Here is a 144179-nt window from a genome sequence, read left to right as displayed (position 1 = left end):
ACTTTAGTCGAATCTCTCTGCAAAGTGGCAGCATCCTGCATGGAACCAATATGGCTTACTTACATCCACAAGCACAGGTAGCAACTGACAAGAGCTCTCAGTTGTTGAATGCTCAGCTTCGGAGTCAAGATGGTGGCGGGCACATAGTGAGGCAATCACAGCAATGCATGACATGGCAGTGTGAGACATTACCAAGTGTTTTACCGTTAAAATTCAAATAAAGGATGCCAAGGACCTTGGTTCAATGCCCAGATATAGGTTCTACTCCTGAGTGTTCCTGGGTGCACTACAATTCCTAATTGACTGATTTCTGGCTCCTGACCTTCCTGATTTAATACCTGTTTACGGTTGACAGCTGCCTGCCCTGGTCTTTTGCCTGGAAATGACCACAAACTTTCTAAACCCCTTGGAAACCGCGAACCGGATATCAAATATCCATTTATCAAAAGTAACAAATGTGTCAGTTCATTGGAATATATTTTACTTCTTTGAGTTCATTTGTTTTCTGTAGGATATTATTAGTTCTTAGCATCACCTGAATCTGGCAATTATTTTATACACTGGGTCACTATGTTTCAGCATGGAAGATGAATAGCTAGATATACTTTTGCTAAAAATAACAAAAATGAATTAATCAGCCTTATAGACTTGAATTAAATGTCTTAACCAGTCCTTGAATACTTTCTTCACTAGAGAAGGCCTTTTTCTCTCTCTATATATATATAATGTAGATATTGTAGATAATGGAGATCCAGTATTTGGAGAACATGGTTTTGTAAATTTCTGATTTACTGCCTTTTTAAGTTTACATTTACAATGTATTTACAAGGTACATTAAAGTATTTAGACTTTTATGAAGTATTTAATGAAAAGCACTGAAAAAACAAAGCAGAGAAGGTGACAGTTTCTAAAGAGATGGGATAAAAGCATATTTATACTGTATTTTATATGGCTGGAGTTTTGAGGAAAAAAATGAAAAACATAGGATTACAAGGCAAATGTATTTTTAAAGTAGCTGTGTGTGTGTGGTCTAGAGTTCTGCAGCATCTTTTATATATTTATTTCCATTAAAGGAACAGAGCTGGTCTAAGCACTTGTATTGGAGGATAATCATTGTTAGAGAAAATAACAAAGAACTGTCATGTGCCCCATATGTTTTCCCACTCACTACATCTCTTTTATCATTTTTTACATTTCGGTTTTTATCCCCAATAATTTAGGTGCTGATTGAAGACAACATCTACCAAAATGGCAGACCCTTTATCTTCAGCATATTTTAATATTTACCTTATACTTCCCCTTTAATTAATCATTTTCAAATTAAACAAATCCAAATAGAGTGGTAGGGGACAGGTCAAAGCTGTGGCCAGGCAGGCATAATAGGCCTATTAGAATTATAACCACTTCTCAAGTTTTCTTCACCACCAGGAACGTGCCTAAGAATTTGACATTTATCAACAAAGGCGCATTTGCCAATTCATCATAATGTGTTCAACTACTTTAGCTCCAATTCAGTTTGCAAGCAGAGATTAAATATCAACATATTGTTATTTCTCTGCAAAAAATACCATCAGACAATAAATCTGTTCTTGTTTCCAAAACAAGTGAATTTGTTTCTCCTAACAGTAGCTTGATAGTTGCACCTAACCCCAGTTGTTTTATTGCCAGAACCCTACATCCTGTTAGGGATTTCCATCAAAAGGGCTCCAGCGTATGTCCACTCTTAGCCTGAGCCCCACCTGCCCACTTCCTGCCTATGTCCCCCACTCCTCACCTGTATACCCCTGGCCTTGTTTGCAAGTTGAAGAGCAGCTGGGGTGGGAGATTTCTTTACCATTTTCTTTACTTCTTAACTATAAAGGAAGTAGACTCTGCAGTAAAGGCCCCTCTGTCCCCTGGGTCTCCCCACAACCGCAGGGTCTGCTTCCTCTGTAGTTACGCCAGAGCTTTAATTACTTCTTTTGGCACATACAAGTTAATGCTTATGGTACTTTCCATTACATCATGTACTAGGCACGTTGCCAGGACTGCTTACATAGTTCATTGTACAGCTCATATACTGGCCAACACAGATTGTCTGGTTACACCTCACAAATTAGGTGATGATAGGTTAACCTAAGAGTCTTTTGTATCTGTAGGGGTACAAATATATGCTCTAGTTTGTTGAGCAAAAAAATCTGCTTTAACCAAAATATTTTGATGTCTGCAGTAAAACAGGAAACACGTGTTTGCATTGTGTGTATGTTTCCCTTTTGCTGGAAATGCAAAATGTAAATAATGTTAAAATTGGAAACAAATTACATGGGAGAGAACACACGATATCTGAGCAAAGTACAAATAGAGGTTGTGCTGTAATGAGCTTCCCAGCAACATAATGTAGTGCACAGAGAAATGTATTATTTGGTCCTAATGTAGGAACCTCTCATTCTTCCAGAGTTTATAGCTAGGCCATGGGTGCAGTACAATAACATTTATATAAATTTCTGCTGTAAATATATTTGCAAACATTTATTTTGCTGAATTTACTGTAAACCTCACTAAGGGGCACATTTACTAACCCACGAATCCGAATCCGAATTGGAAAAATTCAGTTTGTAAAATGAACATTTTTTTTTTTTCGTCGCCTTTACGACTTTTCGGAAATTGTCGCAACTTTTCCGTTACCAATACGATTTGCGCAAAAAACCGCGAGTTTTTCGTAGCCATTACGATTCGCTCGTATCTTGTCGCGACTTTTTCATATTGACCGCTTGTAAGCGGCGGCGAAACTTTCAGACTTAGCATGATTTTGGAAGCCTCCCATAGGACTCAATGGCACCCTGAAGTAGTAATGCTACGAAAAATCGCAATTTTGCGCAACATTCGGAATGGCTACGAAAAAGTTGCAACAATTTTCCGAAAAATCGCCAAATACCGATCATTGCGAAAAAAATGCAATCGGAAGCATTCGGCCCGTTCGTGAGTAAGTAAATGTGCCCCTAAGTGTAATTCCAGAAGGATGCACCAAACCAAGATTTTAGTGGTGTAACTAGGGAGCTATAGGTAAAGGTGCACGAACTGTGCCCCTCTTAGTATATTTTCAGCACACTAAAGTCCAAAAGCCACAGGGTTTTCTTAATGCACAGCACCTGTGTGCACTTTAGTTTTGCATCTTACAAACTGCAAGCACTGTCTGTACGACACTCACAATGATGCACATACAGCCAGGGCAGCATGGTGGCTCAGCCAATAACACTGCTCCCTGTGGTGGGGGGTTCTGAGCCTGATACAAATAAAGGCACTATCTGCAAGGAGTTTGCATGTTTTTCCCAAACATTCTCATAGCTTAAATGTCTTATGATAAAACTGAACCAAGCGTGTGTGTATTGTGTGACAGGAACCTTAGATTGTAACCATCTTTAGGCAGTGAATGATACATGTAACTTGTTGGTATTTCTTAAATAATAACATTCAGAACTTGCATGCAGTTTAGGAAAGTGAAAAGGTTTTGCGCTTTTATTATATAATTGTCAGATACAAAATTGAGCACTGAATGGTTAGTGCCATAATACTGGAATCCTGGGAACAAAACTTGGGTTAATTGCACTGTTTTTTTTAAGGTTATCTATAAGAAACAGTTAGTAAATAAAGTTCAAATATGTATTCTTATGTAAGCAGAAAACTAACATAAGTTTTAATTTCTTAGAACAATTATGTTCAATGCATAATATATTGATCGAATTCTATTCTGTATCCTAGAATGTGAGGAACACAGATGGTAAATCATGTATCCACATGCTCAACAATGTGCTCTTAATGTGCACACACTAAAATGTATCGTCAAGACAAAAATGCATATATGGCATTCTCTGGCTGTCTAGTTAGTGTCCCACTGATGCCTCCTGTAGTCCATAGCCCACAGTCCTATCCAATAATTATGGTAGATTTCTGTTACCTGAAGTTAACTCTCACTGAACATGCTAATGAAGGGGCCCTGCTTAATGAAGTTACTTCAAGGCAAAAGTGCTGCCCCTTAAGCCACAATGCTGCTCCTTATCTAGTGCAGGTATTTATGCAACAATACAACTGCAGTATAGGGATGCTCATATTCTGTATATATATTTATATGGTATATATGTACACTGTGGGATCTTTGGTATGTTTGTGGTGTAAAAACTGAAATGTGGCTTGATACCTGACACCAAATACTTCTCATTAATGCCACTTCCATTTAAGAGGGTGACATGCTGCCCCAAACCACCAGCTTTACAGTTCTCAGTAAACTCCAATATTGTTAACTGCAGAAAGTACAGCTCTACCTGTTTCATCCTTAACAGTATATATCTCCCTATCTAGAATATCCACTTTATCCACCCGTAGCAGAGTTATATGCAATAAGAGATTGCTGAAACTTTGGTGACATATGTCAAAAACATATATTCAAAATGCTTTTCACTCAGTTCCCTATTTGCCCCATCAGCACCCACAGGGTTTGCTTTTTCTATGGTTATGCCCCTGACTAAATATAGACCAGTAACATCTATTTTTGACCACTGGAAATACATTGGTAGATTGTAGTATACAGGAGTTTTGCCTTATCTTTGGACACAGTATGGCAGTAGTACCTGAATGCATCAATTGAAATATGCAGATTTATAAAGAGGGGAATGCTCTGAGCACAAAGTAAACTATAACTTCATATTAATGGCTAAATAAGGGGTGGATAAATGCTGACCAGAGTATGTTTTTCTCTTTGCAGTTTTGAACTGCAAAGAGAAACTGTGGGTTTGATAACTCTTTTTTCCATTGCCATTTTCTGCAGATACATTAGTCACTTGAAGTCACCAGTTGCTATTGCTTCAGTAATTCTCTGTTTTATTTACAGTAAGCAAGCTTTTAACAGAGGCTGCCATAGCTCAAGCATTTGTGATTACTCATTCCATGAATCACTTATTGAAGTTTTATTTAAGGGTCACCAAGGTAAAATGAAGTTGTATATTCATGCGCTCTTGTTTTATTCCAAAGGTAATAATGGTAAGAGAACAATCCAGGGCCTTGCATTTATTGTAAGTGCAAAATTGACCTTCATGCTCAGAAAGTGATTACATCGCTGTGATGTTTAGAGAAAACAAATATGGGAGATATAAAATACACTATGCTTTTTACATGTGGGCACCACTGCCCTAACTGGTTCTAAGTTGCTGCCTACTGAGCATCAGATCCCGGGTATTAGGCATCTGTCAATGGGGAGAGAGCAGGAACTGAAGAGGGCAATCCCTAAAACTAGGGGATGAGTCCTGCAAGGAAAAGACAGCAAAGGCCCAAAAAGAGAGTAGGAGACAGAGTGGAACAAGGCAGAGCTGGAGAAGAACAGAACATAAAGGAGCAGAGTAAGGTTGAAGACATACGGAGCTACTAGTAGCAGCTACTTGTCACAGCTACTAAAATAGATGATGTTGATCATTTACTGATAATTTTCTCTACATGTGTTTTAGCAGAGGCAATTCTCAGTATTGTCTATGGCGGAGTATTTTCTGGCGTTTGGTAGCCATGAAAAGTATCTGCTACTAGTAGCTCTGTGTGTCTTCACCCTAAAGAAGAATAGGTTCTGTACAGACTGTAACAAAATGCTATTCGAGTTGGGTTTCATTTCTTGTTATAAAAAGAAGTTGCATTACTGGAAAATAAAAATTTCACTGGAAATCTTTTTAAGGTATTTGATTTTCCTTCATGCGTGTAGATGGGTTTTTCCCAAATCACTTTGCACCTATTTATTTAAACTTAAATACCTGATTCAAATTCAAAAAGCTTTCAGAGGCGAACTATTATTGGGATCTCAATTGTTTTGGTGCATAACCATAGAAACAGAAACATTAATTGCTCAGTTCTTCCTGCCACTACAGACGGCATTTTAAAAGCAAAGAACAATTCAGTTTGGCTGCAACTCTAGAGATAAACAAAGGACTAGGGGGATTATACTGGGAGTCTTTGCTGCTCTGCACACTGCTCTTCCATTGCACTGAATGGTGTCTGTTTTTGTATATTGTTTGTTGAATACGTGTTACATTTTGTTGATTTTAGTAGGTTCTGACATTTTTTAATGATATGTACTTGTATACAATATAGTTGAGATGACAATAAACCTGACTTGACTTGAGAGCAGAGACAGAAACAGATTTACACACTGCAACACACATACTATATGGCATACAATGTAAACACTGACAATCATTATGCTACGCCTCCTCCTTCCTAGTGAATATAAGGGCTCATTTACAATGTGCAGTGCAGTGCACCCGGGGCAAAGGCCTTGGCACTGCAGAATGGAGCATAAATACATGTGTTTCACAGTTATAAGTGGTCGGTGCAAGATGTAGTAGAGCCTTATACCTACAGCCTGCCAGTTTTGAACCCAGCTCGAGGTACAGAGTGTAACAGTTTTGCAGTTTCACAGTTGTATGGGAAATGCTATAGGGGAAATGAAATAAATAAAGTTGTTAACAGAAAAAATATTTGCAATGTAAAAATATTGTCCTTTGCAAAAACGTAATAGAAATATTTTTTGAATGTTACAGTTTGCACCCATGCACAGTGCATGTAGTTATGCACATTTTAATTTTGCAACGTATTGAAGAATATTACATTGTAAACTACGAATTTTTTAATTATGCAAATTTTTTTTTACATTCCCTCCAATGTAAAAAAAATCTCTCCCTTAAATTAAATATATGTTAAATTATTCCAGTGCAAATTTATAGCAACCAAAGAGCAGCTAGTTTTGGCCAGTACTGTATGCTACTAGTAGGAAAGTAAAAGAAAATATGGCACTGGTGCAATTAAGCACCTACTGTATGTTATTAAAGGAGAACTATACCCCCGGGCGCAAAAAAAACCCTTAACTATCATTGCCTAGACCCCCCATCACCTCTCCCTTAAGGGCTCTGGTACACGGGGAGATTAGTCGCCCGCGGCAAAACTCCCTGCTCGCGGGCGACTAATCTCCCCGAGTTGCCTTCCCCCTGCCATCCCACCGGCGAACATGTAAGTCGCCGGCGGGATGGCAGACGCGGGCGATTTGCCGAAATCGCCCCGCCGCGTCTGCCATCCCGCCGGCGACTTACATGTTCGCCGGTGGGATGGCAGGGGGAAGGCAACTCGGGGAGATTAGTCGCCCGCGAGCAGGGAGTTTTGCCGCGGGCGACTAATCTCCCCGTGTACCAGAGCCCTAACACATAGTTTTTATGTTTACACTCTGTCGCATACGCAAGCAGATTAGGTGTCGGCAGTGAGACCTGAAGAGTCTTCAGTCGGTAAGAAGATGTCGGCGAGGTATGCAGCTGCACTTCTCTGTAGTTTTAGCTAGGGGTTAGTGATAGAGATTGAGTGTAAACGTAAAAACTATACGATAAGGGAGAGGGGTTATAGGCAATGAAAGGTAAGGGGTTTTTTTGCGCCCGGGGGTATAGTTCTCCTTTATATCAGTCTGTGTAATTTTTTATTTTTCTAGAACACAATCACTTTGCAATATGCATAATATTATACATTCACTTTGTATAAAGACGTTTAGATACATTTTAGTATCAACAGAAAACAAATGCAAGCTACAGTTCTTACAACCTATACAACTCTGAGGTAGCTGCAATAGTAAGGGTTTGCTGGATTTCGAGGATATAGTAATTGATCTGCTGCAAACAAATTTCTATGGCTGATGGAAGTCTGCCAATGACATTTGTGTTTAATGTTTGCTCTGGGGGGTTATTGTTAATTCTGATGGCTAGTCATGAAAATTGGTAAATGCAGCCCTGGCACTAAATTAACTGCAGGAATAGGCTTAATTCATGAGGATAATATGTATCACTATAGCTACTGAAAGGAGTATATCATTTATGTGCATATCTGTATACTTTAGGCCAGGTATCAGTGTTCATAGTGGGAATACATGCCTAGTAGAGTAGAAATTGCATCTTTAAGATCAAAGTTCCAATTTTTACTCAAATTCCCAGATGCAGTGTCCAGGACAAGAAAGAAGATCACTGGGGCATTTGCATAGTTGACAGCACAATGCTCAAGGAGTAGTACCCTGGGCCAATGAATTTTTCAGAAATTATATTCATTAGGTGCTGTCTAACACACTGACAATCCCCAGTAATATCTAAGAAGTTACAAGTTGCAGCCCTGCAGTCATATATTCTCCCCTAAAACTGTTGCTGCTTAGTTGATCAGCCATAAGTTTGGCATCCTTGTCTACTATACCTGCACTGCTACATGATGAGTCCTCACAAAATACACATCATGCATTGAATTAGTATAAAGGCAGGTGTGTGGGGGGTAGGGTTGCATTGCAGTTCTACTTGCTGTTGTCATTTCACACGTAATGAGCTTGTCTTTAGATGTGTAGATTCTGTATATTTAGTAAATCCTACCTTGATAGCATCAAAAGTAAAGCATGGATTTTCTGAATACAGACCTAAGCCAAAGTATTTAAATGGGGATTACTTAACATTTACTAAACTTCAGTGCGTATGGAATCATATGATCTTAAACTTCAGCTGAAGCTCAGTGTCTAAAAGGCAAAGGTAATACCTTTTCTTCTTTAAAGGAAAACTATACCCCCAGAATGAATACTTAACCGACAGTTTATATTATGTTAAGTGACCTATTAAAGAATCTTGCCAAACTGGAATATATATATATCAGTAAATATTGGCTGTTTACATCTTTTCCCTTGAGCCACCATTTAGTGATGGGCTGTGTGCTCCCTCAGAGATCACATGATCAGTAATAATGCAGCTTTAGGGCTCTGGTACACTGGGAGATTAGTCGCGATTTACATTTTCGCCGGTGGGATGTCATATAGGGGAGATTAGTCGCCCAGAACAAGGGAGATTTCTTGCGGGCGACTAATCTCCCTGTGTACCAGAGCCCTTAACTGTAACAGGAAGTAGTCTGGGAGCAAAAGGCAGAACTCTGTCCATTCATTGGCTGATGTGGCCTAGCATGTATGTGTGCCTTGGCTTGTTTGTGTGCACTGTGAATCCTATGATCCCAGGAGGCGGCCCTTAATTATTAAAATGGCAATTTCCTATTTAGGATTACCCAATAGCACATTTTACTGAAAAAGTATATTTTTGTGAAAATGGTCTACTTAGATGAAGCAGGGTTTTACATATGAGCTTGTTTATAGAATATATTTTTATAGAGACCTACATTGTTTGGGGGCATAGTTTTTGTTTAAGCATCAGAGGCAGTGTCATAACTACTGAAGCACACCCTGTGCTCATGGGGTTCCTAGGTCTTTGCAGGGGGCCTGTGTGTGACCTACGGTGCATGCAAAATTGTGGGCCATTTGCAATTTTTTTCTCAATGCAAGTAGCACACTCCCTATTTTTCACACACTGTGGGTTACTCAGGATTTTGTGCAGAGGGGTGGGGGCCAAGGGGGAAAAAATATTGTGTGTGGGGGGGGGAGGGTCCAGGCCTCATTTAAATGACACAAGTGCTAGAGCAATAAGGGCTGCAAAAATAATGCCCTTTACAGCCTATTCAGAAAGCCTTACACCAGGGTCATACCTGCACCTTGTGCAGCCCCAACTTTGAACTTCACACAAATATGAATGTGTAAGGAAGTTAGGGGGTGGGTAAGGAGTATAATGGGGGACACCTATGTCCCTCCTCCCCTCATAAATACAGCACTGCTGAATATGGTAAAGTTATGATTATATGTAACTAGCATTGAAAGAATAAAAAAACCAAGTCAAGCATGTTTACCCCGTGCACTTATTACAAGTACTGTATCTGGAGTTCAACCAGAAGAAAAAGGCAATGAAAAAAAGGTCGCAATTGTCACAATCCACAAAGAGGACAGTACATATAATAATAGTCAAATGCTGGCAGAGAAAATGCCAATATGTTCCAATCTGGCCCAGGGCCTTGCAGTAGCTTGGGATAAAAATCTGCCCCAGTCCTGAAAGCTAAAGCAGTAAGATAATTACAAAACACTTCTGATTAATTTGTATGGGTAATTGGACTATGTCACCTTTTATAGCTGTGATAAGCATCCTGTTTTCTTTTTTTCACCCTCCAGAATTTCTTTCATTTTTTTTAGTTTAGTTGTTTTTGTGGGATATTGGTATTTTTTGCTCCTCAAAACAAGTTTTCAGACAATATTGAAGCTGAAAATGGAGTTATAGAGATAGAGAGGACTAAATAACTAGTTCTTTTACACAGTGTATAGTATGGTAGTTCCCTAGCTGAGGCAATAGACTGACTGGAACCCAGAGACACATAAATCACATAAGTGGTGATTGATATTCAGCCCTGAAGAAAGATTTTCTTCATGGTAACAACAATAATCCTTAGAAGGGTTGATGTAAAAGACAGTGGCAATCCATTTCTGATTTCTAAGTCTTCTTGGAGAAAAACAAACTGAAATTAAAAATTAGGAATCCCTATCCCCATTAAAGAAAAAATCCACAAAATCAGTCTGGAACAGGAAACTGCACAAAAAAGTTTGGCATTCCACATACTAAGACCTTAGTATAGATAATAATTCAGAAAATTCAACATAAAGATCAGAAATTAGTGTGATATACAGCTGTCTCTTTCAGTCTCAGCTCTGTGTGTAGCCTTTAGGGTTTAAAGTGAAATCCATAAAATGAATGAGAAGTACAGTATACTGAAGTATTAGCTGTAAATATAGGCTGGTTCTACCATGTGCAGAGGGGCGAAGTGGTGGCATTCCCTAGGCTGCATCAGGGTAGTACTATGGGTCAAAACGCCCCTGTGTGTAGGGTTACCAGATCACCTACAAACCCAAGGACACCTCTATTAAAGGCATGTTGCAGAGTTAACTGAATATGCAATTAGTGCAGCCCTTGTCCCTATATTTTCAAGTGGTCTGGTAAGCCTACACCTGTGGCACCCAACAGTCTGAACTATGGTATTCAGTGCACTGCGGTGATTGTAATAGTTAGGAAGTTATATAAAATGTTCCAAGTAGCTTTAGTGCATAAGCCTAATAGTGTTGTTTGTTTTTTATGAATGTTGCTAGAAAGGGCTGATTTACTAATCCCGCAGGCGTAGGCACACTAATGGGTGCAAAATTGCATCTTTTTCTATCCATTACCACTTAGCTGTACAGCTGTGCCCAGGCAAGTTTTGCTTCCTTTTCAATAATGGAACAACTAGGAGGCATTCCAGGAGACACCTATGTCCCAACTGCCATGTGCAGCCCCTGACTGCAGTGCTACTGAACTCATATAATGCAGTATTCAGAATAAGATGCTCCATTCTAGAAGTGCTTAAAGTTGTAGCTTAGGCCACACACTAACAAGAAAAAGTGCAAAATGCAAAAAACAGGGCACATTGCAACCATCCTTTGCTTTTCCAAGTTGCCCCTAGATTCATAAAAAATGTAAATGTTTCCATGTAGGATGTGTGATCTATGCAAGTTATGCTTCCTAGCTCCCACAATGCTGACGACCCCTTGGTGAATAAACAGCTGCTACCTTAGCTTTAAGCGTATAATGACACTCATAAACTACAAAAAGGGAGAAGCCTGCTTAACAGGTAGGTGGAATTTTCTACTTTAAGGCATTTAATTCCACCAGACTTACATTCAGAACTCACAGTAATTTTAGGAAGTTGTAAGCTCAAATGTAACAAAATGTTTAGGTTTACAACCCTAATAGAAAGTTCTACAAGCACCTGGCATGTCTTAGGCCAAAACCTTGCTGTATCTAGCCCACTGGATTGAGTCTGCTTCACCACAGCTGCATTAGGGTGGTTACTGGCAACATTGTGCCAGTGTGACCATCATTATGGTATCACTCTGATGTATAAGTGCTATGTGACACCGGTCTACTTTATGAAGACACAAACCATAGCAGTCAGGTACTAATAGATCTCCAATGGTGATCAGGGCTAAACACCTTCTACTAAGATCTAAGTACTACTGCTCAGAATGGGTGAGATCATTCTATAATACATATAAAGTATGAAAAATAATTATTTCACAGGTTATGTTGCCTTCTGCATAGAGACAGTCCTGCCACATGTATACAACAGAAATCTATATCCATACCTTCAAACTCCTGGGAGATGTCCTATCACTCATTTTTATGTAAGAAGTTAGCAGTTTGGACCCAGCTTCCCTCCAGCCCCCTACAACTTTACACCGCACATTTCTATATGAGAAAACATCATTGATAAGAGAACATGTGCCCCCTGCTGTGAAATATAAGTATATATAGAATTTACCTGTATGCTTTCTTTATGCTTGAGGACTCCTTAGTGTTTTCTAATGTCCTTATATGTCATAGGTCAGGAAACCAGGGGCATGGAACTAACCACTAACTGCAAACAATATACTGTACATACATATATTCTACCTTGTTTCACTACCCCTTTTGAATTACTTAGTACACTATATTAGCTTTAGAATCATGTGACAAGTTACAGGTGAGACTTTATGTCACTTTATTATTTGCATTTATATATCATTTTTAAAATCTTTTTTGATGTAAATTAAATTTACACTATGTAGACAACTGCACATTAAGCATGGTATGGAGGAGCCCAAGCTGTGCTACTTGCTAGATTTGGAAGTAATATTTAAGCTTTTCATGTTACCCAATATTGATTGGTTTCGGGAAAAGTTATTTTTGCTTAGCGATTAGAAATAATGTTTTTTAATTGTTTCAACGTGAATAACATTTAGCAAAGAACATAAGGTAATGAATAAACTTATAAGGATAAACAGACAAATCTGCATTTGTCATGGTCTGAAAGAAATGGTACCATAAACTTTAAGGCTTTTGGTCTTATTAATGCATGAGTGTAAAAGTACCTGGGCAGCGGGGACGCCCGCCGCTCTCCAGGCGGGGACGCCCGCCTCTCCTTGCGCGCCGATGCGCGCGTCCGGCTCTTCTGGCGAGCGGCGGTGCTCGCTCTCCCTCTTGAGCCGGCGCGACGTATGACGTCATCGCGCAAGGCGCGAAATTCAAATATTTAAAGGCGCCTGCGCATATTTTCGTCGCCCAACTTCGGTTTTGCCTCCTGATTACTGTTTTCTGCTATTCTGATTCTGACTACTGTTTTGACCCCTTTGCCTGACCTTGACCTTGCCTGATTGCTGCCTGAACTGACCCCTTGCCTGTTTTTGACTACGTGTTCCGGATTTCGATATTGTACCTCGCTGCCTGTTCGGTTTTGACCTCGGCCTGCTCCACTTCGTCTCAGCTTCCTAAAACTTTACGTTAAACGCAAGGTTCCCTTGCCTGCCCAGAACATTCGCCCTGATCCTCTCACAACAAGTCCTGGCGGCACCCGAGTAGCGGAGGGCTCCACCCGAAGCGAAAGGTGGTTGTTATAGGCAGAAGAGTGAGCTTTGACCGGGATCTCAGCTTTTGTTCTGGGTTTGGGATACCGAGCGTGACAGTAAGTTGGGCCTGAAAAGAAAATGGATGCTGAAGGGGCCTCTGCTTCGTCCGCTTCTCCAGAGATCATGCTTAAAAACCTCCTCCAGCGTCTCAGGGAGCAAGAGACCAAACAAGACCAAATTGTCCAATGCCTCCAGGGCTTGGCCGTTAGGTTGGATTCTCTCCAACAGCAACCTGCAGCTGATGATCCAGCTCCTACCCCGCTCTCTTTGGGAATTTCCCTTGTAGAGCCTAAGATACCTTTCCCCGAGAAGTTCTCTGGGGATCGGAGTAAATTTTTTGCTTTCAAGGAAGCATGTAAACTCTATCTTAGTTTTTTGCCTCGCTCTTTTCCTACTGAAACAGCGAAGGTTAATTTTGTGATCACTTTACTGTTGGGTGATCCTCAGGTTTGGGCCTTCACTCTGTCCTCATCTGACCCTGCCCGATACTCTCTAGAAGCCTTTTTTAAAGCCATGGCTATTATCTATGACGACCCTGATCGGGCAGCCTCTGCTGACTCTACCATCCGTGCCCTCAAGCAAGGCAGGAGGCTTGTTGAGCAGTATTGTACAGAGTTCCGCCGCTGGGCAGTGGAGACAGGGTGGAATGATTCAGCCCTTCGTAGTCAGTTCCGAACTGGTCTGTCTGATGCCATTAAAGACAGTCTCATTAATTATCCTGCTCCTTCATCCCTTGATGCATTAATGTCCCTATCCATTCAAATAGATAGGAGACTTAGGGAGAGGCGTCAAGAAAGAATGGCCTCTTCCTTAAACCCCTCTTCTTCCCTGGTACCTGAACCTATACGTAACATTGCTACCCCTATGCCAGTAGAGGAGCCTATGCAATTGGGTTCTACTCGTTTATCTTCAGAGGAAAGAACCCGCAGACGCACTAATGGGTTATGCATGTACTGTGGTGAGGGTGGTCATTTCCGCAAAGATTGTCCAAAGAGGCCGGGAAACTGCAAAGCCTAAACAAGTCTGGGGAGTCTTGTTTGGGTAATGCAGTTTCTACTCCCCATTATGTTTCCTCTAAAATCTTCATTCCCGTGCTCCTCGATTGGGAGTACGGTAATGCTAAGATTCCGGCCTTTTTGGATTCTGGAGCGGCCGGGAACTTTTTGGATATTAATTTTGCCCATAAGCTGGGTATTCCTTGTACCACTGTAGTTCCCCCAGTCAGGTTACTGGCTATTGATGGGAATCCGCTAGGGTGTGGGTTTGTGTCTTCCAGATCTCAGAGCCTAGTCATGTCTATCAAAAGTTCTCATAAGGAACAGTTATTTTTCTATCTAATCAATTGTCCTGACACTCCTGTGATTCTAGGTCTCCCATGGTTACAAAAACACAACCCGCAGATTGACTGGGTCTCCGGTAGAATTCAAGGTTGGGGACCACACTGTGTAGTATCTTGCTTAAAAGGGTCTGTTCTCATTGCTACAACCACTTTAAAGGGTCTTCCTTCCCCATATACAGCCTTCGCTGATGTATTCTCTAAGAAAGCGGCTGAGTTACTACCTGCACATAGACCCTATGATTGTGCAATTGAATTAATTCCTGGGGCTGTTCCTCCCAAAGGTAGAACCTATCCACTTTCTCTTCCTGAGACTCAAGCAATGGAAGAATACATTAAAGAGAATTTGGAACGAGGGTTCATTAGACCATCCTCTTCCCCTGCGGGGGCAGGTTTCTTCTTTGTAAGCAAGAAGGATGGTGGGCTTAGGCCCTGCATCGATTATAGAAATCTAAATAAGATTACGGTTAAAAATCGCTACCCCCTTCCCTTGATTTCAGAGCTCTTTGATAGGGTTAAGGGTGCTTCGATCTTCACTAAGCTCGATCTCAGGGGTGCATATAATTTAATCCGGATTAAGGAAGGCGATGAGTGGAAAACAGCCTTTAATACTCGTGATGGGCATTATGAATATTTGGTAATGCCTTTTGGGTTATGTAACGCTCCTGCTGTCTTCCAAGAATTTGTTAACGATATTTTTCGTGACCTTCTTGGACGCTATGTTGTAGTATACCTAGATGATATTCTGATCTATTCTTCTAATTTGGAGGATCATCGTTGTCAGGTTCAGGAAGTACTACTGAGACTTAGACAGCATCGATTATATGCCAAGTTTGAAAAATGTATTTTTGAGGTTCCTTCTGTTCATTTTCTGGGGTACATCATTTCTCAACAAGGTTTAGAAATGGAACCAACCAAGGTAGAGGGTATTTTGAAGTGGGCTCAACCTCTCTCCTTACGTGCCATTCAAAGATTTCTAGGTTTTGCCAATTATTATAGACAATTCATTAAGGGGTTTTCTTCCCTGGTGGCCCCAATCACGGCCCTTACAAAGAAGGGGGTTGATCCCAGTATTTGGCCCACAGACGCAATTGAAGCTTTTAAGCTTCTTAAAGAAGCTTTTGTCTCTGCGCCAGTTCTGCGTCACCCAGATTCCACCTTACCATTCCTCGTTGAAGTTGACGCTTCTGAGGTGGGGGCTGGGGCGGTATTGTCACAACGTCACCCTGTTACTTGTAAGGTTCATCCTTGTGCCTACTTTTCAAGGAAATTCTCCCCTACGGAGGTTAATTATGACATTGGTAACAGAGAACTGTTGGCAGTTAAATGGGCCTTTGAGGAATGGAGACATCTGCTAGAAGGTGCCAAACATCCTGTTACCGTATTCACTGATCATAAAAATGTACTGTATATTGAATCTGCTAAACGTTTGAACCCTAGGCAGGCAAGATGGGCTTTGTTCTTTACCCGTTTCAATTTTATCCTAACATATAGACCTGGGTCCAAGAATTTAAAAGCCGATGCCCTGTCCAGGAGTTTTGTCTCATGTCATAAAGAAAACCTTGAACCTGACACTATTCTTCCTAAGGAAGTGATTGTGGCTGCCCTGAGTCCTGACCTTTTGGCCTCTCTCTCTGAGGCTCAAATTAACTTGCCTAGAAACATACCATCTGGCAGGTTTTTTGTTCCAGAAAATTTACGCGAGGCTGTTTTGTCTGAAACTCATGACTCTAGGGTAGCAGGGCATCCTGGCCAAAGTAAGACTTGTTCACTATTATCTCGTTCCCTTTGGTGGCCTACTATGAGACAAGATGTTGGCAATTATATTAACTCTTGTGCAGTTTGCCAACGCTCCAAACCATCTAGGACTCTGCCTCAGGGGTTATTACAACCACTTCCTGTTCCCGAGAGGCCGTGGACTCATATTTCTATGGACTTTATTGTTGAATTGCCGTCCTCTAATGGTAATACTGTTATTTGGGTGGTAGTAGATCGCTTTAGCAAGATGTGTCATTTCATTCCCCTTCCCGCCCTCCCCTCTGCCAAAACTTTGGCTGGTCTTTTCATTACTAATATATTTAAATACCATGGAGCTCCATTGAATATTGTTTCTGATAGGGGGGTTCAGTTTGTCTCTAGGTTCTGGAGGGCATTCTGCTCTCTTTTAGGTACTGATTTGTCCTTTTCTTCGGCCTACCATCCTCAAACTAATGGTCAGACTGAAAGAACTAACCAATCTCTGGAACAGTATTTGAGGTGTTATGTGTCCAATAATCAGTCTCAGTGGACAGAGTTTCTTCCATGGGCTGAGTTTGCCTTTAATAATGCCACTCATGCTTCCACCGGGGAGTCTCCTTTTTATATTGTTTATGGTTTCCATCCAAGAGGTTTTTCTTTTTCAGAACATTTTTCTGCTGTTCCTGCGGCTAATTCTATGGTGGAGCATTTTTCAAAAGTTTGGCAGAGAATTCAAAATTCTCTGTCTTCTGCAGTGAGCACCCAAAAAAGGGCTGCTGATAGGCATCGGAAGGAGTCACCAGAATATCAGGTTGGTGATAAGGTGTGGTTATCTTCAAAAAATATTTCACTTAAGGTTCCCTCTGCCAAATTGGGTCCCAAATTTATTGGTCCTTTTGTAATTTCTGACATCATTAACCCTTCCTCTGTTCGCCTAGTACTTCCCCCTGAACTTAAAATTTCAAATACTTTTCATGTCTCTCTTTTAAAGCCTGCCAGGGTGGTTCGTCAGCATTCTCCTCCTCCTCCAGTTTTGGTAGATGGTCAATCTGAATATGAAATACAAAAGATTATTGATTCACGCTTATCCAGGGGGGGTTACAGTTCCTTATTCACTGGAAGGGATATGGTCCTGAAGAAAGATCATGGATTTCTGCCACTAATGTTAAGGCTGACCGCCTTATCAGACAATTTTATGCTAAACACCCTGAGAAACCAAGGGGTCCAGTGGCCCCCTCTAGAGGGGGGGGTAATGTAAAAGTACCTGGGCAGCGGGGACGCCCGCCGCTCTCCAGGCGGGGACGCCCGCCTCTCCTTGCGCGCCGATGCGCGCGTCCGGCTCTTCTGGCGAGCGGCGGTGCTCGCTCTCCCTCTTGAGCCGGCGCGACGTATGACGTCATCGCGCAAGGCGCGAAATTCAAATATTTAAAGGCGCCTGTGCATATTTTCGTCGCCCAACTTCGGTTTTGCCTCCTGATTACTGTTTTCTGCTATTCTGATTCTGACTACTGTTTTGACCCCTTTGCCTGACCTTGACCTTGCCTGATTGCTGCCTGAACTGACCCCTTGCCTGTTTTTGACTACGTGTTCCGGATTTCGATATTGTACCTCGCTGCCTGTTCGGTTTTGACCTCGGCCTGCTCCACTTCGTCTCAGCTTCCTAAAACTTTACGTTAAACGCAAGGTTCCCTTGCCTGCCCAGAACATTCGCCCTGATCCTCTCACAACAAGTCCTGGCGGCACCCGAGTAGCGGAGGGCTCCACCCGAAGCGAAAGGTGGTTGTTATAGGCAGAAGAGTGAGCTTTGACCGGGATCTCAGCTTTTGTTCTGGGTTTGGGATACCGAGCGTGACAATGAGACAATAACCAGGATAGCCAGTGCTTTGCAAAGATATTCTATATGTTGTGCTGTGCAGTGAGGCTTAAGCGGCACATTGATAGGATCTTTTTTGCAAGCTTTGCAGCATAACGTAGGACATAAAAGCTTCTGAAGATTAATTGCTGACAGGTAGTATAAAGAAAAGCTATTGTGGCACAATTTAGGATCTCTTTTTCAAGATGTGCTCGTGTGAGGGCCATGTAGAGCAGATACATTTCTGGAAGGGAAAATCACAATGTATCTTCTAAAGCTGATAAGACCTTGTTAACTCTACATTTTTCTATCCACAGGATTCTGGGGTTAAATTGACACAATTCTGAGATCCCTGATGTATAGTAAACTTAGAATTCACTGCATTGCAGATTGTGACTTTACTCAACAGTATGGTCTCTTAGACAGACTTAGGTCTGAGGAAGGTGGGGGCAACTATTAAACTATCCTATAATCCTAACTCGCCCATTGGGTTTTGGCATTCATAAAGATATCAAACAAAATCCAATCGCATCAGTCTCCAAATTTATTGGGGTAGAAAATCTGCCCCTACCTCTTATGTAGAGGAATAATGTATTGTCTCTGGTTTACAAACAAAAGTCTCTTTTGTCTACATTACTAATGGGCATGTCTCCTTTAACTTAACACTGTTTCTATGTTTATGGAAACACTTTCCTATTCACCCACTTGGGGATGGTCTTGTGGGAAATTCTACTCCGTGGTTAAAAGTAAAAAATATACTTCATGGAAGTTACGGTATATCTGTAAACGGTCTGATAGAACACCAACATGACGTGCCACCCACAATAACCTAGAATGTGGTAGCCCACTTTTTATTCAAAATCTGTTTATGTGTAGTAGCTACAACACGTCACCCTAAAAAAGCAAAACAAAACTGCACTAATTTTTCCCACAGAATTGTGCTTAGTTTTGTTGCATAAGTTTTTAACTCTGTAAGGTTTGTAAAGGTTATGAGCCAGCATAAAGGTTTCCATGCTACAGCTATGCCGGTATCATTCTATCTTCTAAAGTCTATTTTAGCATTTAAAGAAATAAAGTGAAACATTTATAAAGTGATGACATTGTTAACCTATTGATTTACTGATACAGTTCTATTTTGGTTGATGGTATTTATACACCTGGAACATTGATTTTGCTAAATAGCACACTATATTTAAGAGCAACAATGACAATTGCTATGTCCTTAAGTGGTTTTTGTGTATTAATTTTGCAGTGCAGTGTATGGTTCTATTAAAAAGAACAAGAATAGCTCAAGCCTCTAAGATATAAATTCAATACACTGATGAAAACACTGATATTAACATTTATGTAAAGATAGCTGTATATATATCCAGATTTGGATTGTATTTGACCCTACTCTCAGGGGGGGGGGGGGTGGTGGAATCCACTGTTTATCCCGAGATCACACACTATTGGACATGTTTGAAAATGTTATCTGCCAAGGCTATCATACACTATCATAGGATTTAGATGGGTGCTAGAGCACAGCACTGCTGCTAAGATGCTCTGAATACTAATAAACCAGGGCAAATGAATGAAATCAAATTGTCACATGCATCCATCTTATTAAGGGGGTACCCCTCAGTATCAGACACATTACTCATGAGCATGAATTTGTTTCCAGGCATACATATAAATATATTTACCTGGTACATGTTGAAAGAGTAAATACATAAATATATTTACCTGATACATAAGGAAGGAGTAAAAAAAACAAACAAAAAAAACCGCCCCTATGCACATAGTTTGATTTGCATTACTTACAGAGTTCCCCCTCAAGCTTTTTTGGACACTTGGAAGACTGGTTTAACTGACTGTGGGAGTAAAGTATCATTTGGAAAAAAAGTTTTCAGGCTATTTGATTACTTCTCTGAAATGGTATGAGATGAATGCTGCAAGACTTGGTTGTCAAGTTGGTTGCCATATGTTAGAAAAGCTTCTGACAAAGCATCTGACTAAAAACAAACATTGTTTCCTGTAGAATATGGCTACTCAGGTCTGAACAGAATGATCTGATAATCTGGATGCCATTAATTTGATATTTAGTCATTTTTAGTGTTTATCTGCAGGTATAGGTTACAGCACACATTGCTTCTTCTGGAATTTTGCCTTGTGACTTGTCCCCAGAAAAGAAACACAAAATAATTTTCACATTACTTATATTTGGAAATGACAAACCTATAATTCATTACTGCAGCTCTTAGTTGGGAATATAAAAAAAGAGCAGCCCTCATAGAAAAGAACCCCTTACTTTGCTTTTAGTTGAACCTATTTTATTTCTATACAGGTATGGGACCTGTTATCCAGAATGCTTGGGACCTGGGTTTTCAGGATAAGGGAACTTTCTGTAATTTGGATCTCCATACCTTAAGTTTGCTAAAAATCATATAAATATTGAATAAACCTAATAGGCGTGTTTTGCCTCCAATAAGGATTCATTATATCTTAGTTGGGATCAAGTACAAAGTACTTGTAACCCTTTCTTGGCTGTAACCAAGCCAACAGCAAGGCTAGATAGGTCTAGAGCATGGGGTACACGCGACTCAGTCCTTCAGGATGGGCCTTCGCTATGCAGAAGTAACCAAACGGAGCTATGGTGTAGTGCAACTACAACCCACTGTAGCTGTGTGCAGTGCAGAATAACAAATGGGCGCCAGAAGGTTCTTGCAGTTGACAAATGTTTGTATTCATATATCATTAAATGTTAAATAGTCATTATTGCACTGCACTGCAACTGCAGTGGAAGCACCAACACAAATAATGCAGTTTTTTTCTCTAAAGAATAGGCTATACCCATATTTTCACTGGACATCTTTTTTAAATGAAATGCAATATTTAAATGCACAAGGTAATAGAGTGAGGTTGAGACCAAAAGAGCAAAGTATGATCCAAGAATTAAGCTATGTGAGTACAGCTGATTGTGCCCCATATGCTTTTACAAGCTGTCTAAGAGCATAGAATGATGCAGTTGGTGGTAGAAGGCCCTAAACTGGGATTAAAAATAGGTCTAGGCATTTCAAGTACTCAAAGGTATCTTGGCATCTTACAGCAACCCCCCTGTCTTTTGCCAGAATCTACAGATTGCCTGTTGGCAGACACAGACAAAAGGGCTCATTTACAATAAGTAAGAGCTGGAGTACTAAGGGGCATAAAATTGCATCTCATAGAGCCCGTACACTACTAATATCACTGCTCATGTGCCTGTTTCTACTCTGTGCACATTGTGCCAGGCTAAAAAATTGAAATATTCATAAGCAGGCAAGCAGTAAGCATGTGCTCCCTAGTTCCTAGTGTAACCGTGTTTTCTTCAGAAATGTCCAATATTCTGTACTTTCTTATTTTATTACATTTGATAATAGGATTTTAATTCCATAACCTGTTAGCACTAGGGTTTTCAGCTAACTTCAACACTCAATTAATGAAAAGCTTTCCTGATTCTCCTTGAGTATGTATGTATGTATGTATGTATGTATATCTTTATTTATAAAGCGATACTTATGTTCGCAGCGCTGTACAGTAGAATACATTAAAACAAACAGGGTGTTAATAAGATAATAGATAAATACAAAGTATAACAATAAATACAGATAAATACAGCTGCAATATATATCTCATTTGGCTTTATTTACAATAAAATTTACAAATAAACTTGCCTGCTATCTATTTCTAACCACAAAACCACTGACAAATGTAGCACACAACTGTATCGTCTGGGGAAAATCATTAACTTAATTGCCCAATTTTTATTTTTTATTAATTAAAAAAATACCTATTCTGTGCCCAGACAGAAGCCTGCAGTTAGAGATATTATTACTTTATGATATTAACACAGACAATAGTGTGATGTCCATAAACTCATTTAAAATGTATATTTTCCTGATTCACTTATTTCCACCTTGGTGATTTTAATTAAATGAAATGCAAACTTTATTAAAGAGGAACCAATTTTGTGTCTGTTCAAACAGAATTACAAGCCATCTGTACAGAGAAGGGAACATGCCAGGTGCAGTCTGCATATTTATATGACATGAGGCTTACACTCACAGCTTTATTTTACAATTTCCATAAACAAATGTGCTTAGCAGGTCCAGGTCCGACTACTGTGCCCCACCCTCTGTGTACCCAACATGCAGCCCAAGGCAAATTCATGTTTGTCTCATCCCAACACTGTGTCCAAAAAAGGCAAAATTTGCTTATTAAAATACAGGAGGGGTACACAAACAGCACTGCATTGAAATAAAAAAAAAACTGACAAATACTGCAGACCTATATATATATAAAGAAACAGATATATAAATATATAGTATAGCATGAGTGAATATATATATGTATGTATATGTAGTGTAGTCCCTGAGGAAAGCTCCTGTGAGGAGCTGAAACGTCGGATTAATAAAAACCATGTAAGACATTTTGCTTTGTTAGATCCTTTTTTGTTTTATTTTTGACTAATACTAACTGAAGTCCTGTAAGTGCTAGTCTTTTTTGCAACTGTATATATATGTATATATAGCTGTGTATTTTTCATAGAGGGAATACACATTCAACTCTTGATAATAATGGCCATAAAAAAGTTCTATACAAGTAAATAAAAACTGTGAAATTTCCCTTTGGCAAACAGTGGCAAGCTTTATATTCACCCATTAATAAAAATATCCAAATGTACAACGTAGTACAGGTATAGGACCCGTTATTCAGAATGCTCGGGACCAAGGGTATTCCGGATAAGGGGTCTTTCTGTAATTCGGATCTCCATACCTTAAGTCTACTAAAAAATCAATAAAACATTAACTAAACCCAATAGGATTGTTTTGCATCCAATAAGGATTATTTCTATCTTGGTTGGGATCAATTACAAGGTACTGTTTTGTTACTACAGAGAAAAAGGAAATAAGTTTAAAATTTCTGAATTATTTGATTAAAATGGAGTCTATGGGAGACACGCATTCCATAATTCGGAGCTTTCTGGATAACGGGTTTCCGGATAAGGGATCCCATACCTGTACTGTAATGAATAATGTCTCCTGGAAGTTACTAGAAGTCTTAAGGGGAATTCAGAATAAGAATGGCCAGCTCCAAAAAAAATCCTTTAGGCCAATGTTACACTAGGTGGTTGCATTGATATTTCTAGGCCATGACTGTCTGTCTGTCTCTGTCTAGTTTTTAGGTGTTTCTCTGCTAAAAACCTTTTGTGATATTAACCTTTTACAAAAATTAAACTTTACATTTTGCCCATGATTATCAATAGCAAAAGCTCTTACTGAAAGAAAAACATAATCTGATGTTTATTCTAGAGCAGAGATCCCCAACCCTTTTTACTTGTGAGCCCCACAAGCGTGAAAAAAGTTCTTTGGGGATGCCAAATAATGACTGTGATTGGCTATTTGTTAGCCCCCATGTGGACTGTTAGCCTGCAGGAGGCTCTGATTGGAGAAAAACTTTGTCTCTGTGCTTCCAAAACTTGCCTCCAAGCCAGAAAAGTAAAAACGGGCACCTACTACTGAGGCCACTGGGAGCAACAACAAAGGAGAAGATGAGCAACATTTTGCTCACAAGCCACTGGTTGGGGATCAACGCTCTAGAGGGTGGTTGAGGGAAGAGTTGTCTGGGCCCCTCCAGAGATTTTCTTTGCAGGGGGGCCCAGTGACAGCTTGTTACGCCACTTCCAGGGGTAGTGACACTTGTTTCCAAGTATATCATGTGCTTCAAAGAGTATAGTTATTGGCCAGTGGTAAATTCCAAACTTAGGCATAAAGCGAATCTTTCAATTTAAATTGTGGACCCCTTCATAATATGCAATCATTTGATAGTAATACAGAACTAGTCAACAATAACGGAATTATTTTTTGTTCTTTTGCATGTGTTTTAAACTGGCTACCTGGCAACCAGATTTATTTTATTCACTCACAACCTCCAATTTTCATGGAACAAATTATTGTAGGTCTGTGTAGGAATAAATTAGGTCTGGTTTGTTTTTATAGTTCTTGTAAAGAAAAGTGTTCAGCTTGCTTTGCACTAACAGCTCTGAACTTCTACATGTCACAATTATTTTCCAACAGGGACAATCAAAACTGATGGAAAATCAAGGTATAGGGAGGGATGCAAATGAAGACCATAATTTGTTCTTAAAAAGTTTAATTTGTTCTTAAAAATTTCCCGTTTCTAATGAGAACAGCACAGCCATGATGCCAGGGATCGACTCCAAAACCTATCATAAGTCTGAAAGGCTTTAGCAAGCATAAACCATCCTATTCCATGGTGTAGAGTTATAAATATGTAGCTAAAATAATAACACTCTATATTCTGTACATAATAAACCAGTCTTTGGATCTATATATGAGAAGCTACAAAACACAACATTATCAAACAGGTATCAAGACAAAATACATCCACAAAAAAGATCCATTTAACTTAGAAAGATTTTCTTTCCTACCTTTCTGCTTATTTCATCTTGCTGCCCCTTTATTCTGCACACAGCACATTTCCATGATTAGGTCCTGTTATTTTCACTGTCTTCAAGTAGGTGTAAAGATATTTTTGATTAAGGTATTTTAAAATGCTGATGCAGCTGTTTCTTCTTGTTGATATTCCAGGGGCTAACATAAACTAGATCATTTACACCAACAATAGACCAGCAATTTCTTCAGTTTACATGCATTTATTGGAACTATAAGAGGCATATGCATATAAATAGGAAAAGGATGGCAGAAATTCCATATACTGTTGTTTTGCATCCACTAGGTACTTAATTTACAAAACAGGGACCAAAATATATACAGTGGAAGAGAAAAGGTGGAGTGGCTAAAAAATATAAAAGGTAGAGAAAATAATGCAGGTGGAGGGTGGAGAAAAACAGAAATCTAATGGGCTTATTCATCAATTTTCAAGTTTGTGAATTTGAGTTTGTGTTTCTAAATTGATTAAACTCGCATATTGAATGTTTGCTTATTTATTAATTAGGAAAACTGAAATACCTCAAATTTTTTGAGTTTACAAATTCAAATACGTGAAAAACTGGATTTGAGTTTGCAAATATGGCTTGACTTTGCCTAGGACAACTCCCATTGACTTCTATATAAACTCACAATAAGTTGAACATCCCTCTGTACATCTATGATCAGTTTTTTTCCAATATCCACAATATGGAGAAGATTGGAACTCCTGTGGCATTTTGTTAATTTATGTGATGTTGTGAAGGCTTTTAGCGAACAGACTGCCAGACTAGCATGCAGTTTATAAGGGATTCTCTCTCTTATACATTATTTGTATGAAGGGCGTAGCTTTCAGCGATGCAGAGGAATTCAGTGAGTGGAAGAGTTGCTGCTTCTGCTCACGCTGAGTACACATTTGCACAGTGGAGAGCTCAGTAGAAATGACTTGTAATCTGTGAAATCATGTAGGGCACATCTAGTATAGGCTGAAGCACTATTAATCAATCTAAAGGTATATTATTGCAGTCACTTTCTGACAACCAGAGCACATACTGTATGTGTGTGTCTCTAAAGCAGACATTTGTTGTGTCATTCACTTAAGCCTCCAACAGCAAACTGACAAGTCCCATTGTACACGGCTTTCTTTCTGCACCAGTTTATTCCCAATCCATGATATTACTTTCTCAAAATTACTTCAGAGATCCTCTTCTGGTCTCTTAATTAACATGAAAGGGATTCTGTGGTACAATGCAACATCTGCCTTGGTCTAGGAAACAATAACAATTAATCAACAACTTTTACTTATCAAGTGCTGTTAGAATACTTAAAGCAAACATCTAATTGTTTACTATGGATTACTGGAGTGGGGCAAATTTGCCTTTGTCATCATATAAATCCCTAAAATTATTTACATGTTCTTATTCTTTCATGACTCATTAATTACAGCTTTCTACATTGTGCTGCACATCTGACTGCTACCCAAACCTACACCTACTCCCACAGTAATCTTTCCTTAGTTCCGTTGCTACATTGCCCACCTTCTTACATCCTTCAAATATCAATTTTGATAAACTAAGTCATTTTATTTAGTTCTGTCTTTTTTTGTGTAAGGCATGAAGTAGTCATTTATGCCTGTGTGTTATATGTGATTTATATGTGGCAGGCACGTAGGTAACTTAGCTGTTTTCCCTTCTTGATTCAGAGATGCCATTACAGATTTAAACTTAAAAATGATCAGAAAGTAGCTGGACATGCAATGCATTTTAAGAAGATGTAATTGGTCATTTGGAAACTGTATGTAAAGTGTCGTCATTATGATTTCACTCCAATCATTTCTGGGGTAACAGGGAAGGCCTTGAGACTGTTGTATTTACAAAGATTCTTTAATGTGTACATATATATATTTCTATATGTACAGTATACTTTTCAGTGTAGCAGTTCAAGCTGTATTTACCCATGACAGGATCCGGCTTAGAATCCTCTTTGCTTTAAGCCTGCATTCCAACATTATAATATTTTGTTCCCTGTAGCATGGTTCTGAGAGCATTCAAAGAAGGAAAAAGATGTAAATAGCTATTATTTTTACACTGCTCAAATGTGTGCTGATTTAAGCAGCGTGAAAATGGATTTTTCTCTGCACATCTTCATGAACTCCTTCTGTGTGTATGCGCATCCAGTTTGGCGATGCCTTTTATTCATCTAAGTATAGCGATGAGCGGATCTGTTCCATTTGCGAAAAATTTTTATAAGCGCAAATTTTTCCTCCAAACACATTAAAATCAATGGGTATTTTTTCTTGGCAAATTTTTTGTTGCAGCTAATTTTTGCCACAGTTTTGTGAATTTTGCCACAAATCCATGCTTGGTGAAAAAAATTGCTCATTACCAGTAGTGAATAATTTAGCCAGTCAAATTTTTTATGTCCCATTTTAAGAAAGTAGCAGTCTGTTTAATAATCATGTGACACACATTAGATAGGTAACAGCAGGGGCATAATTACAGAGGCAGCAGACACATGGGGGGGGCAAAGGGTAGGAAGTAGGGACATGCTAGTGGGGCTCTGACTGATAAGCAGTTTCAGTATATTCTTATAAAAATGTCTTATGCTTAAACTTCTAGTTATTGCACTGTGTAGCAGACTCTGTTCCCACATGCTGGTACACAGCCAATTATACCAAATGCAGAACTAGACTTATTCCAGGGGTCCTCAGAATTTATTAGTGCAGGTGTCAGGGAAATGCCACTCACAGACGCGCCTGACACCGGGACGGGGTACAAGGGGTTACACTCAGTCACCTTTCACACAGGTTAGACTAACATCAAGCACCCCCAAACACACCACCGCCCCAAATAACTATTCGCTGCCACCATCTATCATTAACAGGCAATAGAAACCTAATTACACAAATGTATCACACACAAACTTTCTTACTGCAGTTAGGGTAAGTTCCCACTAATTTAACAGTCAAACCCACCCCCCTGCTAGCAGCCCGCTAGTTAAGTAGCATCTACACAGAATCTGCCCTCTACCCAATACACATACCCACAACCAAACAGTTAATACACCTAGGCCTGAGCAGTCATACGAGGTACGTGGGAATCGATATAGAGCCAAAGGACAGAACTTATTAAATTTTATATTTAATATTACAAGGGTAAACAGTGCATTAAACAGATGTTACAAAAGAGACATATACAAACAGTAAATAAAAAATAAAAGGGGATAAAAACACAGAGAAATCCTAAGTACGTTACTGAATATCTTGTGTCCTCTGAGGCAAGAGTATGAAAGTCCTGAGCCCATCCCCCAACATAAGTTGCATAAGTTGAGGCCTCCAGAATGAGCTAAAGAATACCTGGATCCATTTCTATAATCCATATTTTCTGATAGCTGCACCCCCCCCCTGCTGTTCTAGGTCCCCAACTGACTTCTTTGATCACAGATCAAAGAAACCAGCTTCCTGCTTCCACGGGCTGGCCCCGCATTGTCTGATGAAGTTGTTTAAGTTGTCACCTTCCACAGTCCCTGGGTGAGTCTTTAGGGGGTATTTGTGAATTACCCCCTACTGGGAAGGGTTTCCCTCAAACGTGGATTCCAACCAGACTTTTCTAAGTTGAAAATTTCAAATCTATGTGGAGCCTTACTGCTCCAACATGACAGCAGGATATACACTTCTTGTTCTTTTCAGCACAACTGATGGAACCCTATGAGGGTAGCACTAGGTGCAAAGCGCTATATCTGTAGATATATATCTATATATGCAGATCTGTGCATGTAATATCTGTATCTCCAAAAGAAGTCATATTAGTATTTAAGGTTGAGCAGGAACACTCAACCCCAAAAATGGGATGTTTTAGATTTAGCTTATTACATTTATTTTCACTACCATATCTGCCAGAAAATCAGCCTTTTCAAATGAACCACATAGGCCAATAGATACACTCTCAGTAATTCAGAAATGCTGTGTTACACTAGACAAGGTTTTAAAATACAGGTTTTACAATATTTTCCCTTAATGTCTTTAGATTTTCTTTCCAGTAACTTGTGGGATATCTGTTATTTTAAGACCTTATATTGCCAGGTATCTGACCCAGCTCCATTAAAAAACCTTAACTGTTTTCTCTCGGAGGAAATCTGTAATGAGGCAATTGGATCATTAGTTAAACGTCACGGACAGCCAGGTCAATAGAAACATTCTGGCTCTGATTTCCCACATGAAGGTTCCATTTCCTATGAAATGTGTCATTTTTATTTATCCTTTAGTGTCGCCTCAAATATAAAACAGACCCAACCTATGATAACATCAGAGAGATAGGAAGGAAAGAGTTACTTTAAATTGTAATCTCTCGCTCCTTTTTTTTTCCACAGGATGTTTGAAACTTGCTTATTCACTGTCGAGCTGGCTGCTGAGTTAACATTTGGTTATGGGAGAGTGTCAGATGAAGCTGCTGAAAGACATGTAGACAGTATCACTTTACATTGCCTTCTGGCGTATTACCTCCAATAAGTGACTGTTTACTTACCAGAGGAAAACATAAATATTTGTACTCGTGGAAAAAAATAGCCGGAACCCGTGTGGAAAAAAAAATATTTTAAGAAGCTTCAAAATATTGGTTTTCCCTCTGTGATCTGGATAGTGCTTGGGTCTCCTCCAGCTTCTGCAGGAAGCTTTCTTTTTCCTCTCTTTTAAATACAGGGAGATTCTTTCATATTCACTTCTTTTGCACATTTGTCTTCTACAAAGGGACCTTGGAACTACTGAAACAAAGAAATCTTTCTTTTGTCATGAACCTGTGCTCTAGCATTTCTAATGCCATGTGTAGATGTGCATTTTATATGGGCCGATTGTTCCTATTTAAAATCAGCCACGGGTTCATAAAGAATTTGTATCAACAGGCTTTGATTAGATGGGTTGTGGGTATTCAAACAGGGTGAGCAGGGAAGTCTTAAATTTTACAGTTGCACTAAAGCAGTGATGTAACTAGATATTACTGGGCCCTGCAAAACATTGGCTAGTTGGCCTATTCTACCAAGATATATTGAAATTCCTCATTAATTAATGTCTCTCTGGACCCTATAAACTCCTGGACCCCCTGCAGGGCCTGGGTTCTCTGTAGTTACACCCCTGTACTGTAATATGTCACAGCTAGCCAATCTGTATAGTTTGACTATGGGTCAATGGAAGTCAAGAGATGTGAATTTGTGACTCGTCTGTAAGCACTTTTTGTATGCAAGCAGTCGAACAACTGTAGTTGCATATGCTGGCTAAACTAACTTTGCTGCGCTTTAAAAAGAGTTTCCTGGCCACAATTAAGTTTCTTATCTTGCCTTACAGCAGAAACAGCACTGTTCCATTAGTGTAGAGATTGCAAATCCCCCCTCTAACCAGCCTGAGCTTAGCAGAGGTTAACAAGTCTGCCTCATCAGGTGGCACGGAGGACAGAAATTCCCCTCTGCTCTTACAACATGTTGCTCACCAACCCTTGATTGGGGTTCAAAGCAGATGCTCATTTTTAAATTTCTGACAAGGAAGCAACTTTTATAGGCAAAAAGATCAGATGGACAGCCAAACAGAGCATCCTAAAATCTGTCAGTCTACATTCCAAATAACCTGGTCACCTGGTTACCGGTCACCCCCAAGAGCATTTTTCATGCTTGCATTGCTCCCCCTCAACTTTTTAAATTAAAATGTTCCTCATAGGTAAAAAAGTTTGGGGGCACCTGGTTGTGGTTTTCTGACTTTATCAGCCCCTTTCCTTGGAGATCCACCCTTTGTTCAGACCCCTGAGCTCATGGCAAAGTTACACATATAGAAGAACAGTGGTGCCTCTGCCATTAAGCTATGAAGGTTCATTTACTTACAGCAAATGCACAAAGTGGAATTTCAGAGGGGACTGGTATGTTTTTACCCATAATGCAGTGGTTTTTCCTGAAAAGGAAACCATTACATGGTATTAAAACGATGGATGCCTGTGCCAAGTTCTTCAGGCACAAGTTCACAGTATCAATTGACACAGGGCAATGGGAAACCCTGGACCAAATTCTCACCCTTCAGGCTGAGCCCCCTGTCACTGCTCTATGACCCCCAAGGGTGCCAGAGCCCCACAGTGTGGCCACTGCTGCCCTAGTGGTTGTTCCAACACTTGCAACTGACTAACTAGTATCAGTGAATTCTATGTCAATGCCATTTTTATCACTAGTCACTGGAAATACAGCCATATCTACACAGATTCAGTAAGAAAAACACACTGGAAGGCTAATGGGCAGTGGCTCCTCATGAAATTGAGCTTGTAATTGTGTGCAAATTAGCTTGTACACCCCACTAAGGGCCTAATGTGAATAATTAATCTCTCTATAAAGTGCTGCTCAAGCACAACCTTTTGACTCTTGCTAAAGGGGCATGGCACCAATATTAACTATGAACCATAAACAGAAATATTTGACAAGCTCAGCAAGTAAAGGTATCCACTAATATTTACTTCAGCTTCACAAACTCATTTAACAAGTTTGGCGAGCCTTATAATATCTGCCATTTGTACCAACCTGTAGATATTTGCCTATCATTTCCTGTGTGGTACTAAAAATACTTGATTCTTAAAAGAAAACCATAGTGTAAATCTGTTGTGATTCCAATGAGGTCTCCTGTGAGGTGAATACAGAAATACATTGCTTTCATTTCTTTTTTATGCCTTGTCTCTCACCGTTTGTGGCATCCTGACAAACTGGAAAAATACAAATACGTAAACAGGGAAAAAGTTGAATCTGCCAATCCCAATGACAAACATAGCATCCTTTGTTGGGAATAAAAACTGCCAGAGTTCTATTTTTAAAATAAAACAGTTACTGTTTTTTTCCTCCTTTATTGTTTTTGGCAGCCATTTCCTAAACCCTTCAGCCTATAAAATATATGGAGTGATCATAAAATATTCTCTCTCTTATTATTGTATAGAGGACTGCAAAGTCCAATTAAAAAAAAAATGAGTGCTTGAAGGCTGCATATTAAATCCATCCCAATGCTTATGTCTCTACCTCATCAAATTAATATACATATACATGTGGTATATTCAGCAAATCAGTTTAATTAGAGTGCTGTTCCTTATGGCCATGACTGGATATACCTATAGCACAACTTGAATAAAAGTTCTATTCCTGAATCAGCACTATTCTTTCCTATGCGGTTGGACTCATTCAGGCGCATGAAAGCACCAAACACAGCTGGAACATAACGCTTGACACTTAAATGCACCTAAATGAGTACAACCGCATAGCAAAAGAATGGGATGCATTTTGGCCTGGACTCCCACAGGTGGGATCCAGGGCAGAGTGCCTGTGTGTAAGCCCTAAATTAGCGAACGTTAGATTGCTGATTGGCTGAGGCAGGGCTAAATGATTGCCCCTGCTGCATTTATGAGAGGGACCTGAAGTGCTCTCTATCATGCTATTAAAGCCTTGGTTAGGTACTGATGAGCAACTTTAAAAAGTTGTGAACCCAAACAAAAAAATTATGCATAATGAAAGCAAACTTAATATCCTAAGCAACTTTTCAATATGTTAAAAATTGCCAGTGCCAATTGCCAATTCCTATTGTTTCTACCTCCATACAGTATCTGACGATTCAGCCCTAAATGTTAGTGGAGGGTACACGTGATCTTTCCTGTGAAAGGAAAGATCATAATTGTAACGTATTTGGCCACTTGAAGCCATGTCTTTTACTATTCTTTCTGCTGGTCAGTAACTGGTTTCAAATAGTAACTGATGCAGGTGATAACATGGGGTGATAGTTGCTATAGAAAACGCTCACAGGTCACATATCTGAATGATAAAGGGAGCTTTATAACAAACTGCACATCTCCAGTCTGTGCCCCAGTTATCTGATTTGCCTCACATTGTACCCCACATGGTTTTAATTGTGATCCTGTGGATGCTAAAAACAAGAGCCGAATCAGTCTTTGATAATCTATGTGCTTCTGATCATGATAGGATGATGTGGCCACATCTTGTTACATGAGGCATCTTTTTATGGTGGTTTGAAATAAAATACAAAGCAGCTGCTACTTAATACTGTATGTGCTTAAAGCAGATTTTATTAGGTCATTAAAGTCAAACACGTAGCAGACCTTTCCCAGTCTCTGCTAAGAACATCCAACTAAGTGAACTTTGCCAAAGGCATGACAGATGGATACTTACCAGGCAGCATAAAAACACTTTGCAACACACTGTGGGATTAAAGAGTTGTATCTGAGCTTGAAACAATATGTCATGTTAGGTAAAGATGTGTATTTTCTGGAGAAAAATAAGATACATTTTGAAAATGGGTTGTAATGAGTAGAGTAGATTATTTCATGTAAACACTTTCTAGTTTAGCCACCAGGTGGCACAGCTGAGAACAGAAGAGGTTGTATAAGGGAGAGAACAGGATACTAGTGTATATCCTCTTTACTCACTTCCTGAGGAGGTGAACAAGTGAATGACACTGAGAGGCTATGGCCGGATACCTTATCCAGGTATTAACAAAGATCAGTAGTTAGGTTAGATAGTATCAAGTTTGATTTGTGGAGATCACTGTAGTTGGCAAGTATTAGTGAAATGAGCAGCTGAGGCTCAGACGAGGAAACAGTAAGGGACCGGTGTCCAGGCAGTACCTCGCCCAGATAGGGACACAGTTGGAAGAGGGACTAGGCTAAGTAGGGCTTAGAGTGCCTCCAATGCAAGACTGACCCCTGTGCTGAAAGTCTGTAAGAAAGTACAGTGTCCCTGAAAAGAAAAAAGAAGCACAGAAGTAGGCATCAGCCTGGGATAATGGATGCTTTTCACATTGTTTGTTGGGAAATGTGTTTGGCAGCGGTTACTTGAGAAGCTGTACTGGTGACTGCAATAAAGCGTTCCTGCGTTCATCCACAGCATCTTGTGAACCTCCCATTTATTCAATACTAAGCTGTGTTACCAGTTTCCCGGTGTTTTGATGGTGGTACATATAATAATCGGCTAGGTTTTAGGTCACCACATAACCAAACTCCCATTATTCACCCACTGGTAACTGGACGGTAATGAACGCAAGAGAAAACCTTTGCAACAGGGCCCAACTTTGGCATTCACCGACATGGCAGAAACTTCCAGAGCCACAGGACTTGCAGCATTCCAAGAGCAAACCTTTTGCAGATGTACCCTCTGTTCCCCTAATAGTCATGCCACTGTTTATCTAGAGTCACTTACCTACCTTGCCTACAACTAGACCCCAAAACTTGGAGAAACTGACCCAATTCATAGACATTAAAAATAACGTATTAGCCAAGAACACAGAGGCGCTTACATGGCTGATTTGCAGAAGTGACTGAGACAAGAAAGCTTAGCAAGGCAATAGAAGCCTCAGTGCAGTTTAGAATGTCATATTATAAAATATTTGGTAACAGAAAACCAATTTGAATTCCAGGAAAAATTAAATAAGAATTATTAAAAAATCTGCCAGTCCACTGAGGGTGAAAGGCAGCACAGAGGTGGCCAGGTAAAGTAAATGTGCAAAGAAATGTTCTTGGCTTTATGTTCTTTTCTGGGCATAAGTACAAATAATGCAGCAACATCACTGTATGAAAATGGACAGGAGTCAATATTGTAAATGGCTGTAAAAGCTGTGTGGCGCTGGCAAAGGATAATCCTTCAAACCTGCCAAATATGGTTAAAAATAAAACCTGTCTTGAAACAACTCGTTGGGCTCTGTGTGTGTTTAGATAGAATTAGAGCAGATTTTACATTTTCCCTTGTGGATTGTGGAAGGAGTGAGCTCATCATCTTCACTATTTATGGATGAGGTTTTTATAAGCTACAAGACATTCCCACAGAACTTAACTGGCTGCTCCATTCTTGAGCCTTCACAATAGAACCCTTTAAAAATATCATCTAAATGGAAAGGGAAATTCTTCCTCTAATTAAAAATACTTGTTTCCAAGTATCACTGTTTTTCAGGAATGGAAAAATGAAAGATTGCCTAAAGAAGGAATGGATATGAACAGAAATGTGTTCTGGCAAATCCTGTACATGCAAAGGGGATTCCACAGTCACCTCCAAACACTGGCAGAAAGATAAAAGGACTAATATTATAGACAGGGCATGTTTTAGGCTAGGGCAGGGAGGTCCTGAGCATTGCCCATTGGCTGGAAAATGCTAATAGATATACTAAAGGCTTTAAGTATTGAGTAATTATTGTTAGATATTTTTATACATCAGGGTTATGCAACCTGGGGTACTCCAGCAGCTTTTCTACAACCCCAAGAACCCCAGTGACAGTGATGTATTATTTACCAGACTACATTAGAAAGCTGTGATTTATGGTGGTCTTAATAAGTGGTGTAACTACAGAGGAAGGGGGTGGCCGGTAGGTCTGCTTTTCTATACAGGGGGCACGAGGGGGGGGGGGTGATCTACGTTTTTTTTTTGGTGCATTATGGATGACCTGTGATTTCACACAGAGCCAGAAAAAAAAATTGCCACTGAAAGGTTAAAGAAAGGTTTTGCACTTTCAAACTATTTATAATATATATATATATATATATATATATATATATATATATATATATATATATATACACACTGTATATATGTTGCAGGTTCTTCTATGAATGTTAAGTAGAGGACAAACTACAGATATGGGATCCCTTATTCAAAAAACTTTTACCCACAAAGCTCTGCATTACAGGAAGGTCCATTTAAACCAATAATTTAACATTTTTATAATTTCCCCTTTCTCTGTAATAATAAAAGCACCTTGATCCCAACTAAGTTGCATGAATCCATACTGGTGGCAAAACAATCCTGTTGGGTTTATTTAATGTTTAAATTATTTTTAGCAGCCTTAAGGTATGGGAATTCAAATTACAGAAAGATTCCCTAACCCCAGGTCCCAAGCATTCCAGATAAAAAGACCCTATACCTACATATAAATGACTTGGGTTTCATTAGAGCTCCACAGGGTTGGGCTAAGATGCCGGGACACCGGGAATAATCCCAGTGGGCCTTGGCGGCCCATACCCGACCCTTTCCGGTGCTCCCCCTGCCCAACTGCTCCTCCCCTGACGCGTTAAATTTACGCACTCGGGGGAGGACATCGGGTGGGAGGCCCTGCAGGGGGGGTTAGGTGGGCCCCTGCGGGGGGGCAGGTGGCGCGGGCACCTGCAGGGCCCCTGGGGCGGGAGCCCCGGTGGGCCCTTCACCCCCCTGTCCAACCCTGGAGCTCCATAAATAGCCGAATCCTTAGAATGAATATCTGCTTAAATCAACCAAATTTAATTTACAAGAAGAAAAACATCCGCATTCACATATTTTATTAGTGATTTTGTTTTTACAATATATCTCTTATTTAGCACATTATATTGAAATCATTTATATCTTTTGTACATGTGAAAATTACAATATGCTATATTCATCTTTACAACCAAATTTGGAGAAAAAAAAAGCTATTATCAAAACCATATCAAATGAAAGTGGGGAAAAAAATCTAAAACCTGTTTAAAACATTGAAATAGCAGTCTGAAAGAAACAAAGTTACATACAGTGTGCATAAATAAACTGTATATATTAGGCACATTTTATTAGCATACCAAGAGTTATTAAAGGGCAACTGCTGCTCCCGACTAGATGATGCTGCCTATGTGTCAGGGAACAGTCATTTCATTTAGTAGAACGTATTCTGAGCCACGGTGTGAAAAAGAGAAAACAAGCCAAATGCCCACCTGGAAAGAATCACAAGGCATAGGATACCAGGGTTAAAGGGCACAGTACACTACCTTTATACTGGAAATACACAGGTTGGTACTTGCTGATAAGCAAAGGAATAGCTGGCAACTGTACGGCTATCAGTGAGCCAATGTGCTCTGTATTGTCACTCTTCCATTCATATCTTCATTCATGGCTCATTTTTTCATTCACATCTCTATATAAGTCATAGAGAGCATCAGAATAAGTGATGACAGCAGCCAAACTACAAAATATAAAATATTTTAACCAGCGTGTTCAAATTACCTCCACATGAAGATGTAAGGGCTACAGTTTAATGATGAATGAAAAAGCGTTGGGAAGTTTCTGTTAACCACTAAATCAATTTGGCATAAAATCATTAGTTTTTAATGTAACCGTTTGCTTTGTGCCAGTTACTGTTCCAGAACTCACAATTATCTACTTAAAGGGGTTGTTCACCTTCTTTGAGTTAGCTTAGTATGACATACAGAGTAATATTCTAAGACAATTTGTATTTGATCTTCATTTTTATTGTTTTTTTTGTAATTATTTTACTTTTTGGTCAGTAACTCTCCAATTTCAGTTATCTGGTTTCTAAGTTTCAGATTACCTTAGCAACCAGGGAGTGGCTTGAATCAGAGACTGGTATTTGAATAGAAGACGACCAAGAAAAATACATAATGCAAAGTAAGAAATAACAATAAAATTGTAGCCTCCCAGAGCACGTTTGTTGGCTGCTGGGGTAAGTGACCCCTATTTGAAAGATGCAAAGAGTCAGAAGGTGGCAACTAATTAAAAAAAACTATAAAAAAATATATGACAAAAAGCAATTGAAAAGTTACTGTTCATTCTATGAAAAACTGAAAGGTGAACTACCCCTTTAATTCTAGTTCCTCTGCTGGCTACAGTGGTACATATTACTTCGATGAGAATCGCTGACTATGCATGTCTTTGTGCTTTGTTATAAAGCATGACTTTTTGATGGAGTGTGTGTCCCCCATAGGCAGAAAGTAAGCTTTTTAAGCCAATTTAGCTGGACATCAAACTGGGCATTTGCTGTTGTATAGAGGAAGTATGTGTTGTCCAAGAGGAGAGTCGTTTCTACAGTGTCACTAAAACTTGCTGCCTAGGAGCAGTCTTCTTTTGTAGTAATATGCCACATCTCTGACTACTGACCTGCTTCATTATAAATGAATCATATGGCAGATGGTTCAGAATCCCCAATAACTAAATCTGCTTCCTTCAGAACTTAAAGCTTTGGTAACACAGCCAAACCAAACTACGCCAGCCACCCAAGCAATTCTTTCTGTATGTGAGGTGGTATAAAAAGGGCTAGTGCATGTGTAGATATTACACTAGAAACATCCGCCTGGGAGACTTGCAGTACCTGCCAAATGGAGCCAATTCTGCATTGGTTTTGCTCAATCTGACACAAGTGCAGAATCTAGGCTATGCCAGGAGTCCACCAAACTTGCATTCCATATGTAAAGTGAACTCTTTGTGCCACTTCTGAGTGGGGCAGGCCAATGTGTACAAATACAAAATGCCTCGTAACCATATTTCTTAAAGTGATACTGACACTAAAAAACTACTCTTCAAAATATGAACGTACATAAAAAAGTTTCCTATAGGTCATGATGACCATTCTTCCCTGATAGCGCTGCTTTTGTAAGTAATTGTTACTTGAAGTTCCTAAGCCTGTTTTGCCAACCTGTCATTTATAGCTTCTAATGGTAACAGACTCCTACTACACAAATATGGCAGCCCCCTCATAGGGGAACATGGGAGATTGGAGAGGTAATATAAAGCATTGGGCAAATACATTTATGGCAAAATTATAAAGAGCATGCACAGACAGAAAATGTTATGACAGTTGTAAAAGGATTTAATTTCTGGTGTCAGTATCTCTTTAAGAAACTACAGGGTACATAAAAAGAGCCTATGATCAAAATAAAACAATGTTCTTGCCTGAAAACAATGCCCATGGTATTACAAAAGGCAGCAGCACTGCAAAAATGATCTTTTTCGATTCCCTGGTAGACATAGGCTTGCCTTCCATTGCCCACTCATAGGCTCCAAGCTCAGTCACAAAAGGAGGAGTCAATGGCCATATTTATAAGGCATAAATTCTGTATGTAATTTGTTAATAATCATATTGCATTTTCTGCTATACAAGACAGCAATCCTATGGTGGAAGAAGGCTGGAGGAGGGTGAAATAAATATATACTTATGCAATGCACAAAAGTCTATATATACATTTTTTTTTTTTTTACAAAAAATATTACATTATAATAAAATTACTAATGTTTTCAGGCATAATGTTTGGATGATAGTATGCTTAAGTTATGTTACTATGTAGAGATACACATACTTACATGTGGGAGAATGCTACTAACAGAATATGCTGATATTAATGTAAATTTGCCCTGTCTGCTGTAAAATATACTGTGGCATAATTTGTAATCAACTTTTTGACATAGCATGCACCCTACTTACTTTTTTGCTTAATGAAGAAGCAGGATATTCTCACCCTAACCTCTATCTGAACAAACAAGCATTCAGCCGAAACGTTACCATAACTGAGCTTTAGGCTTGCCCACGCCCTTACACTGCTATGGGTCCCCAGCCTCAAAATTTAGGAATCTATGCTTTAAAGGAAATTTAAAATAAAACGAGTCAGGTTTTCTTTTTTTCTTTACACATGCATCAGAGTAAATGAGTTGTGTGAAATGCATAAAATATTTTACAGTTTGCATGCACTTGCTTTAAGCCTTTCCATCCACTGCTAAAAAGGACATACTACTGTATATAATGTTTATAGCATGGCTGCTAGACTTTAGGTGAGTAAAAGATACTGCAAAACCCAAGACCACCCAACTTTGATGAAAGCCAAACAGTGAGAGGCAGAAACACCCAATACCATAAGGGTGTTCCAGTTTCTTATAAACTTCTTCACTTGATAATTCCTTGCTATAATCAGGTCACGAATGGGGAAATTGAGGAGTTGACGCTAAAGGAAAAGGTATCAAAATATAAATATAATAAATGCAAATATATAAGTGCAAAAAATAGATTCTACATTAGATTGACCCCAATATTATTTCAGCTTCCCCTCTTAGGGGTCAAAAACAGAGATATTCATTAAAAATACTTATAATAAAATGGGCCAGTAATGCCACCAAGTGAGTTTTATTTACATTTAGAAATTACATCTTTGTCTGGCACCCAAAAATAATAGATTTCTAATATTTTATTTGAGAGAGGTTCTCATCATGTAGGGAACCACCAACTGGATATTTGCACTGTCCAGTAAATTACCCACTTATTTCCACTTTCAGGACCCTGTATTGCAGTCCCTATAATTACATAGCAGCTTATTTATATTAACTATATTATAGTTTCTGAATCAGGGTGACTATGAAGTATATTTAAAGGAATATAAACCCCTTTAATTCTTTGGTGTTACTGCCCCCCCTACATACCCTTCCTTTGCATGAGTGGTTGTAAGTGGTTCATATAAGTTTATGATGGCCAAATGACAAGCAGACTACAAAAAGTAAACAAAACAAAGAATTAGAAGAAATAAAAATCCTTATGAATATATGTTGCCTAATTTCCTGCTCACCTCCTGAGATGCTGCAATGTTTAGGTATGAGCGATATTTAATTGTTTTAAGGGAAAAATGCTTGCTGTAGGTATGAGCAATATTAAAGTGATTTTAGGCAAACATGCTTTTTATACTGGCTTTAAAGTAACGCTTTCAAAAAGTTACCAGCTTTAAAAAATAAAAAATGTATTTACAAAGAAAGAATTTCTTTACCACATAGGATAGGTGATGTGCCTAGTAGAGCTATTTATCAAATATATTGCTGCACGGGTTATGCCAGGACTTTTTATATGCAACTGTACAAAATGCCATATCCTAGAACTTTCTCTTTGCAATTATCCAGTGTATTATCTTCTCTAGAAGCCATAACAGCTTCAAGGTGCAGTCTCATAAAATACATATATTCTTTACAAATTATAGGAAATTAAGATTTTTTTTCCCTGAATGTTTGCCAGAAATTTTTTATATGAGATAAACAGTGGAAATCAATTTAATATAGCTTTCATATATATTTTAGGGAAAGGATTTGGACGCAAATCCAGAATACCATTTTAGTTACAACCTTCAGAGCTACCAGTCTCAATCCCACAATTCTTTTTAAACGAAAGATGTGGATCAACATGTCATTTTGCATTCAGACAGCTTCTTATGTTATAGAACACCTCAATTTTGTTCTGGTAGACAGGTGTTTCTCACACGGTGCACAAAGGAGTGGCATTATGCTTGTGCGTCTGTGTGGCAAGAGACAATTGTATGACATCGATAGGAGTCCTTATATTTTGCAGTTCCGCTGGGCCGAACACACAGCAATGTGAGAACCCACAAAGAAGAGCCAAGATGCACATGTTTTCCCAGGCTGTAAAAGGTATACTCCGGAAATATTAAGCAGTCCAGACACTTGTTGATTTGTTGGGGTAGTTGATGGCAAAGCTTATAGCTGCAATGTTGTTCAGTGCCTAATTAAAAAAAACACAACAAAGCAATATAAGGATAAAGGGCACTGGATACTAATGTATTAGTAAGTCTTAGATTACATCAAGGTTTCTGATCCTGTATAGTCAGCCAGCAACTGAGCAATAAGCACATAGCAGACAAAGCAATGATCATGATTAAAAAAAGAGCAAAAACTAACCCTAGAGAATTCCGGGATTGCTATGATTGTAAGGCACAGAATCCAATGGCCTGGTAATAATGTATCATTGTGCAAAAGTACTGTATATATCAGAGACTTTGGATTCAACATGTAGATGTAGTCTTTTAGGAGACAACAGATTAAGATAAAATAATGCCACAGAAACTACCACCATTATAACTGTTGCAGAAGCCATAGATCAAGGCTGTCCAACTGAAGGCCAGATGTGGCCAACCAAAAGATTTTAAGGACCCTGCACAGAATGTCCAAGATCTCTATAGACTTCTTTGTTGGTCTACAGCATAGAAGATCATAGACAGCACTAAGGTATAGATGTTTTTTTTTTCTTTATGTCTCAGTTGCTGCAGGGACCTAACTATCAAAACAGCAGCAGGAAAATATGATTTTCTATATATTGAATAGCATTACAGAGTGTTCAAAATGATAATAGTTACCATCCAATATTAAAAAAAGTTATAAAAAAGATATTATACAATTTATGAATGCCTCTGAATTGAATACCTAACTCACACTAGTGGTTTTCATTGGGTTACTACACACATGCAGGAAGCAAGTGAGCTTTGCTATGCACTTAAACATAACTTATACGATTTAAAGTGCTGCCAGCAGAAGAAGAGAATTTGATCTGTATGACAGAAAATAAATAGACTTTGATTCGTTTCATAGAATGACACGAGACAGAGTTACTATTTAAACTGCACAGAGGAGATACAGGGAACTGATCAACACTGCCTGTTCTCTCTCCATTTTTCCATCTGTCTTGTTTCATAAAGCATAATATAAAGAACTGGGATAACATGGACTGTACATTCACTGTGTTTCAGTAAGAGGAATCTGGCATGTTCCTAAAATAAGAAAGATGTCTTTATTAATAAACCTCACTCACTTAACCTGATGGAGATTTCTGGCTTCTCTTTAAAATAAACCAGCTTTCTGCAACCTATTTATCAAGAACATTTGCATTCTTACTGAGCCAGGCCTGGTATTGCAAAGACACATACCTGTGCTGTGTAATGGCTAATTTGCTCCTCTGTGATTAAAGTCATAAGATACTCCTGCAGACATCCAGTTTCCTGTAAAGGAAAAATGTATTAAATAAAGCACAATTGGTGCTACAAGTGTAAAACCAATGATTTTCTAAAACACACTTTGAAAAACCAAGATGCTTAAAAGCAGTTTTGAAATCAGTTGTCTCACAGACTTAACAAAAAGGTATCCCTCAAATCAAAACAAAATCTAATGCTAAAAGTCGCCAAATAAGGGACAATAAAAGTTGATAATTTGACCCATTCAGCCCTACTGAGCCAGCAGCCTATTAGCCAGTACATGGGGCCCTCACAACAGGCTGTCTGACCAATAACTAGCACTTTTAAAAAGCCTGTCGTCAAATGGTGTGTTTATTTAGTCTCCTTTAACCCTTTAGAAAGATGTATTTACCCATTTTTGTTTTGTCAGAATGTGTACTTTCGGAAAATGTATGGTTTTCTAGGGTCTCAGTACTGTTAGGGGGTCTTATAGCACATAATACACATACCGGGTGCAAAAACTGCACGAGCTGGAGCGTCATTTGTGAAAATTAATATGCACTATTTTCATTTGGGTGCCCCTGTACTCCACATAGTTTGGTAAATCTATGCATATAGGGCATCAAACTGTTCAGTAGACCCCTAGCGTTCATATTTAGAGTGTTTTATGTTGATACATTACCAATTGTGGGGGTACATAATGAGGTGTACTTTCAGAAAATGTATGTACACGTACCGGGTGCAAAAACTGCACAAGCTGGAGCGTCATCTGTGAAAATTCATATGCACTATTTTCATTTGAGTGCCCCTGTACTCCGCATAGTTTGGTAAATCTATGCATATAGGGCATCAGACTGTTCAGTAGACCTCTGGTGTTCCTATTTGGGGTGATTTTCCTTTGTATGCAAGCAATTGTGTGAGATAAATGCGGCAAATTGCAACATTTTTAGGCGATTTTCTGAAATGTCATAGAGTACCAATTTGCAGATTGGTATTTTGGTGTAGAAAGGATTCTTTACCCATGTTGGATTTGTCAGAACGTGTACTTTCCAAAAATATATGGTTTCAGGGGTCACCCTACATTTCTGCAGTTTCTATCCCACATAAATCCGTCATGTGTTTATGAATTAGGTAAAGGTAAGCCATGAAATTAGTGTGCACAAGGTATATTTTGGGGTCTCTAAGTGCCATGTGCTTTGATAAACCTATGTACAGTGGGCATCAAACTGTTTAGTAGACCTCTGGGGTTCATATTTAGGGTGTTTTATCTTGGTACCTAATGACCTATAGAAAATAAGATGCTGCATATTGGAAGAAAGACATGGGTAACCATTTTAGATTTCGGGGAATGTGTACTTTCCAAAAATATATGATTTTCTGGGGTGAGTGTACTTTTTTTATCCCGCATAAAATGATGTAAATGTGTTGATTTTGCAGAAGCTGAAATGACGGATCACACGGGTTATGTTCACATTGGGGCCCCTACATGCCACATACTTAGGTAAACCTAAACATATTGGGCATCAAACTGTTCAGTGGCCCCCTGGCGTTCAAATTCAGGGTGTTTTATCTTGGTACCTAATGATACATGGGAGATAAGATGCTGCAAACTGGAAGCTTTGAGAGGATTATTCGAAATATTATCAAAATTGCCAAATTTAGGAAAGCTTTGGAGTAGAAAGACATGGGTACCCATTTTAGATTCGGGGGAATGTGTACTTTCCAAAAATATATGGCTTTCTGGGGTGAGCGTATTTTTTTTGTAGCGTTGTCCCACACAAAATGATGTAAATGTTTCTGGGGTGAGCGTATTTTTTTTGTAGCGTTGTCCCACACAAAATGATGTAAATGTGTTGATTTTGCAGAAGCTGAAATGACGGATCACACGGGTTATGTTCACATTGGCAGAAATGGCAGATCATATGGGGGTATGTTCCCACTGGGACCCCTTACATGCCACATACTTAGGTAAACCTATACATATTTGGCATCAAACTGTTCAGTGGACCCCTGGCATTCATATTTAGGGTATTTTATCTGGTTACTTTATGACCTGTAGGAGATAAAATACTATAAACAGGAAGCTTTAAAGCGATTTTTAAGAAATTTCACAAATTTTGATAAAAACCAATAACTTTACGAAAGCATTGCAACTTGGTAGTTTAGATTAGACAGACAGTTCTACTTATACTGGATTCCACAGAATCTGTTCTTTCTAAAAATGTATAATTTTCTGGGATAAACCTTCTGTTAGTGGAATTTTTGACCTTTAAATCTAAAGTATGCAGCTTTCTAGAGCAGTGCTTTGGAAATTTGGTAGTGTACTGCTGGGAGTTTTTGACCTATACAAGTGAGAAATCTTCAGAAAACTATATATATTTGGTATTGGCACGTTCAGGAGACATGGGACGTTCCAAATCAGTTGTATTTTCATGCATAAAATAATTTTTGTTTCTGGTGTATGTGTTTATATAATGGAAAATATTTTTTAGACATTTAGAAGCCTATATCTTGTCCCCCCGAGGAAAATCCCCTAAAGTGAAACAGTGCAAAATGTTCAAAAACTGTCTGGCAGTAGAAGTTCCACTTTGTTCAAAACTGCTGGCAGTGAAAGGGTTAAACATGTCTCTGTAGATCCAATGAATGATCAGGAGATTTCATCAAGCACAAATTTGGCAAAGTACCGCTTGTTTGCCAACCTTACCGTAAGTGGATCTTTAGGTGCATGCCCAGCTTTATATTACTTACTTTTAGGTCAAAACATGCAATTTTTACAAGTTCGTCTGACTTACATTGGCTAGATTCTCTGCTATGAAAAAAAGCTCAGTAAGTGCACGGTGCAAACGAAGGAGTACTCCATTACTCCCTGAATCTTGATTAACCATTTTCTCCATGCCAGTGAAAAGAGGCCAGAGTGGCTTCAACAGTTTGAGATCACAGTCCCTAATAAACAAAATAGAGTTATAGTCAGACATCACCTATTGCAGTAACACTAATTGCCATATAGTGTATAAATATAAAAAGTTATAATTATTATAGCAAAGTCATGGCAACTGTCAGTTGTTTGTGCAACTTTCTTGGGGACAACTTTTAGTTTACCAAATAAAACTACTCATTGTTTTAGAGAAAACGTGAATTGCTAGTATTCAATTCCACTTTATGCCCCAACACACCAGGAGTAAGCATACTTTTAGATTGGAAGGCAATAACACACAGCAAATTCCAAAGTATGCCCTCATAACTTATAATTTGAAGGCATCAAACTGTATGTAAATATGTATTGTGTGTGTGTTTCTATTTTGCATAAAAACCATGTATAAACAAAAAAGTAAAATATAAACACACTATTGATCCCAGGATTGATCCCACATATTCATAGCATACCAAAAGCATGTAGCCTCAAAAATGTAAACAGTGCATCCCAAAGAACTGAAGTGAGTAAACATCTTTGTCTACTTCAGGCTTCTAAACTGCAAAACTTTGGCCATGCAAGGGCTGGCATGTAAGGTACGCTTGCTGATCAGCCCATGCTAGCTTAATAGATAGACATTGTACAAGCAGCTAAACGTGTCTGTGGCCACATCTGTATTGTTCCATTTACTTGGGCTAACCACCCAACTGACCAGCCCCTTATTTAAAAAAAAAAATAAAAAAATCATCATAATTAACTGTGACAAATGTCTTAAATCATCAAGGTGTGGAACACATTTTGGGGGAGGAAAACAGTGTATGTAGAGGTTGTAAAAGTGGCATGCCCTAAACAAAAAGAGATTATGCTGGAGTACTGTCAGTAAGTATAGTAGTGAAGACTAGCAAGTTCTGGTAAAAACAAAAAACATATTTTAAGGTTTGGAATACATAAAATGTATAAAAATGTGGTTGGAAAGATAATGTGAGCAGTCTCAATGTGCTGTTTGGTCAGTATTTCCCTTAATAGTTGTATGTAACTTCCACATATCCTTGATAAGAAAATAAACAATACAGAAGCTTCTTTATTAAGCAACTGCATGGGAACTGCTAGTATAAAGATGGGATGTCAAATCACTAGCTTTTGTCAAATACATATATATATTTAATGTTAAATATCTAATTACAGAAGTCTCTTGCTTAACTGAGTATATTCTTAGCTTTGCAATATGTGCAAAACTTCAGAAAAGTGTTAACTTCACAAAAATTACACATAAACCCACTCTTCTTACCTTCCTGGGCCAAGCTTTAAAATCTTTAGCAGTAAGTGGATTGCTTTTAATCTTTGATGGCCAGTTTGCCGACATGCTACCCCAACCTGCCAGTCCCAGATATCAGAGAGAGGAAGATGAGGTTCAACTCTTTGATCAGAAAGCATCTGCTTTAAAATTTCAAACCCTGAAAAATAATAAAATTATTAAATTGTATGTCTTGTAATGATAACAAGGAAACATATAACATAGCTTTTATGAAGCAGTTACTAGTTCAGCTTGCAGTATTAGCATTTCTGAAGCTGTCACTTTCTCATCTTAAGGTGGTTAGCCACAACCTTCCTTAACCAACCCCCTTAAAACTGTCCTTTTGGACTTTAAGCCGCTAGCCAACAAGAGTTGAAAATCGGGGTGCAGCCAGTCAGATAAAGCTGCTAATGAACCCCCCCCCCCCCCCCACTGTAGGAAAAAAACCTACAGTGGAGCAAATATAACCTTTTTGATTCTGTGAAACATTGTATAACAGATATACAGTACCTACTGGTGGTAAGTCTAAAGCAGCTGGATTTTCTGAGAATTCCTGAAAACATATCTCCACAGTGGTAGACTTACCATTTAAAGGGATTCCGTCAAGATTTTTATGGTGTACTTTTTATTTCTAAATCACACTGTTTACATAGCAAATAATTGTACTGAGCTTTCAGGAGCGCTGCCCATTAGAACTGCTTTCAGGTAAGCTATTGTTTCTCCTACTCCCATGTAACTGGAGGAGTCCCAAGTACTTACTATTGAGTACTATTCTATTGAGCACTATTTACTGGGAGCTGCTATCTTGCTACCTTCCCATTGTTCTACTGATCGGCTGCTGGGGGGGTGATATCACTCCAACTTGCAGCTCAGCAGTAAAGTGTGACTGAAGTTTATCAGAGCACAAATCACATGGCTGTGGCACCCTGGGAAATGAAGAATATGGCTAGCCCCATGTGAAATTTTAAAATTAAATGTACAAAAAAATCTGTTTGTTCTTTTAAAAAACAGATTCCAATGCAGGATTCTGCTGGAGAAGCTCTATTAACTGATGGGTTTTGTTTTTTAAAATTTCCCATGACTATTCCTATAAGGAAAAACATAGTTGACAATGGTATATCTAGTATAAATAAATTTAAAGCAACTGGACTTGTTTGGTAATCATTGAAGACATTTCACTACTCATCCGAGCAGCTTCTTCAGTTCAACATCATTGTCAACTGTCTTCAGTTGACAATGGTGTTTAGAGAAAATAATCCCATCTTGAATGTCATTATACAGAATTAAGCATGCCGGTTTTAGAATGAAGCCTGTGCAGACTATACAAAGTATCTTCAAGAAACACAGATGTCTACACAGAGCTAACAACCTCTATGAATTCTACTTATCTACTGGAAGACATTGCAATAACACAAATAAGTTCCTAAATGTACATACAGTTAGTTAAATTCTACAAACCGGATTCCAAAAAAGTTGGGACACTAAACAAATTGTGAATAAAAACTGAATGCAATGATGTGGAGGTGCCAACTTCTAATATTTTATTCAGAATAGAACATGTACCATTTTAAGGGAAAAATATGTTGATTCAGAATTTCATGGTGTCAACAAATCAACAAGAAGCAATAAGAGGCGGGAAAAAGTAAATTTGAGCATAACGAAGAGCTGGAAGACCAAATAACACTAATTAGGTCAATTGGCAACATGATTGGGTATAAAAAGAGCTTCTCAGAGTGGCAGTGTCTCTCAGAAGCCAAGATGGGGAGAGGATCACCAATTCCCACAATGTTGAGCAGAAAGATAGTGGAGCAATATCAGAAAGGTGTTACCCAGCGAAAAATTGCAAAGATTTTGCATCTATCATCATCAACTGTGCATAACATCATCCGAAGATTCAGAGAATCTGGAACAATCTCTGTGCGTAAGGGTCAAGGCCGTAAAACCATACTGGATGCCTGTGATCTCTGGGCCCTTAAACGACACTGCACCACAAACAGGAATGCTACTGTAAAGGAAATCACAGAATGGGCTCAGGAATACTTTCAGAAACCATTGTCAGTGAACACAATCCACCGTGCCATCCGCTGTTGCCAGCTGAAACTCTACAGTGCAAAGAAGAAGCCATTTCTAAGCAAGATCCACAAGCTCAGGCGTTTTCACTGGGCCAGGGATCATTTAAAATTGATTGTGGCAAAATGGAAAACTGTTCTGTGGTCAGACGAGTCACGATTCAAAGTTCTTTTTGGAAATCTGGGACGCCATGTCATCCGGACCATTGAGGACAAGGACAACCCAAGTTGTTATCAACGCTCAGTTCAGAAGCCTGCATCTCTGATGGTATGGGGTTGCATGAGTGCGTGTGGCATGGGCAGCTTGCATGTCTGGAAAGGCAGCATCAATGCAGAAAAATATATTCAGGTTCTAGAACAACATATGCTCCCATCCAGATGTCATCTCTTTCAGGGAAGACCCTGCATTTTTCAACAAGATAATGCCAGACCACATTCTGCATCAATCACAACATCATGGCTGCGTAGGAGAAGGATCCGGGTACTGAAATGGCCAGTCTGCAGTCCAGATCTTTCACCTATAGAGAACATTTGGCGCATCATAAAAAGGTGCGACAAAGAAGGCCCAAGACGATTGAACAGTTAGAGGCCTGTATTAGACAAGAATGGGAGAGCATTCCTATTCCTAAACTTGAGAAACTGGTCTCCTCGGTCCCCAGACGTCTGTTGAGTGTTGTAAGAAGAAGGGGAGATGCCACACAGTGGTGAAAATGGCCTTGTCCCAACTTTTTCGGGATTTGTTGACACCATAAAATTCTGAATCAACATATTTTTCCCTTAAAATGGTACATTTTCTCAGTTTAAACTTTTGTTCCGTGATTTATGTTCTATTCTGAATAAAATATTAGAAGTTGGCACCTCCACATCATTGCATTCAGTTTAGTGTCCCAACTTTTTTGGAATCCGGTTTGTACATTTAATTAGGCACAGTACAGAAAAATAGTAGTTGGCTTTGACAGCAACAGATTACAAAATACTAACCTGTCTGAAAACGGCCACGGTGTCCTGCAGCCACAGTGAACTTATAGCCCCATACAGTATAACTCATGTCAGATGTAAATCGATAATACAGTGTGTCTCCTATTTAACACAAAATAGGTGTTATACAAAATTGGTCACTCTACCATAGCATACAAAATTATCCATTCTGACAGGAGGATCCATTACATTCTCTTGTAGACACTTAATGGAGAACTATTACTAAATGGAATGTGGTACAGAACATAGAGCCTAATAAAGTCTATAAAAGCATTACTGAAAGCAATAGCATTTCAAGTCTATACAAAGGGGCAGATTTGTTAAAATGTGAATTTAGAGTTTAATATGTTAAAAACTCACCTACATCCTATTCATTCCTATGGGATTTTTAGAAATGCATTAATCAAATGGTGAACTCTAACTTTCACCCATTGATAAATCCCATAGGAATGAATAGAATGTGGGTGGCAGATGAAATCTGCCACAAAGTTTAAACTACCTGTTCTCTAAACTTGTTTCCAATTAAAAGCAATTGCTGTAAGAGGTCAAGCTTATTTGTTGGGTTCTAATAGTAAACATACTTTAACTTTTTCTATAATGTACAAAAACCTGCAGTAGCCTCATATATCAGGCATTTGCTGGTTCCAAAATGTTTGACTTTTCCTTTAAAGCAACTTTTCAGTATACACTAATGGATTTTTTCAGTGGTTAAACGTATTTGCAAATGTAATTATTATTAAAAGGCAGAATCTGCCTGGCAGGTTAATGTCTCAGCACTTCTACTTATGACTCAAAGTTAGCCTCTGCAACATTGCTTTAAGCTGCAATTACATTTACAAATTACTTTAAATACAATCAAAATGTTAAATGTATTTTAGAATATTGTTTAGCATTACATTTTCTTTTATTATATACAAACAAACAAAAAAAAAAACACATGATGCAAAGCAGTATAAATACATTTCTCTATATAGTAATCCTAGAATCTACAGCAGTGGCAATTAAGTAACACTGTGCTTTGAGTACCATTCTGCTTTGTGTAAGATTGTGCTGCTGATCTCTAACACCCCTTTGAATTGGTAATTACTGATATTGTACAGGTATGGGATCTTTTATCCAAAATGCTTGGAACCCGAGGGTCTTCTGAAATCTTAATCCCCTTACCTACTAAAAATTGTTTAACATTAATAACCCTATTAAGATTGTTTTACATCAGCACAGATTTATGCTACTGTTTTATTAATACAGAGAAAAAGAAATTCATTAAAAATGAAAACATGTTTAAAATGAACTGTACGGGAGATGGCCTTTCCTTAATTCTGAGCTTTCTGGATAACAGATCCAATGCCTGCAATCATAAAAAGATGCTACAAGATTGGTGGTATATCTAGAATTACACCTGGAAGTTCAAAATCTATCCATTTCTTTGGAGGTCCGCTGAATCTGTGCAGATCTTGTTTAAAGTCCGATGAAGTTGAGATGACCAACTCATCACAGCCCTCCTCCGTGTTACACAGTGGGTCAAACTTGACAGAGAGATAAATTGCCCCAGGAATATGAACTTTGTCCTGTGACAAAAAATACATCATAATTAAAAAGAAATACATCTATTGTTTTGAAACGCAAGGCAATTGGTACCCAAGTACAAAAGCGTGTGTTAATTACTACTAATGAACACCTGACATAGCACTTTTAATTACAGCACAAAGATCAGAAAGACTGGTTGCTAACTGATACCACTGTTGGAATACACAGTAAAAAAATTTTTTTGTGTGGATTGACAATTATAAAGGGAAAGTAAATGAGAAGAAAGAAAATCTGAAATTCACACACTCAAGTTCCCTGAAATCCCAAAAAACATTAAAACACCCCAACACATAACGAATAATAGAAACAAGTCCAAGAGCCGTGTTAAGGCAACAAGAACCCAAGCACTCCTTCAAAGTAATCAAGGTTGAATCTAATTTTGAATATCTGCCTAGTTAAAAACCATTAATATAAATAATGCAGTTGACACCATATTGTAAAATTTGCTACCTCAAAGATGGTGTTGTTGTTGTAAGGGTGCTTGGATTCTCTCACTTGAATCGCTGTCCCAGGCTCTTCCATGAACTGGCAAGCTGTAAGTGCTACTGTTCCCAACATACTTTCACTACAGCCACCAAGAACTTTCTGTAAGATCTGTAAGTATGAGAATACTATATTTTAATTGAAATTATAAATATAATCCTATTATAACACAATACTTTCAGCACAAGCCAGCACATTTGGATCAAAACGGACATGATGCCTCCCTGATCTTTTCAAGTTATAAGAATTTTAGTATAATGAATAGAATGTTAATGATGTTCGCAAACATTCATGATATCTAAATTTACATGCATATTTTCATATGGTTCACATACTGGAGCACAGTTTTTTTGTATTCAATTATGTTGACAAGTTGTTTGTGTTCCTGATCAAACTACATTTTTAAAAAAAGGGATATGTGTGTGCACCCTTCCTATTAACGCACTTATGTTTTTTAGATCATAAGTGGGTTAATTCAAGTCAAGTTAAGTCAGTGGCAGAGCATACTAAATTGTCTGTCTCTTGCAACTTCTCGGGGTTATTATGGGCTAACTTTTAAGTAATTAGGCCGCCCATACAAGGACACGCATGAAGGTTTAACTGGCATGGTGCACTAATATACTTTGCAGCAGTGTTTGCACAAACAGTCGTCAGAAGGAAACCTTACCAAAATCTCTCATCACTCTGAAGCATACAACTAGTTTAATCACAGCATGCAGAACTGGGTATGGTAAACAGGGCTGTGGAGTCGGAGTCGGCAAAAAATGAACCGACTCTGACTCCTACTAAATTTAAATGGAAATAAAAAAATAAAATAAAGCAAGTTTAAATGTCCCAATTCACAAACAGTCATAATTAATTACTTCTCTGCTATAAGAATAAAGCACGCAGTGCATAAACGAACACGTTGAGTGACCATGAAGCATGCTTTTCATTGACTGTATGCTTCACTAAATGGGACGTAACGCACAGTTAAGGTGCGGCAGCTTCACTGCGTCGTGTTCCTCTGTTACAGGGAACACAATGCCCACTGTGAACTCATGTATGTCTCCTTCCTTTCCTTCAATGAATGTATAAAATACATTAGCATATTAAAAACAGAGGAGTCGGAGTCGTGGAGTCGGAAGTATCAGAAACTGAGGAGTCGGAGAATTTATCTACCGACTCCACAGCCCTGATGGTAAAGCAAGGAGAGCACAGAATCCAAGATAGACATAAGGCAAAAAAAAAAAAAAAAAAAAACTATAAACCCAGCATTGCCAGTGGCACTCCAAATGCCAATATTTAACATATTATAGTGTTAAGACACAGTACATAGAATCATGCACCACTACTGAAACGTCTGGGTGATACTGTAAAATATGCCATTCAGAAATCAAATATTTAATATATATTTAATATTACATTTAATATTACATTTTATAACACACTTTCCTTAAATACTTTCATTAGTTTAATATTTTTATATTACGAGGGTCATGAACACATTACCTTCTCCCAGAGTTGCTTTTCTTCAAGATGCATTAGCATATTTAAAATGTACGTAATGTGAGCTGGTCCACTAAGCTCCAGGATGTCGTCATTTAGTGGAACTCCATAAGGCCATTCGGCTAGTAGGGATGCCAAAACATGGCGTGCATAAAGAACAGCTGTGGCCTCATTCACGTGGAACAAATAGTCACGCACTGCAATCTTACTTCGGGAGTCCAGTTCCTTGCGGAGAAGGACGGAGCTCTTGGCACGCCGTTGTTTGGCGAAACTACGCTGAAGATCACTCTCACTGGTTACAATAAGTTTCTGGCTCACTGGGTTGGACTCCTCTGTTGCTTTTTCACATAGTACAGGCTTCAGCTGAAAGATAAATAATTACAAGTTTCAAAAGAATCTTTTTTTACTTTAAATTATGTAGGTGTATCTAATAGTAGGAGGCGTGGGATGCGAAGTCTTTTTATATTACTTTCTCAAACACGTACATTTAATGATAAGATCAAGCGATTTAGATTAAAGAGCTCAAGTATTTTTCCTTATAATATGAAATAAATTTTACTGTTTTGCAGATTCAGATGAAGAAACACATTTGTAACATTTCTAAAGTAAAATAAAAAATACATGAGAACTCAGACACACTTTTGAGTTTATTTAAATTCTAGTAAATAAGGATCTTTAAGAGATGGCAGTGTGATGCTCATAAACCATTCTGTTTGCTTCCAGTAGACTGAACTGTGCACCTACATTTAAGAAAAAGATCATATTCTCACATCTCAAATTAAGTGGCTGTTACTTATAAAATGGTGTTTCCGGTTTTTAAATGCATGGAATGAGCACAAATAAGTCTTGAATGGGGACAGGAAATCTTTAGCACTTCAGACATTTAGGTACTACTCACAGCACTATTCCTGCAGGTTGTGGCTATTAGTTGTTGTAAATCAGCTATAGCTGTAGTACCCTCTTGCCTATGCCTGGTCTAGACTACATTTCCTTCTAGCTTCTACCATTTTGGACAGGTTAAACAGTATTGTTTAAGACATGTTTCCAAATGACAGGCAAGATTTCTGTAACTGTGTACTTTATTATTCTGCTGCTGTAAACTTAGAATACATCCCAATATATCAGAAAAGTATACAAGCAGAGGAACTTATACCGTGCAGGGCTGGATGATCATATCTGTATCAACTGCCTTCAGAGATTGTTCTTCTGATTTTCCTGGCTTACAGGGTTGCCATTTTTGCGCCATCTTCTTAACTTTCTCATCTATTACACCTGTTTTTTCATCAAATCTTTATGTAAAAGTGAAAGGCAGAAACATCAGTGCATGTATCCTTTGTTTATACTAACTTTAAGCACTCTCTTGGTATTTCCCCCTTTATCAATCGAAGTATAACACATTATAATTAAAAGAACAACATAAATTCATATTGTAATTAAAAGAACTAAAGTATAAAATATTATAATTAAAAGAACTACATAAATTCTGGTCCTTAATCAGTATGACAGTAACAGGTTAACCATTTTGAATAATGCTTAATAATATAACTGAAGAAAGACAAATGACATATTCAGAAAACCATGGCATATGGTTACATTTTTATGTTATATAACAAGTTAAAACACTTAAAAAAAATTTCATACTTTTTATGAACTTCTTGGAGAAGAGATTCTGTACTTTTCATCTCCATTTCATATACTGCCCGAAGGATATGCAAAGGAGCATTGAGGGCATCATGAATTACCTGAAAAAATAAAGACAAAGCCAATCAGTTTAGGACCTACACAGGCTAGCTAGCATGCAAATTTCAACTTATAGAGCGTTTCATTTTTTTTTTTTTTTTTTTTAACTGGTGCATGGCTTTATAGTCTTTATAGTCCACAAAAGCATACAGTTATTTTAAACAAGCAGGTTATAAAAAATGGACATTTTAAGTAACAGAAAATTGCACTAAGGTAATTCTGACTACATAATATCCCACACTGGAGAATCATTACCTGGAAACATATTTTGGTAGCTTCGTCCAGTCCCTCCAAAGGATCAGATTTGACAGTGCTATCATGAGATGTATACAAATCCTTATCCTGGTCTTGCTTCTCTGACCCAGAGTCATCTTTTTCAGACACAGCACTTATCTCTTTCTTTGAGGAATACAGCATAATAGATAAGACCTGCACAAGGAAAAACATATATAAAGACCCAAACAAAGATCTGTTTTAGTACCAGTAAAAAGAAAGATAAGCACAGCAAACCATAATTTCATCTATAATGTGTATTATCAGGAGTTTAAAAAGTCTACAGAAAAATGCAGTGGGCAACCTGCACTTTCCCCAGTGAGTTGCATCCAAAATCACTTTTATTAAAGGTAATTGTGTGCAAATACCTCCGTAGAATTGCACTGAGCACCTATTAGTTATGACCCTGCATTCCATTCTGAATTTAGCGCCGCTGTGGCTATTGATGCACAGCACTGTGCAAACACTGGAGCTACCAGAGATCAGCTCAAGGGTTCCCTCAACATACTGTGTCAATAGATGCAGCGTACCTGCAGCTGAAGAACTGGGCACTGATATTATTTGCAAGCCGAGCATTGAAAACAAATTCAGAAAGACTATGAAAACATTCAACGCAATTACGTCTGCTTTAGGGTGAAGCACACACAAGGTTTCACCCATTACGATGATTTAGACACAGTTGCACTGAACATAATGCAGCTGAGTCAGATGGAGCATAATTGTGTCCAATTCAGCAATGTTGCATCAACTCTGGGAAAACCAGTGCATTGTTTGGGGACATGGTGATTGTGTCTGAAATTGCTCACTGCATATGGGTAAGTGAATGTGCCCTTATATGTTTAGTTGCGCATTGTAAGACCTGGGAACTGGTCCTGTTACATCTAAGCACTTTCTAGGTGTCTTTGTACAGATGGCAGGCATGACTGTAACTATAGAGGTAGCATATCTTGAAGCAGAAAGCCCGTTGTAAGAGACAATGACTAAAAACAGCTTCACTATAAGGCTACAAAAAATATCCTGTTCCCACAGTTTAGGCACTCCTCTAGACTAGTAAAGCCAGTAGCCGAACTACGGTAAGTGATAGTTATGAGAACTGAGAGTAGTGGATCAATTATGTAGTGCACTGATGAACTGCAACAATCTAACATATATTACCAATGATTGTAAGCAATTGCTGGATAAGCTAGACAAACCAAAACAAAGAGCACAAGATGCAGTTCTTACCTCCAGGTCACAAAGCAACCAGGTTTTACTGAAGCCAGTCCCTTTGCTGCATTTTTTCACCAATAACTTTAACAAGCCAGAATTTATGAAGGCACTTTGGAGCTCTTCAAAACAGTGATTCTGCAAAACACCAATTTTTTTTTTTATACTATCACTTAAGCATTCTTTGTGAGGTAGCAGAAAAAGGCCATATGATATCTTTCCAAAATATATTGCATTTCAAATAAGTCTGGCACATAATTAGAAATACCTAAGAAAAAAATAACATAATTGCAAGTATGCTATTCTGCAACTTTTCCTCATAGAGAAAAGTAGGGATTTGGCTTTTCCTGTAGCTTTCCATGTAAAATCTTGCAGAGAATCTTTAAAGAAAACTAGACATGTCATTACAATCAAATTACAAGTTCAAAAGTAAGCAGCCTTTCTTGGACCTCAAGGATGGTGTCTGTAGAATGTCATGCAACCCCACAAGTGTGGGAAGAAAACGAAATACAGAAATATAAATAGAGAGGGGTAATACATCTTTATCGCAATTAATCCTTCATCTGCTGTAATGACAGGCAGATGTACATAAATTCATAAGAGCCAGAAATAGCTGTGAATGAGTCATGAAACAGATACACAAAATGAAATACAAAAAGATAAAAGAAATTTCACAGGTGTCCCCTGTCAGATTGTACTTTAATGCCCAGTATATTACACAGGAACTCATAAGCAATAAGCACTTCCCAACTTGCAATTCATAAATACACTTGGAAAGCCAAGCACTAAATTTATGGATCACTTTCTATATTTATTTAAAAACATTTTTTTCATTTCAGAAAGATATAACTTAGAAGAATATATACTATGAGTATGCTAAAAAATTCCAAGCTTCTGTGAGCTTAAGCTGGCCATACACGGACAGGTTTAAGTTGCAGATTCAGCAGCTTATCTATCCGTGTATGGGGTCCTCCAATGGGCGTACCTGACCGATATATGCCTGAAAATCAGGCAGATTGTTGATTGGGCAGGTTTGATATTACCATTGAATTGAGGACTGCATTAGATCACTCCCATCGTTGTAATAACTAGGGCCAAACAATCTTATTAGCCTAACATTGCCTAATCGTATAGTCTATCATATAAAAAGAGGAGTCTGTAGAGGGAGGAGTTTTTTTCATAGTTAACACCTGATTTTGAGTATTCTTTGCCGTTTGTTCTTGGAGGGGACTTTATAAAATACTTTGGATCAAATTACAGTGGTAAGGTGTTTGATGATTTCTTTTATTTTCTCTATTAAAAGTAATGGGACTGTTAAGAAGTTATAAATATGCTAGAAAATATCTAGATACTGGGTCCAGTTGGTGGTAGTGTGTCTGGATTGTATAGTAACCTGTAATAATTTGCCAATTCATCTGCTTCCAATCTGTAATTTACCCTGTGGTGTTGGATCAGAGATTGAGCTTGTTTGCATTTGAGTTGGATAATAATAGCTTATCTGCTTTGTTGCCTTTATTATAACAAAAGTGTTTCAAGAGTCTATATACTGGTTTAGCTGATAATATTTAGTTTAATTTTATTTCAGCTATTTGCCTTACTAGTTTTAGGCTATCGTTATTGATTCTCCTCGAAAGACTGCTTTATGGGCTAGCCATGTTATTTGTAGGCTGGTAAACCCCTTCTGTGTTAGGTGTGAAATACTGTTTCAGTGTTTGCTGCTTACAGTTTTCTGTCTGTAGCAAATTGTCATTTAGTCTCCAGGGCAATTTCTCAGTATTTTTCTTATAATGTAAGATTTGTATCCCTGTTGTAGCATGACCTGATGATGTTCGTAGACTTATCCATGCATTCGTTATTTGGGAAGGAGTTTTGGGGTCTGTTAAAATTAAATTTCTCCTAGTATGTATGTGAAATCTGAGGAAGAATTAGGTGTAATCACGGGACGTGGGAAATTTTGCTCTTCAAGCATCAAAAAGTGCATAGGTGTGCATAGTATTACTGAATTTTTTTGCTTGAGTTTTACTGATTGGGCCTTTTATTACCTTAAAGGAGAAAAGTAAAAAGTAAGTAAGCTTTATCAGAAAGGTCTATAAGCACTCACAGAGTCCTCTATCAAAAGAAACACAGGATTTCTTGTCTCATCTTTTCCTGTTCCAGAGTATGTGCAGCTCTCTCCTGCTCCCCCCTCCCTTAAGAATGATAAGAACTTCCTCCCCCTCCCCTTAGGAATGTGTGATCTGAGCCATACAGCAGGAAACTTCCTAATAGTCTTACAAACTGCTCATGTACAGGGGTCTTGGTGCAGGAGCTTGGCATTATGGAAATTTTGTTTACAGAGCGCAGCAGTTCTTTTTCCTGTGATGCTTCTGATCACCTGAACAGGCAAAATATGGGGAGACTTAAGGGCACTGTTGAGAGAACTGAAGGTATGCCTGTTGCTTGAGATTAACACTTTATTAGGCTTTCCTTCATCTCTAACCACATCTATATGGAGGTCTGAGACTGTATTAAAGTCCCCAGTGACTATGCGTTTCCCTTGTTTGTGTTGTAGGAGCCTAGAGAGTTGTATGAGATAAGAAGTAATTTTGATATTCATTTGGGGTATAGAGGTTTCAAAAACTGTAGGTCGTACTAACTCACAAATTAGCATTAAATGTCGCTCTGCAGGGTTCTGAGAGTTTTTTTTTTAAATCTGAAATGGTAGTTTGGAGGAGATTAATATAGAGACTCCCTTGGTTTTATTTGCAGAATAAGCATTAAAATTGTTAGAGTATAATTTACTGGAAAATTTGGGAGGGTTAGTTTAATAGAAATGACTACCTTGATGGAACAGAATGTCCGTCTTTGCTTTATAGGCATCTCTCAAGGCTCGATTTCGTTTGTGAGGGGGGAGTTCAGTCCCCTCGCATTTACGGAGTATATGCGAGTGGATACAGTTTCACAATGGAGTAATTATAAGTAACATGAAAAAAAACATGTACTTATCAAGAGTAAACGTGCAACAAATATGAAATTGTGCTGGTCTACTGTGGTTACCACTAAGTGACTCCTAGTCTACTTTTGGCGGAGTCAGAGGGGGCAGAGAAGATACTTAAATGTAACAGATACAGGGAAGTTCAGGTGACATGTAGTCGGATTAGTTCAGGAACAAAAGCTTTGTATTTGTATTACTAAAAACTGAGCACATACTAGTGGTAGGCAGGTTAGGTACCTGCCTGGCGCCCCCTCATTGTTGCACCCTAGGCAGGTGCTTCTTCTGCCTACCCCTAGTTCTGGCCCTGGGGTAGATGTCCCAGCGAGCCAAAGTTTTCTTTGCTACCTCTGCTGTGGTCAAGATAGTGAGGGCTCCATTCCTTTGAACAATTCGTTTGACTGGGCATCCCCAGACGATGGCGAACATGCTGGCTTTCCTTTTGAGTAAGGTATCTGCGGATAGGTCAGTGTTGATTTCCAATCCTTGATATTGTTCTGGCCAGCCTTCTTTTTTCTATGCTAAGGTTAATAGCCTATCTTTGGTTTTGTAAAATACAAAGCAAACTAGCAAATTTTTCTCTTTCAGATGCACTGTTCGCTTAGCTGTATCTTGGATGTATTTGCTTTATATCACTTTGTAGGATGATAAAGTTAAAGTTTGGCTTTTCATTTTATTGTGCATGTTTGTAGATAGTAGTCAGCATGACACCTTGAATTTGTTTTGGAATAGTGCAGGTTCTCCAATGGCCACTTCCCATCGGTACATTCAACCAAGAACAATCTGGAACAGCACCACATATATTCTTATTTAAAAAGCCTTTATTGCACACTTCTTAGGGCATTACAGCAATGTTCCAGGCCATGTAATAAAAGGCCACACATGGCCTGAAACTTTACTATGCATGTGCACCCCTGCAAAGAAAGAAGCAGGGAGAGCATTGCACCATGGTGCTCGCTGAGAAGAACCCCAGGCCAGGACAATTTCCTGCTAACAGGACTACGGCTTGGGGTATCTGGTAATTAAATACCCCAAATACCAATGATATCAACTTTTCTATCTTAATTACACTGGCAACCAGGTAGCATTAATAGCTATAATCTATGAAATGGAGGAGCGTAATTAAATAACACGGAAAGCCTAAATCACTAGAAATGTGGCAAACCTAATTAATTAACCTGAAATATTTTCCCTAGGTCAGTGCTCTGCTTCAGCAAAAAAAACAAAAAGGCACTGGCTCGGGAATTTTGTGCTGCCATTTTACCTACATTTCCCAGGGATCCCTTGCCCCTACCTAGACTTGCAAACGCACAGTTTAGTACAATTTTTCTATATACACATGCTTAGACATGGTAATAACATATATTCTGTATGAAGAATATGTCACATTATGTTGGTTACTATTGTATTTACATTTCAAAAGGGATCATGTAAGTTAGGGAAAGTGGAAGGGTCTATATGCAACACTCATCTTGTCACTTTTGGACATGCATGGCTAAAAGTAAAAGGCTAGGAGCCATTTTGCAGATTCTGGGTTCCTTGTTTTTTTCCTCAAAAATCAACACAAGCACAGAACCAATCCCATGAGACCAGGACAAGACATGTATTGGAACCAAATTATTATTTAAAGCTATAGTAACTTTTTATCAACGTACAAAAGCATAATCTGTAACATTCGCTTTAGGTTATCAATTTATTCCTGTGCAAATAATTTTTGCATAGGGATTCGACCAACTCATACATGAGGACATACACAGCTCTAGAGCAGCTACTCACTTTTTTCCAGAAACAAAAATCCAGCCCAGCTTTAATAGAGCAGGAATGTTGAGGTGAAAAAATGTTCTGGTTTATACCAGTCTGCTGACTAATAACACATTCAATATTTAGGTAAACAAATGCCAATTAGTTATGACTGACTCCCAAACTACTTATTACCTTGATTGTTTTATATAATCCTTTGAGAGACAATGATAGTACCCAAGTAGCTTCTACTGCTTCTGCACTGCCGTTGTTTAAGTTTGATTTCATTAGGTTACTTGTTATACATGCAAAGTGCTGAAGATACTTCTTTAGTTGTTCTTGCAAGCCTTGGTTTTCAGAGTCGCTTTGATGTATTAACTGGTTATCTTTCACTGAAAGAAAAATTAAGCATTATTTAAATACAAACAAGTGGCTAAAAGAAGCTATTCATTCTCTGAAAGAAGATTATTCTGTTTATATAATCTAATGTGAATGAGTTAAAATCTTTATTTAATCTCAAATAAGTTTATTCAAAATATACAGGAAGAATAATGCCTTGGGAGAAACTCTAATGATAGCTAAGGAGCAAGTGTTGTAAGGATGCTTGGGGAGCAAATGTGGTGAGAAAAGGTTAATTTACAGTACTTGCCTCCTGTGAGCTGCAAGGCATTTTTAATGGCAAAACTTTACGTTTAACACTACCATTAGAATGGGTCTTCTAGACAAACCCCCAGCATCAGAGATTAACAAAAATTTTTTTAAGATTCTTGGCAAGATAAATTATCTGAAAGATTACTTTGCACTGCAGGTCAGACTGCCCCATGGCAGATTTAACAGGGGAGAGATAAATATAAGCAGAGGATGAGAATCCAAAAAATGTAAAATATATAGATAAGATGGAACTTATGTGGAGTACACAGTACTGCTTAAAATGAAAATTAAAAAAACAAAACATTTTTTTTTGTAAAATATATTTCAACATTAAAACTCTTAATTAGCAGCTGCCCTGTGGGCCAAGATGCCACATGTGCAGGTAACTTGTCACTGATAGATTGGAATTCTAACGCTAAAGCTAACACTACTAACTCTAAAACAATATACAGGTATAGGATAAAATATGTAGAATGTCTGGGACCTGATGTTTTTTAGGTAACGGATCAATGTTTCTGTAATTTGAATCTCCATATCTTAAGTCTGCTAAAATAAACACAATAAAATTCTTCGGCCCCCCGATATGCACTCATGCAGCTTAGCTGGGATCAAGTACATGGTACTGTTTTATTATTATATTAAAAAAGAAAATTATTTTTAAAAATTTGAATTTTTTGCTTAAAATGAACTATGTGACATGGCCTTTCTGTAATTCAGTACCTTTGAGGTTTTTACATAAGGTACAGTATATGGGTAAGGGTTTAACAGAAGGTATTGAATAAGCTCTGTTGGCATTAAGGGTAAGAGTTTAACAGAAGGTATTGAATCAGCTCTGTTGGCATTAAGGGTAAGGGTTTAACAGAAGGTAGTGAATAGGCTCTGTTGGCATTAAGTTTCCATCAGATTGAAGGTTTTTGGTTTGGTATGTTGTTTCAGTACAAGCAATAGGATATGGTAATACAGTAACAGGTCGCCTTATGCAGAAAATGAACATAACTGCAGAGTCATAGTAATATGAACCTGTTTTCCGCTTTCGTGTTTTAACATCGACAACTACAGCTCGATTCTTCTCAGTGAAATGTTTTAATATTACAACATCATGTGGCTCTTTTGCATTATCTACATACACAGATTGCGTTCCCATACAGAGTACCTAAAAAAGGATATAAAACAAATATGGCAGATATAATTATTGCATTTAAAAAAAAAAAAAACTTACAAAATCGTAACAAAAGTGAAAACAGATGTCAGCAATGCACATTTATACAGCAAATCCCACAGAATATTCCTTATATAAGATTCCTAATATAGGAAAATAAAAGCAAGCATATCTTTTAGGTCTGTTACCAATAACATTAAAACCTAAAAAAAAAAAATATTTAAATTGGCATATCCTTAATTTCTATCCTAAAATTGTCTTTATTTCAAATAAGACATTTTAACAGTGTGTTTCTTAGCCCTGGTATCTGCAAATATCTATCTTTATCTTTTCTTTATCTTTGCCCCATACAGTCTATTGTGCCAAAGGTGAAGGTACAGGTGCTGTTTCTGGTACTTTAAAGAAGAAGCTAGGGTACAAGTCACTGGGGTGCCAAAATGTTAGGCAGCCCCAGTGATAGTAATCACTTACCCGATACCCCGGGCTGGTGCTCCTGTTAGAAATAAACAGACCAGCCCATGGTACCTGCGAGTGAGGAATGGGAAGAAAAGGATAAAGCAGAGCATCGGAAGATGTAGTTATAGGGGAAACAACTGTATGTGTGACAATAGGCACTCAATAAGTAGTCCTCCAGACAGGCATATAAAAATCAAGGTAGACTTAAAGGAGAAGGAAAGGCTAAATCACTGGGGGTGCCAAATATTAGGCTCCCCCAGTGATTGTAATTCCTTACCTGAAACCCCTGACCGGTACTCCTGTTAGGAGAAAGCTGCACCTGCCAGGGGTTAATGCAGGTGAGCAATCCTCTTCCTTCTCCTTTTGACAAGATCCCCGGGGCCTGTACATGCGCAGTTGAGCAAAAAGCCGACATTTTTGTTATAGTTTGGCTTTTCACTCCACTGTGCATGCATGAAGACAGAAGAAGGAAGAGGATAACTATCTCATACTTCTTGGCCTTTGCAGTTTTCTCCCAACAGGAGCAATGGCTGGGGGTTTCAGGTAAGCGATTACAATCACTGGGGGGTGGCAAAATGTTGTGCACCCCCAGTGATTGTAATCGCTTACCTGAAACCCCTGGCTGGTAGCCTTATGCAAGAGGATAGCCTTACACATTCAAAGATGCACCTGCAATAAAAGGTATTTAAAGAAAAATTCACCAGTCAAATAACAAATTATGTAGTTTTGTTTTCAATAAAGTTCTTGTTTGAAATAGCCTTCAAGGCTGGGAGTAAAAACATGGTGCTTTGTGACCTCATAGGTGGGAGTGCCCACAGTTGTGATTGGCAGTCTACAGTAAGTATTGTAACTGATTAGTGTTTTGTACTTTGCATCTATGATGATTTGTACCAATTCATAATTCAATTGGTGGTGATTTCTCTTTAAAAAACTTGTATTTTAAGTGCACCTTTGGCCTATGAATAAGTGTTAGAAAAACATGAAATATGTAAGGCTACTTCTTATCGTACTTAAAGAGGACCTGTAACCTTAATCAATAATTCCAAATACTTTTTTATTAAGTTAATTGAGTAAAATAAACTTCACTTTTAAATTGTATAAATTGTGTTTTCCTCAGTCTTTCAAGAACACAGTCACAACAAGCAGACATCTGCCATTTTGTAAACACTGTTATTAAGACAAACTTTGCCTTATCCCAAAATCTTGTTTATGCTCCACAATCTGGTACCTGATGCCCATGCCCATGTACAGGATACATAAATGCAATGACATCTAGGATGTGCTGAATGGAAAGTGAAAGCAATTGCCTGTCTTGCCCCTATGTGTGCTTTAATAAAAATCTATCTTGATTTTTATACAAAAATAACTTCTTTGAACAAATTATTCAGATTCAGAAGTCAAATAACAATAGAAAGGTTAGCTAAACAAATAATGCAATGTACCTTACCTCTGGAAATCCAACCAGGACCAGCAATGTAAAGATATTTGTGTTTTTTAGCTGCTGTGGAAGCTCCTTTATACAGTGGTCTGCAAATAAGGCAATCACTTTATGCCACTGGGGAGAACCATTTAATTCTCTCAAAATATCCACCATTGTACAAGCCCAGTCAAGGCCTACTTTACTACAGGAAAAAAATAGATATTAAAATTAATTAGATAATTTAATTAATCATTGCATATTGGGTTAATTATTGCAATCAGAGGTTGAATGCACAGTGAATACATTTAACGGATACCAAATCTGTGTTAACAGGTATACCATATAACTAAAACTATAAAAGCATTAATCTTCGTGGGGTAAAAAAGAATAAACCAGTAGTTCTGAAATCTTACACAACACTGAGTTTGAAACCTGTTACTCACAACTTCTCATGGCATAGGGCTAGATGCTTAATTTGCCCTATTTATGAGGCACCATATGTATGCAGTCCTACTACCAGTAACACACTGCATCTCAAATACTATGTACAGAGCTGCATATAACTACTGATGGTAGACAAAAAAAGAGACAACCATTTTAACATTAACCAACCTGTCCAAACACAAAGCTCCTAGCGTGAAAATCAGTTGGGTAGTAATCCATCCTTCTGGCATTGTGCTACCATCAAAAGTAGTTTGGATGTTGCACTTGGAGGATAAAACTTTGTTAACAGCTGCATCAACATCAGCTGGGGGCAGTCTAAGAATTAGCTGTCCCAGCAGACCCAAGGTTAAATGGTAAGATTCATTTAAATGTCCGGCATTGGATATAACGACTTGGAACATTAGTGGAAGTACATGCTGGAGGTTTGTTACGCACACCAGAGAACTCTGTAAAAAAAATTTAAAAAAATAAAGAAAACAGTGACCAACTTTTCATTACTCACTGTATCTTATATGTTTGTTTTCAGTCTAAATAAAGACCTGTAATTTTAACTGACAAGCTGTCACACATTTGTTTTAGGTTATGGATAGGATGTTATTATGATATTTTTCTATACTTAACACACTAAAGCCTCAGTGACTCATTTTGTATTACTACCTCTATTTTTCTGCCACTTGAGCTTAACCTTCTCCCTTGCCCCTACTTAATATATATATGCTGTCATGCTCCAAGATGCTCTCTCTCAAATCAGTAAAGGGAAAGCCATTTATATGTTTACATGCTTAAAAAGGGGTTGTTCACCTTCCAAACACTTTTTTTGGCTTCAGATAGTCCACCAGAAATAAATACTTTTTCATTTGCTTTTTTGCTAGGTGCAGACTCCAAACTGTTATAATTATAATTTGCTACATTAGTTGATCAATTATCACAGCTGCCTTTAATAAAATTTTAGGGATTAAACACAGTAGGGCCAAAATTAATTACATATATCAAATTAGAACAGTTTACACAGTTGGTGACCAACAACCCCCATCTGTTCCAGGGAGATAACTAAAATGTTAACTTCAATAGTGAAAACTCAATTTTACATACCCTGATTTATATTACAAAAAAGAAAATAGCAATGGAAAAAAGTATTTATTCCTGGTGTACTATATAAAGACAACTGAACTGAAGAGAGTGTTTAAAAGGTAAACATCCCCTTTTAACTGTATGTCGCAATGTATTTCTCAATGCTCACCTTCTTACTATTTCTCTCCTAACTACTCTTCTTTTTATTTGCATTTTTGCAATTTCTTCCTCCCCTTGCTCTACCTCGTTTTATTTTATCTGCCAGTGTGCTTCTTCCTTCTAACATATCCCCCCTGTACATCTCTCTGTTCTCTTCCCTCCCCTGCATTCCTTTTTGTCACTTCAGGCTCACTGTACTCCTACGCTGTTTCATGCTTAGCTAAGTTCAGTTCATTTCATTTTAATTTCTCATGTAATGATCAAAAACTGAGGAATGTGCACCTGATAAGATTTCTCAAAACAGTAAAAGCAACTGGTCAATGAGCCCCCAACAGTGCTTGTACAGGTATGGGATCTGTTAGGTGAAAAGCTCTGAATTATAGGAAGCTCATCTACTATAGACTCCATTTTAATAAAATAATTAAAATTTGAAAATTTTAAAATGGTTTCCATTTTCCCTGTAATAATAAAACAGTACATTATACTTGTTCCCAACTAAGATAATGAATCCTTTGGGTGGCAAAACAATCATACTGGGTTTATTTTAATGTTAACTTTTTTTTAGCAGACTTAAGGTAAGGAAAACCAAATTATGGAAAGACCAAACCTGCAGAGAAAGTATTTTTTTCCCAGAGCTAACTAAACATTGTCCAAACAGCTACACTGTAATAGTAACTAGAGAGGTACATTTCCTGAAGAAAATGTAAGTGGTGCTTGCCGTGGCAAAACTCGTGCCCCTGCTGGGGCAATTAAACGCCCACCCCTCAGAAAAGTCATAGCACCCCATTCCCGAATAAGCCACATGGTTTGACACCTCATTCATGGGTCTACGACAAACTAGTTATTAGCCAAAATCCCCATTATAAGTCAATGGGGCAAATTTGGGAACCTCTCTTGCCCCGGGGGTAAAACTTATACCCTTGTGCGGGGTATCTTCTGACATAGGTTGCAAACCTCTTCAAATGTGGTAAATTTCACGTTTCTAAAAAATTCCCTCTCTGCGCTACAACCCGTCAAAGTTGGCCTCAATGTTAAGTCAATGGGATTTTCGGGCTGGTTAATTGCCCCCTGCGGGGGCAATTAACCGCCCACCCCTTAGAAAAGTCATAGAACCCCATTCCTGAATAGGCCGCACGATTTGACACCTCACTCATGGGTCTACAACAAACGGTACGGGGCTAGTTACACGCAGAACTTTTGTACGGAAGAATAATAATAAGCCTGTGAGATAACAATAGTGATGCTCGCTTCGCAAGCACCACTAAAAATAATAAGCCTGTGAGATAACAATAGTGATGCTCGCTTCGCAAGCACCACTAATTAAGGTTAATGCTTACAAATAGTTTTAAAGGAGAAGGAAAGGTAAAAAGTAAAGCTTTATCAGAAAGGTCTATGTAAATACTGCCACAAGCATTACAGAAAAGCTGCGCTGAGTTCTCTATCAAAAGAAACACAAGATTTCTTGTCTTTTCTGCAAACATGTTCTCCATGTATCCAACTTCCTCTCTCAGAAAAATCCTTCCTTCTTGGGGCCAGAGTCTGCCCAGTTCTCTCCTCTCTCCTGCTCCCCCCTTCCACAAGAATGCGAAGGACCCCCTCCCCCCACCCAAGGAATGTGTAATCTAAACTATAAGATAGAGCTATACAGCAGGAAGCTATGAAGACCAAGCTAAAATGGCAGCTGCTATCTTAAGCAAACAGAGAAAGCTTCTAGGGCTCTTTACTTAGGAATGGTAATGCTTTTTTGAATAAATATAGTGTTCTAGGTGGCACTAACATGGCAGATCTATTGGCAATAAATGCCAAAATGACTTTCCTTCTCCTTTAACAAATATACATATAATAAATGCAACAAATGACACCAACATGAAATAAGATGTTCCTTTATACAGTGTGTGCTGTAAATGCAGCTTATTTGTGCTTACCGATTTCAGTGGAGGCAACATGGCCCCTACGAGACCTAGAATTCTTTCTTGGGAGCATTCAGCAAATACTTCATCCGGACTTGGAATAACTGCATTTTTGACTACATGTTTTTTGGATAAATCTCCTGTAACTGTTTGAAAAGGTGTAAAATGGTTACTTTATACTCTCACTACAACAAACGCGACTATGCATTTACATGTGATAACACATTTCAGCTATTATATCTGCAACAAGGCATAATAAAATGAAGTCTTACATAAGAACATCTCTGTAGGTTTTCCAGTGTTGTTCTCATCACCTTCTTGAAAATCTTTTGCAGACCAGTCTTTCTTCTCTCGGATATCTTTATCAGATACTTTTTTAGCCTGCAGGTAAGAAAGTTGCAGAGGTGGGATTACATACTTAATTTATTTAAAACCAGTGCGCCTACAGTATACAGCAGTTTTATTTTCTTAAACCGTCCAAGGTTTTAAACTTTATAAAGTGAGATTAAAGCACTGCTAGTTGCATTCCCCCCCTCCCCATCTATTAATGCAATATCTATAAAATACCAAGAGTGTAATTTAACTGCACCTGGTTTCTCTGCAGCCATGCCGAACAAATATGAACTAATTACCAATGAACGCTATAGCTTCTGTACATTTTATACGATCATGTATCTAAGTAAGTAGAGTTTTATTGACATCCCAACAATATACTTACAAGTACACAGTGGGACGAAATATCGTCCTCCTGAATAAAAAAAGGGGCAATACATAACTATAATTACTATAATAATAGAACATAAAATTAAATTAAAAAATAAAAAAAAAATAAAAAAAATAAAAATCACAGAACTGTGCAACACAGAATCAGTGCAGTGGTAAGGTAAAATGACTAAATGAATAAGCAGTACAGTACAAAAATAGTGCAATATTATAATTATTGGAGAGGGGTAAGCAGCATTATAAACATTGTGTTTTTTCTTCTTCCTTTCAATTATGCAATACAATAATTGCAAGTTTATGCAAAAATGTGATAATATTCAAATAATTATGAATGTAAACATACACACTTATAACTATATTAAATAAAAGAAGTGTGTTATATACAATATTATACAGTGTTATGTAGTCCAGAAAAGGTGTGAAATAAAGAATCTAGTGTGGGTTTAAAGGACAAGTCTTTGACTTATTTGTATATGTAATTGCTATTAGAAGTAGCGTTTGCCAGTCCTTTTCTATTCTCTGCCCTGGTGGCTCTGGCATTTAAAACAATGTAACAAAAGCCAGCAGCTTGACAGACCTGTCTTGCAGGAGGAGACTTTTGCAACATTGTTAAAGGAGACATATCCTATAAAAATTAACAATGTCCCAGTGAATTATACTCCTCTAGATATAGAAGGATTGTGCTAAAAAAGTTGTGTTTCGGACTGATTTATTGAGAAATTCGCCCCAAAACCCCACTAGTCCGCCCATCTGTTCCACTTCCTGCTGGCTGAATTCTCTGGATGTGCTGGGGAGCCGACGGCCCTCTGTACCCTGCACTGTAGGATAGGAACCAATCAGCAGCTAGGCCGACCTGATAGGGAACTGAAGCCTGTCTGTGCTTTTGTGACAACAGGACTGTGATTGGCTCTCCCTCTCCTACTGTGCTTCTGGCAGGGACCGTTAGGACACGCCCACCCTTCATTTCAACTCCGACAGAGAAGTGATAAGATCTATAGGGAGCTCCAATAAAGGGGCCATTGTGACAGATAGGATTAATGTTTAGCCTAAAGGGAAACCAGCACCGTATATTATTCATAATTGCCTACAAAATTAGGGTTTTTCCCATTTATCCAATATGTCTCCTTTAAAAAAAACTAACATCCAGAAAACTGGAAAGAGAATATGGTTATGTCTCTTTATACTTGTGTTTTTTTTTTTTTTTTTACACACATGCCAAATGAAACCAATGATAAAAAGTTTGTGTGCAGGGCTGTGATAATTTGGCCACCAACATGCTGGAACAAATTGGGCTGATCTGATCGTGTGAATAGGGCCTACAGAGACCCATCAGAGGAAGACAGCATTAATGCACCAATGTGGCTCCTTGTCCAATGAGATTTTCAAACCTGCCTACCCCGTACAAAATTCACCAGCTTTATCAGGAGGGGCAGAATTTGCAGCTTTAAACAGCCACTATTACTTTGCTGTCTGCAGAATTGATTACAAACCAGTAGTACAGAGGATTTTACAGGTGCTTGCTGATCACAGCAGAGTTGTTTTTTTCTTAGGATTAAAAAATTACACAATTTTAAGGATAAGCACTAAACTTTAGCTTTGGTTTACCATTAATACTTCCAGCACAAAAAAGCACACAGGTTAGTACTTACCTTATCTAGCATTAAATCTGGCTTGGATTGATCAGTATTATTATTGGGCAGGTCACTTTTCTTAAGTTCAAGCAGACTGCTGGAAGAAGCTTTATGTTCAGAAAATAATTTGTTGTTGCTCCACACCGAAAGTAAAGAGGACATTCTAAGTCCTAAAATGTCAAAATAACATTATTAAGCATTCATTAAGTAGAATATTTCCTACATGCTTTCCATAAACAACAAAAAAACAAAAAGAGTTTAGAAGCAACTATCTTTTATACTTAATAAAAAATTCCATTGGTTTTAAAGTTATTTCAATCTAAAGCAGTACAGGTATAGGACCTGTTATCCAGAACCCTTGGGACCTGAGGTTTTTCAGATAAGGGGGTCTTTCTGTAATCTAAATTTCCACACTAATAATAATTTAAACATTAAAGTACCTGAAGACGTTGGATTCACCAACAGGGTAATCCAAATTTTCAATAATGAACATGTGAATTATGACTAAATCTCTTGCAACTTGAAGGAACATTATAGGATAAATAAACCTTTAAAATAAGTGAATGTAAAACTGATCAGAAAGCTATTCTAAGTACTTTTGCAACTTATGTTCATTTCCCTTCCCCCAAGATTTGAAGATATTAAGAAGAATGAATTGTTACAACAGCACCATCTGCTGGTCTGTTTTTTGACAGTGATGTAGTCAAGAAAATTGTCAGGTAAAAAAAAAATTTAAAAAAAGGAAGGCAGCTCTAATGTACTTCTGGTTAGGAAAAATATAAACCTCAGAACTTTTCTCACATCTTTCCTAACCAGAAAAAACATCAAATCAGCACTCTTTTACTTGACCATTTCTCAGTCAAAAACAGACCAGCAGGTGGCACTTACATTAACAGTACACCTTCCCCTTAAAGGACATGTAAACCCCACAAACAAAAATGTAATCAGTGAACAGCCTATTTGAAATCTTTCAATACCTGCCACATTGGTTGTGCAGAGGTTAATAGGAAGCCTGCAACATCTCCTTAATCACTTAGATTTCCGTCTCCTCCTGAAACCCACTCAGCCCCCTCCCTCAGGAATTTGCTTTGGCTGTTGGCTTGTGGGCATGCTCAGTTGTTCTAAGCTCAGATTACTAAATACGCCCTTCAGTCTAGCAGCCAGTGAAGAGATGGCATTGCTGGTTCCCATAGAAACTTAGCTCTAGCTATCTTTCTCCTGAGCTCAGCTTTACCATTACAGTGCTCAAACAAAGCAGAACTTTTATCAGAGACAGTTCTGCCTGTGTGAGCCTGTATTCTTCATGAGATATATGCCTAATAAGGGTGTGTGTGTGTGTATGCTGTTTGCAGATTTAAGTGTATCTGATTATGTATCAGAGGAAAAATGGCCAACGGCTGAAAGCTGCTATTTGCTTTAGGAAAATGTGATGGTGCTGGAAAGAGGAGGGGATACATGCAGTACAAATTATGCCATTTGGGTGGGAGAGACGTGCTCAAATGATATACATTGTAGGCAAATGTAGGCTTTACATGACCTTTAATATCTTTAAATTCTATTAAAAAAAATAGCACTCTTAACAATTTTACTTTCACTTATTTTAAAATGTTTACTTATCCTTTATGGCATTTCTAAATCAACAGCTAATTCAGTTGTGATATAAAGAATTGATTGTTGCTGTATCCTGTAAATTTAGAGGTACCAATCCAAAGTGATTCTGATAGGATCACTCCTTCTTTGCATGGATGAGATCCTGAAAAGCCAGTGAGACTTTTCTGGTTATATACTACAAGCTACATGGCAGTTTTTGGGATATTCATTATAGCTGAAAGAAAATGGTAAATAATCACTTTGGCAATAGATTAGAGAAAGAACATGTCCAAAGTGATTCAGGGACAGTTAAAATAAAGCGACTAATATAATCAAACAGTATGCAGCATCCATTTGTACCTTTAACTAGAGCATTTAAAAAACTAAGACCTTGCAATAACATATACCTGCTAAGAGGGAGAAACCTCCCCACCCAATCTGCAGAACACTTTTAACATAAGCTCCAGTTTAAACATAGCACAATGTTTGAGTAGGAAACTTAAATAAAACATTTAACGTTACATTAAAAAACAAATAAAGAAACACTGTCTTAGTGGGGGTATTACCTTTTCCTTTTTGTGTTTTCATCAAACAGTTTGCAACCAGATCCGTACAATTAGCTTGTAAGAGTTGAGCACTGGATACAACACTCAAATCAAGCTTTTCCCCTTCAATTTCTCCTTCACTTGCCAAATCAGAACAATACAGAGCCAGAGCAGTAAAGAGGAGCCAGGAATAGTTGTGTATATAAGGCTGGATTAGTCTTTGATTATCACTGATTCTGTTTGTTACCATTGGATAAATTGTGATGCTGTGGGTTGGCAAATGGCTGAAAAGTGGAAAAGAAATATTTGAAGTACAAAACAATGGAAATTCCAGTGGTATGATTATTACATTTATATCATGTATTTCTCTACAACTTCAAAAGGGAAGGAATTGTACCCTGCTTAAGTAAATATGCTTTAATGGTGTTAATTCCCAATGTGGGACGTTTCTCCAGATAGAAGCATTCTACATACAATGCTCTAGGGTCCAACCTCTGACAAATCGATATTCTCTGCAGACAGAGCATCTCATTCTCCGTATGTAATTTTTGGGAGCCTTTCCTAACCCTTCACTAAACCATAAAACATTATAAAAATCTAGTAAAACTGTCAAACCTCCCCTGTTTGGATTTTTTGTACATCTAGTGAAGCTCAAATAACTTTTTCCTGTAAATGATTCAAACTAGTACTACAGATATCGGACCCCTTATCCGAAAACCCATTATCCAGAAAGTTCCAAATTATGGAAAGGTCATCTCCCATGGATTCCATTTTAATCAAATAATTCACGTTTTTAAAAATGGTTTCCTTTAATAATAAAACAGTACCTTGTACTTGATCCCAAAGAAAATATAATTAATCCTTATTGGAGCCAAAACAATCCTACTGGCTCTAATTACTGTATTAATTTTTTTTAGCAGACTTTAGGTAGGAGATCTGAATTACGGAAAGACCCCTTATCCGGAAAACCCCATGTCCCGAGCATTCTGGATAGCGATCCCAAACCTGTACTTATCTGAGACCTAGTCAAAATATTGCATTCCAGAAAATGGCATAGAATAGTATTTTTTGCAGAAACTTGTAATGTTAATAGTACTTCAGTAGAGATGAGTCTGAGAAAGTCTGAGTGTTCACTATGGTAAATAAAGTTTGAGAACATCTGGTCTATAGTACACTAAACTTTTTTTATCATCTGATTGACTCTGGGTGCTGGGTTCACAAAATTAAAACACCCTGTACCATTCATCAGCTGCTGTATATATAATTAGGAAATGAAAAGCCAAATTAAAATCTAGATAGGATGCAGTACTAATAAGAAGTAAGATCCACCATGGAACAACTTGTTTTCCTACTTCAGTACTACCCATACTTTCCCAAAGCAAAGCTGTAGCATATTATGTGTATATTTTAGGGATGCACCGAATCCAGGATTCGGTTCGGTATTCGGCCAGGATTAGGCCTTTTTTGTCAGGGTTCAGATTCGCCCAAATCCACGGCATATGGTTATTAGGATTTGGAATGGTTATATGTTAGCATATGCTAATTAGGATTCGGTTCATTATTCGCCCAAATCCATCGGGACAGATTCTGGGGTTCGGCCGAATCCAAAAAAACTGGGTTCGGTGCATCCCTAGTATGTATATATATATATGTATTATTTATATGTATATATATATATATATATATGCACTTTGCAACAACAGCCTGGCTGCATAGAACAACTTATGCTATTGTATTGTCTGTTACTAATTAATATAAAATATAATCTGAACTGCTCTATGACAGATGTTGAAAGGTCATGAAAACATAATATATAAAGTTACTCTAGACATTTTACATTACATTAACATTTATTTATAAAGCGCCAACATATTCCGCATCGCTGTACAATAAGTGGGTTACATACATTGGACATACAGAGTAACATATAAAGCAATCAATAACCGATACAAGAGCCCTGCCCAAAAGAGCTTACAATCTACAAGGAGAAAGGGTTGAGACACAAGGTGTGGGAATGGGCATGACCAGAGTTGTGAGAGGTGTGGCACAGGGTGTTGCTAAACTAGATTAGGGTAAGCTTCTCTGAATAAATGTGTTTTTAGAGATTTCTTGAAGGCAGAGAGATTGGGAAAAAGTCTGACAGTTTGTGGGAGCGAATTCCAGAGAAGGGGGCAGCCCTTGCAAAGTCTTGAATGCGAGCATGTGAGGAGGGAATGAGAGAGGAGTTGAGGAGCAGGTCAGTAGAGGAGCGTAACAAGCGGGTTGGATGGTACCTAGAGATGAGTTCAGAGATGTAGGGTGGGGCAGAGTTATGGACTGCTTTAAATGTGAGGGTCATTAGTTTGAATTTTATCCTGGATGGTAGGGGAAGCCAGTGCAGAGATTGGCAGAGTGGCATGGCAGAGGAGGAGCGGTTGGAGAGGTGTATGAGCCTGGCAGCAGTATTCATTATGGACTGGAGAGGGGACAGTCTTTGGAGGGGAAGGCCAATTAATAGAGAGTTACAGTAGTCCAGGCGAGATATTATAAGAGAGTGAATAAGAATTTTGGCAGCATCTTGGGTGATAAATGATCGGATTTTGGAGATATTTCTTAGGTGAAAGTGACATGATTTGATAAGTGATTGGATATGAGGAGTGAAGGACAGGGCAGAATCAAGGATAATCCCAAGGCACCGGGCCTGGGAAGATGGGGTGATGGTAGAATTGACATGAAACAACATGAACATCATCATTTTTATCTATCGATGAAAGCATGGAAATGGATGGACACCAATGTAAAAGCAGTGACAATTAAACCCATTTTATAGGTAATGCTGTCCCAGCTGCTTGTAGCTGACACAATGGGACAAGCTTACAAAAATAGAATTTACCTTTCAGAATATCTCATTGCCATATAACATCCATAGCAGAGGTCAAAGTCATCACACACATTGCAGTTGATTCTGTGACCTATAATAAGTCCCTGGCAGTAATCACATGCATATTCCATATTAACCATATCATGGCCATCTTCATGTCCCTCAGGTTTTACTCCTCCTGTAAAAAATAAAAGATTGCTGCTGTAAATGCATAGTCCTCACAGCTATCACATGAATTGTCAAGAAAACAGAAAAACTAATTTGGCAAGATCAGGTGCTTACAGGGTTCTGTGGCCATTTGCATGATTACAGATTAATGCTAATCAGCTCTTATGCATGCTTCAGACTGTGCTGCGTTTCTTGAAACTTACAAGGTGGCAGGCCTGGCTGACTCCTTGAAGGGTTAGCCCCTAGGAGAATCACACAACAAGCACTTTCAGGCAACTTTCATACAGTAAGTGCCGATGGAGGGTGACATCTCCTTATGACTGCAATTATTTTCTTGATGAAATCCTTAAAGGAACAGTAACACCAAAAAATGAAAGTGTATAAAAGTAACTAAAATATAATGTGCTGCTGCCCTGCACTGGTAAAAGTTGTGTGTTTACTTCAGAAAGTCTACTATAATTTATATAAATAAGCTTCTATGTAGCCATGTAGGCAGACATTCAAAGGAGAAAAGGCACAGGCACATAGCAGATAACAGATAAAACACTATTGTATTCTACAGAACTTATCTGTTATCTGCTATGTAACCTGTGCCTTTTCTCCTTATTTCCAGCTTGAATGGCTGCCCCCGTGGCTACACAGCAGCTTATTATATAAATGATAGTAGTGTTACTGTAGCAAACACACCAGTTTTACCAGTGCAGGGCAACAGTGCATTATATATTTATTACTTTAAAGCTCTTTCATTTTTTAGTGTTACTGTTCCTTTAAGTACTGTTAGAGCTTAAACTTATGTCTGTGCATAAACAGTTCTATGCAATAAAAGTGATCCAGTCCTGTAATTTCTGTTATCAACCTATTTCAAATATTTGAATATGTAGTCTAGCATCTTACCTAAAAAGCATGTTTTGCAGAGATCCATATCATTACACTGCAGGCAACGGTAGCGATTCCATGGTGCAATTTTGTCACATCCATCACAAGAGATTTCTACATTTAGCAGATCACAGTATCTTGCTATGAACATGTGCATCTATAAAACATTCACAAGTCAGGTTGGAACACAGCCGCATGAGCAAAAAGATAAGTCTCCCGGTCATCCAAAATCAGTCATTTTAAAGGAAAACTATATCCCCAGAATGAATACTTAACCAACAGATAGTTTATATTATGTTAAGTGACCTATTAAAGAACATCGCCAAACTGGAATATATATATATCACTAAATATTGCCCGTTTACATAATTTTCCCTTGATTCACCATTTAGCGATGGGCTGTGTGCTCCCTCAGAGATCACATGACCAGAAATAATGCAGCTTAACTGTAACAGGAAGAAGTATGGAAGCAAAAGGCAGAACGCTGTCCATTAATTGGCTGATGGTGCCTAGCATGTATGAGTACCTTGGCTTGTTTGTGTGCACTGTGAATCCTATGATCCCAGGAGGCGGCCTTTAAAGGACATGTGAACCCCACACAAAAATTTAATCAGTGAACAGCCTCTTTGAAATCTTTCAATACCTGCCACACTGGTTGTCCAGAGGTTAGTAAGGCTGCAACATCCCCTTAATCACTTAGATTTGCTTCTCCTCCTGTAACCCACTCAGCTCCCACCCTCAGGAATTTGTTTTGGCTGTTGGCTTGTGGGCATGCTCAGTTGTTCTAAACTCAGATTACTAAACACGCCCCCCCAGCCTAGCAGCCAGTAAAGAAATCGCATTTTTGGTTCCCATAGAAACTCAGCTCTAGCTGTCAGCTTAAATTTTTTTCTCCTGAGCTCAGCTTTACCTACAGTGCTCAAACAAAGCAGAACTACACATTAGAACTGCTTTCAGTTCTAATGTCAAAATGGTCTATGCAGACACACGTCCGTACAAACAAGCTTGTATTTAAGGAAAAACCTGGGGTTAGATTTATGAAAGGCAGAGACATTTGCTCTTCCTTAGTACAAATCAAGTAAAGATCCCCTTGTTTAGCAACACAGTCAAAAAAGTGAATCTTTACATGTATTGCCAGTCTTAGTCAAGTGCTTGAACTTACAGTATTCTTGCTCATAGGAAAATTTACAAAGGTTATTGCAGAACTAGATATATTTGTTAACGCACTATTCATTATATAAGAAGAATATTACCCACCTTCCTTTTAACATCTGGATCAGCTTGAGCAATAGTCTCATACCATATTTCAAACATGCCATCTTTGCATTCTTCCAGCCACAACAAATTTTGACGGTAATCTGCTCTTTCATCTTCTTCATCCCACAAACTAAGAGAAAAACACAAACAACTTACAATACAATTCTATACAATATGCTGATTTTTATACACAGATTTCCAGCTTTTTTAATGCACTAACCAGTAGGGTCAAATACAATAATGTACAGGTAAGGGATCCCTTATCTGGAAACCCGATATCCAGAAAGCTCCGAATTACGGAAAGCCTGTCTCCCATAGACTCCATTTTAATCAAATAATTCAGATTTTTAAAAATGATTTCCTTTTTCTCTGTAAAAATAAAACAGTGCTTTGTATTGGATCCCAACTAAGATATAATTAATCCTTACTGGATGCAAAATAATCCTATTGGGTTTAATTAATGTTTTATTGATTTTTTTAGTAGACTTAAGGTATGGAGATCCAAATTACGGAAAGACCCCTTATCCGGAATACCCTTGGTCCCGAGCATTCTGGATAACGGGTCCTATACCTGTACCATTAAAGAAGAATAGATTTGCACATCATCACATCCCTAAGTAGTTTCTAGGACTATAGCTTCCTTATTGTATATATCATTTATATCATTATAGAAATTTTTTATATATATGGTAGTCCAAAGGGTGCACATCATATGCAGCAACAAGACCTGGAAGCTAGTACAAAAAACACACTGGAACAAGGACAGCACTCCTAGTATTTAAAGAACTGTCAAACATTCACATTTACAAATTCTAAAAGTTCCTTCAAAATATTATATTATATAATATTATATATATATATATTCCAAATTCTAGTACAAATTGCACATGCTGCCATGTAATGTATCATTCCTTTTATATTTTTAGGGCAGGGCCCCATTTATTTCTTACACTGGTAGTTTTTTGCATGTATTTTATATTTTCTATATATTCGCCAATTTATTGTGTAGTGATATAGAATTACATGAAACAGCTCTTTAATTTTTTTATGTTTCAAAAAGAGGCTTAATTATTGATGCCATGGAAGCATAAGTAATGTGCCTTAACATACTATTCGGCAAAAAATATGTACAAAATAAAAAAAGGAAAAAGATTTATTTTTATTATCTGTAGAGGCCATGTTTTCAGCTTTTATCGGCCTGTGTATGGCCATCTTAAGATCAATACTAATCCATTGATCATAGGGATAGTTACAGCAATATAGTAAATAGACATGCTTGTTGATACCACAATACATCAGTATGGCAGTCAGATTGACATAACTTACCTGACAATGCTATCATGGGAACTTATATTTTCCTGACACATTGAAAACAGAAGACTTGGGAGATCTATACTGAGAAAGAATGATAGATCCTCTGGTTCCCAGCTCATATCCAGCATATGCAAGAGAACTGTCTGCATAGATGACAGGGCAGGAAGCAATGATCTGTGGAAATAAGCCAACATGTATTACAAACTAAATATACATTTATCAATAAACTTTGGGTATAGTTCCAGGGACAATGATATTGGATTTACTGTAATGTGTGACCAAGGAGTGGTCTAAAGCAGAGACCTGCATTGGTTCAGTTACCCACATGAAGTTGCAGAATACCCACAAACTCACAATCCATCTCCACAAGAAAATGTGTTTCCCTGATTTGGTTGATCCATGTTACTTGCTTTATGTCCTTACCAATGTTAGCAATTTCAAGCACGACTTAACATACCACTGTCTACAAAATACTAAAAAGTTCACTTTAAGGTGAACCACACATTTAAATATATTTTTCAGTAGATGTATGTATTTGATTTTAAATTAGGGAAAGACACCATATCCAGAGTATCCCAGGTCTCAAGTAGTCTGTATATATCCCATATTTGCTGTAACTGACTACATGAAAGTTCACTGGGTCTAGGGCATCCTTTGCTTTTGCAACCTATAAAGCCTTGGTGATAATGTACTCCTTAACTGAGTGAATGTTTTTGGCCACTTCCAGGCAACTAATGCATGTGTTTTCTTTATGTAAGGTACCTTGGATATGCGGTTTGTTGAATCTTCTGATTTAAGAATCACTTACATTGTGTGTTATTAAATGTCAGACTTACATTTTTCTCTACACCTCATGTATACTAAATCATATGGCAAAAGCTTCACTGTTTAACAGCTTTAACATGGAAGTATGTTAGTAACATTATACACACCTTAGTCATAAATATTTAATTTATGCCAAAATAAAAATATTTCACATACCCTTCATTGAGGCTGCTGAAGCTTTTTACTGCATTAACAAGTAATAGAACAAGTTGATAATAGGATTCTTTAACTGCTCTATGCAAATCACCACCACAACCTTCTAGGTGTCCAAAGTAGCTGAAACAAGTAGAGAAGATTAATTCTCAGCAAAGTTTTAAAGAGAACAAGGTTTTGTTTGTTTTTAACAAGTCGTGCAAGTACTACAAAGCAGTAGTGTTATAGTAATATGTGCATACACAGCAAGATTTGCATTTTGATGTTATTTATTGCAAGAATCTTTTAGTCTACCATAAAACAGACCCGAAAATCTCTAGTGCCTCACTTACTTTGTGAAATCTGTCTGGCAAGAGAGCAGCTCCAAAATAAAGAGAACACAAGGTGGATGGAAGAAATGTGGCTGGCCCAGAGTCTGCACACAATCTTGAACAACCTTAAGCACTTTTACGACGCTCTCAGCTTGAGCCTTCCGCAGGGAAAGGACCTGTAAAATACTGCAGGAACAAAATAAATGAGAAAAAAAAGAGAAAAAATAAGAGAGAGGAACAGATAGGATGTATTTTAGTAAAAATGGCAAGTTCCCATCAAGTAAACCTTTCAAATATAAAAACACCATTTATGTATGAAATGCTTGTCCATTTTTTGTTTTGTTTGACACCTATTTGCAGAGAACTGTAAATTATTCTAGATTTGGTCTTCTGTTAAAATGATTATTAGGTCTTACTGAATTATTTGATTTGGTCAGGCTTTATGCATAGTCATTTTTAACTAGTTCAGGTTAAAAAAAACTATGTGGAGATACATTTCATTCTTTTTACCTTTCATGGGAAATTGTTGGATCCTTGATAAAGTCCAAAATGCTCCTCAGAAGTGGATATTTTTCCTTTACAGTCGGAGTTAGCCTGGCTTCCTCCACTGAGCGAAAAGAGAGCAGACGCAATCTTGCACGGCTAAAGGGTGCTTTACGCGATGGAGTGGGTGGAGGAGAGATAGGTTGTTCTACTTTTTCAGGATTTTTAATTGGAACCCCTGATGGAGTCTCATGGTGTGACTCCTGTGTTTTTAAAGCTTCTGAGCAAGGTATTTGCAACTTCCCCAAGAAAGGTGGATATGTAGTCTCTGGAGAGGCACTTGCAGCTTGAAAATCTGTTTCAACAACTGAACTTTTTCGTCTTTCTTCACAGTGTAACAGATGAGCATCCTCTACTGAGTGGCAGCTGTCAAGCAATGGCGTAGATACAACTGGTAAGAACTTCAGCAGCAAAAGGCTTTTCTCAATGCATTGCTTTGCTGTGGGAAGAAAGCACAAAGTTAGCAGGGCATCCTTCCACTTTTTCAATCAACATTTATTAAGACTATTGGATATTTGATGTTCCACAGTTCAAACAGGGTTAATTGGATCATATAACTTCTACAGAATAAGCAATACCACAATAGAGGGGGAAAAGTGAGCCTTTAAAAAAATAAATAAATGTGACAGCAACTATGCAAATAAACACTGTATAACCAACTTTTCTCTTTGTTGGATTGTTGTTTTTCAGCATAAAAAGGTAGATTTTTTTAACTGAAAAATCCAGGGCTGTGGAGTCGGTAGATAAATTCTCCGAATCCGACTCCTCAGTTTCTGATATTTCCGACTCCACGACTCCTCTGTTTTTCATATGCTAATGTATTTTATACATTCATACAGTCAATGAAAAGCATGCTTCATGGTCACTCAACGTGTTCGTTTATGCACTGCATGCATTGGGCTTTATTCTTATAGCAGAGAAGTAATTAATTATGACTGTTTGTGAATTGGGACATTTAAACTTTATTTATTTTTTTTTATTCCCATTTAAATTTAGTAGGAATCGGTTCATTTTTTGCCGACTCCGACTCCAGGTACCCAAAATTGCCTCCGACTCCTCGACTCTGACTCCACAGCCCTGGAAAAATCTTCTCATAGGCCAAAACTGTGTGCCCATACTGTGCAGGGCAAACTTAAGAACTTTCTCCCATCTCCTTCCTTCATGAAACTCCACCTCTTCCTCTGTTTTCAATAAGAACCTAACTGCTCTCATCTGTGTGACAAGCAGCAACAAATACGGCACCCCATATGGCAGGGACGATGAAGTGACAATATGGGCCTATGAGAAAGATTTTTCAGGTAAGAAAATCTCCTTTACTCATTCGGCCATAACTGTCAGTGCAAGATGATTTGGGAAGTCCCAAAGTTTTCCAAAAAGAGGATGGGCTAACCAAAAAGCTAAACCTTGAACGTGTAACAGGCAGATTTTCTGAATTAGTCTAAGCATGCGCTATGTGCTACCACTGCTTGTAGCACCTTCTTGCCAAACGCTGCCTCTGAGCAAGCCATAACATATATCTTGTTTATGAAATAGTGCTGATAATGCAGAAACCTGGTCTTTAAGTGCTGACACACTCATTCCCTTGATCACCCCATCCTGCAGAAATTCCGGAATCTGAGGTGACTTGCACTCATGCCAGTGTAGACAACGATTTTGGCTCCATAAGGCTAAAAGGTTTCCAAAATCTGTGGTAGCACTTGTTGGTAGAGGGCTTTCTTGTTTTTATTCAACCAAAACTTGCCACCAAGTCACAAACTCAAAAATAACTACCTGGTTTGGGAGCACTGAGAGCAACATCCAAGGGGTTGGTGAGCATCATGTTGCTCACGAACCAGTGGTTGGGGATCACTGGTCTAGTGTGTTCTGGCTTAGATAGCCTGCTTCCCAATTTTGAAATCCCAGAATGTTGATGGCTGACAGGTTGTGTTGTGTATCTCTGCCCAGTTCATAAGTCGATAACTTTTGTGTAGTGCAGAAGAGCTTCTTGTTCCTCCTTGACCGTTCAGGTAGGCAACTGTGGTGCCATTGTCTGAATCCTTGCATGTTTGTTCATTTCTTTCTGCCAGTAGATTAGCATGTAATAAACAGCCCTGAGTTCCAAAACATTGGAGCTATTTGTGGGACCATCTGCATTGATAAACTTGTGTGTGCCAAGTGCTGTCGTCGGTGGTAATTACCTCTTGAACAGGGTGGTCCCAATTTTTGCCTTGTATCAGATTTGGTAGGTGTGTCCACTAGGAAAGGCTTGTCTTGCTTGAAAAGTAGAGTAGGTTGTCTAGATACACTGTCATGTGTATGCCCTGTACTTGGAGCACCACCAGCAATACTAGTTCGCCAAAAGCAAATCTTAGAAAGCGAAGCAAGTAAGCATCTCAAATATCGATCTTAGACATATGACAGATGAAAGACTTACAAATTTGTTCAATGGGTAAAGATTGAGTACTGGATGAACACCACCATCTTTTATGGGCACAAGGAATAGCTTTGAGTAAGAACCATTTTTGGGGTACTCCTTTTCCTCCTGTCAAATCTGAAATTATTTGTTTCAATTCTGAACCAAATAAATGGGAACCATTAAATTTAAAAGTTTGTTCTTTGATGCCGTGTCTCCTGTCCATTGGTGCAGCCAGAGTGCTCTGCAGGCTGTGATGGCCACTGCTGAATATCTGTAGCTGCATCAACTAGAAATGATAAGGATGATTTGATTTTCTTTAACTCAGATGTGAACTGTTCAGGTAAAGTTGGTGGGTGCTTTAGCAACTACTGGCACCAATATTTGGCTGTTTTGGCTACCGTTACAGAAGCTGTTGCTGGCCAAAGAGTTACTGCTGAATTCTGAAAGCTTCAAAGCTTCTCTTAAGTACGGTGTCTTTTTGTCCACAGGGTCTCGGAAAGACGTTTGAAGGTAGTGTTGTGGTTTTGGACAGTCAGACAATTGGATGGTCTACTTTTGGGATTTAATCCCAGGGTTTGTAATCTTGGATAGGATACATGCCAAAAATTTTTTATGGAATATTGGTCTTTTTTTCCCCGATTGTTGCCATTCAGCATCTACAATTTTGGTAATGATCTTACATACCGGAAAATAATGGAGTTTCTTCCCTGTGTTACGCAACACTTTATCTTTGGATAAGGTGATTTGTTCCTTTAATTGCAAGAGTTGAAAAGACATTGAATAATAAAGTTTTTATCTCATCTGGTTGTTAAGTTGAATTATCTGATTTGTTTCATTAAATATCTGAAGATGTGTAATATTCTTAAACAGATGAGTGATATGTATCAGAAGAATGTATGGATTGTAGTTCAGAGTCATCATGCTGTTTAACTGAATATTGTATAGTCCAATAAATCTATAAAATTAGTTGTGGCAGATCAGGAGAGCCCTGTAATGGGCTTTGAGTGTGACATGACTATGTGAGAAGCCGGTTGTGAGAGCATGAAATTCCTGCAGATGTGTAAATGACGTAACTAATACAACGTCCCTTTGTGCGTCAGTTGGAACTAGCGCCAGAGGAGAGCGGGATGACATGGGGGGATCATAGTCCCCAGTCATCCTGCACTGATAGTTAGGTCCGGCTGAGAAAAAAAACTGTCAATGTTTGTGGCATTCTGGAATGGAGGCTGTCTGGCAGAAATTCATCTATGGGTCCTGATTTTGTGGTGTACTGTGAGCAAAGGAACACACAATTTTGCTGTAAGCATTACTAACATTTATTTGTTTCATATTTGTGATCACTTCTACTTGATATTGCACAGTTTTCAATCTGCTGTGTTAGCAAAGGTATGGGATCTGTTATCCAGAAAGCTTTGAATTACAGGAAGGTCATCTCCCATAGAGTTTATTTTAAAGTGATACTGACACCAAAAAATTTCTTTTAAAAATATGAACCTACTTCTAAACCTACCTATAGGTCATGTTGACTGGTTTTTCCTAAAAGTCCTGCTTCTCTATATAACTCCTACTGAAGATCCTGAACCCGACTGTCTGGCAGCCCGACTGTAGCTTCTCAATCTGTCAAAAGGACTACGTCATAAACTGGGAGGATTCAGCTTGCAGTTTGCTTCAAAGTGTTCCCCCTCCCTCCCTTGCTCCTTGCATCGCATTGTGAACTAGATAGCAGGCAGGCTTTACCTTTCCATTGCCTGCCTGCCTGCCTGCCTGCTTCAAAGGGCTTCCCCCCCCCCCCCGCTCGTTGCATGAAGAATTTAAATAGCAGGCCACCTTAAACTTTCCCGTGCCTGCTTCTAAGGGCTCTCCCTCCCCATTACACACAGAGCTGAGCTTGTCACACACCGGCCGAAAGCAGAAGGGGCATTGCAGGTTTGTGATTGGGCATATTTATTCACGTGGGAGGCATTTAAATTAAAACCCGGAAGAGGGGAACAAACATGGCTGCTCCGTGGGTCTGTAATTCGTGCTACCATAATTATGAAGCGAAAAAACTTTGCAGATTTAGTTTAGAAGGAACTTAAAGCTGATACAAATTAAAACACAACAGCAGTTGTAAAAAAAAAATTTGAATTGGCTGTCAGTATCACTTTAAGCAAATAATTCACATTTTAAAAAGTATTTGCTTTATCTGCGTAATAATAAAAAAGTACTTTGCACTTGATCCTTACTAAGATAAAATTAGTGCTTATTATTGGGTTTTTTTTTAGATTTTAAGTATGATGATCCAAACAACAAAAAGATCCCTTATTTTGAACACCACAGCATTCTGAATAACAGATCCCATGCCTGTATTACCACATATGCTGTTACATCAAGGTAATTTTAATCAAATTTACATACATACATGTGAATTAATCAATGGAAAGACTAAGAACACACAAGAACATAAAATCCATTTAAAGGAAAGGGAAAGTCATTTTGACATTTTACTGCAAATAGATTGGCCACATTAGTGCCACCTAGAACACCACACCAAAGAAAACCACACCAGCCCAGGGTAGCTGGGAAAAAGTGTTTTCTATTCCTTATTTCTTCTGTCTTTTGAATCCTGGTGCCCACGCATTCGCAGCAGAGTGAAAAAGAGTGAAAAAGTTCAGCTTTTCACTCTACTGCACAAGCGCACGAAGACAGAAGAAGAAAGAGGAGACACTCGCTTGCAGGTACCCCAGGCAGGTGCGGTTTTCTCCTAACAGGAGCACGAGCCTGGGGTAAAGGTAAAGTTTCTGGGTGTTGCCTAACATTTGCCTTTCCTTCTCCTTTAATGTAATATGCCAGAAATCCACTTCCTGTGGTTATTCAATTGTTAACCAGCTTCCATGAAATGGAATAGTTTCTATAAGATCTGCTTAAAGATAAACAAACTGTGGCTAAACACAAAGGATCCTAATATATGCAATAATGCGATAAAGGTAATAAGAATATGAATACCAATGCCAGTGTTTATTAACATGAGATAATTTTTTCTCGTATACTGTATACTCACCTAACATCTGCGGGTTTGTTTCTGTTATATCCTGGCTAAGCTTGTCACTTCCCATGGTCTGCAGAGATTTCTGTTTCATTTCTAACTACAAAGAACATATTTACGTTAGCTCATGGCAAACTGCGTACAGTTGACAACTTGAATGGCATTGCAATGGGCCCATAGCACAAAGGACAATATGACAAAGAGTGTAATTTATACAGGATTAGGCCGAGAATAAAATGTTAGAAATTGACTGAATTAATACTCATATGGACATACACCTATGTATGTATAAGCATGCACACCAGAACTTTCATTACGGCACAACAAAAGGTTTCCTCATAAAAAAAAATAAAGATGTATAAATGAAAGAGTAACTAAGATTACCATACAAGTATATGCAGTAACAAAGGCTTGCTAGACTTATATTTGATTGGTCTTGGTCTGTTATGAGAAAGGCGGAAAAATCTTGTTGAGTAATACTGCATCTGGCCAGTGGTACAGCCCTCTACTAATGGTCTGCAAGGCAACCAACAATGTGATCAAATCATAATCATAGGGGCCAAACATTTGGATCACCTTAACCTCCATCTGTGGGGGCAAAATCAGGTTGTAGCTTCATCTGCAGCACACATATCCATAATATATACTTTTTTAACTGTTTACAAGCATGTAAAACTCTTACCATCCACATTCTAATTCCTTCTGCCAAAGCATATACCTGGGCAAACTCTTCACATAACGGAATGCTTCCTCCATTAAGCACTACAAAACAGCAAAAACAGAAAATTTGGATCATGCAGCAAATTACAACAATAACAGGTAAGTTCATGCTAGTATGACTGAAATTTTCATGCAAGTTTATTTTACTGGCAGCCAGAGTATGGCACACAGAGGCAGCATACAGTGACACAATGCTGGCACTGCTCCTACAGTCTGCACAATAACTATATATTAAAAAACTTTTTAATTGCAGTACCACCTCAGAATATGTTCTTTTTATAGTGTGCAGGGTTTATTTGTGGGTTACTACTGCTGCTACAGGTGTGAGGAGGTGAACAATGTGGATGATTACAGTCTGAGCCTGAGGTGTAAACACTGCAGGGGGTGAACAATGTAGGGATTAAAAGGTGTGAACAACACAGGGGATTACATTTTTAAACAATACAGGGGGTTTACAGACTGAGTGTGAGGTGTCAACCATGCAGGGGGCCAGTTAATCTCAGTACTGATACTATTTACAAAGGTAAGCCATCAAAACAGCCAGACAGGTGGGGGTCCACGGGCCGCCAGTTGGACAGCACTGCTGTACATAAATGACTGCAGCACATAACATTATTTTCTACCACATTATCATGTGACAGTCACTTTCCTATACCATGTTAATAACCTCAAAGTGAAAATAACTCACAATATCCTAAAACAAACCTTGTCTTTGTTTTTTAATTTTGTGGGGTTTTTTTTAACTAGCTTTTTGTTCACATATTGCCATTAGCTATAAATGGAGATAAAAAAATTGCCTGATATACACTTATGTGGAAAGCCATTTGTTGTTTTCATAACTAAATCTTGAATGTCTTACAGTCTTCAAATAAATAGGGAAACGGCTTTAATGAACAATATCTTTTTAACTACTTTAAGATATCACTAAGTTTTTTTTAGTAAAGCTTGCCATACATGGACAGAATCATGCTGCCAATTCTTCTTCAGACCAAGTCGTCAGCTTATCTGGTCATGTATGGGCCCTTCCTGATAAATATCTGGCTGAAAATTTGTCAAATATCTACTGGACAAGTTTAAAAATTCCATTGGGGTGATACTACACTGGTATGATGATGCAGTTTCCTTTGAATGGGCCGGCAGAAGCACATATTATGATCCCTATTATGGCCCTGGATGTAGGTAGCCAAATCAGGCAAATATCCAATCATTTGGCAATGTTGCCAAACAACAAACAAGCAGACCTTATGGTGTATAGCCAGATAAAGAAACAAGAGTAACAAAGTTTGTTTCCTGAAACTATAAGGGAGCCAAAAGTTTAACATATATTAAAACAATGTTATATAATAACCTATATGGAGATCATTTAAAAATCCTACAACTAAAAATTGTCCCCAGCAGTTAAATCATGGCTTTGTGGGGAAGAAAAGGGGTGGAGACATGGGCATCTACAAATAGGGGAACAGTGGGGGACTTGCCCAACCCTTCCCCCTGCAAATTCCCCCCTCCCATGGAATTTTGCATACCTAACTATTCCAATGTACAGCCCACTGTCACAGATAGCGGTTTGAATTTCCCATGTTGCCCTGCTTGTCTTTGGTTCTTTTCCGCTACTTGCTCCTCAAGAAAAAATCCAAGGTGGCCATGTGATCCACTGAGGAATGAATGGCAACTTTGGATCTTTTATGAGACAGCAAGAGAAAGAGAAAATGCTTTCAATCTACTATTTCTGCATTCATCTTTCTGGCATGTCTGAAGTTAATGGAGTGCTGATTGGCCATTTCTACAGTGATTATACTGGTATGTCTGGCGTTAATATGCTGATTATAAGTTTTCTGTAATAATTATACTAGCACATCTGGGGTTAATAATTTATCCATTTTCTGTAGTATTTATACTGACATGCTGGAGGTTAATATGCAGATTTTCCATTTTCTGTAGTAATTATATTGGCATGTCTAGCATTTATATGCCCATTATGTATTTTATTTCGTGATTATACTGGCTCATCTGGTTAATATGCTTGTTATCCATTTTCTGCAGCAATTATACTGGCACCTCTGGCGTATGCTTTAGTAAAATGGGTGTGGTATTGGATTCATGCTGCATAATATATCAAAATAATATATAATATATATCAAAATAAATTAGAGGTAACCACAGAAAAATTCACCCACTTTCTATTCGTTCCTATGGGATTTTTAGAAATGTATTTATCTCTTCTAAAAATCCTTTAGAAATGAACTGTGGCATCCATCTAGTTCAACCCTTCCAAGTTAACCCCAACACACACACAAACCTATTCTGACCTATCTATACACTTGCATATTATGCTTGTTCAAGAAATCATCCAAACCACTCTAATCTGCATTATGGTGCAGTACATCGGGGGCATGGATATTTGTGGCAGCTGCACCAAGGGATCACACCAAATCCCAGTCTCAGCCCCTCAGTATTTATTCTGTGCGTATTTTACTTCATATAAAGTATTATGTTTTGGCTCTTACCACTGATTGCCAACTGTTCTTTTTATAAACTATCCCATTTATAAACCATAAAATGTATAAACCACAGAATTTATAAGATATCATAGTGGCTGGTCAGCCTTCTATGGAAATACTCTTATAACCCATATAGGGAGGTCTTTATTGGTTTCAGCTTAAATGGCCACATACTTGACTGCTTTCAGTCAAATGTTTCTCTAACAGATTTTTACTTATTTTTGTGTCATGTATAGTGCAGCATGTTATCAATGTTTGTACTCTCTACAACACAGACTAGTTGTCATTAAATGTCTGGAAATGGTATTGCATCATAACTATATTTTGTTCCAGGATGATTTCTACTTGCAGGTGAAAGGGACCCCAATGGGGTCCAATATGGCCATGTCCTATGCAAATATTTATGTGGCTTGTATTGAAGTATGTTTATACAAATTTATTGTTTAAAAGTTATTGTAAGTGTTGGTTTCGTTGATTATATTTTTGTAGTACAGATGGGGCCACAGGGTACCATCGAGTGGTTTGTCCATAACATCAATTCAGCATCTGGTTACCTAAAATTTACTATGAATTTTGATTTTCAAGAAATTAGTTTTCTTGACACAAAGATTTATAAAAGTGGGGCAATTCTGATGTCAAGTTGTGCAAGTTACACATTGCTTGACTATCTTTCATTCCATCTCTTACCAATGAGGAAGTCATTGCCTAAGTCTCAATTTACTCATAATAGGCAAATTGTGTCTGATCCACAAAAGAGAGGCTTGTGGAAATGACACAAGCCACACAAGGGTAACCTGTGGACCTTCTGGATGCTGAGAGGAAAAAGTGTGGAGCAAGTTACTAGACAATCTTTACTGGAACCTTGTAATAGAAAGAGTTTTGCGTTTGTGAGTAGATATAATACCTTAAGCCAGTGCTGTCCAACTTCTGTGCTACCGAGGGCCGGAATTTTTCCGACCTACGTGGTGGAGGGCCGATAATGGAAGCCAGTTTTGAACACTCCCCTTTTTGAAACCGCACCCACTTAAAACCACACCCGTGTTATCACATGACCATACCCATATTAATGGTTGTAGTACAGCAAAAACCTGCCATACTCTGCCTTCCCTACCCTGCCTGTGTGTGCCATACTCTGCCTGCCCTACCATGCCTGTGTGTGCCATACTCTGCCTGCCCTACCATGCCTGTGTGTGCCATACTCTGCCTTCCCTACCCTGCCTGTGTGTGCCATACTCTGCTTGCCCTATGCTGTATGGCACACACAGGCAGCATACAGTGACACAATGCTGGCACTGCTCCTACAGTCTGCACAATAACTATATATTAAAAAAACTTTAATTGCAGTACAACCTCAGTATATGTTCTTTTTGTAGTGTGCAGGGATTATTTGTGGTTTCTACTGCTCCTACAGTCTGAGGTGTGAACAGGGGAACAATGTGGGTGATTACAGTCTGAGCCTGAGGTGTGAACACTGCAGGGGGTGAACAATGCAGAGACTAAAAGGTGTGAACAACACAGGGGATTACATTTTTAAACAATACAGCCTGAATCTGAGGTGAGAACCATGCGGGGGGGGCAGTTAATCAATTTCCAATCAATTTCTGCTATTCTAAAAAAAAAAAAAAAAAAAAACATTGGCCTAAATTATCTAAGGGTACTGAAGAATTTAAAATGCCTCTGTATATGGCCTATAAAAATGGATGTAACCTGGGGTCCCTGTTAATAAAATCAGACTTAGGTCCAGGTAGAATTTTATGATAAAGTACTTTAGCCTGTGCAATTGTTGCACAAATTGTATAAAAGGTGAATATGTTTGCCATCCGAATAAGGTACACTTATATGGATTTGGGGACACTTTATGCGTACTTCCATGTTTGCAACATATGGGAAAAAGACCCTTGTAGCAAGCTTAGGTCAGACTACATGGAGTGTCTACAACAGTATAAGGGAGCATAAATCTGCCATTAATACTTGGAAGATAAAACAGGTAGTTTCAGGCCATTTATTTGGAATATAACCATGGAGTCAATCAATTAAAATTCCAAATAATTGATGTAGTGGATAAAAAAGCAAACGTCACTAAAGTAATATTGTCACGGGAAAACATTTTTTTTTTTTCAAAACCCAATAGTTAAAGGAGTGGTTCACATAAATTAATCTATTTTAGCAGATTAGGTCATTTTAATAAAATATGTAATGTTTTTGTACTCTCTTTAAGAAAATATCTCCTGTTTTAGAGAAAATTACCTCTGAAGATAGCGCTTCTGTATAGGACAGGAGTCAGTGGAGGCACCAAAGGAGTGGGTCGTTGACCCCTTTCTGCACAAGCTCTGTGTAACACTGAGTACTGGCAGTAGGAGCTCCTAAAGCTACTGCGCATGTCAGTTTTCTTACATAGTTACATAGGGTTGAAAAAAGACCATCAAGTTCAGCCATTCCAAGTAAACCCAGAACACACAAACCTATTCTGACCTATTACTAACACATACATAACCTATTCTGACCTATTACTAACACATACATAAACTATAGATACAAACATCAATACTAACTGTAGATACTTGTATCACAATAGCCTTGGATAATATGCTTGTTCAAAAACTCATCCAGGCCCCTCTTAAAGGCATTAACAGAATCTGCCATTACAACATCACTAGGAAGGGCATTCCACAACCTCACTGCCCTTACCGTGAAAAACCACCTACGCTGCTTCAAATGGAAGCTCCGTTCCTATAATCTAAAGGGGTTGCCTCTGGTGCGTTGATTGTTTTTATGGGAAAAAAGAACACCCCTTATCTGCCTATAATCCCTTCTAATGTATTTGTACAAAGCAGCGGTTCTCAACCTGTGGGTCAGGACCCCTTTGGAGGTCACAGGGGTCGCCATCGGATAACACATACAGTATTTCCGATGGTCTTAGGAATAATTTTATGGTTGGGGGTCTAAACAACATGAGGAACTGTATTAATGGGTCGCGGCATTAGAAAGGTTGAAAACCACTGGTACAGAGTAATCATGTCCCCTCGCAAGCGCCTCGCAAACAACCTCAGCCTTTACCGTCAAACCTCATAGCATAAATCTTCCATCCCCCTCGAGGTTCCTGCTCACTTCCTCATAAAAGGCGACTAAATTAGTCTGGCAAGATCTGTTACGCATAAAACCATGCTGGCACAAACTTATAGTATTGTGAACTGCAATGTATTCAAGTACCCTATCCCTTATTACCCCATCCAAAAGCTTTCCTACTACTGATGTCAAACTAACCGGCCTATAGTCTTCAGGCTGAGAATGGGACCATATTAGCAATTCGCCAGTCTCTGCACCCTGCCAGAGCTCAACAAATCCTGAAAAATGTGAAGAGGCATGGCAATCACGGCGCTAAGCTCATTTAATACCCTGGGATGAATACCATCCTGTCCTGGACCTTTGTTTACCTTTACATGTTCAAGTCTCTTTTGAATTTCCTCCTGAGTGACCCACGCGTCAGTAGCTAAATTACTAGCACTATTAAAAGGGAAGCCTTCATTATCTGGCTCCTCAGATGTATAGACAGATGAAAAATAAGAGTTCAAAATTTGTCTCTTTTCTTCCTGCCTCTCCTCTGATTGGCTGCTAAAGTTACAGGCACAAAACATGATCCCTGCTGCTGCTGTCTCCTGCTATGAACATTCGGGAAGGGAGAGGGGAGCATGGGGGGAAGCTCACATGTGACTCAAATAGGTATATAGATACACAGTCTTTGCATGACACATATTATCATACTCAGGGGAACATAATCTATCATTTTTTGGGTAGCAGTGAGAAAAGATAGCCAACCCCTTAAATAGAGCTTCTCCAGCAGAATCGTTAATTGAAGTCCTTAAGACAAAGTTACCCCACAATCTCTGTCTGGTTATTATGGGTGTCTCCTATGAGCACATTGGTTCCCCTGTATCTGTCATTTGTCGGAGGAAACCATACACTCCAGGGAGTACAACGGTTGAAATCAAATTCAGGATTCTAGCACTGCAAGGCAGCAGTGCTAACAAACCACAAAGCCATTTAGGCACTTTGTACAGATGGTGGGAAAAAAAAAAAAAAACAGTTAAAAATGATGTAATGTTATCTCAGAGAGAAAAAAAGTGCTTGCAGTACAGACTAAGCCCTTACCATATCTCTGAAGTTTTCTATGCAGTTGTGGGGTTAGATATACCATAGCAGCAAAGGTAGAGTTCACAGCTTGATCAATCACAGATCCAGCCACTATTTCACTCTTTGGCGGTTGTTTCAGAATCGCCTGCGTTAGTCCTTTGAAAAGCTCAGAGTTAGGGCCACAGAAATCCTGGGTAGGATCTGAGTTTGCAAAGTCAAGGAGAAAGTTACGACAGTCATCTGCATGAGAGTTCTTAGTCTGGAAATAAAATAATAATGTAAAAAAGTATTTACATAATATCTGGTATTGTTATATTATGCTCAGACTCTTAGCACTCTAAATTTTATCCTAATACTATGGACATTCACAGTAGAGAACTATAATAAAACACCAAACAAATTTGTAATTATGTTAAATATTGCATAAAAAGAACTAAAATAAAATTCAAATGTATATTTACTATTTGAACTAAGAAATAGGGTAGCATTTAGAAACTAGAAAGGGTTGAAAAACGTGAAATCTGATCTGTTGTTGGCTCTGCCCACTTTTTCTAACCTTTGACCACAGTTATATAGTAAAAACCACTGTGCAAAATTTGGGGACCCTGATTTTAATAGTGTCTGAATAGCAGCAATTTAAATTTCCCCACTGAAAGTCAATAAGTGACATCTGATTGGCGGTTGGTGGCTCCGCCCACTTTTTCTAACCTGGAACTGCAGTTACCCAGTGACTAACACTGCAAAGTTTAGGGACCCTAGGATTAATAGTTACAGAACGGCAGCATTTTAAATTTAAACCATTAAAGTCAATAGGTTAATTGTGATTGGTGGTTGGTGGGTGTGCCCACTTTTTCTAACCATGAGTCAAAGTCACCCAGTGACAAACAGTGGGCACCCTGGTATAAATAGTATGAGAATGGCAGGATTTTAAATTTAAAGCAATAAAATTCAATGGACGAAATCTGATTGGTTGTTAGTGGCCCAACCCACTTTTCCTATTTTTGAATTGCAGTCCCCCAGTGACCAACTTTGCAAAGTTTTGGGACTTTTTGGGAGGCATAAAAATTGTGAGACTGAAAACATTTTACACGTCACCATTGAAATTACATAGGTGAAATGTGATTGGCTGTTAGTGGCCCCACCCACATTTTTCTAACTTTGAACAGCAAATACCCAGTGACTAACTTTGGAAAGTTTAACAACCCTGGAATTAATACTGAAATAATGGCATCAGTTTAAATATAAACCAATGAAATTTAATGTGTGGAAATGGATTGGCTGTCACCCACTTGTCTAACCCTGAGTTTGGGAACCCTGACATAAACAGTGAGAAAGGCAGCAATTTAAATTTTAACCCAAAACATTCAATAGGTGAAGTCTGATTGGCTGTTGATGGCTCCACCCACTTTTTTGAAACCTAAAAATCTAGTCCCCTAGTGACCCTGGTATTAATACTGTGAGAATGGCAGCAGGTTGAATTTCCCCATAGAAAATCAACAGTTAAAATCTGATTGGCTGTTGGTGGCTCCACCCACTTTTTCTACCGCTGAACCGCAGTTACCTGGTGACTAGCTCTTCAAAGTTTGGGGACCTTAGTATTAATACTTAAAGAATAACAGCAATTTAAATTTAAACATATGAAGTCTATAGGTGAAATCTGATTGGCTGTTGTTGGCCCTGCCCACTTTTCTAAACTGTGCAAAGTTTGGGGACCCCGACATTAAACATGTAAGAATGGCAGCAGTTAAAATTTCCCCACTGAAAACAATGAAAGAAATATGATTGGCTTTTGGCAGCCCCGTCCACTTTTTCTAACCTTGAGTACATAGTCACCCAATGACTGACTGCAAAGTTTGGGAACCCTGGCATCAAACCAATAAAATTCAATAAGTGAAATCCGATTGGCTATTGGTGGCTCCGCCCACTTTTTCAAAACTAAAACCGCAGTCCCCTAGTGACCAACTGTGAAAAGTTTGTGGACCCTGGGGTTAATACTGTGAGACTGGCAGCAGGCTGAATTTCCCCATTGAAAGTAATTATGTAAAAACTGATTGGCTGTTAGTGGCTCCGCCCACTTTTTCTAACCTTGAACTGCAGTTAACTGGTGCCTAACTCTGCAAAGTTTGGGGACCCTGGTGTTATTATTGTGAGAATGGCAGCAGGTTGAATTTCCGCCAAGTCAGTCGATAAAATCTGATTGGCTGTTCACTGTACTTTAAGTAGTTGTTGCTATGTTAGTGAAGTCTATCAGGGCGGTGGCTCGCAGCCACATACTGAAGAGTCTAAACCAGAAGCTTGCAAAAGGTCTAGGTAGAGCACAGTTTTTAAGCAGTTATGGACATATTTGAACCCAAAAGGTATTAAAATAAAAGCACTTCTGTTTTACATTATTTTACATAGTTTAATGCATGGTAAAAATTTACGATATATATCCCCTTTAATTCATGGTTTTAGAGGATTTCAAGGTTTTTTCCCCCATTTGTAAACAAAAATTGTTTTGTTCTTTTTGTTTCTCATTTTAATTTGTTTATGGTTTTTACATTTGGATCTTTTAATAAATGACTAGACAGTTATAGTTCTAGTGTAAAAAGTTTATTCCTGGTTTTAAAAACCGATAAAACCACAAAAATCTGAATGTTGATAAATCTGCCTCTTAGACTTCATCAGCATGCATTAGTCTTTGGAATATGCACCAATCTATGTCTGCTTTAGTGATACATGGCAAATGTAAGTAAATAGTGGTGCTATTGCAGTGAATCAAGATTTCCTTGTGCTTTAATTTGTTATTTTAAATTAGAAAAAACATAGGCAGAACACAGTTTATGACAAGTCATGTGTATTGTACTCATGCTGCACATATGTGTATACAAACACTTAGCTAAACAATACATATAAATATCTATTTCTTCAACAACCAGAACACAGGCAGCAGTTAAAGATGGCTTGTTCATTATTACTTTGCTACTATAATATAGGAATAAGATCTATTATCCAGAATCCACAATGCCATGCGGCATGCATGCTGTATTTACACTACACACCCAAAATTACTTCCTACCATTAATCATGCCTGATAGCACAAGCAGCAACATGTGAGAGGTCTGAGATAATAACATTTAATCCTATATTCTTGATTGCAATGAGACTGAGAAAAAAATTAAAGTGCCTTTCTTACAAGCCACACTAACATTCCAGTTTGGATTTAAATATTCAGGTTACATGTGTACTGTTTCTTAAAAAAATGCTTTTTTAAACTTTTCTTTTATTTTTAAATGGGTCTTTTTCTTTTTGAGTAGTCTTTAAAACTATAAGCACAAAACACATGAATAATAAAGGTAAGATACATTAAAAATATTAAAGTTAATAAAAAATAATATAAAATTATTAATATACCTCTTTATTCCCTTGGTGCAGGGATGTCAATTCTGCCTTTAATTCATTATCTGTGCCCATCTGATGCCGGAAGACTGATTTCCACAATGGAGAACTGACAACGGATGTCACTTTTGCAAAAGGTAACTCAGCCACAGAGCCCAGCTCTTAAAAAAAAAAAAAAGAATTAAATTTGTTAGCTTTACAAAAAAAAAAAATCCCTAATAAAGAAATAATTTTAAGCAACATTCCAATATTGGATAATGTGTATATGTAACTGCAAATGCAACCAGTATATTTTTGGTTTCTCTCTCGTCTGGTTCTGAACAATGTAACATAAGGCAGTTCTCCTCAAGCCAAGACAGATTTCATGATCATCTGGCTTCTGCTACACCTTTGTGAAAGTAAAGGTGGCCACACACGTGGCGATTTGCGATCTTTCGTGCGACCATCGGTCACACAAAAGATCACCAAATCCGCCACTAACCTTCAGGGCTGAAACAGCAGATAAGGAGGTAGAAACAATAGGATTTCTACCTCCTTCTGCCGATTTAGCCCTGAAGGCAGATTTTGATCAGGCGCCCGATCAAAATCTTTTAACTTGGCCGATCAGCGAGTCGACCGATATCAGCAGCCTCCTGTGATATTGGTCGACTCGCCATACACGCACCGAAACCCTGTTTCGTACGATATTATCGGTGCGCGTATGGCCAGCTTTAGACACCCAGGGACAGACAGATAGTAATACACTTTTAAACAGCAAATACATTTACAAATAATTTAAAATGTTCATTAGAAAGCTGCTTAGAATATTTTATTTCAGTGAGCAAATTTTATTTTTGACATCCCCTTTAAGCCAAACAGTTGAGCCAATGCAATAACATATCAATGACCAATCATTCAATATATATATATATATATATATATATATATATATATATATATATATATATATATATATATATATATATATATATATATATATATATATATATATATATATATATATATATATATATATATATATATATATAGTGCCCTGCACTAAACTTATGTGGTTGGAAGGTTTAACAAGTAGCACTAAAATTTAGACACTGCATATAGATGCCTGCTCCTTTCAGGGGTTGTCATTCTGCAACAGTGCATCACATCATTCTAACAAATGTACAAAGATTACTTCCCACCATCCAACTTTACTCACCTGTGACAGTTAGTGACACCTCTGCGGTCAAGTCTGCTGCCGGAGAAATGTGTTTGGGGCAAAAGCAAAATCACTGGGGCATGATGGTTTGTAAAGCACCAACATGTGATTCTAACTGCTAAATTCTTAACCCTAAGCCAATGCTCCTCTTCCAAGAAATATGCAGCAGCCTGGGCCAGCAGAGAACAGACCAAAAATGTACCCGATCTGGTAAGCCTTTAATGCAACTGTACTTTGTATTTGTTTGTATCTGTTATTGTAATGACACAGTTTGCTCTAATAATTTATTATTTTGCTGTACAGTGCTGAGTACATAAGTAGCGATATATAAATAAAAATATACACACATACCAGCAGTAGCGCAGGAACCAAAAATAATTCAAAGTATGTCAAAGCAATAGTGTTTCTCTGCCTCCAGACTGTAGGTAATATTAACTCACTGATGCACAATGAATGTTTTAGAACAGAAACCTAATGACCCAAATCCAAATGTAATGTAGCCTTGTAATGTTCATAAACATATAAAAAACCTACACTTACAGCTCACACTGAGTTCTACAACTAACAAACACCTGGAATATGGCAGATTGCAAGCTGTAGCCTTACAGAAATGGAGGACAAATTTACATAAACTATAAGCTGCATAAGCACAGTTACTTAAAGGAATCCTTTGCTTTTATACTACTTTGTAGTAACCTGATCCACCTGACCTCATTACTAAAGGATAAAATTAGACAAACTTACCACACATGTTTTTTAAAGACAAACATCTGGAAGCCAGGCGTCCCATCAACCTAGCCACAAGTAGCTGTAAGTCTGTACTCCATGAGAGGGGTATGTCTGGTAGGCCGTAGGCTGTAACTGTAAATTTGTATCCCCATTCATTATTGCTGCTGTCCGAGAAGAACAAGAACTGCAGTTGTGGGCCTGCCTTAAATGTTACTTTCTGCAAAGTACAGTTAAAAAAGTGTTGAGGAAAGGTTTTTTTGGACCTTTAAAAGGCCATTTCATCGAATACAAAAGGCATAAAAAGTGAAGTCATTCACATCTTTTATGCAACAGTTTCTAAATGCCGAATTAAATACAATTCTCATTTCATGTACACTTGCTCTATATAGCTGCCTGTGGGAAAGCTATTGTTCGGTTGCAGACTAAGTTCTAAGTGGCATTCTGCAGCATCCTTTAACGTCCCACACAGAGGATTTCAGGGGTGGATTTAAAAAAAAAAAATATATATATATATATATATAAAAGTATATTGAATGAAGAGTATCCTATATACCTATTCTTCAGGGTACCAATTCTATTACTATGAGAAGTCTTGCAGGCTAGATACAGCTCTCCAAAGGATTTTCCCACAGTTCCAGCTTGCTCAGTGCCACCACAGGCTTACCTTATGTCAGGACCACAAACAACAATTTATACTGGTATGGGACCCATTATCCAGAATGCTCGGGACCTGGGGTTTTCTGGATAAGGGGTCTTTCCGTAATTCGGATCTCCTTACTTAAGCCTACAACAAATTATTTCAACAGTAATTAAACCCAATAGGATTGTTTTGCCTCCAATAAGGATTAATTATATCGTAGTTAGGATCAAGTAGAAAGTACTGTTTTATTATTACAGAGAAAAAGGAAACCATTTTTAAAAATGTAAATTATTTGATTAAAATGGGGTCTATGGGAGATGGCTTTTCCGTAATTCGGAACTTCCTGGATAATGGGTTTCCGGATAAGGGGTCCAATACCTGTATTGCTTTTTTGTCTGTGTAGAAAAAGTTGACAAGTGACATACACAAAACAGGAAGCATAAAAATTCATTTGAGATCCATAGACAGCTGCTTCTGGTCCTAGAAATCATGATGAACACCCCATTTTTATGCTAAACAAAAATTTTTCCACAACTGTAGCTTATATTTTACCATTTCCTAAAACATCATGCATGTACAGTTGTGAACGTTACCATTAGCTCATGTATATACAGCTACCTGCATTTTAGATTTAGGCAAAGATTTTATAAGTTTGTGTTCCAAAGAAAAAGCCCTAATAAAAGTATGAACCCAAAGTTCATTGATGCTAAAAATGAACCTTTTAACTCTTTGTTTATCCTACATAGTTCAAGTTTTACTGTTTCTAATTGCAAACAATACAGAACATTATTTTCAGTCCCATCTAATGATTCTCACTCTTCTACCAGTATGCATCCTGATGCCTCCCATTTCAGGCTTCCATCACTCCTGTTTGCTACTACAACTCCCATCTGTCTCTCCTGTTGGCTTTTTGTATTATTCAACTGCTTTTGTTTGCATACTCCACCCAACACCAAGCCTGTAGACACCATAGGCTCTTTTGCTACTTTACAAAGCCAGTAACTTCTTATAGGTTTCCCTGTGCTTGGCTGTGTATAGCAGGTTGCCAATATGTTCATGACCTGATCCCAAAGCTATTTAGCTGTTTAAATATTTTCTACACTATGTATATTAAGAGCTTTCACTTATCGATACAGGAAGATAAGAGTGGTGGTTGCATGGTTCAGACTTCTCCTGAAATCTACTCATAGGTCTCACTGCAAAGGGTGATGAACCTACTCATGCCACCTACCTTTGGCCATTTATCACTGCCCACTTTATGATCATAGCGAACTTTACCACCTCTGGCATCAGTGAATTCTAAGTAATCGTATCTGAAATAACACAAACATTGACATCACTGCTTAATATGCGTTCCACCTAGATAGTCGTTTATTCAGGTAATAAGACATTACCTTCTTTCTGTTTCACATTTGTCATCAAATTCCACTTCAAAATATGTTGCGCCAGGGCAAAGGAAGACTGTTATGTCACGGCAGTTGTTCTCATAATTATGTGGGGACTCCATATTCCATGTCTGTAGCACCACTGGCTGCTGGACCAGATTCCAACTTTCCATCTCTTCCTACAAAACAGACACATATTTGCAGTATATTTTAAAAATATTGCAGTGTTTTTAAAATATATCATCAGTATATAAACTGGCTATGTACATTAAAGAAACCATATACTGAAAGAACTGCACATTTAAGTATTTACTCTATTTCTAGTATAATCACCTGCCAGCAATGTTCTCTTTCAACATATATGATCATTTGTACCAATGGTTGGTCAGCACAGGCAAATTTAAAGTAGTTCAGATTTAAAAAAAAAAAAATTTATATCCTAATAAAGTTATTCAACTTACCAGCAAGGGTTGGTTTCAGTGAAGCCCAACAGAAGCTTACTATTATACCAAATAACTTTCCAAATAAATACAATATGTCAGTATAATCTCCTGAGACACATACTGAATCCACATCATGGAAGGCTAGTCAGCAATTCATTTAGATGCATGCTGCATGGCTGCACATTAATCCGTTCAGTCTGCAGCATGCATCTATATGAATTGCTTATAACCCATGCAGGATGTGAATTCAGTATGTGGCTGGTATTAAAAGGGGTGAAGTGGCAACCCTATATATTGATCTTTTTTGTTTATCCCAGTTTTGCATACTCTTCCAGAGTATTTTTTTTTGTTTTGCATACTTCTTCCAGTTACTGTGATGGGAAGATAATAAGGTATAAATATAATATACCATATATACTCGAGTATAAGCCGATCCGAATATAAGCCGAGGTACCTAATTTTACCTAAAAAAACTGGAAAAACGTATTAACTCGAGTATAAGCCTAGGGTGGGAAATGTAGTTGCTACTGCTAAGTTTCAATAATGAAATAAATAATAAAAGGACACTCAGCGTGACCCCCTGTGAACAGCCCCCCACCAGCCTGATAAATAGTGGCTGTCTATAGCATCTTACAGCAGCCCCTATGGCCAACACTTAGGGGCTGATTTACTAACCCACGAATCCGACCCGAATTGGAAAAGTTCCGACTTGAAAACGAACATTTTGCGACTTTTTCGTATGTTTTGCGATTTTTTCGGATTCTTTACGAATTTTTCGTTACCAATACGATTTTTGCGTAAAAACGCGAGTTTTTCGTATCCATTACGAAAGTTGCGTAAAAAGTTGCGCATTTTTCGTAGCGTTAAAACTTACGCGAAACTTTGCACCTTTTAAGTTTTAACGCTACGAAAAATGCGCAACTTTTTACGCAACTTTCGTAATGGATACGAAAAACTCGCGTTTTTACGCAAAAATCGTATTGGTAACGAAAAATTCGTAAAGAATCCGAAAAAATCGCAAAACATACGAAAAAATCGCAAAATACCGATCATTACGAAAAAAACGCAATCGGACTCATTTCGACCCGTTCGTGGGTAAGTAAATCAGCCCCTTAGTATTACTCTCCCCACCTTTCTCTACTGACCCCATCTTGCTCTATTATGTCTTTAATTCACTACTCTTTCTAAAATCCTACCTACCACCTGCAGGGCCCTGAGACATTGACCCTATTTGCAACCCACCAAACACTTCTGAGCCCAGATATTAAACAAGAGGTGTTGAATCTGGGCCCTAAGTTCAACCCTATACTACTTACATTGCATCAGTGCATATACTTGCGCTTCTTTGGCCACCCGACGAACATTATTTACAGTTGCATAGAGATCACAGGGTTGGGGCCTCGACAGCAGTGTCTGCTTCCTATATAGTTTTTATAAATCCCCCCTTGCCAGCTGCTCTCTTATCTACTCTGGAGAATGGCCAAGAAGTAGTATACTACTCACATTGCATCAGTGGATATATGTACAGGCTGCTTTCATTTGGCACAACAAAGCATACACGGTGAAGGTGCCGTATCATATCCATGCTCCATCGTGTAAGCATTCGTATTCGATCGGCGCAGCGCTCCCGCTCCCTGCAGACTTACACGAGCGTGAGTATATACGGTATGTTTTATGCTGCCCTCGCTCACATTCCTCCCCCCTGCCCGTTCGTACTTTGCAAAATAAAAATAAAAGCAATATCACGCGAGCACACCCCCTCCATGCGCTGCCCCAGCACACACGTCGCGTCTTGCGAGTACGCGACAAAGGGATGCTCCGGTTGAACAAGGATGCGTCGGGTGAAGCATGGTGATATTGCTTATTATTATTATTTCGTGCAGCACGAACGGGCAGAACAGACGTCCACGGGGGTGGGGGGGTGCGAGCGATGGTACGCTCAAGGGCACGCCCGTATATGCTCGTGTATAAGCCAAGGGTGCCTTTTTGAGCACATTATTGGTGTTGAAAAACTCGGCTTATACTCGAGTATATACGGTAGGTGTAAATAAAAATGTTCAGTTTCTTGGTGCTAATTTTTGGACTACTCTCTTACAGTTATATCTTTTCATACCGTGGCTAGCAGTAAATAATACGAGATTGTGGATTGACTAACTTTCTGATTAATCATCTTAAATGTGTAGCATGACTGAGAAAATCATAAAAGGAAGGTACAGTATATTCCTCTATGAAGCAGTGGGCCGATTAACCTCATCTATAGTAAAAAGGATACTGTGATTTCTTTGTGGGGGCGCCTGGCGTGCAGTTGTTACGCCACTGTTTTAGAAGGAAGATTCTTTATCAGCATTGCTACATATTTTCATAACTAAGAACTCAGCTGTATGAACTCACATTTCTTGTCTAAATTGTTGTGTTAAGTAAATACACACGCAGAGTTCATTATGAAACCCTGTGAATCTGTCTCTTATCTGTATGAAAGGAGCTGCTGCTACTACCTAAAGAGTGATTCCCCACAAATTATTAAAGATTATTTTCAGTTTACACAAGATGCTAAACTGTGACCAAAACACTAACCACTTTTAAAAAACATGGCCAGAATAGTTGAATAGACTTTTAGGCCAATAACACTCTAGGAGATTAATTGCCCCACGATTAATCTCCTCTAGCACTGGCGAACTATTTTCTACTGGCGAGAATGCTGATCACAGGAAGAAAAACATATGTTTTGCTTCTGCATTCTGAAGTCGCCCAAAGGAGGAAACTTTTGGCGACTTTGGAATGCCGAAGAAACGCATGTGTTTTCCTACTGGCAATTTACATTCTAACCGGTACGAAAGCATTCATAGGAGATACCCTATTGTTTTAATCGCTCTTAAATGTCTTATTTTTAAATCAGTGCTATAGGAAATGGTAAACTTGATTTCCATTATCAAACTTTAGATTAAGACTTTTTTAGTGTTAAGTTATTCACCATGCTTGAAGACATATTATGATGTATCACCTTGTATGTACTTTTACCCAGATTTCCACATAGTTTCTTTAAGAGTTCGGTGAGGGTACTGAAGCTTTGTAATAAAGAACAGTGTGGGATATCAAGTGAACAAAACTCCAGCATAAAGGTCATCTGTCCAAAGAGAACAAAACACCATAAATACATTAATTAAAAAAAAACATAAAAGTGCAAAGGCTATTTTTTTGGATTTCTTACCAGCTGTCTTGTAGCCATACCAAAGACAGAAATGCTTAACTTTTCTGTTATTTCCTTTCCGCTGCATTTGACAAGCAGACATTCCAAAATATTTTTCATTTTTATAAGAAAAAGTTCAACATCTAAAATATAAATAAATACAATTATATGGGTATTTATTTTTTTTTTTAAATCATACATCAGAGTTTGTTAAAAAGGGATGCGGGAAATGTTTAGTCCCAGCAGCTACAAAACAAGGCCTCTCATTACTACTGAAAAATGCTCTTTGTACATTAACAGTACTTTTTTCTGTCAATATTAAAATGCATAGAAGTTTTATTTTCAAATTCTAAAGTAGTCATATAAAAATACATTAAACAGAATACTCACACTGAACAAGCAATTCTCTAGCTTTAACCTGCCAGACTGGGTCATTCCCTTTTAACTGCGAGTAACACCAGGAAAAGAGGCTCCCTTGCACGGCCCAAAATAAAGAATGGAGAACAGAGCTGCATTCTCCTTGGGTAGCATCCACAACCAACAATTTACTCTGTAAAGCAAGAAGAAAACAACAGGAAAAATTAGCATCAGCACTAATGCCATCTGAGATACTTTCTAGTTATAAGTCATCAAGGAAATAATACTTATGTGTAAAACAGAGCACAAGGTGGCAAAAATGCACAGATATGTTTAAAACAAATACTATTTATTATCTACTTATTTAAAAAGACATGCATTGCACTACCCTGAACAGGTAAGGAGTTTATATCTTTGTAAAAGTTTTGGAGTCCGAGCCGTAGGAATTCGTAATGGATCAGTAGCAATGTGATCGGCTGTTACATATGCTATTCATCTACTGATGTCTACTATGAGATAAGTGGCAGTATCAAGATATATATAAAACAGAACTTGGTATAAAGGTTTATTTGTTTAATAATTTGTATCAATGCTTTATCCATATCCCTAGAAACCACCAAATGGGGTATACCTCTCTTATAACCATCAAAAGTAGTTTGTCCATAACAGAGAGAGCTTGACTGATGTCAAAATCAGCAGGCAGTTCTGCTTCTGGAAGTAACAGAGGTCCACCTGGGTCTTGTTCACTATAAAGAAAAGAACTCAGTTTTATAACAGGTATAATAGGACAACATGCACTAATGATTTAAATTCCCCATATTCAACCTGTGTGTTATGAAGAGGCTGGCAACCCAGCCCTAGGAAATACCAATTGCACTTTACCAGACTAAATTTGTAAAATACACAAGCCACCTAGCAGACAGGAAAAGCTATTCCCACAAGTCTTAAAATTACAAAAAAAACACATAACAATGTTAGAGAAATTCAGAACGTTTATTTTACACAAGCGCTGTGGATTCTGAGCTTAACAAGAGTCAGAGTGCTAAATACATAAATCACAGGGTTTACATGGGAAATACATGTACAAGCAGTTTCATGGAGTAAAAGGAAGTCACTTCAAAGGTCATAACTGCTTTTAATGCCAAAACAGGTGGTTCTGCCCTCAAGGCCAAGATAGTTGTAACAAAGGCTAACTTTAACAGAAATCAAGGGAGGGGGGGTCTGCATGGGGATGTGCATACACAGAATAGGCAAGAGTCAATAGGCAGTTAAATAAGAGAATAGAGTGTCCTATATCTCTAACGGTAACAATTATATGCACTAGTCAGTATGCATTAACAGGAATGGGCATGTCAATTTTTTTATATACTATTTTCAAGGGAGAGCCCAAGAATTAGATCATTTTTGGAAAGCCGAGATGATGTACCGTATATAATGTCCCTGCCACCAAACAGTGTACCGCACAGCACAAAGGTAATGGATTTCAAAGATAAAGAGATATATTGTATGAAAGAGATATATTTCTGGGGCTTTGTTTGTTCCTGCAGAGAAAATACATTGATCTTTTTGCTTTTCTAGGGAATCCCAAGTGCCTATTTAATCACACTTTTTTTTTAGGGCTATCCTATTTTAAACGTCTCACAGGCTGATTAAAAAACTCTGTTTCCAGTTTATCTCTTTGCCAGTACCAGTCCAGACGTCTCATTGCTGTTTTGGGGATTACAAATGATTTTAGCAGTGTACATGGTATGGGACCTGTTATCCAGAATGCTCAAGACCTGGTATTTTTCAGATAAGGGATCCTTCTGTAATTTGGATCTCCATTTCTTAAATCTACTAAAAAATCATTTAAATATTGTTCCCTTACTCGTCTACCTAGGGCTACATCAGCCTGGGACTAAAATAAGCTAGTGCAGGGGTATTTCTATTACATGTAGTGTTCACAGGGTGTCACGCTGACTGTACTTTTATTAATTATTTGATTATTTTAACTTAGCAGTAGCTGCTGCATTTCCCACCCTAGGCTTATACTCGAGTCAATAAGTTTTTTCAGTTTTCCTTGGTAAAATTAGGTACCTCGGCTTATATTCGGATCAGCTCATACTCGAGTATATACGGTACTCAGGCAATCAGACGGGCTATTCTGCTCTGTAGGATAACTGTGGTCTCCACATAAAAGGCTATACATGTAGCCCACCAACTGACAAAGTCTTACCTGAAGTAAGAACATAGGGATTGAAAAGTAATGCGCACTGACAGTGGCTGCTCCTCTTCAGTGATGCTCCTCTAAGTAAACATATTAAAGAGAGTCAAAACAATGAGTAAATTGGATAGGATTAAAGTGCAATTTAACCACACACAGTCTGCATATAAACAAAGGCAAATAATCCTGTGCACTCGGGCAGTGATACACGGGGAGATTAGTTGGCCGCGATAAATTTGCGATAAATTGGCGGCGACCAAATCTTCCCACAATGCCATCCCACTCCCACCGGCGATTTACATTCTTGCCAGTGGGATGGCATTGCGGGGAGATTAGTCGCGAGGCGACTAATCTCCCCGTGTACCGCTGTCCTTAAGCACTGCATCGGCCTGGGTTCAGACACATAAACCGTATTTCTGCATAAGGTCCAGACTAACACACGCTCACACACAACTTTGTATTTAAAAACTAGGAATCTTACACCTACCATTAGTGAGAACAGTCTTTCCCGCCGGGATAGGCGATCAGGAAAAAATATAGCAGCTCCATTTAGTAAAGTGTTGGTAATTTCCTGTTTAAGTATGCTTGAAGGCAAAGATGTGCTGTCCATGTTATCCAGTGCTGCAAGAACAGATAAAAGCATTCATTTCTTCTGCATTTTTGTTCTGAATGAAAAATGCAAACTCAGAGTGCAGGGAAGTATGTATTATTATTTCAATTTTTAAGTGCTCTGAACTGCACTGCCTCAAACTGGTACAGAATTTTGAGAAATGTTTACAGGAACTTTACCTTTATTGAATTAAAATGGGAGGCATTTGATGCCTAGTGCGTACTGTTTAATACATAAAGAGAATGCTGTATATTGTATATTTGTATTATTTGATATAAAAAACATATCAGTGAAAAGAAAAGATGTACTCAATACTTACCGAATATGCTACTGTGTCTTTTCTCCTTATTAAATGTCTGCCCCCATGGCTACACAGGAGAGGCTAATGCATTTACTGTCTGTTCATTAGGTATGACATTTTTGCATTTTGAATAATCATCTTTAGTGAGGAGCCCTTTGTAGCTATTGCATTGCATTGTAGTCCTTTAGTATTAAGTGCTGCAATGCACTGACATTAAATAATTAAACTGTGTAAGGAAGGTATGCATGAATAGTCAGTTTCTTTACTTGATTCATCTGAAGCTGAGTTTGCCAGACATAACACTGGACATCAAGCACAAATTTTGCACAATTTCAAAATGAAGCCACATGCTATTTTGTATTACCCAATTTTGTCAATGAAAAAGCTAACATAATTGTGAAAACCTACCATTACAAAGATGTTTATATAATTCCTGAGAACAATGAAAATCGTTGCTTTCATCTTGAGCCAGTTTTCTAGTGGTGATTACACTGGAGCAGCTCTGCAGCAACTGAAGTACAACAGTCTTGATGAAAACATATTCTTCTCTTGGGCTAAGTGAAAAATGTTAAAATACAGTTCTTTAAAATGCCATTGACTAAGCTGCGCTTCTATATAGCGTGCTCAACAGTACAGAGTTCACTGCCACCAGGAGGTGGCATGGAACTTTTGTATTGAAATGGACACTTACTTGTCTTCCAGTTTCTTGTAAAACTGCCAAAGAAGCTGCAAATCTAGGCCAGAAAAGTCAAGGAGCGGCTTGTATTTCGAGCGGTTTTCTTTCTCCTGCAGAAAATACTGTTAGTAATGTCTGCATATACACAATCCACAGCAACATGCAATTTACATTAATTTATTTATATAGCAAGGAAACCCTTTATTCAAAACCACTGTCACTGACAAAGAGCAGCTCAAGCCAATCATTAGTAAGATCCATGGGTTTAATGTGCTGATGTTTCCAATGCTTTTCACTGTACAGTATCACATGCAGTAAAAAGGCAAATTCAGTTAACTTGAATGAACACAGTCAACTTGGTTTTAAGTTGCTGTGGTAAAGGACCAAGACAACCAGGTAATATTGTTATGTGAAAGCTAAAAGACCAATTTTAAAGTATAAGTAAACTTTTTTTTTTTTTCTCTACAGCACCTAGAGTAACATACCTTTCTCCCTGCAGATTTATTTTGTTTCTTTATTACAGCCAGTTCAACTACAGCTCCTTTACGGACTTCCTTGTATAAGGTGAAGTTCAGCCCCTTTTGCTTTCTGAACACTCCTTCTCTCAGACTATGATGACCTCAAGAGTTGCCTACTGTGCCCAGTAGACACCTCTTTGAGGTCATCATACTCTGAGAGAGGAGTGCTCAGAAAGCAAAAGTGGAGGGGCTACTCCCTAGACAAAGAAGTCATTAAGAGCTGCAGTTCAGCTGCTTGTAATAGAGAAACAAAACAAATCTGAATGCAGGGAGAAAGTTATGTTATTCTGGAGGCTGTTTAGAGTAATTTTAGGGAATTTTAAAATAAAAGGTTTGCTTATCCTTTATATTATGCCTAAATAAATTTGTTTTCTTATCGTTAGCCTGCACATTTCTGTGGCAGTAAATGGAGCAATTCTTTCCGCTGAAGCTCCTCAATCAAAATACCTTTTAATAGGCTGATCCAACATGATCTTAGGAAAATGAGTAAGACACCAATCGCAGGTGGAAGAGCACTACTTGTGCGATTACCCTTAGTGAGCCAACTCCAAAGTTTGGAAACCTCTGAAATAGAGCTCTATAGTTATGGCTGTAGCTTACCATGTCATGTGCAAGTTGCTGGATAAAAAGCAACGTTTTAAGAACTAAAGTCATCCCGCACACACTCTCTTTTGCAACTTCTTTGTGCTGCAGGCACATTATATTAACTTTGCTCTCTTCGTCCAGTTTCCTTAGGTATCCATAAGAACTAAGGCCTTGGACTCCCAAACGCTCTGCTGTTTCTTCCCGAGCACAAAGGAATTTCACCATCCAATACTAGCAGAAAAACAAACAAAAAAAGATGTTAAAAGCCATTAGAAAAGTTACACACATAAACTTAATTATATAACCTACAGTTTGTAAGTATGACACCCTTTAGTAAAGTGAAATGTTCTACTTATACACAATACATATATATATATATATATATATATATATATATATATATATATATATATTATATATATATATATATATATACACACACACACACAAATTTGCAAATGCAGCGCTCTTACAGGGTTATTACTCTTTATGTGTTTCAAACATGGTGAGTTACCTTGGCAGTTTTGCACTGCTGCATTTGAATGTCCACCTCATCCCACTCCTCCTCCAGCTCAAACCAAGCTACAGGATCATTCTCTCCAAGTTCTATGTCCGGCTTCTTAGTCCTGCAAAGTCAAAACCACTGAGAATTCAAATTAAAAAGAATATAAAAGTGAACATCCATTTTAAATAAATACATTAAAAAAAACACACGCTTAAGGCTTCAAATTTACTTAAAAACACATTATTCATAAAGTCACATTTTAAAATGAAAGTGGATCTGCATGTTATCTGTTAGCTACTAACGGTAGGGCTGGTATTGTTGCAAGATTATATGCTGGAGATGGTATTACTAGTAATCAGCATGGCGCATGAAGGAATGTAATGAAAGCAATGTGACTGCTTTTTATTCTGCAGGAAGTCGGATAGTCGAGTTGCAGCTAAGGGAGCGAGTTAGTTACCTGTGATAGATCTTTGCTACTGCGGGCGACTGACCTCTCCAAAATGCCTTTCCACCGGCAAAAATAAGAGTCTCCGGTGGAAAAGACTACGCATAACTTTGGAAAGCTGAAGCAATGCCTTGGCCTTTGCACCAGCGACTCCTATTGCTACCAGCAGAAAGGCATTTCAGAGCTGTTAGTCGCCCGTGGTAGCAGAGATCTATCACGTGCAACTAACTCTGTGGGCCATCTGCCTAATGGGCTACCAAAGCTTTTGAAATCTCTGGGTACAGGATTGTATTTAAAAAGTAGCTGTCAATTATTCATTCTCTAACTGAAGAAGGATTGTAAGTAAAGTGCTACAAAGTTCTGTATTTAATGTTCATTAATGACTAGGAGGAACAAAAAGCAATGCATCTGTGTTTGCCAAGGACACAACTGACAAAATCTTATCTTATCTAAAATTTATGTTTTAGATAAAATTCAGTGTTGATGTAATACTATGCACTTGGAATTTAAATACATACAAGCTACATATACCCTTAAAGGACATGCAAATCCCACACACAAAAATCAGTGAACAGCCTCCTTGAAATTTTTCAATACCTGCCACACTGGTTGTCCAGAGGTTAATAGTAAGGCTGCAGCATTCCCTTGATGACTTAGATTTCCTTCTCCTCCTGTAACCCACTCGGCTCCCCCTCGGGAATTTGCTTTGATTTGTGGCTTGTCCGACATGCTCAATTGTTCTAAGCTCAGATTACTAAACACGCCCTCCAGTCTAGCAGCCAGTAAAGAGATGGCATTGCTGGTTCCCATAGAAATTTAGCTCTAGCTGTCTGCTTCAATTTTTTTCTCCTAACCTCTTCTCCTGAGCTCAGCTCAAACAAAGCAGAACTTTTATCAAAGACAGTTCTGCCTGTGTGAGCCTGCATTCTTGATTAAATGTATGCTGATTAAGGGTCTGTGTGTGTATGCTGTTTGCAGATTTAAATCTATCTGATTATGTATCAGAGGAAAAATGGCCACTGGGTGAAAGCTGCTATTTGCTTTAGGAAAATGGGATGGTTCCAGCAAGCAGAGGGGATATATGCAGTACAAATGATGCCATTTGGGTGGGAGAGACATGCCCAACTGATATACATTGTAGGCAAATGTAGACATTGCATGTCCTTTCAAGAGGTTGTTCACTTTCATAAATCTTCCATTTAGTAAACAATGTAAATGAATGCAGATTTCAAATATATTGCCATTTTTAGTTTGCTACAGATTTAAAGAAAATCACCTGTAAAGAACTGTTCTTTTCAATAGCAGGTATGTGTACATGCTGCCCTAATAGGGGTCACCAACCCTTTCAACACTTAGGGGTATATTTATCATGCTGTGTAAAAAGTGGAGTAAAACATCACCGGTGATGTTGCTCATAGCATCCAATCTAATTGCTGATTGGTTGCCCTGGGCAACATTACCAGTAATGCTTCACTCCACTTTTTACACAGTATGATAAATATACCCCTAAATTAAAGCAGTGTGCTGCTATTTAACTAAAAGTACAAGGAAAGCCTGCTTTTACAAAGACCGCTATCTTTTTATTCAGAAAAACCTGTCTGTAAAGAGAATAATCACTCTGTGTAGTTATTTGCTCTAATAGAAGGTTGCGTTCGCCATCTTTACCAGGATTGCGTCACCATGTGCGTCCTTCGCGTTCATCAGTGCACGTGCAAACTTTCCTGTGCTTGTTCCAGAAATAGTGCTGGCTGAAGGGGACAAAATCACGCTCACAAAACTAATAATGTGCGCATGCGCTGAACTGGAATAATAGTGTAGGGGATCAGAGAACCCTGTCCCCTGTTTCTCAGTCTGTGATCCGGTTGGCTGGCTGCCCCAGTGCACGTCTGGGAGAGGTGTGCCTAAGCTTTGGAGCCAAAAATCTAGGGGCGGGCCCAGCAGTTTATAAAGGGAGCCCCTGCTGTTGTTTTCCAGAGTTGAAAGAGATACAGTGTGAGCAGCCATATTGTGTGTTAGACTTGAAAGAATAAAAGTCTGCTGGGCTGCCAGGAAGGAATCAGTCCTCTGTGGTGTCTCTAGTGTGTGTCCCCTGCTGTGAACAGGTATTGTTCGTTTGCCTGCTACGTGGGAGCAGCCACCTTTATAAAGGGAAGGTACTCTGGGGCAGGTAGCGCTACCTGGGGGGACTAAAGAGCTCTTGGGGAAGGGACTGAACTAACCTAAGGGTTGTGGTTTATCCGGATCCAAGTGGGGATTGGGCATCTATAGAGACTGTCGGTGCCAGCTGTGGATAAACTACATGGGTTCCTCAGAGCAGGAAAATCAGTTATACATAAAGTGTTAACTTCCAACTCCAACAGTTATATAAAGTTTAACATTTCTGCCAAACCTGTGTGTGATTATTTCCTAGTGAGGTGTGTTCCTCAGTGTCCACTAGGTGGAGGCACTGCGCTGTTCCCAGTTCCCAGTATCAAATTCTTTGAGAATACACATCTCCTGAACAAACAGCCCATATATATAAGTGAATGTACCAAGAAAGGGTTACAATAGCTATTGTGCACACGTCTCAGTCTTGGTCTTGAGAGCATCGCAGTGACTTCTGGGTAGTGCTCGTTCTATTCTTCCAGCTTTTGGGGAATCAACGGCTAAGGATCTTTTAAACAGGGGCACGCTTCAGTGAAATTACTACACTGACAGCCTGTAATGAGGTATGCCTTTGCCTGAACTCCTTATTATACTTAGCCTTTCCTTGTCCTTTAACGTAGTGTAAGGGCATTCCAAGCAAAGTGTTCTGCGCATGCAGGTCCCTTCCGCGTGAATTTGCGTGTTTGTATTGCGATTGGCTCTCCCTTTCCCAGCACACAGGACAGTTGAGCATTAATTTCGCCAAGCAGTACAGGGCTATTTTTCTTGCTGTGTTGTGGCCAATAGTCACCCTTGACTGTTTTCCTGCCTAACCTGCCCTTAAAAGAAATCTGAAGTCCACAGGTCAGATGATGCCCGCAGTTCAAACCTGCAATTTTCACAAGTTAATACCACTTGGCTTTACACACAGCACTACGCTCAGCACTCAGCAGCTTGGATCACATCATTTAGAAAATCATGCGTCCCAAGCTGCAGGCAAAAGATTTCTATTATAGGCAGATTAGGCAGGGTGATAAAAATGGCATGATCAGAGATGAGAGCTACATCTTTTCTTGCAGGCAGGTGACAGTATTATTTAAGCAATCCAAGCTGCTCCAAATGAGGTGGGGGGGAAGGGATGTGGAAAAGGAATGTGTACAGATGAAAAAATTAAATGCGGTGAAGCTGCAGTGTCATGACGTGACCACATGACCCACTCAAACAGACAAAGCTAAGCTCCTCCCTTTCAGCACTTTTCAGAGTAAGCACTCTGAAAGATGCAATGTAAGGATAGGTAAAAGATGTGTTTTTGCTGCAAATTTTAATGATGCTACATTCAAAAGGTTATAAATAAACTACAGTCATATTGTAAAATTAGGTTCGCAAAGATGAACAACCTAAGGTAGGCCAAAGGGTACATGAAGAAAATAATTCTTCCCCTTAAAGCACTGGAAAGGCCCCATCTTGAACAGAGAACATACAAAGAACAGAAACGAAGCTGATCCACTGGAGGAGAGATGCTACAGAGGTGTGTTTAAGGAGAAAATATAAAAAAAAGTCTTTTACCTTTCTTTCACAAACTGTTTGAATTCAGGTAGCTTCCATGCGTCATATTTTTCGAATCTCCTAAAGTGTTCCTCTGCATGAAATTTTTCAGAAGAATTATAAGCAAATATCAAGCCACATTTGGCACCAATATCTCCTCTTCGCACCTAGAGATAAAATATATCATTAATATATACCTATACTAACATGATCCTCATATAGAATGTGTAATACACCAAACTACTGCCTCCTACCCATACCAACATTTTAAAAGGTTATCAGAATAAAACTTACAGAACTAGCATGTGATCATATGAAAGTTCAGTGGTGAGAAACTCTAATTTTTTGAGATGCTATTTATCATTATATTATTATCAGTACACAGGAATTTCTGAAGCTCAGGCCAAAAGAGCCTGACATAAAACATAAAACCTTTTCTCGTGATTGCCTCTTGGCTCTTCCATCTTGCATTAGGGCAGTGGTACACGGGGAGATTAGTCACCTGCAATAAATATTCGCTACTGCGGGAGATTAATCTCCCCGAAATGCCATCCAACCGGCAAGAATGTAAATCGTTGATGTGATGGCATACACGTCGCTTCGGTTTTTCAAAGTCGCCCGAAGTTTCCTTTCCTTGATTTACATTCTTGCTGACGGAATGGCATTTCGAGGACATAAGTCGCCCGCAACAGCATAAATTTTTCGCAGGTGACTAATCTCCCAGTGCGCCACTGGAACTACTATTCAATTTATTCAATTATTAGGAAACTTAACAGAGTAATCTGTTGTCCGGATCACTACAGCCGAACGGTTTGCTGTCTTCCTGGTCCCAGGGTTCAGCATGTGGTTGATTGGATTGACAATTTATTGGGTGGGCTGTGCATGACCCAACTTAGTACATATTGGTAATAATGAAAAAATTTATGGTAGGAGGAGGACCTTGAAAAGTGAGTTCAGGGATCTAGGATCTAAGAATAAAGAAAGGTCCTCCAATGTATTTTTTTTCTGAAGTTTTGCTGGTGCCACGTGCAAGTTTAGGGAGACAGTGGGAGCATAGGGAGCGTGGCTAAGTCTTGGTGTAGGAAGGAAGGGTTTGGGTTCCTAGAGCACTGGACTGACTATTATTTGGGGTACAATCTATATAACTGACGGATTGCACCTCAATGGAAGGGGGTCCTCTGTGCTAGGGGAGAGAATGGCTAAGAGGCAGGAGGAGTGTTTAAACTAGGCAAGGGGCGGAGTGGGGGAAGTGGGTGAGCTAGTGTAGAGGGGGCAGTGGTATTAGCAAGTTTACCAGCTAAGGAGCTTCCACTGTTACAAGGGAAACAGCCTAATATTGATCTTAGATCTAACTCTCCGTTACCTAATGTAAGGTATCAGAGGGAGAAGTAGCAATCTCCACTGCATGATGGCTAATGCACAAAGCTTGTCAGGTAAATTAGGAGAGATGCCATATGTTGCATGTACTGAAAATTATTAATTAAATGGTATCACTGAGACCTGATGGGATGAAACATGCTACTTGGCTGTGAATTTAAATGGTTACACCCTTTTTAGGAATGACACAGGGATTAAAAAGGGCGGAGGGGTTTGTCTTTATATTAAGATAGATTTAAAGCTGTGGTGACATCTAATAATACTGAACTCATCTCATCATTTCTGTGGGTAAGCATTTAGGTAACAGTGATCACAACATGGTCTCCTTTGAGATAATGCTGCAGAGACAGCTCTAGGGAGGGAGTAACTATAACACTCAATTTTAGACGTGCAGCCTTTTCACAGGGTTAAACACAGAAGGAAAAAGGAATATCTTTAAAACCTTGTTAGCAAGTATACAGATCAGTATATTCCCCTTGTAAGCAAAGAAAGGCCTCACAAATCAAAACCTTAATGGCTGAAAAAAAAGTGTTAGTGTGGAGGTTTGTAAGAAAAACATGCTTTTAAAGCATTCAACTTTCATTAGGTATAAGAAAGCAAATAAAGCATGCAAAAAAGCTATCAGGCAAGCTAAAATAGAGATGGAAAGGGGTATTGCAGCAAGGAGTAAAATGAATCCAAAATTATTTTTTAAATATGTAAATTGTAAAAAAATGAAGCAAGAAGGGGTGAAACCCTAATAATCACAGGGGGGTCAGTTGGTTTATGCGACCAGGGAAAAAGTAGAAATACTGAACTCTTATTTTTACAATTGAGGAGACAACAAATGAAGGCTTCTCTTTTAATAGACCCAATTCTAGTGATAAAACTACTGATGCATGGGTCACTCAGGAGGAAATTCAGAAGAGACAAACATGTAAAGGTAAACAAAAGTCCAGGACCGGATGGTATTTATCCCAGGGTTTTAAACAAGCTTAGTGCTGTGATTGCCAAACCTCTCTGGCATGGTGCCGAGAGACTGGCGAACTGCTAATGTGGTGCCATTATTTAAAAAGGGATCCTGTCCCCAGCCTGAAAACTATAGGCCTGTTAGTCTGACATCAGTATTAGGAAAGCTTTTGGAAAGGGTAATAAGGGATAGGGTACTTGAATACAACTGCAAATCACAATGAACTATAAGTTTGTGCCAGCATGGTTTTATGTGTAAGATCTTGCCAGACTAATTTAATTGCCTTTTATGAGGAGGTGAGCAGAAACCTCGATGCTGGAATGGCAGTGGATGTCATCTACTTAGATTTTGCAAAAGAAAGTACTGCTTATATTTTTGCTGACGATACTAATTTGTGCAAAGCTGTAAGTTTCATGCAGGATGCTGCCACTTTGCAGAGCGATTTGATAAAATTGGAAAACTGGGCAGCAAAATGGAAAATGAGGTTCAATGTTGACAAGTGCAAAGTTATGCACTTTGGTAGAAATAATATAAATGCAAGTTATACACTAAATGGTAGTGTGTTGGGGGTATACTTCATTGGGAATGTTATGGGGATTTTTGTTGATAACAAGCTGTCTAATTCCAGGCAGTGTCATTCTGTGGCTCCAAAAGCAAATAAAGTGCTGTCTTGTATAAAAAAAGGGCATTGACTCAAGGGATGAAAACATAATTTTGCCCCTTTATAGGTCCCTGGTAAAGCCTCACCCTGAGTATGCAGTGCAGTTTTGGGTTCCAGTTCCAGAGAGTGCAGAGATGTGCAACTAAAATGGTAAAGGGGATGGAAGATTTAAACTATGAGGTTTGATTGTCAAGGTTGGGGTTGTTTATTCTGGAAAAAAGGCGCTTGCGAGGGGACATGATTACTCTGTACAAGTACATTAGAGGGGATTATAGACAGATAGCGGATGTAATTTTTTCCCATAGACCACCCCTTTAGATTAGAGTGACAGAACTTTCATTTGAAACAGCATAAATGGTTTTCCCTGATGAGGGCAGTGAGACTGTAGAATGCCCTTCCTAGTGATGTTGTAATGGCAGATTCTGTTAATGTCTTTAAGAAGGGCTTGGAAGAGTTCTTGAACAAGCATAGTATCTGAGGCTATTGTGATACTAAAATCTACAGTTAGGGGCTGATTTACTTACCCACGAACGGGTCGAATGGAGTCCGATTGCGTTTTTTTCGTAATGATCGGTATTTTGCGATTTTTTTCGTATGTTTTGCGATTTTTTCGGATTCTTTACGAATTTTTCGTTACCAATACGATTTTTGCGTAAAAACGCGAGTTTTCGCATCCATTCCGAAAGTTGCGTAAAAAGTTGCGCATTTTTCGTAGCGTTAAAACTTACGCGAAAAGTTGCGCATTTTTTGTAGCGTTAAGTTTTAACGCTACGAAAAATGCGCAACTTTTCGCGTAAGTTTTAACGCTACGAAAAATGCGCAACTTTTTACGCAACTTTCGTAATGGATACGAAAAACTCGCGTTTTTACGCAAAAATCGTATTGGTAACGAAAAATTCGTAAAGAATCCGAAAAAATCGCAAAACATACGAAAAAGTCGCAAAATGTTCGTTTTCAAGTCGGAACTTTTCCAATTCGGGTCGGATTCGTGGGTTAGTAAATCAGCCCCTTAGTATTGATTTTGGTATATATAGTTTATGTATGTGATAGTATAGATTGGTAAGTATATGTTGTGTGTGCTGGGTTTTCTTGGAAGGGTTGAATTTGATGGACTCTGGTCTTTTCTCAACCCTATGTAACAGCTACTTTTCACAGCTACTAAATGCCAGAAAACACCCTTCCTCAGACAATACTGAGAATTGCCTCTGCTAAAACACACATTGAGACAATTATCAATAAATGATCAGCATTGTCTATTTCTGTAGCAATGACAAGTAGCTGCTACTAGTAGCTCCATGTGTCTTCACCATTAGACAAACTCCTACACCAGCCCTGTACTCAAGCCTTTTAGGGCTCTGGCACACGGGGAGATTAGTCGCCCGCGACAAAACTCCCTGTTCGCGGGCGACTAATCTCCCCGAGTTGCCTTCCCCTGCCATCCCACCGGCGAAAATGTAAGTCGCCGGTGGGATGGCACACGCGGCGGCACGATTTCGCGCAAATCGCCGAAAAAGCCTCGCGAGGCAACTAATCTCCCCGTGTGCCAGAGCCCTTAGGAATCACCTGTTAGAGGAAGCATTCGTTTTTCTCTGCTACAACATTCTCCTAAATTAAGTACTTTTCCTCTCCCATTTTTATTTGTTTCCTCTTTCTAACAGACTGTGTACTGAAATTCCGACTGCTTAATTTACACTAATTGTACCCCTATTCTTGCTTACATTTTGTAACTGCATACACAATAAAATTAATGTAACACAATCTATACAATAATATCAATAATACAACTTTGCAGCCCTCTGAAAATGGCACTCACTCGTATCCTCATCTGTGTAACTTGAAAGGCAGATTCAGTATCAGAAGAAAGGATAACACTAGCTCTTGTTTTCCCTGTCTCTGTGAGGAAGCCTTGAAAAACAAAATATTAAAAAAATTTTAAGACATGCAGGCAACCTTGCAGCTACTGATAACTCAGTATACCGTAACTAGATAACCAGATAGATTACCCACATGCTCTCTCCCTGTTCTTACCAAGTTGTGATTTAACCTACAAAAGGTTAAAAATAGTGAAATATTGGTTATATAAATCTATTAAGAAACTAAAAATAATCCCCCTTTACAAACCTACATATGATATCAGAGGGGCGACCAACAACTTTGACAAAGTCTGGGGACCCAGGTGAGATATAGTACTTTCAGAGGCACTCAAACCACTAGATGCCCGACACCACCCTTTTAAAATTGCTGACTAAAGGTGGGCATACAGACAGATCTCAGCTGCTGATTCAGGTCCATTAGGACTGATTTGGCAGTCTGATTGGGCCTGCCCCTAAAATAAAAAGATCTCAATTGGCCAAGTATGATTTTCCTTTTGGATCGGGAACCGTATTGGCTAGTTGATGTGGTCCTGGGTCCAACGGCCCATATAATTGCAGTTTTAATTTGATCCAATCGAACTTGATCGATATAACCTACCGTAGGTAGGCATAATGGCAGACTGTCCACTCATTTGGCAACCTTGCCAAATGAGCAGATCAGACCATGTATGGCCACCTTAACCCCCCACTCTGAAGGACAACACAGCCCTGTGATCCTCTTAAGTTGACAGGGCATTACAAAATGTTATTTACAAACTAAAAGATGATACAAAGACCCACCCTTGATGCCGTGTGTATAATGCAGGCAATACAGAGTTGAAAATTAATTCTGTGATTGTATGTTGTTTTCAAATTAAAAATAAAACAAAAAAAATTAAATGAAAAATAATACACAGAGCAGGAACTGTGATACTGACGGTTTATAAGTATAAGGAAAACAGTAGATTCACAGAGCAGAAGATAGAGAGAACAGAACAACACCTTAAAGATGGCACTTTTAGAGCTTTTAGCAAGACAAGGAATTTGACACTTTTAATGCTTGATCTTTGCCATATATGGTATGATAACTGCTAAGGTATATTCAATAATGCTGTATTTTACCATATATATAGTATGCTAGCTGATAAGATGTATACTTTTATTGTATTCTGTGTGGGGGGAAGCATATATAAAGCTGGGTTAGGGGGGAAAGCACTTTGAAGTCCAGGCCGAAGTCAAAGTGCCTGGTGTCTTGTTTTGTTGGAATTGCTGCTGAGCCATAAGGTGGACAGGGTCCCTCAGCAATCAGTGCTAAGTATCAATAAATCTCTAATATTTATTTTTACTTATGTGTGTGTGTGTCAGTTTAATCACTCTACAGAACTTACAAGAGCATTTCTCTATACAATCAGGGATATCTAAGGTATGCACTGTTCAATTACAACTTTCAGGATGCTTGATTTTAAATAAATAATGTATAGATGGGTGAAATATGGCATTTTGGTAATTTAGTTGCTTTGGCCAACAGGCAAGTTGGATTTAAATGGAAGTGAGTGCTGACATACCCCAGTAGGTGGTATCTTCAGACAAGATTTGTCAGCTGCAATCTAAGCAGACTTTACAACACCAGGATGGCTATTCAGTTAGCACTTCTGACATGCAATTCTTGGGTCCTAAGTTTGATTCAACATAGGCACCATCAGAAAGTACGTCAGTATGTTCTTGCTATGTTTGATTGGGTTTTTCCACCATTCAAAAAAAATACAAGCAGGTTAATTGGCTCCTCATGAAACTGGTGTGATGTGTGAATGTGATAGAGACCTTAGACTGAAAACTCCACCAGGGGCTGGTATGAACTCTGAACAGTGCAAATGTTTCTGAGCTACATATAGGCTAATAAATAAATAATTCAACATGTGGCCCAGTTCACACAGGAAGTGCATTCAAAATCAGACGAAAATGTGCATAAGCAAATGATTTCAATGGTGAGGTGTGTTTTGGAGGTTGTTGTAGTAAATGTAAAGATACATTTTATAAAAATATTGCAAATCCTCATTCTTAGGAGGCAAAGTATACTATTGTCATCATCAATAACACAGATTTACAAATAGCCAACATATTCAACACAAGGGTGTATACTTTAAATATACATAATAATGATAATGCAGGAGAAAATTGATCCCAGCACAAGAGTGCTTATAATATTCAACAATACATATAAAAACTCCTTGAAAACACAATTCAAATTCATTAGCCCTTGGATTAGGACTGGGATAAATAGCACTGCTGACATTTGTGCATGCATCACATATAATAGGTAAAGAAAATCCTTCAGATTGCCAAGAGGGGATATGTGCAGTACAAATGATGCCATTTGAGTGCGGGAGATGTGCCCAACTGATATACATTGTAGGCAAATGTAGGCTTTACATGTCCTTTAAGATGGAAAAATTAAACCAGTTCTGTGCCTCTATATATGAATATTATGGAGGCACTTGAATTTCCAGAGAGTATTTCTAGGTATATATATACACGAGTACAGCACATACCATCTCCAGTCCAAGGCTCCACCAATAGGTTTTCTGGTCCAGACTTATCCTCCTTGCCCTTGACGTCACAAGCAATTAGAGTAAATTGCAATGGTTTTGCTGTATTAGTAAATACCATACAATTATTAGTAATACATATGTAAAATACTTTAATTTCTCATCAACATGTAGTAAATACCAATACATTACTAGTAAGTGAGGGCAACCATTGTAATGTAAATCATGAACAGTTGCCCATGTGAATATAAACCTTTCATGTTTGCAGACTATCTTCATTTTTAACTCCATGAGACTAGCAATTACTTCTGGGAAGTTTAAAAACATTAAGGTTTTGTGCCATTGCGGTTTTGTTTTTGACTTTGGAAACTCTCCATTTAAATCCAGGTAAAAATTGGTTAGTTTTGCATAACACTAATCTATTAAAACAGAGTCAATCTACATAATGGGTTTGTGCTATCCTGGCAACATTTTGTTATTTGTACTACAGGACAGAACCAAATTAACATATTTAAAATTTTTTCCCCCCAAAATAAAGACACTTTAAAAAATAGAAGCAGAAATACCACATACCAGTATATAAAAACTAAAGAGACACAATGTCAATATCACTTCTAGATCCATATGGTTGTACATTACCATATTTATACAGCAGATTCATTCGAACAGATTCCATAGACGAGATGAGAGCACATGCTTTGTACTGCAAATCCACATGTTCCATGATGGAACAAAGAGCAGTAATGACCTTTGCAACATTTCCTCTAGCTAATGCAAATGCTAGAAGGTCAAGGTTTACTTCTGGTGTAGGGCAGCAGCTTAAAAAGAACAATAATATACGGCTAATTATATTACAGGATCAGAGTGGGTAACCTGCAGCACTCTATCCACACCCTTGTTGGTTACAGTCATCATTTTTCATAAACAATAATAATTTAACCTACTGCTCTAAACAGATGTCTAGATAAGGGATCCCATACCTGTACTGATTTTTCCTTAAAAAACTTCTCATAAGCTCCTAAACTGAATACCCCACAATCAGACACAGTCACATAAAAATTATTTGGCCTTGCCATAACTTAGCCTTTCAGCAGTGTTGGACTGGTATTGATTTAATGTGTAATATAACACTTGATCAAACAGCTACCTAATGCAAAATGCCCCATAAATAATTAGAACAGAAGAAATTTAAATGATTTTTAAAGTAACATTCACTGCTCCCCCTCACCAAAAAAATCGACTTGAAGTATATTATAGATAACTATTTGTAAATAACTTGACTTTTTCCCACCTCTAGGCCTGCAGTTAGGTAGCTATAACGTCTAGACAGAAGTTTGAATTTCCAAATGGAGAGCTATACAAGAAATTAAAAATAAAACACAAAAATAAAGAACAGTTAAAGTGAATGCTACTGTCTACACAATACTACATTTTATACTATCCATATAATCTACCTATTTTGAATATGTTAATCTGAATGAAATATTGTGCAATGCCACATTTAAAAATCTTACCTTGCTATCCTTAGCAAAAAGCTGTTTACTTCCTCTAAAACATTTGGAGACAAAAAGTTAGGAAACTCGGTTGCACCCAGTGTTAATGACAGTGGTGGCATATGCTGCAAAGCTTTTCTGTAAAACAAAAGATTTCTGATAATTAAAAATGTATAAATACCAGGATATGTGTTAATCTAAAAAGAAGGATTTACAATTTACAATAAATAGTAGTTCACAATCAGTGGCACTGCTGCCATGATGCAAGTTGAGAATCAGGTGGCAGTGCCCCACAGGTTGCCAGGGGTGGGCAAAAACTTGCTTCTGGAAAGGGCTATTAAACTGAAAGTGTGTCTCTTCTAGTGCAGAGAACACATTTGCGCACTCTGCATTAGTGATGTAGCCCCCTCTGGACCCCCTCCAGCACATGAAAGCTGGGGGGCGAGGCTCAGCAGCATCGTAGGACCCGGCTCAGGGAATAGAATTGCCCCATACACAATACAAAGTTCCTATTATCAATAAACCTTCGATATAAAGGGGAAAAATACATATGAGTAATATGTACTTAAAGGAGAGGGAAGTCATTTTGCCATTTTACTGCCAATAGATTTGCCAGATTATTGCCACATAGAACAGTATATTTATTCTGCAGAAACCATTACCATACCTAAGTAAACAGCTTTAGAAGCTTTCTATGTTTGCTTAAGATAGTAGCTGCCATTTTAAGTTGCTTCCTGCCTGCAGTCTAGCCAATATAGCTCAGATCACACATTCCTAAGGGAGGGGGGAGGGAGTTCTTAGCATTCTCGTGGGAGGGGGTGCAGGAGAGGAGGAGAGAACTGGCAGACTCTGGCCACAGGAATTAGGGATGTTTCTGAGAGAAGAAGTCAGACACTGGAACATCATGTTTACAAAACAAAGAGACAAGAAATCCTGTGTTTCTTTACTGTAAGTGCTTATCGCTGTATTTACATAGACCTTTCTGATAAAGCTTACTACTTTTTTTTTTTTTTTTTTAGTTTTTACCTTTCCTTCTCCCTTAATACCCTGACCTGTAATCCCCTATCTACATTTCTGGGTACTCTGGTCCACCTTTAGAGACAGTGACTATTGGTGATATATCCAGGAGGTGCATCACAGGCTAGAAAAATCAGATGCAAAACAGAGAATACTAGGAACCACAGAGAACCCATGAGGAAAAAAAGCTAGAATAGGCACCTTGCCTTTTTAGACCAAGATGGTGGCACCACAACACCCTATATCAAGGATCCCCAACCTCGACAGTCAAGTCTAAAAAGACTTGGAGAGTAACACAAGCATCATAAAAGGTCATGGAGGTGCCAAATAAGGGCTAAGATTAGCTACTAGGTAGCCTCTATGCACACTATCAGCTTACAGTAGGCTTTATTTGGTAGTAAATCTTGTTTTTATTCAACCAAAACTTGCCACCAAGTCAGGAATTCAAACATAACTACCTGGTTTGGGGGCACTAAGAGCAACATCGATGGGGTTGGTGAGCAACATGTTGCTTACGAGCTACTGGTTGGGGATCACTGTCCTATATAATACCCACCTTGGTGAGGCCGTCCAAAAAAGAAGAATAAAGGTGACTCCGCGGAGCTTGCAAAGCAGAAATGGCCTAGAGATCCAAACCAGAACAAAACTGATCTGCAGCTGGTTAAGATTTTTAGGAAACACTACCTAAATGTTAATAAAAAACATTTTGAGGAGAAACTATTTCAATGTCTTTACTTTGCATTTGCTTAGTGGTTTGTCTATAATTGATTTTATAATAATTTACAATATATGTTAGTTTTGAAGTGAATATTTTATCTAGAGAGTAGATATATGCTGAGAGTTACAAAAGGTGTTTCTAATTGTATGTAAAGAATTGCATTAGTTTTCTGCCCCCTCCCTTCAAACACAGGCTAGTTCAATTAAGGGAGTCATTAAGGGTTTAAGACAGAGAAAAAAAATTAACTTTTCTAGTGAAACTGTAGCTATAAAAGTATATTAACTCTGTTAACTATGCTAAACTTATCTTTGCTGTTCAGATAAAATAACGATCATTTCTGTTTCAGGATGGCATTTTCATTTCGGATTTAAGAATTTGATAATGAAATATTTTTTATTATTACATATTTGTCAGTGTGATACAGGTTATTTCATTTGGAAAATTCCAAATCAAACCATATGGTATAAAATTATGAGCTCATCGTTAAAAAGAAATTTACAAACCAAAATCATGATGAAAATTGAATGTACGTTTTTTATGACAATTTGCCAAGACTGATCATTATTTTTTGAAATTTTTTTTTCATGTCTTTGAGACATGTCTATTTTTCTTTTTACGTTTTTTTGGTTTTTTTTTTAAATAACTGTGGCTACTTGTGATAGAGTGATATTTTGGAAAAGTAGTGGTAGAATGTGTATTGAGACTAAAGCTAAAAATGAATTCAGTTGCCATTGCTGTATTAGAAATAGGGGTTTGGTCAAAACAAAGTGCATGGCTGATATTTAATATAGTAAATGTTTAAAAAAAATAAAATTGCTTCTCAAAGAAGCACTGTTTAACTATATGAGCTGGGTTGAACCCGCCCAACCCGCGTGTATCGGGCCAGCCCACACATCACTAATGCCAATACATGTTCGGCCATGTTTCCCCAAGGTATGTATCTACAAGTAGACAGATTTTTCTCACTGGTATTTTTATGACTTGGGATGTAGGTGAGATTTGTTTTATCTCCATCAACCAGAATTACAGTTACTATCTTCAGTACATTGATTATCTATTTGATTAGTATAATAGGGACAAATATTGAATGTATATATTCAGTGCATGTATCAGTGTATGAGATCTATATTAGAGGAGTTACCTATTTGTAAACGGTTGGTTATTATTTAGGGATGAACCAAATCCACTTTTTTGGATTTGGCTGAACCCTCGAATCCTTCGTAAAGGATTTAGCCAAATACCAAAACAAATCCTAATTAGCATATACTAATTAGCTTTTGGAAGGGTTAAATGTCGGAAAATGTTAGAAAATTTTTTAACTTCCGTGTTTACGTGACAAAAAGTCACATGATTTTTAGAATTCGGTTCGGCCAGGACCATGGCCAAATCTGAATCCTGCCAAAAAAGGTTGAATCTTGGCCAAATCCCAAACCAAATCCTGGATTCAGAGCATCCCTATCATGATTTACAAAATATACTGATTTGCTAATAAAGGGATGGAATATAGCATAGCGGTTTGTCTATAATTGATTTTAATAATGATTTACAATATAAATGTGCTTTTTTGTGTGAATCAAATCTTAGGTTTGAGCCAAGTAAAGCAGCAGATTTTGGGGCAGCTATTGTCCAAGGTACAATGTCTTTGTATATTGCTGGATAAACAGTAAACACAGGTATTGTTACCCAACAAATATCCTTGGAATTAACAGACAGCAGATAGGCAATACACTTTATAAGAGACACTTTTAGTAGAAAATGATAACTGATAAAATAGGGATCCCCAACCTTTTTTTTTATCTGTGAGCAACATTTAAATGTAAAAAACACAAGTATTAAAAAATGTTCCGGAGCGGGAAGGGGCAAATAAAGGCTGTTATTGGCTATGTGGTAGCCCCTATGTGGACTAGTTGGCGGTACACCTGGTTTTGATGCAAACAAAATTGCCTTCAAGCCAGGAATTTAAAAGTACACACCTGTATTGTGGTCACTGGGAGCAACATCCAAGGGGTTGGTGAGCAACATGAGCCACTGGTTGGGGACCACTGATGTAAAATACATAACAGTACTATGTAATAAATTCTCTGATGCTGTATTTGCCAGTAGATACTTCCATCCTAACATATGGAATGTTATACTTTTTCTCTTCCTGAAGCCTTTGACACATTACATAGCTTCAAGAAGGGAAGCTATATAATAAATCTCATTTTAGAAACGGAGAAAACACAGGGTTAATGCAATTAGCTCTTAGCATAATACTGATACAGAGTTGAATGTTGAAAGTTGATGGACATGTCTTTGCAACTATGTAACAGTTAGTTTGCACTGAGCCATAAGTTTTGTAGGCCCATTGCTAATTATTTTTTTCTGTTTTTATAAATTTAGCATACAATACTTTGGAACTTTATATTCTCCCTAAAGTGTAACTCTTAGATCCCATAAAGGATAGGCACTGTTAAACCGTCTACCACATTTCTCAAGCTTTTCCACTACTACTGTGGAGGGTTTTAAAGCTTGTGTGACAAACAGCAGACAATGCTGCTAAACAAGCTTAAAAAAATTTAGGTTACACGTAGCAACTGCAAAAATTGGGAGCGCAATTTCTTTTAACTTACTGCGTGTGTTGCTGGACAGCTTGAGCAAGTGACGGGTTTGTTTCCATTGACGTTGTCACAAGCGATGTTAACAATGATAGATACCAAATTGCAGATGCATCTGATATAGATACAGCACGCTTTATCTTCTGATAGCCAACAGCTCGGAGGCCATGGATTCTGGTATCACACCCATCACTTAAACAACGCTTAATATTAATCTGAACATCTGAGGGGGGGGAGAAGATACTTAGAGAAATACAACTTTATGCTTATTTACAGGTTTATTGTTTTTTTTTAAAGAAATATTTAAACTAAAATATGAATATGTATGTTAACTTCCGCTAAAAAGATCCACCATGAAACTCCATTGTGCTATTCAAAACTGTGTGCTTTAGAACCATGTCAAACAAGAAGATTTGTTGCCTGCAGCAAGTCTTTACATTGCCCTGTAGGAGAACACATTATTTGTGGTGATGTGGTCTAATCATGGGAAAATATGATCGCTGAGGGAAGTGTTGAATCGCTAGTTGAATCTTTAAAAGTGTATGCCCTGCGATCAAAAAAACAACCATGACATCTATTCCTGCACTTTAGGGCATAAATCTAAAAAGTTAACTGTATAAAAGAAGAAAACTATTGTGTTATTCTTGACAAAATCTTCCATACAGGGCAACATAATGAGATTTAATTTGTTTTGTACTGGCGGAATGCACAATTTAAAATGGTCCATGTGCTTAAAAACACTGTTCACCTGTTAATATGTGTGCAAACGAAATAGAGAAAGAGTGATTGACCCCTATGTTACAGGAAAAAAAAGAAACCAGGCTGTTGTTATTTCTGTTGACTCACACATCTGACTAATGTTAGCGTTTTCCAATAATGTCACATAGCCTGTGATATGGCTGGGAATGTGAACCTCTCGGACCTCCTGGAGGTTGCTGGGATTCCTCCCGACTGCAACAGCCACATGCTGAGGCATGTAACTCTGGTCTGCAGCAGACACAGCGATGGACAGTTGTCTCAGAACTACATCAGGTTTCATCTTTAACCTAAGAAAAGAAAGTGAATGAGGTTTATCCAGGTTTATGCAGTATTTTTATTTTTAGAACATTATTCCAGTATGCATATATAATGTGTGAAAATTACAATGAACAAGAAAACCTTTTACGTCAATGTGTCCCAATACAGGTTTGGGAAGAAGATGCAAGAAGCAAGGGAGGAAGAGTATTACGAACACTGAAGGTAAATTGCAATAACTAGAGGAAGGAAAAAACATGGGGCAAGGGTGAAAGAAAAAAAAAAAAAAAAGATAGCCACTGGAAAGTGGGAAAGACTAAGCGGGAGAATTATGATTTTTCGAGCCTCAAGGAAACCTTTCATGACTTAAGGAACTCACGCAGGGTTTCGGAGTTGAGGTATACCTTAACTCACAAATACACAGTCTCTCAGTATAAAGATTTGCACTATATTTGTTACAGTATTTTCAAATAACATGATGCCACTGAGAGGTATGTGACTACTTCTGCTGAGAAATATGTAATAGGACCTGGAGGTCTTCAACTCATTACCCTATACACTTGTATAACTTCAACTGTGAGCACCTGATGGGTGTTATATGCTACTGATATTACAGACCTTGGCTATATACACCTGTTTTAGTTTTGTTTTTTTTGGGTTTTTTTAAGACACCCAAAGTATGAAATTGTAAAATATTACAAAGAAAATACCCACCCTTGTAATTTGTGAGTTTAATAAATACAGATAACCTAGAGGAAATATGTGCACAACTTTACTGGAAGAATAGCAAAAGGAATGTTTGTGAGGAATAGAGAAATTATGGTTATGCAGTGCAGAGTGAAGCCCCGCCCCCACTTCCTGTTCAGGTCTCTCATCAAAAAAAAAAAAAAACCCTGCTAATGCACAGACTGGCTCCTGCTACCTCCAGGCATGCACAGAAGGCTCTCCACTCTGACAACAGGTTGTTGAATTGAAGAGAGAACTGAACAGGAAGTGGGGGCGGGGCTTCACTCTGCACAAAGAAGCAAAGGAAAGGATTAACGTCTAACTGAGGAACCAGGTCAGACAGAATGCTGGGACAGGTAGGTAATTCTGTAGGCTGTTTAGAGTAATTTTACTGATAAAAAAAAAAGGTTTACTTATTCTTTAAGCTGCCTGTGCCATACTCTGCCTACCCCATGCTGCCTGTGGGTGGTTAACCGGGCAGGGGTTTGTTCTGGGAGTTTGTTAGCTTTTGTTAATAGTAATAATATGATCCCTAAAAGTTGTGTAATTATGTGCTGGGGGTTGCTGTGCTACCCCCAAAGGAGGTGTATGGACAGGTGAACCTGGCAGGGGTTTGTTCTGGGATTTTGTTAGCATTTGGAAATAGTAATAATATGATCCCTAAGTTGTGTAATTATGTGCTGGGGGTTACTGTGCTACCCCAAAGGGAGGTGTATGGACTTAAGGGTGTGGCTTAATATGACATAATAAACTGTCACATATCAATGAAGGGTGATATCCCTACAGTGAGGACCAATCATTTGGGTTTTTGCTGTGCTCCCACCATTAATGTGGGTATGATCTCAAAAGCTCTTGTGATAACATGGATGTGGTTTGAAGTGGGTGCAATTTAAAAAAGGGGAATGGTCATAACTAGCTTCCATTATCAGCCCTCCCCCATGAAGGCCAGAAAAATTCCGTTCCTCGGTACCACAGAAGTTGGACAGCACTGCCCTACAAGTTAGCTTACAATTGGTCCATAGGATCCAAAATGTACATTGATTGTTCTTGAAAGACACTCCTATATTCCTTACAACATGACTGCAAAAAATATTTGCAAAATTAGTTCTTTATTATGCAATAAGTTTTCAATCACTGGCCTAAAATCACTCATTTTAAAGGGAAAGCAAATATTTTAACCAAATATACAGAAAGTGCTTTAGTTAAAAGTTTTATAAATTTAATTTTAAGAACCATGTTTAGAAGATACTTTTTATATCTGTGGTCTCTGCAAGCAGTTCAGTAGTAAATTTCCTATGAAGCAGTCCTTTCTAAACAGAAGCCTCCAGCATAGGGATTACACTATCCTAGCACTGAGTGCTAGCCCAGAGTGGTTTGGCACTGTTGCAGAAGCAACCTCCATTACAAATCACTGACAGATCCACTGCACCATCAATAATGTGTATTATGGACAAATCATTGTTTTACTGTACTAGTTAAAAGAGCACGCAATATCTATCATTACACTGTGCTGAATTTAGGAATGCTGCCTTCACAGCCCAGCACAGGATCGTAATGGATGGCTTCCTCTAAACCACCCTCAGGGCAATGGAACACAGTACATCGGCGCTACCATGTGCAACAAATCTCCCAAACATGCCTTGCCATTGCATAACATTAGGATCAGTGCAAGTATAAAATTTATTATAGTGATACAGCTTAATCAAAGGAAATTGCCTTCTTTTGCATTGTTCTCTGTTTAAGCTGCATTTTGTGTGCCATTGCCTTAGAAATGTGCTTGCCTGCTAGCAGGAACCTTCAAATTGCTGCATACTGTAATTTGCAAAATACATTTTCAAACATACTCAAAGCTCTTTTTAAAATCCTAAACATGCAGAATAACTCAAATTTCAGCTTTTACCTTATCCAGTGAGAACGTGCACTTCCATCTGACTGCCAGTATGAGGATGTTTCCCCATTTGTCATCTTATAAATATCTGAGGCGCAAGATGAGGTTTCTATCTGACTATAGCACTTTGTCACGGTTTTGAACTGTAAGGATTCTTCATCAGAACTCACAACTGCAGGACATTCTGGAGAACAAATAAAAACAAGGAAACGTCAAATGCGGGAGAAAATAACATCTCAAAAGCCAAGCAACCAATATCAGCTAATAAATTCTATAAAAAAAAAAAAAAAGAATGTATATAATGCTTACCACTTTGCCTTAAATCTATACTATTTTGCAAAATGCTACAAAACTCTGAACAGTATTACAAAGTTTTTTCTTCATAAACTGAAAAATATGCAGTTTGTTCAATTAAGCAAACTTTACCCTTTTCTTTCTTCAGCAGCCGTTCTAAATAGTCCTTTATGACAGAAGCTCTCATAGTGCAAATGTTATTGCAACACTCCAGCATCGGATAAGGGATCGCAGTGCTGGGTACCCGGTTTCGATGCAGGAAACCCAGTATTTTTGCAGAATGTAAACTCAGGGGTTCCTTTGATTTTGAAAATATATCAATAAAACCTACAGAAACAAATTTTTACAGGTTAAAAGAAGACTCTAGTTGTACACAAAAACATATATATTTATCTAACAATATATTAATGGTAAATTTGAGCTAAGCACAAAATCTTGTCTTCTAGACAGGGGCAGCATGTGGCCAAGTCATGCAAAGATCCGCTTGTAGGTGATCTTGCCAAAAGAGAGGATCTTAATGTATATGACCACAATTAAAAAAGACATTTGTTACTAAGAAATTGTTTTTTGGTAGGTGCTCGATCAGCAGATACAAATTGTAAATGTAAATATTTTTTTTTACGAAAAATAGATATTTATCAGCTTCAGAGGAAAAAAAATGTAAACAAAACAGCAGTATCCATACCTGGTGTAAGAGAGCATGCCTGCAGCTGCCGGATCACATGACTCAGCTCCCCCTTAAGACTGGCACCACTAGAGGACTTGATGGCTTCTAACATGCTCTCCAGGTCCACAACCTCATCACCTTCAGCATCAAACTGTGAAAAGGCCTAGAAGACATTTGAGACATTAATCCCCAAAACTGAGTTACTCTAAAACAGGGGTAGGGAACCTATGGCGTGCGAACCAAATATGGCTCTTTTGATGGCTGCATCTGGCTCACTGCCCTCCGCATCCGGCATCCTTGGGACCCACCCTACCTTGCCCCTGCAGTTGGCGGATAGAAGACGTGTTCTAAGCCTTAGAACATGTCTTCTATCTGCTGAGTGCAGGCTACGCCCTCCTCTGCATCGCATCCGGCATCCTTGGGACCCACCCTACCTTGCCCCGCAGCATCCGCGGCCAAACATATTGTATGGCTCTCACAGAATTACTTTTTAAAATATGTGGTGTTTATGGCTCTCTCAGCCAAAAAGATTCCCAACCCCTGCTCTAAAATATAGGTGGTGAATATAGAAGTATGATTCTCTGAGCTTGCCATGAACAAGTTACATTCCTTTAACTGTCCATTTTTTCCTACATATTATTTTACACTTCTACCTGTGCAGATATGGTTCAGGCTTTTATTTGGGGATAAACAAACTGTGGTGTGCACAGAGAACTACAGAGAACTCAGTCAACTACACATAGCAGCAATCAGTCTTCCTTTTCTGCACAGGCCTTATTTAATTATTAGAGCCCATTTACTTGATCAGTTTATCTACATCAGGTGAACTAACTATATGATGCATGCAGCCTGCTCTGTAAACTAACTTTAAAACTGCATTTCCTAAGGCTGATGCCACACCAGGCGTATGGCGTATATTTTCAGAAAGCTGAAAAATGTTTGCCGAAAATATGCACAATACGCTCCTACCTGTGCCTGCACCTGAATGAATGGAATAAGCTTGGGTGTAGGCACATGTAGCAAAGATACGGAAAAAAACGTGAGACTTTGTTCTCTTGCGTTTTTATGCAGATATCGGCTACATGTGCCTGCACTAGAGCGTATTCCATTCATTCCGGTGCAGGCACAGGTAGGGGCATATGGTGCGTATGGCCTGGTGTGGCGTATACTTTCGGCAAGCCGAAAATAGCGCCATATGCTCCTACCTGTGCCTGCACCGAATGAATGAAATACAGTGGGGTGCAGACACATGTAGCCGGTATCCGCCGAAGATACAAAGTCTCACATTTTTTGATGGATATCGGCTACATGTGCCTACACCCAAGCATATTTCATTCATTCGGGTGCAGGCTCAAGGTAGGGTAAATGTACAGTAGCAGGGCGTATTCTCGGCAAGCATTTTTCAGCTAGCGGAGAATATGCCCATGTAGCATCAGCCTACATTAGCTAATGTTAATTAATTTCAATTCAATGCAGATGTTCCATCCACAAATGACTATACTAGATATCTTGAACTGCACTTGCATGGACAGCTTTTAAATGATTGCTTCAACTGTCAGTGTACTTCCATGCTTTATAAAGGAAACTCCCAACAAAACAAACAACAGAATTCATATTGATATTAACTTCTAGAATCCAATAACTGCTGCTCTTTCAATCCCAGATACTGTTCCATTGTGATTACATCTGAGTAGATGCCAAGGCAATAAAGAGCTCATCCAAGAGCTGAATGTTGTCTCCATCATGCAGAGCCAAAAATACAAGTCTGAAGTACAGGGCAGGGTCATGTTAGTATTTTTTTTTTATATTATCTGGCAAATTATCTTATTAATTAAATTACATCACATGGCTCTGCAAAGAAAACAAACATACAATCTATGATCTCTGAATAAATAGTACAGTATGCAATATTTAAATATTAAAACATTAGAAACTGAAATGACACAAATTTACAAAATGAAAAGAATATCAATATAAAAACCTAAAATGAGGTACAAATTATATGTAACAAATGTTGTGCTTACAACAATGATCGAACAATGGGTTGATGAGTCACTTTGTAACTTCCAAATTTTATTCACTGAGCAAAGCAACTGTGTGGACAATAGGAGCAGATTTGCTAATGGGGAAAAATGTCACTTTTTCACCAAGCAGCTTTTGATTTGGGTAATGTTTCATGTTTTATAAAAGGGAGAAACTACTGGAAACATTTTTCTGTAATTTGAGTGATAGAAAAAATCTCACCCTTTAGTATATCTGATCCCTTTGACATAAATGTGAGAGTTCCCTAAGTCAAAATATACAGATAAGCTAGACTGAGCATACCTCTAGTAACTGGCTAGTCAGTACCATTTACTTATTACATCCGGAGAGTTTAAAGGGGTAGATCACCTTTAAATGAACTTTTAGCATAATGTAGAGAGTGCTATTTAGAACTTTTAGCTTTTTGTCTGCAGTTCTGCAGTTTGGAATTTGAGCAGCTATCTGGTTGCTAGGGTTCAATTTACCCTAGCAACCAGGCAGTGGTTTGAGAGAGACAGCCATTTGAATAGAGGAGAGCCTAAATAGAAAGATAAGCAATAAAAAGTCAAAACAATGACAACAAAACAAAACCCCTTACAGAGCAACTGTTTTTTTGATGGGGTCAGTGAACCCCATATTAAACCTAGAAAAAGTCAAAAGAAAGTAAATAATTCAAAAACTATTTAAAAATGACCCCTTTAACTGCTGGGATGCAGGGCCGATTTTAGATCCAGTGCCACCCTAGGCAGGACCTAAACACACCTCCCAGGTTGCGGAAGTGTTGTCATGCGCACGGTTGCATGTGACATCACTTCCACAGTGTATCATGTCACTTCTGTGATTAAGTCTGATGAATGCTTATAGTCCGCACAGGTTAGACCTCCTTATGGTGTGTAAGTAAGGGAGGAAATTTAAATGAAGATAAGTATTCACTAAATTAAAATGTAAGTTTTTATTATAAACCACCTAAAAAAATTAGCAGGAAGCAGAGAACAATGTTGTTAAAAGTACATTTCCTTATTGTATCCAGAAAACTGGACTCCCTTTCTAGACCCAAATAGTAAACACTGTCACAATAAGTGATAAGGGAAAGTGCAAACCATAATTACATATGATATAGGCTCCTGGCTATTTTCAAACCATTGCATGTGAATAGGCATGCAACCAAGTTTTATGCAGCAGGGTTCAGAGCAACCTGAAGAAGTTCATAAACTAACTAAACCAAATATGCATTAGTTCTATTTGGCTGTTTATGACACAGTGTCCTGCTTCTATTTCCATGCTTACTGTGCTGTTCTATTTACCTGCTATATTTATCTCTGATTCCTCTTTTAAGTCACCGTGACTATGAGGTGAAGCTCACTATATGTTGTTTTTAAAGCTACAATCCAACATGAGAATAGAGAATCTGTATATTTATTATGCCCTTTCCTTTTAGTCTGCGTGTATCAAGAATTCAAATTAGATTTTAAAGTCTAGCGTAGGGCAGTGGTTCCCAGTTACTGGGGCTGGGCTCATCTGTGGACCATGTCTTTGTTGTTTGGATATTCTTGCAACTATGGGTGACTGTGCCGGCAAAGTGTTTATATGAATGTATAACATTGTTATAAGGGGGTGTAGTAATATTAAAGTCATGGTCTTGATGACCAGGTGTTAAAACATAGAGAAAGTTATGATAGTAATCCTATTCTTAAAACTTGGAATTCTCATAACTTTCAGTATAACTCCCAGCAAAGACAAAGCAAGGAAGTTGGAGTTTAGTGGAAGATTGTTGTGAGACAGCTAGGCAACAAGACGTGAAACCTTAGGTGCCACATACGTACTTTCTGACAGCGTCACACCCACACACAGTATGACAGCTCCCACTGTCCCATGTCCCCACAGGCACTTTACCTCCTCGCACTCCTCACGGCCGCTGGCCCTGCTCTCCAACATCTCAATGAATTGATCTTTGCTCAGCAACTCTTCCCCTCGACTTAGCCTCTCCTCCAGCCAGCGGAGCAGGGCACTCTGGTTCCGCGAAACCACCGACTCTGGGGCCCCTATTTCTCTCAGCCTTGCCGCTGCCTCCCTCAACCGGGCCTGCTCCAACAGGACACCTGGAGACGGGGGTAATAGCAGCGGAGGAGCCGGACCTGGAACTCCGGGCTGTAAAGGGTTAGCCTGCGCCCCAGAACCTGCCGTGGCATCTGTCCCTGTTGTGGCCGCCTCCTCTTGCTCCATTCCCGTCTCTTCCTCATCTCCGCTCCCGCCGCTTACCACGTTCCCCATGACTAAGCCTCAGCCTGACCTGCACTGTGTGTCCGGGGCCTGTGAGGCCCAGGCTGCCCCCGCCCACCTCGCTCAGACTCCGCCTTAGGGTCAGCCTACTTCTGACGCTTGTCTATAGCTGACAGGAGGCGGTAGTGGCTGCGTAACGTAAACTGCAGGTAGCAATTTTCCAACAGACTTTGGCAAGCAGATGTTTCTGAACTACATAAACCCAAAGTTGCAGTCCATCTAGCTTTCTCAACTTACAACACTTCTTCAAAAGCTGTAGTTTCTCAGTGGCGAACTGCATGTGATACTGATATTTAGTGATGAGCGATAGAAGTTTCCCAAAACAATTTGCCAATGGCAAAATGCTGAAATTCGCTGCAAATCTGTGCCTGGTGAAAAAATTCACTCATCACTACTGATAATCGCAATGGCCATCAGGCGCATTTAACACAGTAGCAATTGCTCGTCTTAACGCAGGGTTCCCCAACCTTCCCCAACACAAGCATGAAAAAAGTTCCTGGCTGTGCCAATAAGGGCTATAATTGGCTTCTTACTAGCCCCTATGTGGACTGGCAGCTTACAGAAGGCTCTGTTGGTGAGCAACATGTTGCCCGTGAGCCACTGGTTGGGGAACGCTGTCTTCACGGTACCCCAGTGGATCTGGCAGCAGCAATGCAAAATATTTGGCAAAAACTGAACCCTACAAAAAAGTGCTGGGGTTCAACTGAACCCTGAACTGATTTGGCACATCCCTTGTATAAAGAGAAAAACTTCCCTGATTATGTTAGTGTTATCAGCGGGATCGGACTGGGAGGTACAAGGCCCACCGGGGCTGCCACCCCAGGGGCCCTGCAGGTGCCCCTGCAGGCCGAGTCCCCTGCATCCCCTAACCCCCCCGCTGAGCCTCCCTTACCCCCCACAGGGGCCCCTGCTGAGCCTCCCTTACCCCCCCACAGGGGCCCCTGCTGAGCTTCCCTAACCCCCCACAGAGTCCCCCACCCGATGTCCTCCCCTGAGAGCACATAAGTTTAACACTCAAGGAAGGAACAGTCGGCCGGCCGGGGGAGTGCTGCCAAGGGTCGGGTCTGGGCCACCGGGGCCCATTAGGGCCGGGTCCCGGTGTCCTGGCAGCCCAGTCTGACCCTGGTTATCGGTATGTCACAGTGCCCTGTTTTGCCTCAATAAACATTAATTATATCTTAGTTGGAATCAGGTACAAGGTATTGTCTTATTTTTACAGAGAAAAAGGAAATCGTTTTGAAAAAAAACTATTTTATTTGATTTGATTATCTTCCCATAATTTTGAGATTTCTGGATAACGGGTGTCTGGATAATGGATCACATACCTGTACTGTAAGACTGAATAGTCCATGAAATTCTGCTTCTGGAAAGAGGCCTGTGTGTTGCTACTATGCCACTAAAGTGACAGACAAGCTGAATGAAATGCTTATTTATTTATATGCAGCCTAGTAGGGTTGATTAAAGCTCTTGTTTTACACAATAACAAACTAATCTTCTTTTTTCCATGTTCTCTGTTCTATAAAGTTCACCTTGTCATTCAGACCCTGCCCTGTTGTACTTGTGAGTCCCCAGAGCTGGTGTAACTATAAAGTAGAGAAGCATAGCTAAGAACATTAGTCACAGAGATTAGCAAATCCCCCCAAAATGGGGCTGATTTATCAAGTATATTTATGGATTGAGCCATAACAATTTGTGGGTTTATTATCAAAAATAATAAATCTGACCTTTTCTGAATCTATTTAATATAGATGAAGTCAGTCAGAATGTCTAGCAACATCTGGAGTGTTTGCAAAAGCTGATGGGGAAAAAGGTTAAACAACTTTAAAAAATCTCAGTAGGATTGTATTGGCTTTAACATAAATATATAGTTGCTAAGTTATCATCCATTTACAGAGAAATGCAAATTAGCCAAAAGCAAAGGTTTATTTGTTTAAATATGATACTATGGGAAATGGCACTGCCATGTTTTAAAGTTCTCTCTTTAGGGCAGTGGTACATGGGGAGATCAGGCGCCCATGTAAGCTGAGATTTAACCGCATGTAAGTGAATCCCTGGTTGGAAGGCATATGTGGCTTTGTTTTATAAAGTCGCCCTAAGTTTCCTGTGACTTTAGGAAATGACACACCGCATATCTTTTGCCACTGGCGGGTAATCTCCCTGTGTGCCAATACCCTTAAAGAGTCTAATATTTCTAATATTTTTATATCAAAATGCTATCTGTACCATAGGGCTTAAGGTGGCCATACCCGGGCCGGTTCTAGCTGCCGATAATGGTCCTTTAGACCCATGCAGCAGCTTATCTGCCCATGTATGGGCACGAACAACAGGCCTGCCCAACCAACATCTGGCCTGAAATCAGAAAGGTTTGATTTTTCCGTCAGATTGGGAACTGTATCGGCTAGTTGATGCGGTCCCCAAACAATCGGCACCTATACCCGCTGTACTAGTTTGATTGTTTGGCCCAAGGGCCAAACAACAGAATTAGCTGGATATCACCCACCCCTAGGTGGTGATATTGGGAGGAGATCTGCTCACTTGGTGACTTGTATGGTCACCTTTATGATGCAACTAGCTCATCGCTGGCAAATAACTGCTGGCTTGTAAGTGAGACTTTTATCTTGTGTAAATGATTTAGATAACATTCTAGAGCATAAGTGAGAAGGGCCTAAACAGAAAGAAAAGAATAACAAAAAAACCCCAGAACAAATCTGCTTTCTGGTTGACATGTATTACAGACCCTGGTCATATGACTCGCAATAAAGGCAGAATAATAATAACCACATAAAAGAGAAAATATCTCAAGTTATCTTCTACATAAAAAAGTTAGTTAATTCTAGGTGAACTTCCCCTTTAAGATGTCCATTTTAGAAAACTTTCATTTATTTAGAAAACTGAAGCAGAAGTGGTTGTGAAAAAAACCTCTTCTCTAACACAGAGTTAAAAAGACATGGTCTGGAGAGGTGCTGAGTATGTTGTTGTGGTTTTTTTTCTCTCCTGGGCAGAGCTTATGCTGAAAACAAGTTTTACCTGCTGCTACAAAATATATAAATATAATTTTTTTTAAAAACATGCCTATGGGTCTGAGCTGTCTATGTATTGTAATAACAGTGTACAAAACAAAACATAACACTAAGGGGGTTATTTATCAAGTTCTTTCTAAAGTCTCAAATAGTTGGATTTTTTAAAGAAAAAAAAAATGTATTGTCACCTACAGTAGCCAAAATTTATTGCAGGCAACATAACATCCCGTGTGCTATTGCCCTAAGGGCACTGGAACACAGGGAAATTAGCCACCGGTGATGAATCTTCGCTACTTCGGCGACTAATCTGCCCAAAATGCTTTCCCACCAGCAACAATGTGAATTGCCAGTGGCATGGCATACATGTCGCTTCGGTTTTTCGAAGTTGCCCGAAAGAGTAAAAGTACCATGGTTGTTAACAAGGATTATACTGGGCTATTATGGAAGATAGAGCCCCCTAGCTATAATATACAATGAAAATCACCCATCTCCAGATGTCTACTGTTTTACTAGTGCTAGCCCAAAACCTAAACCTCCCAAGATAAACTTTACAAAGAGTACATTCTCTAAAAATGTAATGGGCAGTATTTTCTTAGTGGCAGTGGCCAGTAGCTGGTTAAGTTGCAACAAAGGGCGAGGGCACACAGGGCCTGCACCCAGGTGTATGCAATGCTTCCGGTGCAAACACAACAACATATTTTCAGCCTGTGCTTATCCGCATGCTAACAATACAGCAGGTCCTATCATGTTGGAAGGGCCAGAACTACACAGGGTTAGCAGGGCTCTGGACTTGTGAGTAATTTGCTTGTGCAAAAAAAATGGTGTACAAAACATCTTTTTCATGATACAAGGGAAGGCACACAAGCTGAATCAATACAGAAACAACAGCTATTTCTTGCTCCTAAGAAACAAATGTGCTAGCTACAATTTATTGTTTACTATATAACTGTACTTCTGTATTTACCTAACTTTTCACTTATTCATTGATTCAGTAAATCATTTAATAATAGTAATTTCTTTCATTTAATAATAGTAATAATACTATTTTAATAGACCCATAACATCAGGAAATCTGACATTAAAGAATTAATAATAATACACATTCATACAGTTATAACCTTTCTCAGGTCTGGAATAGGATTCAAAATAGGCCATAGCTTTTCAAGTACCCAGAGGCCCAAACAACCCCTCACAGGCCTATTAAATAGTGACTGTCTGGCTTTGCCAGAATCCACAGATTGCCCTCCAGGTCTGAGCTATCCTGTTGAATGTATGCCACATTCATCCCCAATGATCCTCCTAACATTCAGGCCCCACTCTCAAAAATGTTAAAGGAGAAGGAAAGTAAAAATCTATTAAGCACACTATTAAATAGTACTACTATTGCTGTGTAAAAACGCTATATTCCTGGCTTGCCTAATGAAAGATTTACAGAGATACACTTACTAGAACTTACATACTTGTTTCAGTGAACGGCGCCGCCATCTTGTCCAGCGTGTCTGTATGGGCTGAAAAGCACAAGCCAGCCCCCCCTCCGATCCCCGCTCCCGCCACAAAGCCTCCGCCGCTCCCCACTCCTGCCACAAACCCCCCAAGCTCCACAAACCCCCCCCGCTCCCCACTCCTGCGACAAACCCTCCGCCGCTCACTGAACCTGCCCCCCGCTCCCCCCACCTGATTGTCACAGAGTTCTCCGACGCTGCGTCGCCATGGCAACCGGATGCTCCTGCTGTGTGCGCATGCACCGCCTGCAGTAACAAGTCGCCAAGTCTTGAAGGAGCGATGCATTATGGGAATCTTCTCTACACTGCTCAGCGTTTTTTTTCATGTTTGGCTTCTGATCTTCTGAACGGGTGAAGTATGGGGAGACTTAAGGGCACTATTGAGACAACTGAAGGTATGCCTGCAGCTTGAGATTAAATCTTTATTAGCCTTTCCTTCTCCTTTAAATGTAGACAGTGCAAAATGTTATAGGTTTTATATAGGTATATGGTGGGAAGAAGAAAAGGTTGCTGAAACTTGTCACTGACTGGCACAAATTCTATGTAGGTAAGATAAAAATAACTGTAGATTGTTTTGCAAGTGTTAATAAATTATTTATAGAAACTAAATCATAATTTTGTTTGGTTCTTGAATACTAGATTCCAGTAAACACACAGCATATTTTGTGTTCTCGGATATATCAAGAGAAGCTATATCGGATATATTTATTAACCATTAATTTTAGCCATTATTGGCATCACATGCTACACGGCAATAGTTAAAGGAGCACTTGTGTCTGGCTCAACAAAAAAGCCCTGCCTACTCAAATCAAATCATGGTGGCGCACTTAAGAAAAGCACACCATATAACTGGTCATATACGCACAGATTTGGTCTGATCAATACGTCAGTCACCACCATCAGGCAACACCGGGCTAGTTTCTACAGACCATATGTTGATTACCCTTCCCAGTGTAATTGCAATAGTATTTGGCTATTACTATGATCATTTGCACGCGTGTGTCAAATGTATGAAATGCAAATGGGACAAAAATGCGCACATAAAGAATGTACCCAGTTCAGACTGTCTTTGCCAAAACATGTATACAATGATAAAGTGAAGATAAAGCCTATAAGAATCATAGTATAATATTCCTTTAATGTGACTTTGAAGAAAAATGCTTCTGCCCTGAATATAAACAGTGCAGCAAACAGAAACTAACTGGTCTAGGTAGTACAATAGCACAACAGACTAGGTAGCACATTAGTCCTTTATCAGCTACTAACTATATCACTATGTACTAATCACCTTTGTTTCACCATTGCGGAGTGCTACTGAGACTTTCTTTCTTTCTACACAGAGCTGCTATGGCAACTATTTAAAGAAACAATGCATTAAACAGACAACAGTAGCACTTTAGTCTCTCACACACAACTGAAGCTGAACTGTGCTTGACAGCAAGGGTCAACTTTTTTATATGACAAATGAGTGCATTCATACAATTCAAGTAAATAGGTTGTTCTTCATTTTATCAGATCCTCATTGGGGATACCATGGGAGTGATACTCTGATGCTCAGACTGTAAAAAGCAGCAACAGATGTACGTTTTTTGGTTCCTTGCTCTCAACTATATGCCTGCAGACATATACCTACAAAAAAAACCAAAAATTGTCCTCATAAATTTAGATAATGTTGTAGTTTAAATACCGTAAGAGGTGCATACAGCTTGTTATAAGAGACCACACTATATGAGCCTCTCACAGTTTACAGTAGCAGTATACTTTTTAACCTGTAAAACAATCAAAAGTGGTTTTAAAAAGGAAAGGAGAAAAGGGGTGAAAGAGAAAGGCAAATGGGAAAGGGAGACGGGACAAGATTAATGCTGATTCCACACAGGTGGCCCCTACACCTACAAATCTCATTGATGTGTCTGTACCCGGAGCCATTGTGTTGGAATTGTATGAACTTATCTTTCACACTCACCAAATATGCAGCTTGTGTTTCTAGGATGTTGGACCAGTCATCCTTGGTGATTGTGTGGATGTACCTGGCCCATTTATTCAAGGGTGTTGACACTATGAAGCTGTTTGCCTATATTAGTTGTGCATAGAATTTAGAAAGAGCTTTTTTAAGTTTAGTTGTATGAGAGCTTCTGGGTTCTGTAGCTAAAGCATGACTTTGCAGTTGAAATTGTAGCAAACATCTCAGTCAGACAAACCTGAATAACATATGAAGAACTGGTCCTTGAGATTAGTAAAGGAGGGATGCTAGTGTTGTGCCACAGAAGTGCAAAATACGAGAGGTGATTGGGAAGATATGGGGTTAAATTCATGGCAGCTCACCAGGCTTGCACTACTACTTTCATTAATGGGGCGGTCTTGGGTGTATATTTGCAACCACTCTATAATCATTTTTGAGTTCTACATATGACCCCATAATGCAGGCTTCCAGTGTAGTACCAGGGTTGTTTTAAGATGTGGATGCCCACCACCATGCCACTGTCAGTCTTGCCTCCAGGTAATATAAGACAATTGGCACCCTCCCCTGTCAACTAGTAGTTGCAACTAAATTCATTTGGCATACAAGGGACCTAATTTTGAGAAAGGTACTTGAAGGGACTTCAATGGGGCTTTGTCTAAAAATATAGGCGAATTTTGGTAAAATATACATTTTAAACAAGTGATTGTGACCATTTAAGGATAAGGGCACATTACCCCAAGATTTAACTTTTTTTCTAGCACATTCATTACAGGGGAGATATTGAGCTCTGTACATTTTTGAAGGTCATCATGTATGGTTATGCCTAAGTATTTCAAGATAGAAGCCCAGTGACAGTCTCTGGGTAGGGTCTGACTTGTGATATTTATGTCCTAGCTGGTACTAGATGTATGTTTCATATTACTTTAACA

The 144179-nt window shown here is 38.6% G+C and overlaps 1 protein-coding gene across 1 annotated transcript; it reads right to left on the bottom strand.

Annotated features, from left to right (window-relative positions):
• Positions 1-36050: 36050 nt before the first annotated feature.
• Positions 36051-136862, bottom strand: zzef1 (zinc finger, ZZ-type with EF-hand domain 1). Its single transcript, XM_012957555.3, has 55 exons — positions 136382-136862; positions 132485-132629; positions 131932-132126; positions 131518-131689; positions 128724-128923; positions 127893-128100; positions 123567-123683; positions 122692-122870; positions 122056-122154; positions 119467-119558; positions 114688-114833; positions 110562-110673; positions 110063-110278; positions 108960-109054; positions 108677-108822; positions 107845-107978; positions 107370-107440; positions 105786-105900; positions 105188-105347; positions 104819-104940; positions 104612-104734; positions 101177-101346; positions 101014-101095; positions 99158-99359; positions 97234-97379; positions 93859-94099; positions 87174-87253; positions 86507-86591; positions 81039-81510; positions 80550-80714; positions 80221-80340; positions 79252-79413; positions 77926-78055; positions 76687-76825; positions 75637-75802; positions 72786-73048; positions 70648-70799; positions 68548-68656; positions 68291-68421; positions 65304-65581; positions 64719-64893; positions 62677-62809; positions 61201-61397; positions 56313-56432; positions 55071-55244; positions 54717-54817; positions 54229-54364; positions 53079-53438; positions 51555-51698; positions 50917-51085; positions 49521-49619; positions 46465-46630; positions 45058-45208; positions 42242-42313; positions 36051-41043 (listed from the first exon to the last, which is right to left on the bottom strand). Exons 1-55 carry the CDS (start codon positions 136757-136759, stop codon positions 40969-40971), a joined length of 8790 nt encoding a protein of 2929 aa, XP_012813009.1. The 5' UTR covers positions 136760-136862; the 3' UTR covers positions 36051-40968.
• Positions 136863-144179: the final 7317 nt, after the last annotated feature.

The sequence above is a fragment of the Xenopus tropicalis genome, chromosome 2 (assembly GCF_000004195.4).
Source record: "Xenopus tropicalis strain Nigerian chromosome 2, UCB_Xtro_10.0, whole genome shotgun sequence".
NCBI classification, from domain to species: Eukaryota; Metazoa; Chordata; class Amphibia; order Anura; family Pipidae; genus Xenopus; species Xenopus tropicalis.
Note: the sequence above shows the minus strand (reverse complement) of the source record. Positions and strands in the feature narration are given on the sequence as shown.

Coding starts and splice junctions, on each gene's coding strand:
- zzef1 (XM_012957555.3), bottom strand. CDS start 136,759: ATGGGGAACGTGGTAAGCGGCGGGAGCGGAGATGAGGAAGAGACGGGA. Junction 105,901..107,369: donor TCCCTATGTTCTTACTTCAG/GTAAGACTTTGT, acceptor TTTTCTTTATAG/TGAACAAGACCCAGGTGGAC. Junction 79,414..80,220: donor TTCAGCAGCCTCAATGAAGG/GTATGTGAAATA, acceptor TTATTTCCACAG/ATCATTGCTTCCTGCCCTGT.